General features: G+C 40.8%; 2 protein-coding genes across 5 annotated transcripts; one reads left to right on the top strand and one right to left on the bottom strand.

The window, feature by feature from the left end:
- Window positions 1-7,938: 7,938 nt before the first annotated feature.
- Window positions 7,939-37,467, top strand: LOC103281217 (tumor necrosis factor receptor superfamily member 10B). The gene is made up of 10 exons (XM_062961291.1): window positions 7,939-8,132; window positions 19,743-19,869; window positions 21,453-21,581; window positions 22,984-23,098; window positions 23,315-23,406; window positions 24,666-24,764; window positions 27,184-27,224; window positions 28,801-28,965; window positions 29,181-29,250; window positions 30,279-37,467. Exons 1-10 carry the CDS (start codon window positions 8,088-8,090, stop codon window positions 30,578-30,580), a joined length of 1,185 nt encoding a protein of 394 aa, XP_062817361.1. The 5' UTR covers window positions 7,939-8,087; the 3' UTR covers window positions 30,581-37,467.
- A 1,176-nt stretch (window positions 37,468-38,643) lies between these two features.
- Window positions 38,644-86,795, bottom strand: rhobtb2 (Rho related BTB domain containing 2). 4 transcript variants are annotated; one of them, XM_008122334.3, is made up of 10 exons: window positions 86,716-86,795; window positions 59,955-60,156; window positions 57,157-57,260; window positions 53,961-54,146; window positions 51,610-52,619; window positions 47,436-47,554; window positions 45,541-45,691; window positions 43,124-43,212; window positions 41,517-41,622; window positions 38,644-39,939 (listed from the first exon to the last, which is right to left on the bottom strand). In XM_008122334.3, the coding sequence occupies exons 1-10, from the start codon at window positions 86,769-86,771 to the stop codon at window positions 39,710-39,712; spliced, it is 2,253 nt and encodes a 750-aa protein (XP_008120541.1). In that variant the 5' UTR covers window positions 86,772-86,795; the 3' UTR covers window positions 38,644-39,709. The 4 variants fall into 4 exon arrangements, with proteins under 4 accessions (XP_008120541.1, XP_008120542.1, XP_008120540.2 ...); XM_008122335.3 differs by lacking the exon at window positions 86,716-86,795 and adding an exon at window positions 80,475-80,627; XM_008122333.3 differs by lacking the exon at window positions 86,716-86,795 and adding an exon at window positions 76,519-76,831.
- Between the last annotated feature and the right edge of the window lie 30,914 nt (window positions 86,796-117,709).

The raw sequence follows: 117,709 nt of genomic DNA, 5'->3' as shown, positions 1-117,709 counted from the left end.
CCATGTTCCAGAAGTATTCTCTCCTGACGTTTTGCCCAGGTTGTGAGGCATGGATAAACTAAGTAAGGAAAGGAAAGAATATATATATATCTGTGGAGAGTCCAGGGTGTGGCAAGAGTCCTTTGTCACTGGGAAGCCAGCATTAATGTTTCAGTTAATCACCCTAATTAGCATTGGAAAGGTTTTGTCTCTTGCTTGGGGGCATCCTTTGTTCAGTCATTAGCTGTCCTCTGCCCTCAGAGTTTTGGTTTGTGGGTTTGATTGAAAATATTTCCTCTAGGAATCCCCAGCTCCTGGATTTCCCCAGTTGTAGTCGCTGCACACGAGTCCCAAATCCCCCAATGATCTCAAATCCGACCGATATTTGGAAGGCCTATTTCTGAGCGAAAACACACAGTGTTAGACTACATGACTGCAGCTTCCGCCATAAGAGTTCTTGAGATTTCAGACATATGTTTTTACAGGTATCTGGCAAACTATAGCTTGTTCCACTTTTTTTTAAAAAAATGATTCATGACCAAAAACTATCAGGTGACTCTATCGCAGCCTCAGCAGATGTAATTGCACTTCCTTTGAAATGAGCTTCATCATTGTTCTGACAATTTTTACGTCAGGATGAATCTCCAGAAAGTTGAACATCACATTTCGAAATTTCAGGGGGAGAGAAAAGGAGAAGGTCTTGTATATCTGTTATATTTGTTCACAGTGAGATGTCTTTTAATCTCTAACTGGTTTAGCATATTCTGCCTGGACTTTGGCTGTGTTGACACTTTCAGAAAGACATAACTACTACGTCAAATCCTCTGCTTGGTGTTGCAATGCTTTTCATGCTGTTACATTTTCCCCCTCTTTAGGCACATGCTACCACTTACTTGGGAGAGAAAAAATCTCTCATTTCCATTTCTTTTTTTAATACTCTTTATTAAGATTTATCATTACAATAATAACATACAGATAGATTTAGAAAAATAAATAAGAACTAGGAATGGAAGTGATAGAGTAGAGAATAAATCCTAAGTATCCATTATGTTTTATATGTACAGTAGAGTCTCACTTATCCAACATAAACGGGCTGGCAGAACGCTGGATAAGCGAATATCTTGGATAATAAGGAGGAATTAAGGAAAAGCCTATTAAACATCAAATTAGGTTATGATTTTACAAATTAAACACCAAAACATCATGTTAGACAACAAATTTGACAGGAAAAGTAGTTCAATAAGCAGTAATGCTATGTAGTAATTACTGTATTTACAAATTTAGCACCAAAATATCACGATATATTGAAAACATTGACTACAAAAATGGCTTGGATAATCCAGAGGCTTGGATAAGCGAGTCTTGGATAAGTGAGACTCTACTGTACTATAGATATACTATATATAATTAATATTATTATATTATATTATTAGTAGTATTATATTGCATTAAATTATAATATTACTAGCTGTGCCCGGCCACGCGTTGCTGTGGCTTAGTTTGGTGGTGTTGGTCAGTCTACATTAGGTTGTATTGATGCTGTGACCTCCACCCTTCTTCATACTCACATTAGTAGTAGTATTTGAAGTCTGTTACTTTCTTCAATTTTTGTGTTGATTGATAATTGCTTGAGATCCCTGTTGTCTTTGGTTTGTTGTTAATCGTAATGTCTGATTCTGCTGAGTGCGGTTTATATTTTTATTGTGGTACAATAGTCTTTTTTTTGTTTTGCCTGTGTAGGTGTTTATTATTATTGTTGTTGTAGTGATTATGAAGGCTGGATAAGTTAGATGCTACTGTATTGTTTTTTGGAGGCCCAGTGTAGCACTGACTGGCCTCTCAGCCTCAGTGCCTGGCTGTTTCTTGCCTGTGATGGTGTTGATTCTTATTGTTGTTGTTGTTGTCATTGTTATTATTGTAATTGTTTTTTTGGAGGCCAAGTGTGAATGTAGGGATTGGGGAGGTGGATGAGTTGTGTTGTCAAATGTTGTATTTGTTATAGTGACAATGCGTTGTTGTGAGTTTTGTGGGTCTGGATTGTGGTTTTGTGGTGTGGTTGTGTTGTTACAACTGAGAGGCAAGGCTTTTGTGTTGTGTTGCGAAGTTTTGTATTTCTGGGTCGTTTAGTTGTGTGCCAAGTTTTGTATTTCTGGGGCGTTTAGTTGTGTTGTTATAGTCATGATGCGTTGTTGTGAGTTTTGTGGGTCCGGATTGTGGTTTTGTGTTGTGGTTGTGTTGTTACAACCGGGAGGCAAGGCTTTTGCGTTGTGTTGTCAAATTTTGTATTTCTGGGGCGTTTTGTTGTGTTATAGTCACGATGCGTTGTTGTGAGTTTTGTGGGTCTGGATTGTGGTTTTGTGGTGTAGTCGTGTTGTTACAACCGGGAGAAAAGGCTTTTGTGTTGTGTTGTCAAGTTTTGTATTTCTGGGACGTTTAGTTGTGTGCCAAGTTTTGTATTTCTGGGGCGTTTAGTTGTGTTGTTATAGTGACGATGCATTGTTGTGAGTTTTGTGGGTCCGGATTGTGGTTTTGTGGTGTGGTTGTGTTGTTACAACCGGGAGGCAAGGTTTTTGCGTTGTGTTGTCAAGTTTTATATTTCTGGGGCGTTTAGTTGTGTGCCAAGTTTCATATTTCTGGGACGTTTAGTTGTGTTGTTATAGTCACGATGCATTGTTGTGAGTTTTGTGGGTTCGGATTGTAGTTTTGTGGTTTGGTTGTGTTGTTACAACCGGGAGGCAAGGCTTTTGCGTTGTGTTGTTAAGTTTTATATTTCTGGGGCGTTTAGTTGTGTTGTTATAGTCACGATGCGTTGTTGTGAGTTTTGTGGGTCCTGTGTGGTTTTGTGGTGTGGTTGTGTTGTTACAACTGGGAGGCAAGGCTTTTGCATTGTGTTGCCAAGTTTTGTATTTCTGGGGCGTTTAGTTGTGTTGTTATAGTCATGAAGTGTTGTTGTGAGTTTTGTGGGTCCGGATTGTGGTTTTGTGGTGTAGTTGTGTTGTTGTAACCGGGAGGCAAGGATTTTGCATTGTGTTGCCAAGTTTCGTATTTCTGGGATGTTTAGTTTTGTTGTTATAGTCACTGCGCCCGCAACTTTATCCTTTTATATATATAGATTATAAATATTACATGTACAGTAGAGTCTCACTTATCCAACATAAACGGACCGGCAGAACGTTGGATAAGCGAATATCTTGGATAATAAGGAGGAATTAAGGAAAAGCCTATTAAACATCAAATTAGGTTATGATTTCACAAATTAAACAACAAAACATCTTGTTAGACAACAAATTTGACAGAAAAAGTAGTTCAATACACAGTAATGCTATGTAGTAATTACTGAATTTATGAATTTAGCACCAAAATATCACGATGTATTGAAAACATTGACTACAAAAATGCATTGGATAATCCAGAACGTTGGATAAGTGAGACTCTACTGTACTTATTAATATTTGCAAAGTTGCTGTTATACTATAGGGTAGATGGTTAGTTCTAAGTAAGAGATTGTTTAAATAGATAATGTACATATTAAGATTTAGTGATAGATTAAAAAGAAAAGAAAATTAGAGAAAAGTGAATAGAAATATAGATAAGAGAGAGAAAAATATTTTGTTTTTGACTTCCTGGTATCTTCTTGAGGTCTTATCCTTTTCTTTCTTTTTTAATCCTCTTTTTTCACCTCCCTTCCTTCCTTCTTCAGTCTTTTCTTTACATCTTCTTCTTTTTCAGATCAAAATCTTTTTGTTCTTTTGTATAAGTTATTCAGTTACTTGTTTCCAGTCAGTTCCTTTCATTTTCATTCCCTTATTCTTTGACAGGAGGAAAGTAAGTCTATCCATATTTATGATCTCTAATACAGTAGAGTCTCACTTATCCAACGTTCTGTATTATCCAACGCATTTTTGTAGTCAATGTTTTCAATGCATCGTGATATTTTGATGCTAATTTCATAAATACAGTAATTACTACATAGCATTACTGCGTATTGAACTATTTTTTCTGTCAAATTTGTTGTATAACATGATGTTTTGGTGCTTAATTTGTAAAATCATAACCTAATTTTATGTTTAATAGGCTTTTCCTTAATCCCTCCTTATTATCCAAGATATTCACTTATCCAATGTCCTGTTTATGTTGGATAAGCGAGACTCTACTGTATTTTTGTAATCCATGTGTCTTCTTACGGTATTTTGTCTTTTTTCCTTTCCATTCCTGTTGTGAAAAATAATATTGTTTTGAACTTACTTTCTCAGGAAAGGAATACAGGAGCCTTTGTTGCAGGAATGGTCTCCTTTTGAGGGCAGGACACTTGAAGCCTGTGATGGCCATTCCTATTTGTTTGCCATTGTTATCTGCAGTCAAACTGATTTTGACCTGTTGTGGGCCTATAAACAAATCATCCTGTTATCAGATCTTAAAAGACTTGTGGCTGTGGCTTCCTTGATTCAATCAGTCCAGTCATAGAGTCCTCTTTTCCGACTGTCATCCACTTCACTGGACTTTATTGTCTTTGCCAGTGATACGTCCAAAATATATTAGCCTCTTTGCATTTGGTGAAAAGATTTTCCTTGTTAAAGGTAAAGGCTTTCCCCTGACATTAAGTCCAGTTGTGACTGACTCTGGAAGTTGGTGCTCATCTCCATTTGTAAACCGGTGTTGTCCGTAGACACCTCCAAGGTCATGTGGCCAGCATGACTGCATGGAGCACCGTTACCTTCCCACCAAAGCAGTACTTATTGATCTACTCACATTGGCATGTTTTCGAACTGCTAGGTTGACAGAAGCTGGGGCTAACAACGGGCGCTCACTCTGCTCCCCAAATTCGAACCTGTGACCTTTTGGTCTGCAAATTCAGCAGCTCAGCACTTTAACACGATGCGCCACCGTTAGATACAGTAAATGGAGGCATCAGCGATGGGACCATAAGGATAGGACCTTGGGGTTGCCTAATGAGTAAAAGCGATCCTAGAGTAGAGTTGGCTTGGCACCTATTTAAGTAAGTGTTGTAAATCTGAAAGTATAAAAAGTATATATAGGTAGTGTCAAAGTTACGAACAAGAATCACAGAATCATAGAATAGTAGAGTTGGAAGAGACCTTATGGGCCATCCAGTCCAACCCCCCGCTAAGAAGCAGGAAATTGCATTCAAAGCACCCCCGACAGATGGCCATCCAGCCTCTGCTTAAAAGCCTCCAAAGAAGGAGATAGATACTAATAATAATAGAAAGAATATTGTGTCCGATGTGTGATCCAATACAACAGCTAGCAGAGTGTCTGCTGTGGAGTCATCTTGTTGTGTTTCAAATAATAATAATAATAATAATAATAATAATAATAATAATAATAATAATAATACACAACTTTATTTATATCCCGTGCTATCTCCCTGATGGGGACTCAGTGCTGCTAACAACATATAACAGCAATATTCAAAGCCATATAGTACAACCAGCCAATACACAAGCATTTATTTACTACATTTATATCCCGCCCTTCTCACTCCGAAGAGGACTCAGAGCAGCTTACAAATAATGTTTACGTACAGTGTATTATATCAATAGCACAGCACAAAACTAGCACTATGTACCAGCATATTGCACCACACCACTATACTGTAATATCACCAGTAATATTACATGTAATAAATAATATATAATTATTATTATTATATTGTTTTATTATTAATATTATATTGCATTACATTATAATATTATTATCCATATTACATGTATATACAATATATTAATTATTATTTATTATTGTAAATTATATTGTATATTATATATATATATATACTATACATATACTATAGATATACTATATATATAATTATTATTATATTATATTATATTAGTATTAGTATTATATTGCACTACATTACAATATTATTATAAATATTGCATCTATATACAATATATTAATTATTAATTATTATTGTAAATTATATTGTATATATTATATATATATACATACTATATATATGCTATAGATATACTATATATAATCAATATTATTACATCATATTATTATTAGTATTATATTGCATTGCATTATAATATTATTATAAATATTACATCTATATGCAATATATTATTAATTATTGTAAATTATACTGTATATTATACATATACATGCTATACATGTACTATAGATATACTATATATAATTAATATTATTATATTGTATTATTAGTAGTATTATATTGCATTACATTATAATATTATTATAAATATTACATCTATATACAATATATTAATTATTATTTATTATTGTAAATTATATTGTATATTATACATATACATACTATACATATACTATAGATATACTATATATAATTAATATTATTATATTGTATTATTAGTAGTATTATATTGCATTACATTATAATATTATTATAAATATTACATGTACAGTAGAGTCTCACTTACCCAACATAAACGGGCCGGCAGAATGTTAGATAAGCAGATATCTTGGATAATAAGGAGGCATTAAGGAAAAGCTTATTAAACATCAAATTAGGTTATGATTTTACAAATTAAGCACCAAAACATCATGTTATACAACAAATTTGACAGAAAAAGTAGTTCAATATGCAATAATGCTATGTAGTAAATACTGTATTTACGAATTTAGCACCAAAATATCACTATGTATTGAAAACATTGACTACAAAAATGTGTTGGATAATCCAGAACGTTGGATAAGTGAGACTCTATTGTACTATAGATATGCTATATATAATTAATATTATTATATTGTATTATTAGTAGTATTATATTGCATTACATTATAATATTATTATCAATATTACATGTATATACAATATATTAATTATTATTTATTATTGTAAATTATATTGTATATTATATGCATACACTCTCTCTCTCTCACACACACACATATATATATACAATAGAGTCTCACTTATCCAACATAAATGGGCCGGCAGAACGTTGGATAAGCAAATATGTTAGATAATAAGGAGGGATTAAGGAAAAGCCTATTAAACATCAAATTAGGTTATGATTTTACAAATTAAGCACCAAAACATCATGTTATACAACAAATTTGACAGAAAAAGTAGTTCAATACGCAGTAATGCTATGTAGTAATTACTGTATTTACGAATTTAGCACCAAAATATCACGATGTATTGAAAACATTGACTACAAAAATGTCTTGGATAATCCAGAACGTTGGATAAGCGAATGTTGGATAAGTGAGACTCTACTGTACTATAGATATGCTATATATAATTAATATTATTATATTGTATTATTAGTAGTATTATATTGCATTACATTATAATATTATTATCCATATTACATGTATATACAATATATTAATTATTATTTAATATTGTAAATTATATTGTATATTATATGCATACACACACACACACATATATACTATATTATTAGCTAGCATGTTACTGGTGGAGGAGCCTAACATAAATTTTAAAAATGACACAGTAAACCTTAAACATCAGCAATAACGAGACATTATTAATGAACAATAAAATTACAATTTAACTCAACTAATATAACAAGACTAAAAAGTTTTAAAATTACAGTACAGTAGAGTCTCGCTTATCCAATGTTCTGGATTATCCAACGCATTTTTGTATTCAATGTTTTCAATACAACATGATATTTTGGTGCTAAATTCGTAAATACAGCAATTACTACATAGCATTACTGCGTATCGAACTACTTTTTCTGTCCAATTTGTTGTCTAACATGATGTTTTGGTGCTTAATTTGTAAAATAGTAACCTAATTTGATGTGTAATAGGTTTTTCCTTAATCCCTCCTTATTATCCAACATATTCGCTTATCCAAGCTTCCGCCCACCCGTTTAGCTTGGATAAGTGAGACTCTACTGTATTTCTATAAAAGTCCCTAACAGTGCAGTGGCAGCATCTGGCCACTAGGGGCGCTGGCGGAACGACGAGGTAGTCCGCCGAAAAGGGGCGGAGCTTCGGAGTTTGCGTGAAAAGCCGGCGTTCAGGCATTCTGTCAGTCAGTCACGGGTCGGCTGACACGAGAGGTGAGTTCTTTTGTTACCTGAGAATTCAGGTGCCTTTAGCGAGAATCCGAGCCAGCAACGATGAGGACCCTGCTATTTCTCATTCTTCTCTCTTCGTGCCTCCAGGTATAAAATTGATATATTTTATATTTATTGTAATTTATATATACACGCATAATATTATGTGTAAAATCACGTTTATAACTACATGCCGCGCCGTTACCTTCCCGCCGGAGCGGAACCTGTTTTATGCAAACTCACGGTTTGTATGTTTTCGAACTGCACGGTTGGCAAAAGCTGCGGCTAACATCAGGAGCTCACCCCGTCCAAAAAAAAAATTAGCCAAAAAAACAAAAGCGGGAACCGAGCCCCCGAAATACCTTTCTTACTTACTTACAGACGGCCAATTCTCTCACTCCAGAATCAACTCCGGTTGCTCCTGACACGAAAAAAAACCAAAACTTTTTCCCAAAGCCTTTCCTTTCTTTGGGGATGTGGATTGAATTAGAATGAATGTATCCACTCTCAATGTGTACTCTGTTTGAAACGTGTTGGTGTTCCTTGGAAAGCCCCTCCCGCCTTACCGAAAAAAAAAAGTTTTCCAGAAAGGACCTGGTTGCTAGTTTCAGATACAGTAGAGTCTCACTTATCTAAGTTTCTGGATTATCCAAGCCATTTCTGTAGTCAGTGTTTTCAATATATCGTGATATTTTGATGCTAAATTCGTAAATACAGTAATTACAACATAACATTACTGCATATTGAACTACTTTTTCTGTCAAATTTGTTGTATGACATGATGTTTTGGTGCTTAATTTGTAAAATCATAACCTAATTTGATGTTAAATAGGCTTTTCCTTAATCCCTCCTTATTCGCTTATCCAAGCTTCTGCCGGCCTGTTTAGCTTGGATAAGTGAGACACTACTGTACCATAATAATAATAATAAACTTTATTTTTATATCCCACCCCATCTCCCCGAAGGGACTCGGGGGGGGGGGGGGCTCACAACAGGGAGAAGCCCGAACAACAACATATTTAACATAAACTTAAAACATCATTGGCTAACAATTAACACACAACTTTGTGAATTTGGCTCTGTCGCGTAATGTGGATATTTGTGCAGATTTGACGTCACTGCCAACGGGTTTCATGGCCAGAATCACTGGGTTGCTGTGAGTTTTCCTGGCTGCCTGGCTATGTTCCAGAAGCATTCTCTCCTGACATTTCACCCACATCTATGGCAGGCATCCTCAGAGGTTGTGAGGTCTGTTGGAAACTAGTCAAGTGGGGTTTATATATCTCTGGAGTTGGAGAAAAAACTTTTGTCTGTTGGAGGCCAGTGTGAATGTTGCTTTTGGCCACCTTGATAAGCATTGAATGTCCTTGCAGCATCAAGGTCTGGCTGCTTCTTGCTTGGGGGAATCCTTTGTTGGGCGGTGTTAGCTTCATGTCTGGAATTCTTCTCTTTTCTGAGTGTTGTTCTTTATTTACTGTCCAGATTTTAGAATTTTTTAAATACTGGTAGCCAGATTTTGTTCATTTTCATGGTTTCCTCCTTTCTTTTGAAATTGTCCACGTGCTTGTGGATTTGAGTGGCTTCTCTGTGTAGGACATGGTGATTGTTAGAGTGGTCCAGCATTTCTGTGTTCTCGAATAATATACTATGTTCAGGTTGGTTCATGAAGTGCTCTGCTATGGCAGATTTCTCGGGTTGGATCAGTCCGCAGTGCCTTTTATGTTCCTATGTCTGGGCAATGCCGCATTTGGTGGTCTATGTACACTTGTTCATGGTAGACTGCTGCTGTGTTTGGTGGTCCCTATGTAGACTTGATTTTATGTCAATATTATTTTGCTTTTACAGTGGCATCAAATGTTTGCCGTTGTATGTTGGAATCCACCCTGAGTCCCTCCGAGGAGAAAAGCTTTATTATTATTATTATTATTATTATTATTATTATTATTATTATTATTATTTGGCAGGGGGGGATTCTCCTGTCCTCAGTTGTGTCCAGGGATAGTGACTCCAAACCATATTTCCTTCCTTTCTTTCCTTTCCTTCCTCTCTCTGTTCTTTTCCTGGCTGGGGACATGTCTGGGCAAGTAGTTCTCCATTTGGGGAGACGGCTTCCAAAGCCAAAGGTAGCTCCAAGGAGCCACAATGGAGCTCCCAGATGGTGGCAAACAAGGAATTAAGGCAGCCGGACAATACAGGCCTCCCCCAAGTTATGAACAACATAGGTTCTGTAGCTTTGTTCCTACCTTAAGTTGAATTTATAAGTCAGATGCTTGCAACTATAGTTAGGCTTCAGCACTCCTTAGTGCCTTCCTAATTTCAGTGAAGCGGGGTATAAATAAATATAATAATAATAACAATAATTCTTAGTGGCATAATAGGAGCCTCTGGTGGCCTAGGGGATAAAAGCCTCGCGACTTGAAGGTTGGGTTGCTGACCTGAAGGCTGCCAGGTTCGAATCCCACCCAGGGAGAGTGCGAATGAGCTCCCTCTAGCAGCTCCAGCTCCATGCGGGGACATGAGAGAAGCCTCCCCCAAGGATAGTAAAACATCAAAATATCTGGGCGTCCCCTGGGCAACGTCCTTGCAGACAACCAATTCTCTCACTCCAGAAGCAACTCCAGTTGCTCCTGACACGGAAAAAAAAAGTGGCATAATTGTGTTGTTGGCGGTAGCAGCTCACATGTGCAAATATTTACACTATGTAATGTTATTCTTGTTCCGGGGTTATAAATGTCCTTTCCTAATTGGGTGTGTCATAAGAACATGGGAAAAGTTTATCAAAATGCAAAACCTTTGCTTTTGTGGGAGGGACATTCTGCCTCAATTCAACCTAGTTTGTGGTAGCCACAAAAATAAAGTTTCTGACGTCTAGCAACTACAGTAGAGTCTCACTTATCCAAGACTTGCTTCTCTAAGGTTCTGGATTATCCAAGCCATTTTTGTAGTCAATCTTTTCAATATATCGTGATATTTTGGTGCTAAATTTGTAAATACAGTAATTACAACATAACATTACTGCATATTGAACTACTTTTCCTGTCAAATTTGTTGTATAACATGATGTTTTGGTGCTTAATTTATAAAATCATAACCTAATTGATGTTTAATTGGCTTTTCCTTAATCCCTCCTTGTTATCCAAGATATTCTTTGAGTAATTACATTGGACTACCGCCGATTTCTGAGCCTGAATATATTGCACAAGATTTCCCTAGCCTAAAATGATACATTTTCATATATTGGTTTTATGGTTCCCGTCCCCTTGATCTGGTCATGTAAGTGTGATTTATTGTTATAATTGTATCATTTTATTTTGTTTAATAATGTGTATTATGTTGTTATGTAATGTTTGTGTTTGCTTTTATGACTGTTAACCGCCCTGAGTCCCATCCGGGAGATAGGGCAGTATATAAATAAAGTTTTTGAATTATTATTATTATATTTGCTTATCCAAGGTTCTACCGGCCCATTTAGCTTGGAAAAGTGAGACTCTATTGTACTTTTAAAGTAAGGAGCACACAATTAGAGAGGAATAACACTTTCAAACAGAGTATGTAATGCAATTTGATTTCCTGTTTACCTTGTATACAGTATCTATGGTGTTGCAAATTAAACAAAAAATAAAGGAATTATTGTATATTTAAACCCTCTCAGTAGGTTTACCAGAAGCCAGCCTTTTTTGCCATAGCATTGAGCTATGGTATTTATAAACTGGGGTCAAACTGGGCTACTTCTACAGTGTAGACTGGATGCACACTTATTTGGGAAGTGCAGAGGGCATTTTCAGCCTTGCAAATGTGCGATTTCTTGCCTTGAATGGTTGTCCCTGGAGTCGGTGTTTTAAATCCAGGCTAGGAAAGAGACTGGAAACTCCCGGTTGGGGGAATTCCTCTACCTCCTTGCAACTCCCCCTTTCCCTCTTAGTGATGCAATACCGAACTGGAATGGCTTCATACTCTCCTGATTAAACGCACGTGTAAAGATTAACTCGTTTTTATTGTTTGCATGGTCACCCCACAATAGGTTTCCTTCCTATTCCCTACAATGTGTGTGTCAACTGCTTAAAATCATTCTTTCAAAGTTTGTGTAACATGCCTGTTTCATTCTTCTCCCTGCTCCCCACTTTTGTAAATGTATGTTTTAGTGTAAGCTTTCAAAAAGTTGTTGTAAATTGCCTTGGACCCCATCTCTGGATAAAGGCAAATGTTTCCTTTGCATTACCTGTAGTATATACAGTATGTCAGCTGGGTGCAATCATTATTTAAAAATTGCATTCATTTGTGTCATTTCATTCCTTCCCCCCACTTTTGTCATCTAATGTTTCAGTGTCACCATATATATATATATATATATATATACACACACACACACACACACACATACATATATACACACACACACTGTATATATACTTTATATATACTTTGTGTGTGTGTGTGTGTGTGTGTATGTATGTATGTATATATATATATATATATATATATATATATATATATATATTTTCATAGTTACATAGAAATGGGAATTGATCTGGAAGTTTTGACAGAGGTCAGGCAGTATTGCATGATCTAATCTATGCCACAGTTATTAACAAATTTTCCTTGTTATTGGGTTGCTGTGTTTTCCTGGCTGTATGAATCATAGAATAGTGTAGTTGGAAAAGACCTCATGGGCCATCCAGTCCATCCCCCTGCCAAGGAGCAGGAAATCGCATCGTATGGCCATGCTCCAGAAGCATCCTCTCCTGACGTTTTGCCCACATCTATGGCCGGCATCCTCAGAGGTTATGAGATCTATGGGGTTTATATATCTGTGGAATGATGTCCAGGGTAGGAGAAAGAACTCTTGTCTGTTTGAGGCAAATGTGAATATTGCAAATGGCCAGCCTGATTAGCATTTAATAGCCTTTTATTACCTTTTATTAGCTTTTAAGGAGCATTAAGCATTAAGGAGCCCCCGGTGGCTCAGTGTGTTCAAGCGCTGAGCTGCTGTACTTGCAGACCGAAAGGTCGCAGGTTCGAATCCGGGGAGCGGAGTGAGCACCCGCTGTTGCTCCAGCTTCTGCCAACCTAGCAGTTCGAAAACATGCAAATGTGAGTAGATCAATAGGTATCGCTTTGGCGGGAAGGTAATGGCGTTCCATGCAGTCATGCCGGCTACATGACCTTGGAGGTGTCTATGGACAACGCCGGCTCTTCAGCTTAGAAATGGAGATGAGCACCATCCCCAGAGTCAGACATGACTGGACTTAATGTAAGGATAACCTTTACCTTTATATATATATTAAACAGAATTAAACCCTATATCTAGGTCAAGATTCAACAAATATCTGCATGTGTCTCTGGACCTTTTAGGGTCCGGAGTCATAGGATATAATGCTTTATTATCGTTTGACAAATCTCCACATTCATAGACCTTTACAAACAATGGGGGGAAAGTGAATAAAAACAGTTGTCAAAGGTTTTCATAGCCATAATCACTGGGTTGCTGTGAGTTTTCCGGGCTGTCTGGCCATGTTCCGGAAACATTCTCTCCTGACATTTTGCCCACATCTATGGCAGGCATCCTCAGAAGATGTGAGTTTTATTGGAAACTAGGCAAGTGGGATTTATATATCTGTGGAATTTCCAGGATGGAAGAAAGGACTCTATGTGCTTGAGGTGTAAGTGTGAATTTTGCAATTGGCCAGCTTAGCATTAGCATTAAATGGCCTTGCAACTTCAAAGCCTAAAATCAGGACAGTAAATAAAGAACAACACTCAGATAACAGGAGAATTCCAGACAGATAACAATCAGGACCAACAAAGGATTCTGCCAGGCAGGAAGCAGCCAGTCTTTGAGGCTCAAAGGCCAATGATTGTTAATCAAGGTGGCCAATGGCGACATTCACACTTGCCTTGAACAGACAAGTTCTTTCTCCCACCCTGGATATTGCACAGATATATGAACCGCAATTGCCTAGTTTCGAACAGACCTCAGAACCTCTGAGGATGCCTGCCATAGATGTGGGCGAAACATCAGGAGAGAATGTTTCAGGAACATGGCCATACAGCCCAGAAAACTCACAGCAACCCAGATATTAACTAGCTAAGGGTCAACTCTTTAGGAATCTTCATTTTCCAGTGTGATTCTGTGCTCAGCTTCTAGCTGGAAAACCTAGGGATTCCTATAGAGACTCAATTAATCTTATCCACAAAATTAAAACTCACAGATGTGGAAGGCAATGTGTACATTCACTTAAATAAGTAGTATTTTTTATGAAAATACTGAACCAAATTATCCTTTTGTGCTTCTGAAACCAGCTGGGCCTACCAGAATGTGGTCTTGAGTTGTTGTAAACACAGGAGATAGATATACTGTCCTCTTTCTTAAATGAGCTGCTATGAGTCTCCTTTTGGAAAGCAAAAGTGGCATTATTATTATTATTATTATTATTATTATTATTATTATTATTATTATTATTTTGCCAACTGCAAAAGGCCACCCTACTGGGATCTGCACGCATCATCCGAAAATACATCTCACAGTCCTAGACACTTGGGAAGTGTTCGACTTGTGATTTTGTGTTACAAAATCCAGCATATCTATCTTGTTTGCTGTGACATAATAAAATAATATAATAATGTCTGACGTGTGATCCAATATAACAGCCAGCAGAGTGTCTGCTGTGGACTCATCTTATTGTGTTTCTAATAATGATAATAATAATAATAATAATAATAATAATAATAATAATATACACTATCCCTGTACCATGCTGAGTTTGCTAAACAAATGACATCATTGGAAGGAGGAGAAAGGAGAAGTGTGTGAAGGTGAACCTTAGTTGTGAGTCATGTCCATCTTTCAGGGGAAGTGGTTAACCTTTAGGGTTTCAGTTGACAGTAATCTGCATACAATGTTAATGTATTTGTTAATGGTTTTAAATGTGTTGCTGTTTTATTGATCTGTTTAGCATTGAATTTTGCCGGTTGTTGTAAGCTGCCCTGAGTCCCCTCGGGTGAGAAGGGCGGGGTAGAAATGTTGTAAATAAATAAAATAAATAAATGTGGTCACTGCAAGCAGTCGGATGAAAATCAGAATATGTGTTGTCGAAGGCTTTCATGGCCGGAATCACAGGGTTGTTGTGTGTTTTCTGGGTAAATGTGTCCTTGGACTTTATATGAGTGTGTTGTGTCGTGTGGTAAATGCTGGATAAGAAGTGGGCAAGAAATAAACAAATATTTTATTATTAAAAGCTTGCATATTTCTTCGGCAAGGAGGGCAGATTCTGAGTGTATATAAGTTTTTGCACTCTGTGTGGACCTACCCTTCCACCTGTTCATGATAAGTCACCAGAAAGCGATGTTTTCAAGGGGCCTCAGTGTGATAAAACACATAAAGGGCGTGCTGATTTATTACTCTTGGTTATCTCTTTTTTTCCTGTGCAAACCTCCCCAAAGAGAGTGTTGTGTTGAGCCTAAAAGGCATAGATAAGAGGGAGCTGATGTCATGCTTCAACCCCAGAGCAATGGAAAGGGGGGAGGGAGGTGTTTGCAGAGTTGCATCAGCGCATTGGGCAATCCAGCCCTTCTATTGCTATTTTTAGCTCTGGCTTTTCTTTTGGGATGGGATGACATCATGGGGTTTCATTCCGCCACTTAAGAGGCTGATTCCCCAGAGCCAAACACCTGTGGTTTTAGATTATCCCTTAAACACCAGAAATCTCACAAAGTCATTTCTAGTAAAGTCATGGTTGTTGCACATAGCTTGGGAGATTTTTTGCAGTCTGTGATACTGTTACAGTAGAGTAGATTTGTAAAATCATAACCTAATTTGATGTTTAATATCTTTTCCGTAATCCCTCCTTATTTCCAAGATGTTCGCTTATCCAAGCTTCTGCCGGCCCGTTTAGCTTGGATAAGTGAGAGTCTACTGTACTTTCATGTGTTATTCCTCTTACAGTGAAATCTCTATCTGCAGTGCTTGAACAAACACTTCCTTTTGGAAGTTAACTTTGCTTTTGTTGAAATGAAGCCTGGAGGATTGGCATGAAAAGCTCTGTTGAGAAAAGGCGCAAATGTGGCACTCTTAAAATAGGGATTGGTTTGTGATTTTTTAAAAATAAAAATGTTCTTTAAATCTTCTGCTGAACTTTAGCTTGGTCTTCTTGCAAGTCAGGGCTCTAAAACCGCAGCGAGAGGAAATGAGCCCGCGTTGCCAACTGTAGTCAGGCAGCGCCTTTTCTGGCTGCTGAGTCAGTCACGCTGGGTTCAAAAAGGAGCCAAGGAAGGGTGTGAAAGATTAACTCCATTTTATTTTTGCACTTGCTTGTTTACCCGGCATTGCCCGGGTTATTTGAAAAAGTCATTTTTTAATTGTATAAAATGCATAATGTTGTGGGTGAACTACAACTCACATAATGCATAATTGCTAATCTATCATTACAACCTCACTGTTTTTAATTCTATGTTTTTAGTAAGTGTTTTTCATTTTTCTGGTCAATGTTTAAATATTATAACTGGTACATGTTATTGTTTATTGATGTACTGTACATTTCGATTGTTTTGTATCTGATATTTCTGTGATCTGCCCTGAGTCCCCTCTGGGGGAGATGGTGGCGGGATACAAATAAACAACTCCTCCTCCTCCTCCTCCTCCTCCTCCTCCTCCTCCTCCTCCTCCTCCTCCTCCTCCTCCTCCTCTTCTTCTTCTTCTTCTTCTGATGCCAGGTTAACCCCCTGAAACTCCATCAGTAGCTAAAGTTTGTAATGTTGGGCAAGTTTGCTCTAGATGCACCAATGGTGGGGTTCAGTGTGCTCTGGCTGCCAGATGAACTACAGCTCCCACCATGGTGTGTTGGTCCCCCTCAATTCCCTCCAGTAGGTTCAGTTGGTCATGGGGGTTCTGTGTGCCAAGTTTGGTCCAGGTCCATCGCCAGTGATAGTCACAGTGTGTCTGAGTGTCAGTAAACTACAACTCCCAGAAATGAAGCTCAGCCCCCCCCCCCCCAACCCCTCCAGTATATTCAGTTGGTCATGGGGCTTGTGTGTGCCAAGTTTGGTCCAGGTCCATCACCAGTGGTAGTCACAGTGTCTCGGGAGTGTCGGTAAACTACAACTTCCAGAACTGAAGGTCAGTCCCCCCCCCCCCAAAACCCCTCCAGTATATTCAGTTGGTCATGGGGGTTCTGTGTGCCAAGTTCGGTCCAGGTCCATCACCAGTGATGGTCGCAGCGTTTCTGGGTGTCAGTAAACTACAACTCCCGGAAATGAAGCTCAGTACCCCCCAAATCCCTCCAGTATATTCAGTTCATGGTGATTCTGTGCGCCAAGTTTGATCCATGTCCATTGTCAGTGGGATTCATAGTTTCTCTGATTGTATGTGAATTACAACTCCCAGAAATCAAGGTCACCTGCAGTCAAAGATAGACCTGGACTTAACTTGGCACACAGAACCCATATATATAGTGGGTTGAGCACTGGACCACGGCTATGGAAAAACCAGGTTCAAATGCCCACCCAGCCCATTCATCCTTTCTTTTTTTTTAGCCTTGGAGTAATGCAGTGTCAACCACCTCGGAATAAATTTTGTCACGAAAACACTATGATTGGTTCAATTTAGGCTCATATCATCAACAATCACTCTATCTTGAGTATGAATGCCTTCCAAGTGTAGATACTTGGCGTTGAGTGAGTAGGTGATTTAGGGTAGCCTTAAGTCAGAAAGACACATAACAAAGGATAGCAATCTCCTGAGCAGAGGGAACTTTATCTTCCCTGCACCTCAAGAGTAGAAAGCCAAAGACACCTTGGTTGTTGTGTGTTTTCGGGCTGTATAGCCATGTTTCAGAAGTATTCTCTCCTGATGTTTCGCCCACATCTATAGCAGGCATCCTCAGAGGTTGTGAGGTATGGAGAAACTAAGCAAGGAAGATTTATATATCTGTGGAAGTTCCTGGGTGGGGGGAAAGAACACTTGTCTGTTGAAGGCCAGTGTGCATGTTGCAATGAAATACTCAACAACACTTCTTCCTCCTGGATCCAAAGTTCCCGCTGAATATTTCTAGAATGACTCATGCAGCATGGTGCCAAGAGGAGGGAAAAAAAACAACAGGAGTAGTGAAATGCAAATTGCTTCTCTCCCTGGTTGTCCACTTTTGAACTTTTATATCAGGAGAAGGCTGGAGCAAACTGGCTGGAACTGGCTGGCTTCTGACCAGAGAAAAATAAAGAAACGTGGCAGTGGTTTTAAGACGTTCTCTTTTGTCTCGTTCTCTTTTGTCTCTCCTGCCTTTTTACGCAGCAAGCGGTAACACAGCTACTTCTTTGAAAACTTACCATGGCAGAAAGCACCAGATTTAGTTGCATGAGTAATAATAGCCCATTCATCCACAACGGACAGCATATCACACAAATCCAATGGCTTGCCCATGCCTGTTTCTAGAAGATGGATTTCAGTGGCCAAACAGGGATTCAAATCCTGCCCCAATGCTCAGAATTGAATTTTAATGTATGACCAGATTGTTTATTATTATTATTATTATTATTATTATTATTATTATTATTATTGTATAATACAGCAAACAAGATAGATATGCTGGATTTCGTATCACAGAATCACAAGTCGAACACTTCCCAAGTGTCATCCAATGTATTTTCGGATGATTCGCGCAGATCCCAGATTATTATTATTATTATTTTATTTTATGACAAAGCAAACAAGATAGATATGCTGGATTTCGTATTAAAAAATCACAAGTCGAACACTTCCCAAGTGTCTAGGACTGTGTGATGTATTTTCGGATGATGCGTGCAGATCCCAGTAGGGTGGCCTTTTGCAGTTGGCAGATCGTAATTTTGTCAATGTCTATTGTTTCCAAATGCCGGCACCCACCGGGACCACCTGCACTGGTTTCTGCCAGAGTCTTTGAAGTTCAATCTCGAGGTCCTGATAGCGGCTGAGTTTTTCCTGTTGTTTTTCATCAATGTGACTGTCACCTGGGATGGCAACATCAATGATCTAAACCTTTTTCTTTTCCAAAACTGTGATGTCTGGTGTGTTGTGTTTGTCAGTCTGGATTCGGAAGTCCCACAGTATCTTTGCGTGCTCATTTTCCAATATTTTTGCAGGTTTGTGATCCCACCAGTTCTTTACTGCTGGGAGGTGGTACTTGAGGCATGTTTTTTTTTTGTGTCAGGAGCATCCGGAGTTGCTTCTGGAGTGAGAGAATTGGCCGTCTGCAAGGACGTTGCCCAGGGGACGCCCGGATGTTTGGATGTTTTACCATCCTTGTGGGAGGCTTCTCTCATGTCGCCGCATGGAGTTGGAGCTGATAGAGGGAGCTCATCCACGTTCTCCCCCACTTGCCTAGTTTACAACAGACCTCACAACCCCACTTGCCTAGTTTCCAACAGACCTCACAACCTCTGAGTTTACCTGCCATAGAGGTGGGTGAAACGTCAGGAGGGAATGCTTCTGGAACATGGCCATACTACCCGGAAAACTCAGGATAGTAGATAAAAATGGGAAGAAACAGTAATTGGATCAAGCTCTTCTTTCCAGGAATTAAGCCTTAGGGCAGGTGCTTTGATTATTTATCAAATGCAGAAAAACCCAGGAAGCTGGGAAATGTCCATGGATACGAGAGGATAGCTATTTGTTTACACCCAGTTTCTTCATTCCATTTTGCCACAGACAAAGGCTAAAATGACTCCTCCTTTCCTTGTCTATTTTATCAGCATGAAGTCGCAGGCGTTGCTATTATATGGAACTCAAAGGACCCTCCTCGTGCCACCTTGGGAGAGGCTGAAGACCCAAGCGAGTTCTACTTGCATGAAGGACACAAATGCAGGAAATGTTCTCCAGGTACTGTATCTCCAGGGCGATGTGATATTTAGCCTGACATTTATATCTGCCTTATTGCTTTGTGATCTTGCAAAGAATTGGCCACTGTGCAGTTTTGCAAGAGTGCAAAATAAGTTGCCAAAGCTTTGAAGTCTACATTTAGTTGTTATCAGCAGGTCTTTAAAGAAGTATTCACTTGTTGAGTTTTTTTTAATTGTCTGGAATCTTGTTAAGGAATTATGCTAGGATATGTTGTCGAACGCTTTCATTGAATCACTGGTTGCTGTGAGTTTTCTGGGCTGTATGGTCATGTTCCAGAAGCATTCTCTCCTGACGTTTCGCCCACATTTATGCCAGGCATCCTCAGAGGTTGTGAGGTCTGTTGGAAACGATGCAAGTGAGGTTTATATATACAGTAGAGTCTCACTTATCCAAGACTCGCTTATCCAAGGTTCTGGATTATCCAAGGTATTTTTGTAGTCAATGTTTTCAATATATCATGATATTTTGGTGTGAAATTTGTAAATACAGTAATTACAACATAACATTACTGCGTATTGAACTACTTTTTCTGTCAAATTTGTTGTATAACATGATATTTTGGTGCTTAATTTGTAAAATCGTGACCTAATTTGATGTTTAATAGGCTTTTCCTTAATCCCTCCTTATTATCCAAGATATTTGCTTATCCAAGCTCCTGCCGGCCCGTTTAGCTTGGATAAGTGAGACTCTACTGTATGTGGAAAGCCCAGGGTGGGAGAAAGAACTCTTGCCTGTTGGAGGCAAGTGTGAATGTTGCAATTAATCACTTTTATTAGCATTGAAAAGCCTTGCAGCTTCAAAGCCTGGCTGCTTCCTGCCTGGGGGAAATTCTTTGTTGGGAAGTGTTAACTGGCCCTGATTGATTCATGTCTGAAATTCCCCTGTTTCCAGATTGTTGTTCTTTATTTACTGTCCTGATATTAGAGTTTTTAAATACGGGTAGCCAGATTTTGTTCATTTTCATGGTTTCTGTTGAAATTGTCCACATGCTTGTGGATTACACTGGCTTCTCTGTGTGGTTGTTGAAGTGGTCCAGCATTTCTGTATTCTCAAATAATATCCTGTGTGAAATTCTGGACAATGGGGGAATGCCAGCTAATTCAAGTGTTTACAGTTGCATATACTAAGGCAAAGGAAATGATTTGGAGGCCTTGTAGTAGCAGTGATAGTTTTGAGGAAGCATGATTTGTCTAGACATGTGTATGGGAGGCCAGTGCATCAGCAGATTATGTATTTATGCTTCTAAAATCAAATTGTATATAAACCATAAGGCCTGGCTGGGCTACATGTGGTCAACCAGATGTTGTTGGACTGCGTTTTGTTTCATCTCTGACCATTGGCTCCTAGTTGATTCCTCAGTATAGTCATATTGATCCTGCTTGTGATCAGTGTCTAATATACAAGTTGAGTATCTCTTATCCAAAATGCTTGGGACCAGAAGTATTTCATAATTTGAAATATTTTGATATGCATAATGATATAACTTAGTGATGTGTTGGAAATTTTGGAATATTTTAGATTTTCAGATGAATAAATGCTTTAATTTCTGTTCTGCCTTACAGGTTATCGAGTCAACCGACACTGTACTTCGGATACCGAAACGACTTGCCAACCCTGTAATAAGGATACATATAGCAAACACTTGAATCCACTGTTAAAGTGCTTTTCTTGTAAAACCTGCCGACCTTTAGGTATGAATTGTTAGATGCATTTGTGCCCCAACTGTGAAAAAAGTAACCTTGTTCATTGCTGAAAATAGTGCATCTGAGCCATGTATCTCAGAACATTGTCTTGCTGTGACTCAATTATTATTGACTTCAGCATTTCATTATGTTCCTCCTCCTTGAAAGTAACCTTCCAACATAGTATGCATAGTTGCATATACAGTAGATTCTCACTTATCCAAGACTCACTTATCCAAGGTTCTGGATTATCCAAGGCATTTTTGTAGTCAATGTTTTCAATATATCATGATATTTTGGTGCGAAATTTATAAATACAGTAATTACTACGTAGCATTACTACACATTTTATTGATCAGCCCATCGGCCATATCAAAACATTTAGCATATAGACATACATACAACATACAACCCGTGGTACAAAAGAAGTTAAAATAAACAAGCTGTTAACAAGATCCCGTTCAGGATTCTGGCCGGCCTTTTTTTGGCATAAAGATATAATGAAGTTTATTTGCCAAAGAAAAAAGAAAAAAAAGAAAAGAAACCCAGAATTGAGGTAAAATACATGATTGATGAAAGAAAGGGGGGAGGTCTAGCTACACACGATTTAAAACTATACTTTGAGGCGGCAGCACTATTGTGGGCCAAAGTTTGGGCAAAGCTTGAAAATAGCAAAATTTTGATTCTGAAGGGAATAGACCTGGGATTAGGGTGGCACTCTTATCTCTGGTATGAAAAAAAAAGATAGAAAATAATTTTGTTTTATAAGATCCTCAATTCTTAAGATATGGGAGAAATATAAAAAAAAGTTATATGTAAAAACACCATTATGGATGTCACCATTAGAGGCCTCCCAAAGAAAAATAATAGGGTGGGGAAACTAGCTTAAATATAAATATCTATTAATAATAAAAAATGGGAATTGGGCACTAAAAATACAACAGGAAATGAATAAATTAGATGAAAATATTTCCTGGTTTCAATATTATCACATAAGGAGGGATAGATCATAATCAGGCTCGGGAGGGAGAGTCTTATGGCATCTATAAAGCAAGATTTGGACCCATCTTAGCGTTAAAGTCTCCTCCCAAAATGACAGAAGCATTTGAGTTCTGCATTATGCATTGAGTTACTGCATACTGAACTACTTTTTCTGTCAAATTTGTTGTATAACATGATGTTTTGGTGCTTAATTTGTAAAATCATAACCTAATTTGATGTTTAATAGGCTTCTCCTTAATCTCTCATTATCCAACATATTCACTTATCCAACGTTCTGCCGGCCCGTTTATGTTGGATAAGTGAGACTCTACTGCATTTGAAAAATACTTCATCAGATTTGCAGGGACTATTGTTTAGAGGAAAGAATGAAATTAAACCTTATCTGACTTCTTATAATTTTTCCCCCCAGATGAGGTGGAGCTACAGCCGTGCACCACAACCAGTGACACCGAATGCGCCTGTAAGAATGGCACCTTCTGCTTGCCCAGTTTTCCGTGTGAAACATGCCATAAGTGCACACCCAGGTCAGCATTACATTGCATTCTTTGAAAAAGCTTTCCCAGGATATGTCTGGGAAATCTGGGTACCCAACTATTTATTTTGAATCTGTGATCCCTTTATTAAGGTGTTGCTTCGTAAGAGTTTGGGGGGCAAACTCACAATTTGTGGTACATCTAGGTTAATCGGGCTGGACTGGTGGCTGGTTCACAGCATTGCTTTCCCTGCTTTCTCCCTCATAGATGCCCCGAAGGAGAACAGATGGTGCAGCCTTGTACCCCTATAAGCAACATAGTGTGTGCGCCCTATACAACCTCTCCACCTCCTCCAACAGGTAAGAACTGAGCTTGTGTGCGAGAGCGAGTTATCCAAGTCATTAAGGTTGTATCTCCACAAAATAACGTATTGTGGGCCTTATGATCAGCATTCCAGTCATGCTCTTTTTGTGTCATTCCTCCATTCCCCAGTCATCCATCCTTGGTTTTCCATCCTCTCTACCTGCAGCTCTTCAGATGGCCACTTGAGCATATTCAGTCCTCCTGTTAATTACTTTTTCTTCTATTAAAGAGTTATATCACCCTCTCTGCAAATCTTGGAGGGGTCAGCATTCTTGTGCATGGTTATTGAAGAATCTAAAGTTGATGAATAGGTTAACTGTTATTACACAGGAATTTCTTTTAATCGTGCCAGAAGCGACTTGAGAATATGGTGCAAGTCAGGGTTGTTGTATGTCTTTTGGGCTGTGTGACCATGTTCCAGAGGTATTCTCTCCTGACGTTTCGCCCACATCTATGGCAGGCATCCTCAGAGGCTGTGAGGCATGGATAAACTAGGCAAAGAAAGGAAAAATGTATATATATGTGGAGAGTCCAGGGTGTGGCAAGAGTCCTTTGTCACCGGGAAGCCAGCATTAATGTTTCAGTTAATCGCCCTAATTAGCATTGGCAAGGTTTTGTCTCTTCCCTGGAGGGCATCCTTTGTTCAGTCATTAGCTGTCCTTGGGGCTCCTCTGCCCTCAGAGTGTTGGCTCCCATCTACTGTTTTGATTTTAGAGTTCTGGAAGCCAGATTTTGTTCTTTTTCATGGTTTCCTCCTTTCTGTTGAAGTTGTCCACATGCTTGTAGATTTCAGTGGCTTCTCTGTGTATTCTGACATGATAGTTGTTGGAGTGGTCCAGCATTTCTGTGTTCTCAAATGATATACTGTATCCAGGCTGGTTCATCAAGTGCTCTTGCCATGGTGCAAGTCGCCTCTGGCATGAGAGAATTGGCCATCTACAGAGACGTTGCCCAGGGGATGCTCGGATGTGTTACCATCCTGCTGGGAGGTTTCTGTCATGTTCCCGCAAGCTAGAGCTGACAGATGGGAGCTCACCCTATCGTGGATTTGAACCAGCAACCTTCAGGTCAGCAGTTCAGGCGCCACAAGGGCTTAACCCACTTCATCACCACGGCTCTTATTACACAGGATGAAGCCAATTGAATCAATTTTGGAGTAAAAGGGCACATGGATTTTGTGTTGAGGGCAGAGGGGGAGAGGAATGAAATCCAGATAATCACTCATGCATATAAATTATTGTCTCTTCCCCCACAGGAGGTTCCCATGGAGTCATTGTGGGGACTTTGCTTGGTCTTCTTCTGTTGGTGTTAGTGGTGGCAGGAATATCCTGGAAGCGTGGTTGCTGTAACGGAGGTGAGAATGACATGCTACTCCTCAATAAAGGTGAAATTTGCAAAAAATTAGAGCCCTGGCAGGTAGCTTTTGCCTTTCACTTGTTTTGGACTACAACATACAAAATCCCTTAGCATTGGTCAGACTGTCCTCGGGCATTAAGATGGACAGAAGTTCTCCACTGTGGAAAGTCACTTCTGTTTGTGAACGGAAAGGGGGTGGAATACCATTGCAGGCCCTAAAATGTGCGTCGGTGGGGGAATATGTTTGAAAATGGACAACTGTTGTATCTCCTGGAAACTTATGAAGGGGGCAGATTTTTAAGTGGTGGTTCACTGACTTTAATAATAATAGTCATCATCATCATAACACTTTATTTATATTCTGCCCTTCTTCCCAAGGGGACTCAGAGCAGATTACAACATATAAACACACACAGGCAAACATTACATCCCTTGTTACAATGAAATGCAATGAGACACAAATACACAGGCAAAGACTTCGCCTTTCATTTCGGGTTCTGGAGGCGTGGTGCTCATCTCCTTTTCCAAGCCGAGGCGGCTGTGTTGTGCTTAGACACCTCTTGGTTGTGTGGCCAGCATGACTGCGTGGAGTGTCTTTTTGCCTTTTCCCACCAAAGTGGTACCTATTCATCTACTCATATTTGCATGTTTTCAAACTGCTAGGTTAGCAAGAGCTAGGGCTAACAGTGGGAGCTCACCCCATCCCACGGATTTGAACTGCCCACCTTCAGGTCAGCAGTTCAGCAGCAGAAAGGTTTAACCCATTGTGCCACCGTGGTCCCAAACCCAGTCTTAAATGGTAATCCTCGCAGCTTCTCTTCGCATTGCTAACCTGATCCATATTGGTAAAATGGCTCCATGAAATGTGAGCCATTTTACCTCATAAAACCCCTGGAAAACCTAACCAGATGTGTACTTTGTGCTTAAAAGAGTTCCTTCCCAAGCAAAATAAATTTTGCCAAGCGAATAAGTGCACATGATTTACTTGGCATAATTCCATTACTTGGGTTTTTTGCCACTATTTGAAATATTTGCCAAGCGAATAAGTGCACATGATTTACTTGGCATAATTCCATTACTTGGGTTTTTTGTCACTATTTGAAATACTTCCTTTTGTTAGTTTTGTTTTGCAAAAGATGGGGAGAGGCAAGCAACAATGAAACACATACTTCCTTCCTATCGCTGGACATCTTATCTAACCAGCTTTTTTCTAATGAGATTTCTTTTTTAAAAAAATCTGTTTTCAAGCATGCTTTCCTCATCTGGCTAGAAATATTTCTTTTTTAAAGAGAAGCTGAGATTCTCTGTGAGGGAAAGTCATGGGGAGGAGGGAGCAAGGTTGTTTTCTGCTGCTCTGGAGACTAGGACGTGGAACAGTGGCTTCAAATGACAGAAAAGGAGATTCCACCTGAACATGAGGAAAAACTTCCTCACTGAGAGAGAGCTGTTCAGTAGTGGAACTCTCTGCCCTGGACTGTGGTGGAGGCTCCTTCTTTGGAGACTTTTAAACAGACACTGGATGGCCATCTGTCGGGGGTGCTTTGAATGCGATTTTCCTACTTCTTGGCAGAATGGGGTTGGACTGGATGGCCTACAAGGTCTCTTCCAACTCTTATTCTAAATGTTGGTTGATGCAACAGCTGCCGGATCCTATGTTTTCTCTTTGGAAATACCTGTAGCCATGCTCATGACTTACACTGTGCATATTAGCATTATTTAACACAGCAGCCTTCAGATGTGTATCTCTTTAGTAATTTTAGTGTAATCAATTGTCTGTCATTAATAATAATAATAATAATAATAATAATAATAATAATAATAGAATTATTTTTGTATGCCACCACCATCTCCCCAAGGGGACTCGGAGCGGCTCACATGGGGACAAGCCCAATCAAATCACATTTATATCATAAAATCAACAATTAAAACAACAAGCATCGTACTAAAAACAAGTTAGGGGACTCAGGAGCTGCCCTGAGTCCCCTGAGGGGTGAGAAGGGCGAGGTAGAAATGATGTAATAAATAAATAAATAAAATAAAATAAAATAATTTTAAAAGCATAAAATATTAACAGTCATCCACAAAAAGGTCCAATATAGGACATGAATGGGCACAGTCAAAACCTGTTGGTTACAATATGTTCCTTGCCATCTAATGCACAAGGAAGCAAGAGTCTTCACCAGCACTTTTTTTAGAAATAAGGAATCAAAACAGGATGCAAACACAATGGATATTCAAAGTTTTCAAGTTCCAAGGCCTGGTGGTAGTTGAGACGTGCCAACCTGTATTCTTGGATAGTCATTTAGCTTTTGGGCACTTCAGTACATTGCAAAGAGATGTAAGTTTGTATAACAAGTAAATCATGATCAGGACTGTGCAGAATAAACTTGCTAAGTGATCACATTTTTCTCTTGCAGCCAAAGCGAGGAGAGTTACAGCAGTCTTGTGGCGTTCCAAGGTAAGGTTTGTGGCCTTTGAAGGTAGAAGGTTCAATTGTCCAAGCTTCTGAAATCAGAATAACACCAGAGGAACCTGCTTCTGATCATATCACCTAATTTTATTTTTGTGTCAGGAGCAACCGCAGTTGCTTCTGGAGTGAGAGAATTGGCCGTCTGCAAGGATGTTGCCCAGGGGATGCCCGGATGTTTTTGATGTTTTACCATCTTGGTGGGAGGTTTCTCTCATTTCCCCGCATGGAGCTGGAGCTGATAGAGGGAGCTCATCCACGCTCTCCCCGGGTGGGATTCAAACCTGGCAGCTTTCAGGTCAGCAACCCAACCTTCATGTCATGAGGCTTTTATCCCCTAGGCCATCGGAGGCTCCTATATCACCTAATGCTGAATTGATTAAATTGAGTATATTTCTGTGGTCTAAAAAAGAGTTTGATCTGCCCAACTGAATGTGAGGACGTGGATTTTAGGATCTGTGTCCTCTTGCATTCCAAGAATGGCATTTCCTCACTGTTTTGAAATTTAGCATCATTACAGTGTATATTCGTGTATTACATTTGCAATCTGCACAAATAAAAATCTGGAGCGTACCTTTCTAGAAGTGGGAAGTGATGGCATTTAAATATTATTTAGAGAAGGGAATAGGAATCTAAATAAAGAAGTTGTCTGCCCCAGCAGTGCATAATTCACCGGAAAAGAAAATCAGTTTAACTCTTCTGAAATTATAATGCTTTAATAATGGTAAAGGAGAGTTAGAGACAACAACATAGAAAGTGCACCACGATAAAGGTTCAAAGCATAGAACACAATATATATATTAGAGCATCATATACATAATAAAGTTAACAATAATAATACAAATAATAATACAACTGTTGACTGCAATCATCCAGATTTAAATGCTACACAGAGCAGTTTTCAGTATAGGCTCCCTGGCTGGAAACTGCAACATCTGTTCCCCTATTTGGAGACTTATCTCTGAAAAACTGAATTTATTGTCAACAAACTGAAGCTACAGCTAATTGACTGCATTTACAACCTGAGGAGTCCTATAGAACTGCTCCAAGACTACAGAGACTTTGATTTGTTTTGACTCCAAGCCAGGTTTGAGTCAATTGATTTGTATACTGATATATTTAGTTTCACAGCATATTATCACATACCATTTTGGAGACTGAATGTACACATACTGTGTCACTAACAAATTTTAGTTGGAATCTTGTTGATATATGTTTGATATATGTTCTATACTGAAAACTGCTCTGTGTAGCATCTAAATCTGGATGGTTGCAGTCTATAAATCTTTATACTCTGTAAGTTACTACTCTGTAAGTTACGACTGTGTGCCACTACAGCTGACTGAATTTGGTCATTAGTTGTATTATTATTTGTATTATTGTTAATATTATTATGTATATGATGCTCTAATATACATAATGTGTTCTATGCTTTTAACCTTTATCGTGGTGCATATTTTTCAGATATTGTTTAGAATAGACAGCTGTGTTTAGTTATTATTAACAACATAGAAAGGCCAATAGCTTCCTTTTTGGGGATAATGAATATTTTTAATTTTGTTTCAAGACTCTCCAGTGTCTCCAGAGGAATTGCAGTCAAGGGCACCATGAAGAGGTGGACAACCTGCGGAACATGCACTGTGAATCCCAGCCCCCTTTGCAGACTTGTGCCCATCCCTCTCCAAGATCACTTGAAGCGACACCTCTGCAGGCAGCTGACCCACCAGAAGAGGTAATGGAGACAATTTAAAAACAGTTATTGTCCCTAGTTCAAAAGCAAACTCAAAGATATCCTGACGTAGAGTGGCAAGAGCAGCTTCTAACCGCAGACAGCATTTCTTAAAAGATTCAAAAGTAACTACTGCATAACTTTTGCATTCTTCTAAAATGTTTCCATCAGTCATCATAGTAATATATGTGCCTTGTTTCTGTTTTAATTTATGGCAGGAATCCCATGTATGTGCAGCAGAAGGGAGGAGGAATCTCATTCCTGTAAATGGGAAAGACCCTATAGAGGGTAAGTGTCCCAGGAATGTCTTGAACCTTTGGATCATCTCAGTCCTTCACATATTGTATTATGTAAACAGAAGCAGAATCTACAAAAAAATGTAACAGAACATTCTCATTTCTATCTGACTGTGTTGTCCTTCTATGGGATACTCCCTTCCGCTCACCATTCTGTTTGTTTCTCTTTTCAAAGCATTGCCCAGCATTTAATAGTTGCCAAGAATGCCTGATCTTCATTAGGTTGGATATGTTTTGGTGGTGGGAAAAGATTGGCCTGTTGCGTTGAGTGCCTTCAAGTCTTTCCTGACTTGCGGCAACCCCAGGATTTTCTGAGACTAAGTTACATGATTTGACCAAGCTCATCCAGTGGGTTTTCATGGCTGAACAGGAATTCAAGCCTTGGTCCCCATAGCTGTCTAATTACATAAAATAAGTTTCCAAAATGTTAGAAGAGTCTTAGCAAGGTGAGAAGTCCTCAGTTGTGTTGGGGAGGAGCGTTGCCAACAAGCCAAATGCAACTCCGGCTCCCACTTCTCTGGCCCCTGAAGCTGTCCTGATACTCCCTCCAAGAGTTTTTAAAATAACTGGTTTGGAAACATTGTTTCACCTGAAAACTGTCTGAAATGACCCTGGACCACTTTGGGAAAAAAGCAAAAATCCTGTCAAATTGGCACCCAGAAGTGAACCAACACATTCTCTCCAATGTATACTTTCACTCATTTGAGAATTAGCAACATAATAATAATAACAATGTTAACAATAACAACAACTACAACTTTATTTTTATATCTTGGCTCCATCTCCCCAAATGGACTCAGGGCGGCTTACATGGGAACAAGCCCAGTCCAACAGAGATTAGAACCAAAGTTAGATTAAAATATATCCCAATAAAATGGGTTTTCATTTTTTATATCTTGCAAATCTCATCACCAAATACCAAAGTATGGCCAGTGTATGTTTACCCTTTTCTCCTCCCAGCAATGGGCAGAATCTTTTTATTCACAGACATCCTGACTTGTCTCTTTTATTTCTTCCCAGCTTTGCGGGAGTCTTTTTACACCTTTATTAAAGAGGTCCCTCCGAAGGATTGGCTCAGATACATGAGAACCCTTGGCCTGGGAGAGATTGACATTTATGCGGCTGAGCAGAGCAGTAAGAATTTATACGAGCAGCACTTCCAGATGCTCCAGACCTGGCTGAACCAAAGAGGAAAGGATGCGTCTTTGGAGACTTTGCTGGAGACGCTGAGAAGCATTGACCTCAAAGGTGTAGAGGACAAAGTGAGAGAGTGCCTGATCAAAAAAAACCTCTATGTTTATGAGGATTCAGTTCTTCCGTAAGCAGGCTGGACAGTTATCTGCCAGCCAGTCTACGCCACAAAGCACTGTTATATTATTCCGTTTCTCCAGGGAGGCAGGAGTGGGGAGTATGCCTTCGAAAGCCATATGCCATTTCCAGTTGAGGCTGCATTTGGCAGTCCTCTACAACTGCCTCATTTTGTCACTTTGACAGCATTGTTTTTAGTAGCAAGTACATAGAATCTACAAGTTAAGTAGATTTGTTTTGGTGAACTTTACACCGTCCAGATATTGATTGGATCCAGGCCACGGCACCATAGTGCAGGCGATGTAAATCGGATGATGCTTCGACAAGGCTTACGTGAAAACTCTACTTTGAGCTGGTTGCTTGGACAGAAGTTCTGCTGAACTCTGAGCCCTTTCGATGAACATTGCTAATATTCTTTTTTTTTAAATAGTTGTTGGTTCTTGAATAGTGCAATCTGCATTCCATATTTGCTGTATATCCCGCTTTTAGTGGGTGTCACATCCCTTTTGTAAATAGACATTGGTTTCAGTTTTTGTTCTTTTTTTTTTACTTCAGGGAATGTAAACTATTTGCCTTGAAAACCCTTCTCAGGAGATGTTTTCGGAAAGAAGGGCTTTGTTTGAGTTTGAGCTGCTAGGAGGATTTTTAGTGTTTTGAAGAAAAGGCAATTGGAGAATTTGCAGCAAATGCATTCTTGTTTCATGGTTATATTATAAAAAGCTTAATTAGATGAAGGGGAAAAAATTTGCACGTGTTCAAGGGCTGGGCACCATAACTTGCTGCGAGTGAGAATGTCCTAGAATCAGGCAGTGATAAGAGGATTCAAAATGATTTTAAATTAGATTTCTGGGTTGTTTAACATTGCAAAGACATTAATTGCTTGTGTTGTGTCAGGCAAGCCAACACTGTGTAGTGCTTTGAGTATTGTACTATGACTTTGGAAATCAAGGTTGTTCATCTAAGGAAACCCATTGGGTGATTTTGGGAAAGCCACACTCTCTTAGCCTCAGATGAGGTTAGTAGAAAACTCACTCTGAACAAAGTTTGCCATGATAGGTTTGCCTTAGGGTTGTTATAATCCAGTGGTTCTCAATCTTTGGGTCCCCAGATATTTTGGCTTTCAACATCCAGAAATCCTAACAGATGGTAAACTTGTTTGCTGTGAGTTTTCCAATCTGTATGGCCATGGTCCAGAAGCAGTCTCTCGTGACATTTCGCCCACATCTATGGCAGGCATCCTCAGAGGTTGTGAGGTCTGTTGGAAACTAGGCAAGTGGGGTTTATATACCTGTGGAATAATGTCCAGGGTGGGAGAAAGAACTCTTGTCTGCTTGAGGCAAGTGTGAATGTTGCAGTTGGCCACCTTGATTAGCATTAAATGGTCTTGCAGCTTCAAAGCCTGGCTGCTTCCTGCCTGGAGGCATCCTTTATTGCGTGGTGTTAGCTGGCCCTGATTGTTTCTTCTTTGGAATATTGAGGTGTTCGCTGGTAAACTGGCTGGGGTTTCTAGGAGTTGTAGGCTAAAACACTAGGGGATTTGCAGGTTGAGAACCACTGCCATAATCAGAAGTTGTACAGCAGCATCAGAAAAAAATAGTATGATATAACATTGGACAATTAAGCCTTGCTTATGTTAAAACCAGTCAGAATGAATCCACTTTAATTGCCTTGGTTCAGTGCTATGGAATCCTGGGGGCTGTAGTTTGACAAGGTCTTGAGCCTTCTCTGCCAAAGGATGCTGATGCCTTTCCAAACTACGAATCCCATCATTGCCTCCATGAAGTGAGATGACATTCCTCAAAGAGGAGCTCCAGACGTACCTCCTGAAGCTTTGCCTCAGCACAAAGATTACTGTATGTCGCGAATCTAATGCATCTCCCAATTGAGCATTAGATTTGAATAAATACAATATTTAAGAAGAATTACTTAACGCTAAGGTAAAGGTAAAGGTTTCCCCTGACGTTAAGTCCAGTCATGTCTGACTCTGGGGGTTGGTGCTCATCTCCATTTCTAGGCCGAAGAGCCGGCGTTGTCCATAGACACCTCCAAGGTCATGTGGCCGGCATGACTGTATGGAGTGCCGTTACCTTCCCACCGGAGCGGTACCTATTGATCTACTCACATTGGCATATTTTCAAACTGCTAGGTTGGCAGAAGCTGGAGCTAACAGCGGGCGCTCACTCCGCTCCTGGAATTTGAACCTGGGACCTTTCGGTCTGCAATTTCAGTGCTTTAACACACTTCACCACTTTTTTTTTTGGTCCTACACATTTGCCAGGCTTCCAAAGTCTCTGGATTGCACGAGAAATTAATAATTTCAATGGAATCATGGTGATGGAAAATTGGACAAGGATTTTTCTAAGTGACCATGATCAAATAGTATACTAGAATTGCCTTTACAAAGGAGAGGAATAGTCCGTACCTGACTAAGATGGGACATCAGAGGAAGTACACATAGTGTGTAGACTTGAATATTTACTATGTGTTCTGATGTTAACAGTGGGGATTATTACAGTTCCCCACACAGTTCTGTGTGGATTTCATTTCATCTCATTGCTTCTGTGGAACTTTCTCCCTCCATTTTGCATAAGAAATGGGAGTTGTGGTTTGCAGGTGATAGTTCTCAGTGGTGGCTGGGCATCTCTTTTGGATGTGAAATCGAGAAGACATCAAAAGAGATCTCCCTACGCTTGGTTTACTACATGTACATGTGCAAAATGTACACATAGCATTACTTTGATAAGCACAGTATTCTTAAGGATGTCATAAGGATGAAGGAGCAGACTTTGTTTCCTGCTGCCCTGGAAATTAGGACACAATAGAGCAATGGGTTTAAATGACAGAAAAGGAAATTCTTCTTGAACATTAAGAACTTCCTGATTGTAAGAAGAGCTGTTCAAGAGTGGGAGTGCCCTTGAAGCTCCTTCTTTGGAGGCTTTTAAACAGAGGCTGGATGACCATTTGTCGGGGGTGCTTTGATGGTGCTTTTCCTGCCTGGCAGAAGGTGGTTGGACTAGATGACCTTTAGAGATCCCTTCCAACTCTGATTCTAAGACACTTGAGGCCTTTGATTGTGTATTTATGCATAGCCAGGTAAGACTGGATGATCTTTGTGGTCTCTTCCAAGTCGATACCGCATTCCAGAACTACAGTGTTTGAGTAAGTTTGCAAAAAAGGAGAGCCAGATTTATTACCTCTCTCTGTAGTTATTACTACACTTGCGCTGAGCTTTATGTGGAACCCTTTAGCATCTGCTAAGACCTTGGTTTCTACTTAATCCATTCCTTTGTGCCTTTGTAGACATGTCTTTCCGTGTCAAAGGCAGAGGGATAGATGTATGGCCATCCATATGAAGATGGACTGTTAATTCCTTAGCGTGTTGACTATGACTCATGGAAGCCTAGCAACACCTACACTAGAGAACTTGTGGTCTTCTAGATTTCAATACTTAAGAAAGTATGTGTTTTTACGTGTTAACAAATGTGACGGCTTTTTCCGGCAAGATTTCAAATATGCGATGATTACAGACGAATTCATGGACTAGATCACTGACTATTAGCCATAATTAAAACAGCCTCCAGCATCAAGGAGAGCTATCTAGCTAATTTAATCCTGTGATTAGATTTGCCATGAGTACTGACACACATTTCTGTATTTCAGAAGGGCACCGAAAATATGTGAAGCGCACTACAATGTGGTACAGCTTTTTGAGCATCCCTTATCCAGAAATCCAGAATGTTCCAAAACCCGAGATTTTGTGCATGGGTGGCTGAGACAGTGAAACCTTTGCTTTCTGATGGTTCAAAGTACACAAAGCATTTCATGCAGACAATCCCTAAATATACAGTAGAGTCTCACTTATCCAACGTAAACGGGTCGGCAGAATGTTGGATAAGCGAATATGTTGGATAATAAGGAGGGATTAAGGAAAAGCCTATTAAACATCAAATTAGGTTATGATTTTACAAGTTAAGCACCAAAACATCATGTTATACAACAAATTTGTCAGAAAACATAGTTCAATACGCAGTAATGCTATGTAGTAATTACTGTATTTACGAATTTAGCACCAAAATATCACGATGTATTGAAAACATTAACTATAAAAATGCGTTGGATAATCCAGAACGTTGGATAAGTGAGACTCTACTGTATTAAGTAAAAATAAATTCTCTACGCTGTGTGCATAAAGTGTATATGCATCATACGGTATATACTCGAGTATAAGCCGACCCGAATGTTAAGCCGGGGCACCTAATTTTACCACCCAAAATTGGGAAAATTTATTAACTCAAATATAAGCCAAGGGTGGGAAATGCAGCAGGTACTGGTAAATTTCTAAATAAAAATAGATACCAATAAATTACATTAATTGAGGCATCAGTAGGTTAAATGTTTTTGAATATTTACTGTATTTCAAAGAAAAAACAGTAAACTAGCTCTGTAAGTGGAAAAGCAGGGTCAACAAAAACAATACGATATCAACAATAGCATAATAATAATAATCCTTTATTTGTATCCTGCCCTGTCTCCCCATTGGGACTCAAGCTGGCTTCCAACATAGTAACAAGCAAACATTCAATGCCTATATAAACAATACAGAGCTAGATATAGATCTATAATTATATATGCTAATTTCACATATACATTTCCTCCTGAAATGTTTGCAAATCGTCTCTATATATGTGCATTTCCCTTTTGCAATATTTGCAAGCCCTATATATCTATACTAGCTGTGCCCGGCCATGCGTTGCTGTGGCGAAGTATGGTGGTATGGGAAATAAAGTATTGAGGAATTGGTGGTCGTTAAGGTAAAGGGTAAAGGTTTTCCCCTGACATTAAGTCCATTATAAATGGGTTATAGAGCTGTGTGGAAGGGCCTTGAGTCTACACTGCCATATAATCCAATTAAAATCAGATAATCTGTATTTTATAGGCAGTGTGGAAGAGGCCTAAGTGAGGCCTAACTCTGCCTGTCCCCTGGGCTGAGTGGGTTTCTAGGCGACCAAGTGGGTGGAGCTTAGCCTTCTAACTGTCAGCAATTGGATAAAAACAATTATTCCTCTCCCTCTAATTAGGACTTTATTTTTCTATTCTTTTTGTTGTATGAACGTAGAGGCATGGATGAGGGGTTGTGCTGCCAAGTTTAGTGTTTCTGGAATGTGTAGTTTTGTTGTTTTGTCCTATGCTGAAATTTCATTACCCTTTTATATATATAGATTCATATCTATCTATCTAGTCATCTCTATATATAGATAATTATATCTATATAGGATTTGCAGAGACTTGCAAACATGTGAGGGGAAAATTCATATATAAAAATAATGTATACATATAGATACAGGTATACAGGTACATGGACATCTCTAGATATCTATATGTATATAGGATTTGCAAAGACCTGCGAACATATGAGGGGAAAATTAATATATAAAATTAATGTATATAGATGGAAACAGATATATAGGTACATAGGGATTGCAAAAGCTTGCAGGGGAAATGCCAGTATATCTGTAGGAGAGATTAACAAATATTTCAGGGGAAATATAAGATTAGCGGATATATATTTTTTCTTCTTCCTGACTTGCAAGGGCTTCTCTCTCTCTCTCCTTTCCCTTTTCAAAAAATTGCCTTGGTTAAGAGCGAGGGAGGCTTTGGAAAAGAAAACACACTGTTAAGGGAAGGGAAGAGGAGAAAGGAATATATCATATATTGCAGGCAGCTGCCGGGCTTGACTCCACTATAAGCCGAGGGAAGCTTTTTCAGCTCAAAAAAGGGCTGAAAAACTTGGCTTATCCTCGAGTATATATGATACACTCATGTTGGGTTCCATCTCCCAAGATATCTCTATATATATGCAAATATTCCAAAATGTAGACATTTCTGGTTTATCACATGTTGGATAAGGGATACTTGAACCTGTATTTCTGCTTCCAGGGGAATTTCGGATGTATGATTGACATAACTTGATTTTAGACATTATGTTGCTGTGAACTTTAAGACGTCTTTGCATGGATTGCTGTTCTAGCTATGCCTCCTTTTCAAGATAATTCTCTTGCGACTTTAACGTGGGGGCAGAAGCATTCTTTCCTGACATTTCGCCCACATCTCTGGCAGGCATCCTCATAGGTTGTGAGGTCTGTTGGAAACTAAGCAAGTGGGGTTTATATCTGTGGAATGATGTCCAGGGTGGGAGAAAGAACTCTTGTCTGTTTGAGGCAAGTGTGAATGTTGCAATTGGCCATCTTGATTAGCATTGAATAGCCTTGCAGCTTCAAAGCCTGGCTGCTTCCTGCCTGGGGGAATCCTTTGTTAGGCGATGTTAGCTATATTCCGGATAGCTTTGCCAAAATGTCCAATTGCTCTTGTTTATTGCAGAGACAAAAATATGAGGCTTGTAGCAGCCAATCTGTCAACTGAGGCTACACTGTATTGGATGAAGCAATAAATAAGTTACATAGTGGGCTGAGATCCACAAAAGCTTGCATTTGTTTAGTCTTTAAAATGCTACAAACATTGGCAAGTTTGCCAAAGGCTGCTACGTAATTACTTCAGATTGAAGTTCATTGGAAGTGTGTATCTGTTTCTAGATAATGTTTCTCTCTTCCGTTTTGTTTTTTGTATTTCGTTAGTGTGTCTTTTTGGATTAAAAACAAATCCCAGCTTTAAAAGCTTGGAAGTTGCTGAAAAATATTTATGAAGAGTAAATTAAGCTTCAGGTTTTGGGAAATGTACTATAAATGTATTTATTCAGTGTTTTTTCAACTGTTGTGGAAAAATAATGTTTATAGTTTACATACATTGAAAGCAAAAAGTTCTTTTGCTCATGAAGCTGTGTAAAGTACTGGGTTTTTTTGGGACTGGGTCGGGGAACTTGTTAAATAAAGCACATTTAAAAATACATATTGCTGTCATGAAATCTGTTAACATAGGGGTGCTGTGAGTTTTTCAGGCTGTAGGACTACGCTCCAGTAGCATTGTCTCCTGATGTTTCACCTGCATCTGTGGCTAATGGCATCTTCAGAGGTTCTGTTGGCAATGAGGCAAGTGTTGGTGTATATATATATCTGTGGAATAATGTCCAGGGTGGGAGAAAGAACCTTTGTCTCTTTAAAGCAAGTGTGAATGTTGCAGTTACCAAGCTTGAATAATATTGTGTAGCAATGAAGCTGCAAAGTCAATCAGTGAGGGTACCTGCATAGAGGTAGCCTGGCCTTTGTTGCCTAGAGGCATCCCTTTTGGAAGGTGTTAACTGGCACTTGAGTGGGTTGTTGTGTGTTTTCCAGGCTGTTTGGCCATGTTGCAGAAGCATTCTCTCCTGACGTTTCGCCCACATCTATGGCAGACATCCTCAGAGGTTGTGAGGTATATGTATTGCAACACGTTTTATTGATTAGCCCATCGGCCATATCAAAACATTTAACACATGGACATACAACATACAACCAGAAGTTAAACAGTTATTCAGAAATAACTTGAATAACAACAGCGCCAATTGTGTATTTATATGTATATTTTTATCAATGTTTAATGTATTTAATTTTAATTGAATTGTCTGTAATATTTTTTATATTGTGTTTTATTGTAAGCCGTCCTAAGTCCCCTATGGGTGAGAAGGGCAGGATATAAGTGTTGCAATAAATAAATAGACAGTGAGGTATATATAGATGTGGGTGAAACGTCAGGAGAGAATGCTTCTGTGTATATTGTTGGTGTATTGGCGCTGTTACTTTTGTAACATTGTGAGCCGCCCCGAGTCCCCATGGGGAGATGGTGGCGGGGTATAAAGTTTTGTTGTTGTTGTTGTTGTTGTTGTTGTTGTTGTTATTATTATGGAACATGGCCACATAGCCTGGAAAAACACACAACAACCCTGTGGTTATGGCAATGAAAGCCTCCGACAACACATGGCACTTGATTGTTTGCTATCTGAAATTCTATTAAACCCTGACAACTTCTCCAACATGTAATGTAGCATTGGTCCTTCTTTACACCCAAATGAGCCCGGAGTTTGTTCTACTTCAGCTTTATTAAGCTACTTCACTTTCTTCCCTCCAAGTCACAGGCAGACTGCGAGTGTCTTTTTAAAATACCATTTATTACAACAGAACCTTCCACATTAAAATCCAAGTTGTTTGTGTATTGGTTGGTTTTCATTTTTTTTAAAAACAACAAGAGTGTCAACACCTTGGGATTTCCTAGCACTACACTCCCAAACATCCTGGCCAAAACAGGCCAAAAGGTCCTTGCCATCACCGACTGGTGTTGTTTTAGATTGTTTTGCAAGCTACTGACAAAGTTTAGAAAAACACGGTGCAGCAAGAAGAGGCGAGGCAGCATTTTTCTCAGCCTAGGTTGGCTGGTTTCTTTCCCCTTCCAGGGCTGCAATGGATCCCTTCCCAACTTAGTTTCTTATCAGCCACGGCCTTCTTTCTTCCAGGGCTTGGCTTTAGCAAAGGAGGTTTCATAGCCTTTTGCTGCTGTCAGGATATGTGCCCAGCCTGTAAGCAAACATCCTAAAGACAAGCATCGGGGTGATTAAGTGCAACTAAAAAAAAAGGTGGCCCACCTAGTCAACAAAGGGGAGTTGGGGAACAGACTTGGGACACAGCATCTACTGCAGCTTGAAATGTTACGGCACAAATGCGAGGCACCAAATAACTTGTTTTTTGCCTTTCTCAAAGAAATAATAATTTAAAAACACTGCAGATCTGTTGCATTTCTGTGTAGCAGACTTTGTTTTTTTTTCTCTTTCTTGTACTTTATTTAAAAAACCTCTTGCATTCCTGTAAACATGAGGATTGTCCTGCTAGGTAAGTGAGCCCGTTGTGAAGGAAATCGTTCCGGCTGCCGTTCTGTCTGGGCACGGGGCACCGAGGCTGGCTGGCTGGCTGGGGCAGGGATCGGGGCCGCTCTGCGTGAGGATGGAGGATGCTCCGGCTCCGAGCTCCGTCTGTGCGGATTCGCCTGAACCTCCCAGGGATATTCATGCTCGTTTGTTTCCACTGAGGGTTTCTACGGATGGTGCCATTCTCTCTCTCCTCTCCTTTCCTCCCTTCGAGCCGGCTGGACCAGAGGTTGGCTCTGGATGGTGGCTGACTCTCTCCTTATCGGAGAGACTGAAGCATGGGACAGCGAACCTCTCAGACCACAGCGGAGGAGGAGGAGGAAGATGATGATGAAGCTGTGGCTGAGGAAGAAGGGGACTGGGATGGGGAGGAGGCGTTCCAGAAGAGCCACCTCCGCTTCGGTTGCCGCTTTTGGTGGAGGTAGTCTTCCTTCTCCCGCTCTTTCTTGGCTCTCTGGAAATGGTCCTCTTCCTTCAGGTACCAGACGGGGGGCCACCGGTGCTTCTCAAAGTAGTCTTGGTTCTCTAGAGTAGGGGGGAAGAAAGAGGATTTAAAACCATGCTCCTACTATCGAATTATGGGATTCATGTACAGTAAAGTCTTGCTTATCCAACATAAACGGGCCAGCAGAACGTTGGATATGTGAAAATGTTGGATAAGGAGGTACAGTAGAGTCTCACTAATCCAAGCCTCTGGATAACCCAAGCCATTTTTGTAGTCAATGTTTTCAATATATCATGATATTTTGGTGCTAAATTCATAAATACAGTACAGTAGAGTCTCACTTATCCAACATAAACGGGCCGGCAGAATGTTGGATAAGCGAATATGTTGGATAATAAGGAGAGATTAAGAAAAAGCCTATTAAACCTCAAACTAGGTTATGATTTTACAAATGAAGCACCAAAATATCATGTTAGACAACAAATTTGACAGAAAAAGTAGTTCAATACGCAGTAATGTTATGTTGTAATTACTGTATTTACAAAATTAGCACCAAAATATCACCTTATATTGAAAACATTGACTACAAAAATGTGTTGGATAATCCAGAATGTTGGATAAGTGAGACTACTGTAATTACAACATAACATTACTGCATATTGAACTACTTTTTCTGTCAAATTTGTTGTAAAACATGATGTTTTGGTGCTTAATTTGTAAAATCATAACCTAATTTGATGTTTAATAGGCTTTTCCTTAATCCCTCCTTATTATCCAAGATATTTGCTTATCCAAGCTTCTGCCGGCCCGTTTAGCTTGGATAAGTGAGACTCTACTGTATTAAGAAAAAAGACTATTAAACATCAAATTACATTATGATTTTACAAATTAAGCACCAAAACATCATGTTTTACAAGAAATTGACAGGAAAAAAGCAGTGCAATACATGGGAACGTTATGTAGTAGTTCCTGTATTTACGAATTTAGCACCAAAATATCGCAATGTATTGAAAACATGGACTACAAAATCATTGACTGCTAAAAGGCAGACTGTGTTACAATACAGAAGGTTGGATAAGCAAAGTTTGGATAAGCAAGACTCTACTGTACAATATTTCCACTGTATATTATTAGATCCAGGAGGTTTAAAATATACTATCCCTTCTCAGGAACCTCCCCAAATTGTAAGATCTTTGAAAGAAGGTTTTCTCTCAGTCTTTCACCAACACAGGTATAGCCGAGGCCTCTTCTAGGCTCCCATATAATCCAGATTATCAAATCAAATAATCCAGATTATATGAGTCTACACTGCCATATAATCCAGTTCAAAGCAGGTATTTTGGATTTTATATGGCAGTGTAGATGGGGCCTGAAAGGATCTAGGAGAGAGCCTTTTTGCTGACTTTCCCAAGACAGGCTCAGGATAATCATCATCATCATCATCACCACCACCACCACCATCTCCTTCTCTTCCTTTTTAAAAACACACATACACACAATTTCAAGGTGATTTACAAACGTCTAGTTTCAACCTCAGATATGCTATACTAGGGTTATAACTCCTGATTACATATGTGTGTCTGTATGTGCAAGTTTATGAAAACGAAATGGTATACACACATATATGCTAACAAATCATGAACTGCAATGTACTGACCTGCTGACATGGCTTTCATCTCACGAGGGAACTTGCGACAAATGTTGTTGTAGTTGGTGCAGATATGATGGAGGCACCAGTCGGCAAGCTGGTAGGCACCATGGAACTGGAGAGGCAAAAAAAGGCATATAGGAATGAGCTATAGAGTAGGAAAAGCCTGGCCCCCAGATTACATTTAGCCTGCGAGACCTTTTCGTGCCGAAAGTGCAGTTTGCCACTCAAATAGCGTTCTACAATGCAACTCTCATATCCACCATATCAACAGAGCATATCTTCCTGAATGTAGATACGCAAAAACCATGGATAATTGCAAATGTAATACTATTTAATGAACATTTGACTTTAATTGTCTCATAACTCTTTGTATTCATGTTTGTGGTTCTTAATGGTCAAACATAACCTCCAAAACCCATCTCTTAAGCGAGATAAAGCCCTAATAGGGGTTTTCCAAGGCATGGGAAATGATGACTCCAATGTTACCCTTGTCATGGGTAAACCCTATAGCAGAGAGGGTGCATTACAATACAGCTGCTCAATCTCAATCTTTTTTTTTTGTTTTGTTGGAGCACTGCCTGGTTTAAAGAGTAGGTTTTGGAAGGGTAGTAATGGCAGAATCTTAGTCATAGTATAGTATAGGTAAAGGTAAAGGTTTTCCCCTGACGTAAAGTCCAGTCGTATCCGACTCTGGGGGTTGGTGCTCATCTCCATTTCTAAGCCAAAGAGCCGGTGTTGTCAGTAGACACCTCCAAGGTCATGTGGCGGCATGACTGTATGGTGCATCGTTACCTTCCTGCCGGAGCGGTACCTATTGATCTACTCACATTTGCATGTTTGCGAAATTATTTATTTATTTATTTACTACATTTATATCCTGCTCTTCTCACCCCGGAGGGGACTCAGAGCGGCTTACAAATCAAATGTACATACAATATATTATTAGCATAGAACAATATAAGCATTAAATTACTATATTGTACTATATCATTATATGGTAATATTATTAGTAATATTACATGTAATATATAATATATAATTAATATTATTATATTATTATAATATTGTATAACATGCTAGGTTGGCAGAAGCTGGGGCTAACAGAAGGAGCTTATCCCGCTCCCCAGATTCAAACCTGTGACCTTTTAGTCCACAAGTTCAAAAGCTCAGTGCTTTAACACGCTGCACCACTGTAGGCCCCTCATAGTATAATATACAGTAGAGTCTCATTTATCAAAGCCTCGCTTATCCAAGCTTCTGGATTATCCAAGCCATTTTTGTAGTCAAGGTTTTCAATATATCATGATATTTTGGTGCTAAATTCGTAAATACAGTAATCACAACATAACATTACTGCGTATTGAACTACTTTTTCTGTCAAATTTGTTGTATAACATGATGTTTTGGTGCTTAATTTGTAAAATCATAATGTAATTTGATGTTTAATAGGCTTTTCCTTAATCCCTCCTTATTATCCAAGATATTTGCTTATCCAAGCTTCTGCCGGCCTGTTTAGCTTGGATAAGTGAGACTCTACTGTACTATAATATATTATAGTATAATATATTATATTGTCACTTTATTTTAAAAACCTAGGACCAAAGCTACCGTACCTGTGCCAACTCCAGGAACACAAGGACGTCCCCATCAATGTCCACTAACATCGGAGTCACTTCCATCAGACCAGACACAGTGAACTGCTCTGTAAACAAATACAAATAACCTGATTAGAGTCTATCAGTGTAATCCTAACAGAGTAAGGTACAGGGTTATTTAACAAAACAATTAGAAAATGACATTTTTCTTCCAACAACCTCAACATTTCTGGAAATTCTACATCTCTAGCCTACTCCAAAGAGTTCTCTGCAACTTTATTTTATGAATTTTTAGCACACTTTCCAGCTGAAGTGGAGAAAAAAATTATCCTAGGGCGCCACCTGTTGGTTTAACAAGAGCAGCAAAAACGGACCGGGTCCGCCAAGGATCTGTACCTCTTCTTGCAGTTGTGAGGCCTACATTAATAATAATAATAATAATAATAATAATAATATATTAATTATTATTAATAATTATTTATTATTATTTTATTTTATTTTTATACCCCACCTCCATCTCCACAAGGGGACTCGGGGCGGCTTACATTGGGCCAAGCCTGGATAATTCACACAATGCAGCTTGCCCAGAACAATACCTGCGATCTATTGCTTTATCAGTGATTTCAAGGAGAAATTTTCATTCTGGCCATCCCACAAACCAACCTTTCCATGGCAGCATAGCTCCAAAAAGTCAGTATCCATGACAGTACAACTCCCATAACTTGCAGAACCAATAACTGTGGCTTTATTATTATTATTATTATTATTATTAATAATAATAATAATAATAATAATAACAACAACTTTATTTTTCTATCCCACCTCCATCTCCCCATAGGGACTCGGGGCAGCTAACATGGGGCAAAAGCCCAAAAGCAATAAACAAAGTACAGTAGAATCTCACTTATCCAACATTCGCTTATCCAACGTTCTGGATTATCCAACACATTTTTGTAGTCAATGTTTTCAATACATCGTGATATTTTGGTGCTTAAGTAATTACTAGTAGTTCGGCAGCCAGGCTTCTAACCGGAGCGAATTACAGGGCGCGTTCAACGCCTCTGTTTAAGGAGCTCCACTGGCTGCCATTTACTTTCTGGGCCCAATTCAAGGTGCAGGTTATCACCTACAAAGCCCTAAACGGTTTGGGACCCACCTACCTTAGAGACCGCATCTCCCCCCCACGAACCTGCACGTTCTCTTCGCTCGTTGGGGGAGGCCCTTCTCTCGCTCCCACCACCCTCGCAGTCACGGTTGGTGGGGACGAGAGAGAGGGCCTTCTCCGTCATGGCCCCCCGGCTTTGGAACTCGCTCCCTAGAGAGATCAGGCAGGCCCCTATCCTCCTCTCCTTCCGGAAGAGCTTAAAAACCTGGCTGTTCCAAAAGGCCTTCGATGTTTAGTTGTTGCTGGATTGATCTATCTGTCCATTCCATAATAGCCCCATTGTTGTTGTCTTGCCATTTTATACAGCACTTTATTGTCCATTCAACTTGAGATTTCCTTTCTCATTTCGTAACACCCTAAATTCGCCTGGGTTCTACGAATTAGTCTCCTGTTTTTAACACTGTATCCTGCTTGTTGATTTAATAATTGTTTTTATTGATGTTGTTGTTTTTTACTGGGATAATTGTTTTATTGCTTTGTTACTGTTATTTGTTTGTTTTATCGGGCCTGGCCCCATGTAAGCCACCCCGAGTCCCTTCGGGGAGATGGGGCGGAGTATAAAAATAAAGTTATTATTATTATTATTATTATTATTATTATTATTATTACTACTACTATGTAGCATTACTGCGTATTGAACTACTTTTTCGGTCAAATTTGTTGTATAACATGATGTTTTGGTGCTTAATTTGTAAATTCATAACCTAATTTGGTGTTTAATAGGCTTCTCCTTAATCTCTCCTTATTATCCAATATATTCGCTTATCCAACATTCTGCCGGCCCGTTTATTTTGGATAAGTGAGACTCTACTGTATAACAGATAAAAGCATATTCCAATAAGTAAAAATGCAATAAAATCAACGTTGTGCGGGAACAATACAATAACAATAAAAACTCATTTAGAGCATAAAATTAATAAAATAAGATGGACCTATCTACTCGCATCCGAGAAAATATGTCAAATCTAGAGATTTTCTTAGTCTGCCAAGTGATTTGATGCTATGGTTTGGCAGAAAATTCCTCGAAAGGATACCCCTCTACCATGGTGCAAATATATGTTAAATTCCAGCAGAAGTACCTTATTTCAATAGGGTTTGGTACTATCAACCATTTCCACAGGAAGGCCATGGATGTATCCCATGAGGATATGGGATAGTATTGTCTATGCAGTTCTAACTCTTTGTGCATTCGAGCCATCAAGACGCAGTTTGAACTTTGCAACTGTTCTCCCTGCACTTGCCTACCACAATACAACAAATTGGAAATTACCTGTGAGCGCAACCAGGTGTGGCAGACAGAGGCGATTGGCCAGAATGATGAGTTTCATGTAATCGAGGTCCAACGTGGAGCAAAACTGGCCGGTGTACAGGTACTCGAGCACTGCTCGCATGCAGCTCTTGTTGGTGTAAGGTAGCACCACCTGCAAGATACACAAACCAAATGGCGGTTCAAGTCTTGGCATGCTCCCCGGCAAAACATTGCACATTTCCAGTGGCAAAGCAAGTGCTCATCCTTTCCCCATAACTGCTATTCTCTTCTATAGCTACCAAGAGCATTTTTTAAATCAAAATTCAAGCCTGCAGCAGTCCTTGAGTCCAGGAAATATTGGACCAAGTTCGAGCACATCAATTTATTTGTAGTGGCCAACAAAAACATAACATGGAAATGTGTTGTCGAAGGCTTTCATGGCCATAATCACTGGGATGCTGTGAGTTTTCCGTGCTGTATGGAAAACATCAGAAGCATTCTCTCCTGACGTTTCACCCACATCTATGGCAGGCATCCTCAGAGGTTGTGAGGTCTGTTGGAAACGAGGCAAGTGGGATTTATATATCAGTGGAAGATTTAATGGCTATTAAGTAAAGGTAAAGGTTTCCCCTGACGTTAAGTTCAGTTGTGGGTGTTGGTGCTCATCTCCATTTCTAAGCCAAAGAGCTGGCATTGTCCGTAGACACCTCCAAGGTCATGTGGCCACTGGCATGACTGCATGGAGCACCGTTACCTTCCCGCCGGAGTGGTACCTATTGATCTACACACATTTGTATGTTTTTGAACTGCTAGGTTAGCAGAAGCTGGAGATAACAACGGACGCTCACGTTGCTCCCCGCATTCAAACCTGCGACCTTTTGGTCTGCAAGTTCAGCAGCTCAGCGCTTGAACACACTGAGCCACCAGGGGCTCCTTAATAGCTATGAAAAGCTAATTAAAGGCTATTAAATGCTAATCAGGCTGGCCATTTGCAACATTCACACTTGCCTCAAACAGACAAGAGTTCTTTCTCCCACCCTGAACATCATTCCACAGATATATAAACCCCACAGATCTCATAACCTCTGAGGATTCCGGCCATAGATGTGGGCAAAACGTCAGGAGAGAATGCTTCTGGAGCGTGGCTATACGATGCGATTTCCTGCTTCTTGGCAGGGGGTTGGACTGGATGGCCCATGAGGTCTCTTCCAACCCTACTATTCTATGATTCTATGATTCATACAGCCCAGAAAACTCACAGCAACCCAACAAAAAGGAAACTTTGTTAACAACTGTGGCATAGATTAGATCATGCGTTACTGCCTGACCTCTGTCAAAACTTCCAGGTCAATTCCTATTTCTATGTAACTATGAAAACATGCAGGAGCTCAGTCTCCAATGCCCCTTTCCGCACAGCTGAATAAAATCCCACATTATCCGCTTTGAACTTAAAGATATGGCAGTGTGGACTCAGATAACTTAGTTCAAAGGAGATATCGTGGGATGTTCTGCCTTGATATTTTGGGTTATATGGCTGTGTGGAAGGGCCCCAAGTTTCTTTACAAAATCTGGATTTTTATTTATTTAATTTTTTTATTTATTACAGCATTTGTATCCCGCCCTTCTCACCCAAGAGGGGACTCAGGGCGGCTTACAATAATTTGATTTTACATCAGAACTGATCTTGTTAAAAAGTTGTTCTGGGGAACAATGAAGGTCTTCCTGATTCATATAAATCCCCACCCCACATGAAAATATATTTCAGGATTTCTCAATGTTTCCTGAAATCTTAGTTTCACAAGAGGTCACAGAATGGAGTTAAAACACTTGCTTCTCCAAATTGCCAGCGGAATTGAACTGCAATTTGGACACAAAAATCCATTGCCATCATCAGGTAAGGCTAGTTTCCTCCTCACCTCTTGAGTTGAGCTCTCTACAAAGGGACCTCCGAACATGGCAGCCATCCAATCACAGCTGGAGATTAGCAACGGCTTGTGGGCACTGATAGCACCATCATCCAGGATAAAGGTGACATCTGGAAAGAAACAAAGAGATAAGCAATTTATTTAAAGCAAGGCTTTGCTATCATATGAAAAGCAACCTTATATGAATTCACACTATTGGTCCATCTTGATTGGCACTTTCTACTTTCCCAACATTACTGGGTTGCTGTGCGTTTTCCAGGCTGTATGGGCTATCTTCCAGGAGCATTCTCTCCTGATGTTTCACCCACATCTATAGCAGGCATCCTCAGAAGTTGTGAGGTCTGTTGGAAACTAGGAAAGTGGGGTTTATATATCTGTGGAATAATGTTCAGGGTGGGAAAAAGAACTCTTGTCTATTGAAGTGTGAATGCTACAATTAGCCAACTTGATTAGCATTGAATAGCCTTACAGCTTCAAAGCCTGGCTGCTTCCTGCCTGGGGGGATTCATTTGTTGAGAGTCACTATTAAAACATGCCTAACTCATACTAAACACCATGCTATAACATACCATAAACTCCTTACGGACTAGATATTAATATTGAAATATAATAATTAAAAGCTAATAAAGACAAACTGAACTGAATGTAGCACAGTGTTACTGTTTAATCATGTATTATTCATTTTTATAGCAATTTGTACTGTGTTTTATTGATTTTTAAATTGGACTTTTTTTTGTAATGTGTTGTTCTTATCTTAACTGATGTTGTCATCGTTTAATATGGGATGTAATTTTACCTCTATTTTTAATTGTTATGTGCTTCTATAAGATGCCCCGAGTCCTTTTGGGAGATGGTGTCAGGGTATAAATAAAGTTGCTATTATTATTATTATTATTATTATTATTATTATTATTATTATTATTATTAAAACAAGTATTTCTTGGACTTTTTGTCGGCTTGATTAGCATTGAATAGCCTTGCAGCTTCAAAGCCTGGCTGCTTCCTGCCCGGGGAAATCCTTTGTTGCTTTGTTTCTTTCTCCCACCCTGGACATTATTCCACAGATGTATAAACCCCACTTGCCCAGTTTCCAACAGACCCCACAATCTCTGAGGATGCCTGTCATAGATATGGGTGAAACGTCAGGAGAGAATGCTTCTGGAACATGGCCATACAGTTTGGTAAACTCACAGCAACCCAGTGCTTCCAGCTATGAAAGCCTTCAACAACACATTAGTTAATATCCTTACCCGACCAAGAGACTGATTTTTAGCACTTTCTACATACAAAGAATGCATTCTATCCTCTTCCCCAAAGATTAAGCGCAAATAAGTATTATATACAATACTGGGCACTGAGTGAAGAGGTTGTAGCTTTCCAAACTGCCACAGAAGGCTATTACACGATCCCCGAAAATCCTAAATTGATAAGAAGCTCAGCTGTTGGTCACCACTGTCATGCCTTAATGTAATTTACAAAGCAATTATTACCTGGAATACAATCCAAAACCAAGCCATGAATCTCTGTAGTGGGTAAGCCTCTTTAAACAGCATGATTTATTTGTGAATGAAACTATATGTGATTGTACTATCAATATGACAGAAAGGTGCCTGAGGTTGAAAAGCCAATTTGGTAATTTGGGAAAGCTTCCAAAATTGGAACCGGGACAAGATGTTAAGATATGGTAAAGTCTCCTGCATTCTAAAATGGTCCAAGTCAGTGGAAGTGAAGCCGCCAAACTTCTAGGTTTAGACCTATAGGCTTGAAGAGATACACGCTCTAGTGTTAATAGCCAACAAGGTTTGTGCAGCACCGGGGATGGAAAACTGAGTAGGGAAAGATAATTTTTTGGACAACCGGGATTGACAGGCGGCAATTTAGCACCACTCGTCAATTTGGCTCCTGCACAGGAATCATCAAGAAGCCTGGAGTAACAGGAGAGACAGTGACCATCTGGTGACACAGGCAATATGCCTATTCTCTCAGAAGAGAGAGAGAGAAGGAGAAAGATGGCCCAGATTATATTTTCAATAGAACCAAACCAAAACTTGGTGGGTACATTATTTGTTGAAATATGCAAGACACTTTAGATGAGAGAACACCAAAATTTGGCATAGTTAGGGTAAAAGATTTAGTACTATCTTCTTTGTCATGGAATACTACGAAATATATTAAAATAGTTCCTTCTGAAATTCAGTTGATTGAGTCCACCTAAATGGCACTAGCAAGACGCCTTCCTACTTTAGTTTGAAAGTGTTACTAAAGGTAAATATTTTCCCCTGACATTAAGTCTAGTCGTGTTTGACTCTGGGGGTTGGTGCTCATCTCCACTTCTAAGCCAAAGAGCCGGCGTTGTCCATAGACACCTCCAAGGTCATGTGGCTGGCATGACTGCATGGAGCGCAGTTACCTTCCAACCGGAGCAGTACCTCTTGATCTACCCACATTTGCATGTTTCCGAACTGCTAGGTTGGCAGAAGCTGGGGTGAACAGCGGGAGCTCACCCCGCTCCCCGCATTCAAACTGCTGACTTTTTGGTCAGCAAAGTTCAGCAGCTCAGCATTTTAATCTGCTGCGCCACCAGGGGCTCTTGAAAATATTATAAATTCCATATTATGTAATCCCAAAACATAATTTTTCCAACCTCGGCTTCCTATGCACAAGTCATGCCAAAGCTGATACTAAATACAGTGGAGTCTCACTTATCAAAGACTCGCTTATCCAAGCTTCTGGATTATCCAAGGCATTTTTGCAGTCAATGTTTTCAATATATTGTGATATTTTGGTGCTAAATTCTTAAATACAGTAATTACAGAATAACATTACTGCGTATTGAACTACTTTTTCTGTCAAATTTGTTGTATAACATGATGTTTTGATGCTTAATTTGTAAAATCATAACCTAAGTTGATGTCTAATAGGCTTCTCCTTAGTCTCTCCTTATTATCCAACATATTCACTTATCCAACGTTCTGCCGGCCCGTTTATGTTGGATAAGTGAGACTCTATTGTATTACAAATTCCATATTATGTAATCCCAAAACACAATTTTTCCAAGCTCAGCTTCCTATGCACAAGTAATGCCAAAGCTGATACTAAATACAGTAGAATCTCACTTATCCAAGCCTCGCTTATCCAAGCTTCTGGATTATCCAAGCCATTTTTGCAGTCAATGTTTTCAATATATCGTGATATTTTGGTGCTAAATTCTCAAATACAGTTTTGCGTATTGAACTACTTTTTCTGTCAAATTTGTTGTATAACATGATGTTTTGGTGCTTAATTTGTAAAATCATAACCTAATTTGATGTTAAATAGGCTTTTCCTTAATCCCTCCTTATCCAAGGTATTAACTTTTGTTTTAACTTTTGATTTTATTACCATATTGTATTTTAACCTGTGCATATTGTGTTAATGTATGTGTTCCATACATTGTAAGCTGCCCCGAGTCCTCGTGGGGAGATGGTGGTGGGGTATAAATAAAGTATTATTATTATTACAATAGAGTCTCACTTATCCAACATAAACGGGCCGGCAGAATGTTTGATAAGCGAATATGTTGGATAATAAGGAGAGATTAAGAAAAAGCCTATTAAACATCAAATTAGGTTATGATTTTACAAATCAAGCACCAAAACATCATGTTATACAACACATTTAACAGAAAAAGTAGTTCAATACACAGTAATGCTATGTAGTAATTACTGTATTTACGAATTTAGCACCAAAATATCATGATGTATTGAAAACATTGACTACAAAAATGCGTTGGATAATCCAGAATGTTGGATAAGCGAGTGTTGGATAAGTGAGACTCTACTGTAGTTCAATACACAGTAATGCTACGTATGTGGTAATTACTGTATTTACGAATTTAGCACCAAAATATCATGATGTATTGAAAACATTGACTACAAAAATGCGTTGGATAATCCAGAATGTTGGATAAGCGAGTGTTGGATAAGTGAGACTCTATTATTATTATTATTATTATTATTATTATTATTATTATTATTCGCTTATCCAAGGTTCTGTCGGCCCGTTGAGCTTGGATAAGTGAGATTATTCTGTATATCACTCTCTCCATCACCTGAGTTCATTAAAAACCTCGTATTCCAGAAAATAAATGCACATATCCAAACAGACGTGTTGCCATGAGACGTACCAGAAAAAGTCCCCTTTGCCAGACACTCTTTAACCCGGTTGGTTCTCCGGACGTGGAAGGCTTTGGTGATCTCCTGGTTCATGAACGCCTCGTTGTTCAGAATGTTGGCCACCATCATCCTGAGGTCAAAGACTTCCAGCAGCTCGGCAATGTGGGCAATGTGCATGAGGTCCCTCTCGTTCTCGTCCAGCTCCCCGGTGTAGAGATATTTCAGCACCGCCCTGAAGGGCCCCAGCTGGATGGAGGGGTCCATCTTCACCACCACCATCGGGCGCGGTTTGTACGTCACGGGGTCGTCGGCCATCTCCTCCTGGATGCTGACAAAGGCACGGCTCCACGCGGAGAGGATCCTCCCCCGCCTGAGCTCCCGTTCCCCGTAGTTCTTGCCCCGCAGGATCCCGTCGCTGGTGGAGGCTCTAAGGCACGGTTTTTGCTGGCCGGAGCCAGCTTCGTCAACGCTCTCGCAGATATCAAAGCTGGCCGCTCTCAAGAGGAACTCGCGACCGTGGTGATGCCGCTCCTGGTGCAGAGTCCGCTCCGCAACACCCGTCCCGGCGCCACGTCCTGTCGTCTCCTGCTGGTCCTCCTCGCTCAGGTCCATCAGGAACAAGTCGTAGAACTTGGAGGAGGAGGTGGAGAGGTAGATCTTGTGCGCGTAGATTTTGACTCTCTCTTGCAGCACCAGAATGACGTCCGCACACAAGGGGTCTTCCAGCAGGTGAGCCGGGCGCTCTTCGTTGTTGGAAGGGGGTTCAGGGACGGTGATGATGGGGGGAGGCGGCTTGGGGGGCAAGAAAGGGGCCTGGAGCAACGGCCGCTGCACATTACGCAAATGGGACTTCCAGAACTGGAGGTGCCGGCGGGAGATCAGGGCGGCTCGGATCGCGTTGTCAAAGACATCCTTGATTCCAAACTGGGCAACTACACTGGTTTCGTAATAGGGGATCCCCAGTTCTTTGGCCACCTCTCGGCCCTTCTCTGGAGGCAAAATTTCATTGGGCTTGATCGGTCTAAAAGGGAAAAAATAGAAAGAGAAAAACAGGTTTTACATTGGCTTAGAATGCAAAGATGGGAGGTAAACTGGTTTCAGTGGTTGGGAAGACAGGCATTCACAATGAGAACCTTGTAAAAGTGTAAAAATGTAAACTAAATATATATATATTATTTCACTAGTGACAATTATCCCTGTCCCCACTGCAGATGGGTCAGTGACCTGCATGAGCTAAGACTCAAATCTATGTTTAATCACAAATATAAATGTCAATTAAATGCTTAATAGAATATGTGTTGTCGAAGGCTTTCACTGGGTTGCTGTGATTTTTCCGGGCTGTATAGCCATCTTCCAGAAGCATTTTCTTCGGACATTAAGACTGCATCTATGGCAGCCATCTTCAGAAGTTGTGATGTCTGTTGGAAACTAGGCAAGTGGAGTTTATATATCTGTGGAAGGTCCAGGGTGGGAGAAAGAACTTGTCTGCTTGAGGCAAGTGTGAATGTTGCAAATGGCCACCACAAGCATGAGGACAATTTCAACACAAAGGAGAAAACCATGAAAATGATCAAAATCTTGCTACCAGTATTTAAAAAAACTCTAAAATCAGGACAGTAAATAAAGAATAACACTCAGAAAACAGGGGAATTCCAGACAGGAAACAATCAGGGCCAGCTAACACCTCCCAACAAAGGATTCCCCCAGGTAGGAAGCAGCCAGACCTTGAAACTGCAAGGCTATTCGATGCTAATCAAGCTGGTCATTTGCAACATTAACACTTGCCTCCAGCAGATGAGAGTTCTTCCTCCCACCCTGGACATTATTCCACTGATATATAAACCCCACTTGCCTAGTTTCCAACAGACCTCACAACCTCTGAGGATGCCTGCCACAGATGTGGGCGAAATGTCAGGAGAAAATGACCATACAGCCTGGAAAACTCACAGCAGCTTAATAGAATAGTTTTTTTTTAAAGATATATTGTTTGGGTATAGATACTTTGCAAAATGTTAAGATTCCGAGGAATGCTGTTTTCCAAAAATCTGGTACCTTCATTCCTTTCTGCATCTTTCTGTGTCCTGACTCCCAATCTTGTTTGACAATCTTTTTGGGCAAGCAAGCCATATAGCAAGTCCAAAGCATATGCAAAAAAAATAGAACTTTTATCTCTATAGATACAGACTCTGTCGCATGGACAAGCAGGGAGGAAGTTAGACAAGATACTGCATCACAGCCAACCATATAAATCCTCGTGCTCTACTTTGGAAAAGCTATCGACTCCCATCCTGTTACAAATGCCACAGCGACATCCAAAATATTTCTCCTTGCTTGCTGAAATCCTCTTTGCATCTTTTCCTACCTGGCTAAGGGTCTCCGAGCTCGATTTACTGCTTCCAGGTCAGCGTAGCGAAGGTCAAGCTGGCAGCCTACAAGGATGACAGGAGCTCGGGGGCAGAAGTGCTTGATTTCAGGGTACCACATCGTCTTCACGTGGTGAAGGGAATTAGGGTTTGCGATGGAGAAGCATAATACTACAACGTCCGACCTGTGGACAAAGGCAAGAGTCAGTGGTAGCTCAGCAAATCCTCCCTTAGCAGTAGTGAGCACATGACAATGCAAGCATGTGCTTTGTATGAGTAACACCCAAGGTCCTTTCACACTATGCAATTATAGTGGCATGATTCCAGTTTCATAACCAGGGCTGCATCCAGGGAATCCTGAAGTTTGGTGAGGCATGAGAGCTCTCTGGATAGGAATTCTCAATGCCTATCCCTAAGATGTTAAAATCCAGGTGTCCTTTGCAATTAAACTGATTTTTTTTTTAATCATGTCAGAAGCGAATTGAGAACATACCGCAAGTCCCTTCTGGTGTGAGAGAATTGGCTGTCTACAAAGACGTTGCCCGAGAGCTCTCTGGATAGGAATTCTCAATGCCTATTCCTAAGATGCCGAATTCTAGGTGTCCTTTGCAATTAAACTGATTTTTTTTTATCATGCCAGAAGCGAATTGAGAACATACCGCAAGTCGCTTCTGGTGTGAGAGAATTGGCTGTCTACAAAGACGTTGCCCGAGAGCTCTCTGGATAGGAATTCTCAATGCCTATCCCTAAGATGTTAAAATCCAGGTGTCCTTTGCAATTAAACTGATTTTTTTTTTTATCATGTCAGAAGCGAATTGAGAACATACCGCAAGTCCCTTCTGGTGTGAGAGAATTGGCTGTCTACAAAGACGTTGCCCGAGAGCTCTCTGGATAGGAATTCTCAATGCCTATTCCTAAGATGCCGAATTCTAGGTGTCCTTTGCAATTAAACTGATTTTTTTTTTATCATGCCAGAAGCGAATTGAGAACATACCGCAAGTCGCTTCTGGTGTGAGAGAATTGGCTGTCTACAAAGACGTTGCCCGAGAGCTCTCTGGATAGGAATTCTCAATGCCTATCCCTAAGATGTTAAAATACAGGTGTCCTTTGCAATTAAACTGATTTTTTTTTTATCATGTCAGAAGTGAATTGAGAACATACCGCAAGTCCCTTCTGGTGTGAGAGAATTGGCTGTCTACAAAGACGTTGCCCGAGAGCTCTCTGGATAGGAATTTTCAATGCCTATTCCTAAGATGCCGAATTCTAGGTGTCCTTTGCAATTAAACTGATTTTTTTTTATCATGCCAGAAGCGAATTGAGAACATACTGCAAGTCGCTTCTGGTGTGAGATAATCGGCTGTCTACAAAGACGTTGCCCGAGAGCTCTCTGGATAGGAATTCTCAATGCCTATCCCTAAGATGTTAAAATCCAGGTGTCCTTTGCAATTAAACTGATTTTTTATCATGTCAGAAGCAAATTGAGAACATACTGCAAGTCGCTTCTAGTGTGAGACAATCAGCCGTCTACAAAGACATTGCCCAGAGGGACGCTTAGATGTGTTACCATCCTGCAGGGGGATTATCTCATGTCCTCGCATGGGAAGCTAGGGCTGACAGATGAAAGCTCACCCCACCTCGCAGATTCGAACCACCAACCTTCAGGTCAGCAGTTCAGCCGGCACAAGGATTTAACCCGTTGCACCACCGCAGCTCCAAAGTGAAATCATACCACTATAATGGTGTAGTTTGAAAGGACCATGGATGTGTTAGAGTCCAGTCAACCTCGTCCTCATATTTTCTTTTTCCTCATTCCAGGACGAGATTAGCATTAATCTCGTGACAAGAAAAAATGACATTTGTTATGTAATACAACTTCATGTGCCCTGGTCATATGACTAGGAGTATCCAGCTCAATAGTGCTTCCTCTCTGGAGGATTTCGTCATTAAACAGTTAGTATTAATCTGAGATGACAGAGGAAGACAATTGTAACTCCCTTTTGAAAACATCATGCCAAGAAAACACCACGTTTGGTTCACTTAGGGTCACCATAAGTAAATGCAAGGAAAAAAGAGAGAACCCTTTTCTGCTCAGGGGCTCAATTCAATATCAGACAAGTTTGCAAGATTTGCTTCCAGTAGTGAGTGGACTTTTCAATCGTATTAGAAGCAACTTGAGAACATACTACAAGTCACTTCTGGTATGAGATAATTGGCCGTCTACAAAGATGTTGCCCTGGGGACGCCCGGATGTGTTACTATCCTGCTGGGAGGCTTCTCACATGTCCCCACAAGCTAGAGCTGACAGATGGGAGCTCACCCTGTCTCACAGATTCGAATTGCCAACCTTCAGGCTAGCAGTTCAACCAGCGCAAGGATTTAACCCATTGCACCATCACGGCTTCTTAGTGAGTGGACTTAAAGAATGGGACTAAATAAATCAGTATATTTTAACTCAAATGCTTCTTTCCAGTAGGCAGGTCTCCGGAGAACCCTTTTAACAATGGGTAGGAAACTCAAAGCTAGCAAAACACACAACAAACAGTGGTGTTTTGAGGAAGTGGGCAGTGCCAGCCGGGAAACTCAAAGGCTGGATTTGACCTCGAGCATTTGAAGCTTCCCATCAAGATTTGAGCACAATAACCTCCATGTTCCCAACAACATATTGGCAATATTTAGCCACTGATATGCCTTGACTGGGGCCATGGTGGCACAGCGGGTTAAACCGCTGAGCTGCTGCACTTGCTAACCAGGAGGTTGGCGGTTCAAACCTGCGTGATGGGGTGAGCTCCCGCCGTCAGCCCCAGCTTTTGCCAACCTAGCAGTTCAAAAACATGCAAATGTGAGTAGATCAATAGGTACTGCCCTGGCGGGAACTTAACAGCACTCCATGTAGTCATGCTGGCCACATGACCTAGGAGGTGTCTATGGACAACGCCGGCTCTAAGACTTAGAAATCGAGATGAGCACCCCCAGAGTCGGACGCGACTAGACTTTTAACGTCATGTGAAACCTTTACTATACCCAAGATGAATTTGTCTAATCTTTAAACATACAGGTTATCCCATTTGATTTTAATAAATTCTGCCAGATGTCTTGTGTGGGATTATAGACTTCTAGCTCTAAGATACCGTGATTACAGACATGACATTTGGCAGGATCTACGAACACCAGATGAAACCTCATGGTCGTACTCACCTTCCATAAGCAAAGCGCCTGTCCTTGTGATGGTCTCCAAATGTATCCCAAAGACGCAAGGAAACACTAACATCATCCACGACATCTCTGGAGCGCTCCAAGACCTAAGAGAAAGCAAAGAGTGAACATCTACATTGCAAACACTTTTTTCCTCAGTTTGACTGTCACCCATATTGATGTCCTATAGTGGGCTTTTAATGCCTTAAATGATTGTTTTAAAATTCTGCTTCAATTTGTGTTTTTATTTATTTAAATTATGATTTGTTTATCAGTTTTTTTAACGTGTTGTTTGTTGTTTTAACTGGTTATTTTATGATGTTATACAATTTGCTGGGCTTGGCCCCCTGGAAGCCGCTCCGAGTTCCCGTTGGGGAGATATATAAATATATATATATAAAAATAAAAATATAAAAATAAAGTTGTTATTATTATTATTATTATTATTATTATTATTATTATTAAACACAAGGGTTGACTTTAGTTGCTCTTTTATTTCTGATAATTAATGATACAGTAGTCTCTCACTTATCCAACATTCGCTTATCCAACATTCTGGATTATGCAACGCATTTTTGTAGTCAATGTTTTCAATACATCGTGATATTTTGGTGCTAAATTCGTAACTACAGTAATTACTACATAGCATTACTGTCTATTGAACTACTTTTTCTGTCGAATTTGTTGCGTAACATGATGTTTGGTGCTTAATTTGTAAAATCATTAACTAATTTGATGTTTAATAGGCTTTTCCTTAATCTCTCCTTATTATCCAACATATTCGCTTATCCAACATTCTGCTGGCCCGTTTACGTTGGATAAGCGAGACTCTACTGTATTATGTTTTCCCATAAAATGTCCAATACTGTGTTGTCGAAGGCTTTCATGGCAAGAATCACTGGGTTGCTATCCGTTTTCTGGGCTGTATGGTCATGTTCCAGAAGCATTCTCTACTGACGTTTCACCCACATCCATGAAGTTGTGAGATCTGTTGGAAACTAGGCAAGTGGGGTTTCTATATCTGTGGAAGGTCCAGGGTGGGAGAAATAAAAGTCTTGTCTGCTTGAATGTTGCAACTGGCCACCTTGATTAGCACTGAATGGCCTTTCAGCTTCAAAGCCTGGCTACTTTGAAGGGGGAATCCTTTGTTGGGAGGTGTTAGTTGGGGTTACTTGATGTGGGCAAAATGTCAGGAAAGAATGCTTCTGGAACAAGGCCATGCAGCCTGGAAAACTCACAACACTGAATGGCCTTTCAGCTTCAAAGCCTGGCTGCTTCCTGCCTGGGGGAATCCTTTGTTGGGAGGTATTAGTTGGCCCTGATTGCTGTGGGCAAAACGTCAGGAGAAAATGCTTCTGGAACATGGCCATGCAGCCCGGGAAATACACAACAAGCCATGTCCAATATTTTTTTGCTGGAAAAAAAAATAAACTGAGCAGGTTTGAAATCTCAATAGCATTGTCCAAGTGTATATCTACACTGCAAAATTGATGCACTTTGACCACCACTTTAACCGCCATGGCTGCACGCTATGGAATCCTGGGATTTATAGTAAACCCATTGAATCAAGTGTGGATTACTTCAAAGAGGACTAATGGCTAGGACTAGAATGACAGCATGTTTTTAGTGAATTCAAAGCTTTACTCGCAAATTACTTTGGCTGAAATGCTTATAAATATTTCAAGACCTGACAAGTCAATAGCTTGCACTTCTGGTGACACTGTTCTCCTTTCAAGGGGGAAAACAAACGCTATGAAAATTTAACATACTAAATTTTACATGCCACAAAAGAGCTACGCATCTCTAGCTAGTATGTATGAACCAGGCTTCCTAACAATAGCTACGTTCCAAAAGAATGTACACCTAAAATGCCACTAATCTATTTTTTAAAATAACAAGAAGCCTTCTGGTGAAAAACTTTTGCAGTTTTTGATTTAAGAGATGAACACGTAGTATCATAACGCCCTAGAAATGAATTATCAGAGTATAGAACGATGCATTGAGAAAAACTAATTATTCCTCCAGAAAAAGTACAGTAGAAAAGAAAACTGGTTGCTGAGAGTTTTTTCTGCAGTGTGATCACATTCCAGTAGCATTCTTTCCTGACATTTCGCCTGTATCTTTGGCAAGCATTTTCAGCGGTTTGTTCAGAGGTCTGTTGTTTGGGAAGCTGGAGCTGACAGATGGGAGCTCACCCTGCTCCCCAGATTCAAACCAACCTTTCAGTCAAAAGTCCTGCTGGCACAAGGGTTTAACCCATGGCGCCGTCGGGGGCTCCCTGTTGGAAATGAGGCAAGTGTGGACTGTTCGGAGTTGCCACAGATGCAGGAGAAACATCAGGAAAGAATGCTACCTGGACATGGCCATACAGCCCAAAAAAGCTCACAGCTACATATTGATTCCAACCATGAAAGCCTTCAATTAAACAGAAAAGAAAATGTTTTGCTCATCTTGCTGCTTGCTTGCTTGCATGAGAAGCGAGCTCCATTCTTCTCAAGATGATCTGGGACAATCTCAACCTACTTGCTTTTCGGAAAGTCTGCAAAACCTTGCTCTTCCGAAAAGCTTTCAATGGGTGAAAAACTCGGGGCTATGTCTGTTTTTATTGTTGTTTTATTGTTATTTTAAAGCTAAGTGTATTGTTTTAATCTATTTCTGTAAACCGCTCCGAGCCAAACTGGGAGTAGCGGTATACAAGTCTAATAAATAAATAAAACCAAGCTTTCCTCCAAAGAAGTAGTGCTACCCATAAGCCCATCTGCAGTCTTCCCACGTACGCAAGGACAAAAGGCGCCACTCACCTCCTGGCAAACACGATACTGATCAATGGCCCAAACGGTGGGCACATGAGTCGCAAGAAGCTGGTACTGTGTCAGTGTGGCATTACACGCACGGGCACAAATGAGTCTCGTCTTGCCCACGGCGTTGTCCCCAACCACAACACACTTGATAGTTTCTACGTTTGGCCTTTCATAATCCATGTCAGAATCCATTAATTGGGACCTAGAGTAAGAAGAAGAAAAAGAGAAACATTAGAGAAGGGAAGCAAACGTAATATCTCCGTGATTTGTCCGGCAGATCAGTTGCCTTCTTCATACACGACGGAAGCAAGAGAGGACAGACTCCCAGAAACACCAAACACATGGGCATCTCTTTGTGCAAGAAAAGAGAAAGTTGTCCTACTAACACCTCTTGGAAGGGATTTTGTTCTGCATTTCGTTGCTGCAAACCAATTCAAAAACCAAACACATCCACAGCCCTTGTTAGAAATCAAGGATTTGGTACCCTCAACAACACCAGCATCATCGTAGTATAAGATATTGTGGAAAGATATCTAGTCCAGCCAACTAAGAGTCATTGAAGGAAAGCATTCCAGATGCAACTAGTAAGGCGAATGTAGGTGCAGGCCAGGTACTAGGGATCTGGGGACACCATTAAATTGCCATCGGACATACTGTATATACTCGAGTATAAGCCTAGTTTTCAGCCCTTTTTTAAAGAATGAAAAAGCCCCCCTCGGCTTATGCTCGGTGAGGGTCCTGACTGGCTTATATTTAGGTCAGCTTATACTCGAGAATATATGGTACATTTATTATTTTTCTCTATTATTATTGGTATTATTACATTTATTATTTTACTCTATTATTGTTGCTACTATTACATTTATTTTACTCTTCTTCTTCTTCTTCTTCTTCTTCTTCTTCTTATTATTATTATTATTATTATTATTGGAGCTTCCGGTGGCCTAGGGGATAAAAGCCTTGTGACTTGAAGGTTGGGTTGCTGACCTGAAGGCTGCCAGGTTCAAATCCCACCCAGGGAGAGCGCGGATGAGCTCCCTTTATCAGCTCCAGCTCCATGTGGGGACATGAGAGAAGCCTCCCACAAGGATGGTAAAACATCAAAACATCCGGGCAATGTCCCGTGGGCAACGTCCTTGCAGACGGCCAATTCTCTCACTCCAGAAGCAACTCCGGTTGCTCCTGACACGAAGAAAAATAAATTATTATTATTAATAATACATTTATTATTTCACTCTGATCTTATTCTTATTATTATTGCATTTATTATTTTCCTGTATTTATTATTACTTGTATTATTTTCCTGTATTTATTATTATTATTATTATTATTATTATTATTATTACATGTATTATTTTACTCTATTATTATTATTAAAAGGATACTTAAGCACATTTACATGGAAGAAGATGAGAATCATGATTTGATCAGAGTTGGGCAGTCTTATCTTAAATTTGAGCTTTATGTAAATATTCAAAAACGTTTAACCTACGGATGCCTCAATTAAAGTAATTTTATTGGTACAGTACTTGTATTATTTTCCTGTATTTCTTATTATTATTATTACATGTATTATTTTACTCTATTATTATTAAAAGGATACATAAGCACATTTACATGGAAGATGAGAATCATGTTTTGATCAGAGTTGGGCAGTCTTATCTTAAAGTTGAGCTTTATGTAAATATTCAAAAACGTTTAACCTATTTATTTCTTTATTATTATTACATCATTTCTACCCCGCCCTTCTCACCCATCAGGGGACTCAGGGCGGCTACTGATGCCTCAATTAATGTAATTTTATTGGTATCTGGTTTTTTTTCCTGAAATTTACCACCCATCGGCTTATACTGGAGTCAATGTTTTCCCAGTTTTTTTTGTGGTAAAATTAGGTGCCTCGGCTTATATTCGGGTCGGCTTATACTCGAATATATACGGTATATCTGTCCCTGGAAATTCTCTTTCTAGTTCTACATACATGAGGATCTGCAGTTCCACCTGCAGCTGTTTATTATTTTGAGTCCTTAAGCCAGGAATGAGAGGCCAAACGCTGCAATTTAAGGATGAAGGATAGTGTCCCGTGGGTTTTTTTCTGGAGGCAAAATAGGCCTTTTGCACCCTGTAACTAACCTGTCCAGCGTCCACTTCAAAGGAACTCCTGCATGGACTGGGTTCAATCCGCATCCCTCCGGGCACCAGAAGAAAAGCCTGGACTGCCGGAGAAAGTTGCCCAGAATGAATCTCCTCTAGCAGGGGACTCTTTGTGGACAAAACTCCTTTGCAAACATGAAAGGGAACCGCACTGACCGCTTCCCCCGCCGCCGGAGAAAAAGCATGAACTGCTGCCCTTCTTGGGTCTGAGACAGACCACGCGGAACCCGGAGAAGAACAAAAACAAGAGCCCTGGCAAGGGGCATGGCGCCCAGCCAGCTCCCCGCCCCTTCCAGCACGCATTCCAGGCAGCATCCCTTTAAAAATTAATAAGATGTTCAGAGCATGCACCAGCAAGGCTTCTGGTAAGGCACATGCCGTGTCGCTTCCATCCCAGCCTCCTCCCTCCTTTGGCTCTCATGCTTGTTCATGTGAGGATGCCCCCACCTCCTTGTTCCTCCTCTCCCAGCATTGGCTGAAGGAAGCTTCTCGATCCACCTGACTGATCGTGGACTTTATCCTCCCCTCCCTCCCACCGCTCACTACTCCATGCCTCATTTTTTCTCACATCCTCCTTCTCACTCACTCACTCATGCGGCACACACAGCCGCGAACGCACACATATACACACACATGCCGTTCGGGACATAAACAGGGTAAACTGGAGAGCAGTCTGCTCCCGTCCGCCCGCTAGCTTAGAACAAACCCAAGCATAAGGCGCAGCCGTTCTGTTAGCAATTATTTTAAACAACTTGTTTTAGGAGCCCCGGTGGCAAAGTGTGTTAAAGCACTGAGGTGCTGAACTTGCGGACCGAAAGGTCCCAGGTTCAAATCCCGAGAGCGGATTGAGCGCCAGCTATTAGCTCCAGCTTCTGCCAACCTAGCAGTTCGAAAACATGTAGATCAATAGGTACTGTGTTTCCCCGAAAATAAGACAGTGTCATATTAATTTTTGCTCCCAAATCATAGAATCATAGAATAGTAGAGTTGGAAGAGACCTCATGGGCCATCTAGTCCAACCACCTGCTAAGAAGCAGGAAATCTCATTCAAAGCACCCCCTGTCAGAGTAATTTACGCAGCGCAGCAGCAGTTGGATGGAGTCAGTGGAATGGAGAACGAAGAGACATCAGAGACGATGGTAAAACTATATACAAAGTTTTACTGTACAAGACAAACAGACTTGCAGACAATAGACACAGGACTCTCACTCTAGGCAGACAGAACAGAACAGAACAGAACTGATGCAATCAGTAAAGCATAAACACTTGTGTCTGGACACTCCCCAGTTCCAGCCACACATCAAGGTCAACACAGCTTCTCAGTAATTAACTCTTTCCAGACTATAGTACACTCTGGATGATGCAATCAGTATGCAATACAAGCAAGACACAAATTGCATTTAAACACTACCAATACACAAATCCCACATTAATCTTATATTATTTTTTGCTCCCAAATCATAGAATCATAGAATAGTAGATTTGGAAGAGACCTCATGGGCCATCCAGTCCAACCCCCTGCCAGGAAGCAGGAAATCGCATTCAAAGCACCCCCGACAGATGGCCATCCAGCCTCTGCTTAAAAGTCTCCAAAGAAGGAGCCTCCACCACAGCCCGGGGGAGAGAGTTCTACTGCCGAACAGCCCTTCTCACAGTGAGGAAGTTCTTCCTGATGTTCAGGTGGAATTTCCTTTCCTGTAGTTTGAAGCCATTGTTCCGTGTCCTAGTCTGCAGGGCAGCAGAAAACAAGCTTGCTCCCTCCTCCCTATGACTTCCCCTCACATATTTGTACATGGCTATCATGTCTCCTCTCAGCCTTCTCTTCTGCAGGCTAAACATGCCCAGTTCTTTAAGCCGCTCCTAATAGGGCTTGTTCTCCAGACCTTTGATCATTTTAGTCGCCCTCCTCTGGACGCTTTCCAGCTTGTCAACATCTCCCTTCAACTGCGGTGCCCAGAATTGGACACAGTATTCCAGGTGTGGTCTGACCAAGCCAGAATAGAGAGGAAGCAGGACTTCCCTGGATCTAGATGCTATTCCCCTATTGATGCAGGCCAAAATCCCGTTGGCTTTCTTAGCAGCCGCATCACATTGTTGGCTCATGTTTAACTTGTTGTCCACAAGGACTCCAAGATCTTTTTCGCAAATACTGCTGTCAAGCCAGGGATGCGCTAGGTCTTATTTTCAGGGGATGTCTTATTTTTCCATGAAGAAGAATTCACATTTATTGTTGAACAAAAAAATGAACATTGGTTATATACTATACAGTAGTTGTCATCACAAATCAGCATAACCAGACAAACTGTGAATCCTATCAATAATTTCTTGTTACTACCATTATTCCCATGTACAACAATCTATAGTACATATGTTTACCGATCCTGCAGGCTGTAATGTTCTGTTTGGTGGGCATGCTTCCAAACAAAAACTTTGCTAGGTCTTACTTTCGGGGGAGGCCTTATATTTAGCAATTCAGCAAAACCTCTACTAGGTCTTATTTTCTGGGGATGTCTTATTTTAGGGGAAACAGGGTACCGCTCCGGCGGGAAGGTAACGGCGCTCCATGCAGTCATGCCGGCCACATGACCTTGGAGGTGTCTAAGGACAATGCCAGCTCTTCGGCTTAGAAAACAACAACATTACATACAACGGTAATTAAAATAGTAGTTTAAAACAATATAACAAAGGTATAAAAACATAAACAAAGTTATTTTAAAAACCTTAGCCTAGTAGTTCAAAAGCATATTACACCTATCCTAAATCATTCCACTGGCTGCCAATTATTTTCTGGGCAAAGCACAAAGTGTTGGTTTTGGACTTTAAACCCTACATGGTTACCCACAAGTGTATTTTGTATAAAGTTTTTAGATAACTATGTATTTTAAGCAATGTAACCCACTTCGAGCCACAAGGAGAGGTGGGTAAGAAATAATGATGATGATGATGATAATAATAACAACAGGAAAAACTCAGCCGCTATCAGAACCTCAAGATTGAACTTCAAAGACTCTGGCAGAAACCAGTGCAGGTGGTCCTGGTGGTGACTGGCACATTGGGTGCCGTGCCAAAAGCTCTCAGCCAGCATTTGGAAACAATAGACATTGACAAAATTACGATCTGCCAACTGCAAAAGGCCACCCTTCTGGGATCTGCATGCATCATCCGAAAATACATCACACAGTCCTGGACACTTGGGAAGTGTTTGACTTGTGATTTTGTGATACGAAATCCAGCATATCTATCTTGTTTGCTGTGTCATACAATATAATAATAATGTCAAACTACTCTGGGACTGACAGTTCTGGAGCACAATACTCCTGATCTCACGATCGTGGAGTATGGTGCGTCGATGTTTCAATCCCAGTTGACAGCAGGATTGACGAGAAGCAATTGGAAACACTGACATGATACGAGGATTTAAAGATCCAACTGCAAAGCCTCTGGCACAAGCCAGTAAAGGCGATCTTAGTGGCGATTGGCACACTGGGTACAGTGCCTGAAGACCTTGGAGAGCACGTGAAAACAATTAATGCTGACAAAATTGACATCTCTCAGCTGCAAAAGGCCACTCTACTTGGATCTGCACGCATTATTCACCCATACATCACATAATCCTAGACACTTGGGAAGTGTCTGACATGTGATCCAATACAAAAGCCAGCATAGTGATCTTGTTTATTGTGTACTAACCTTGTTGTGTATCAAATAATAATACACAGGCTTTATGGCCCCACAGAATCATTTCCAGGCCTCCTTGCATCAAACTCTTAATGGGAAAGTGAATCTATCGTTTGATTCACCAAAATATGCCTTCACTTGCTCTTGGCATTACTAAATAAGCAGTTACTTGTATGTGGGGCGGGGAGGAAGGAAGACAGGTTAAGCCATGCGTCTAGGGGAAAACATGCTCCTGCTTGCCTCTCACTTTCAGATAAATCACTGGTTTGGTACACAAGAGAGAAGAAACGGTAGCATCCAAATGCTCTGGAAAAAGCAACCAGAAGTTTCTCCAAACCCACCTTATTCCTGCAATGGGGGAAAGCAGTCAAAAGCAAAGACTTGGGGTTTATTTTAAATTTAATTCCTTGTTTAAACTGAAAACAAAAAAACACTTTTGGGGAGGTTGCTCTTTGTGTTGACATATGCCGTTTGTTTGATTTTAAAACACAAAGCAAAACGACATAGCTGTCAGTCATGCCAGGAACATATGTAAGGGATTTTGATGAGTCCGAAAAAGTGTCAATTACTGTCATGTGCCAGCATCTAAGGTTGAGCTAATCCGGAGAGTTCAGAAATAACTTTTGTCTTGAGATACCTGGTGTACATCTGGATCAGGTTTCGCCTCATACGAAGTGCTCTTCTTACCATTTGCCAACATTAAGACCATGAACTGAAGCCAAAAGTAAGCCTTTCCTTGCCACTTTATTGTTATCCTACATAATAACCCAAATGACAATGGGTTGGCATCACATTTTTGGTTCTATATCTTTCTCTGAACAAAGCTGCGAAATCTGGGTGCCGGAGAAATGGGATATTGCCAAAATAGAGAGCAAGAGCTTGAAGATGGAGAAAATGTACAACCAGATAAGGAAATCGAGTCTTTATAAAACAATCCTTATAGATGTGTTGCCAAAGGCTTTCATGGCCAGAATCACTGAGTTGCTGTGAATTTTCCAGGATGTAGGGCCATGTTCCAGAAGCACTCTCTCTTGACATTTCACCTACACAATTGGCCACCTTGATTAGCATTGAATAGTGTTGCTGCTTCAAAGCCTGGCTGCTTCCTGCCTAGGGGAACACTTTGTTGGGAGGTGTTAGCTGGCCCTGATTGTTTCTTGTCTGGAATTCCCCTGTCTTCTGAGTGTTAAGTCTTCTGAATGTTGGTGAACAACATTCAGAAGACAGGGGAATACCCCCAGATAGGAAGCAGCCAGGCTTTGAAGCTGCAAGGCTATTCAATGCTAACCAAGCTGGCCCATTACAACATTCACACTTGCCTCCACAGACAAGAGTTTTTTCTCCCACCCTGGACATTACACGGATATATAAACCCACTTGCCTAGTTTTCAACAGACCTCACAACTTCTGAGGATGCCTGCTATAGATGTGGGCGAAACGTCAGGAGAGAATGCTTCTGGAACAAGGCCATTCAGCCCGAAAAACTCACAGCAGCCCAATCCTTATAGAGTCAATTACGAAATGGGTAGTGAGAAGACAGGAATGCACCCAGATAGGAAATCAGCCAGGCTTTGAAGCTGCAAGGCTATTCAATCCTAACCAAGCTGGCCAATTGCAACATTCCCACTTGCCTCCAACAGACAAGAGTTTTTTTCTCCCACCCTGTACATTCCACTGATATATAAACCCACTTGCCTAGTTTCCAACAGACCTCACAATCTCTGAGGGTGCCTGCTATAGATGTGGGTGAAACGTCAGGAGAGAATGCTTCTGGAACATAGCCATACAGCCCGAAAAACGCACAGCAATCCAATCCTTATAGAGTCAATTATGAAATGGGTAATGAGAAGACAGGAATGCCCCCAGATAGGAAATCAGCCAGGCTTTGAAGCTGCAAGGCTATTCAATCCTAACCAAGCTGGCCAGTTGCAACATTCCCACTTGCCTCCAACAGACAAGAGTTTTTTCTCCCACTGGACATTTCACTGATATATAAACCCACTTGCCTAGTTTCCAACAGACCTCACAACTTCTGAGGATGCCTGCTAAAGATGTGGGCGAAACGTCAGGAGAGAATGCTTCTGGAACAAGGCCATTCAGCCCGAAAAACTCACAGCAGCCCAATCCTTATAGAGTCAATTACGAAATGGGTAGTGAGAAGACAGGAATGCACCCAGATAGGAAATCAGCCAGGCTTTGAAGCTGCAAGGCTATTCAATCCTAACCAAGCTGGCCAGTTGCAACATTCCCACTTGCCTCCAACAGACAAGAGTTTTTTCTCCCACTGGACATTTCACTGATATATAAACCCACTTGCCTAGTTTCCAACAGACCTCACAATCTCTGAGGATGCCTGCCATAGATGTGGGTGAAACGTCAGGAGAGAATGCTTCTGGAACATAGCCATACAGCCTGAAAAACTCACAGCAATCCAATCCTTATAGAGTCAATTACGAAATGCGTAGTGAGAATACATAAATATCACTGCAGTTTAAAAGATGCTCTCCATTTTTCAGCCAACGGTTTTTTTTAAAAGCATAAAAAGCTGCTCAATTGCCCAAAAATAGGTTCAAAGCATCTTGCGCACCATGTTCTTCTCAGCTGATGCCACCAAAAATAACCCTGTACTTGTGATAAAAATGTGACCCACAAGGCACACTTGGCTAGGAAAAACTGAGAAATCGGGAAAGCCATGAGGCTCTTTTTCCCCAGGTAAGTTGTCCATAAATGACACGGCTGAAAAGGAGAAGGATCAGACAAGAAGGGGCAGCTGGATTGGATGGAGGAAATACGGCAAGCAGTGTAAGGCTACAATCCTATCTAATTTGCAAGAAGTAAAAGAACCACTGAGCACAACAGGGCTTCCCTCTGAGTAAACATACAAAGGAATGTTACAGCTTAAAAGGTACTGAGAATCCACAGGGTTCCCCAGTGACTTTTAAAATCTACTCTTTGGAAGAATACAGAAAAAGAAAGGATGGGAGATCACTTTGTGCCACTTACTGCATTAACTCATACATTGCATTAGTTGTATAATTATATAATTATTGTAATAATTAATTTTCAAGAGGTGCTTTACTAGTGCTTTTGGTGCACAAAGGCTGATGGGGGCTGGACTAAATGGCCCAAGGGGTCTCTTCCAATCCTTATTATTATTGTTATTATTATTGACACAAAGATATAGTATAACACAGCAAACGAGATATATATGCTGGATTTCATATCAGATAATTACAAGTTCCCAAGCGTTTAGGACTGTTTGATGTATTATTATTATTATTATTGTTATTATTATTATGATTAACAACATTGAGTCTGGGTGGCCATCTGTCCGGGTTTCTTTGCTTGTGCTTTTGGTGCACAAAGGTAGAAGGGGGTTGAACTAAATGGCCCAAGGGGTCTCTTCCAACTCTCATTATTATTATTATTATTATTATTGAGGCTGTATTTATTCCTGTTTGGTTTTTTTTACTTCAAAATAAGAAATGTGCAGTGTGCATAGGAATTTGTTTATAGTGAACTAGCCCCCGTTAAAAAAGTTTGGGGACCCCTGATCTACACTGTAGAATTAATGCAGTTTGACTATGTCTCAATGCTACGGAATCATGGGAGCTGTCATTTTTGCAAGGCCTTTCGCCTTCTCTGCCAAAGAGTGCTGGTGTCTCACCAGACTACAAATCCCAGGCTCCCAATAGCATTGAACCATAGAAGTTGGTTTGCGAACTACATTAATGCAATTACAGTAGTCTCGCTTATCCAAGGTTCTGGATTATCCAACGCATTTTTGTAGTCAATGTTTTCAATATATCGTGATATTTTGGGGCTAAATTCGTAAATACAGCAATTACAACATAACATTACTGCGTATTGAACTACTTTTTCTGTCAAATTTGTTGTATAACATGATGTTTTGGAGCTTAATTTGTAAAATCCTAACCTAATTTGATGTTTAATAGGCTTTTCCTTAATCCCTCCTTATTATTTAAGATATTCGCTTATCCAAGCTTCTGCCAGCCTGTTAATGTTGGATAAGTGAGACTCTACTGTATTTGCATAATCTGGGGAGATGATGCATCTACACCACGGAATGAATATAGTTTGGCCCCATGTGAACTTTTACGCCTCGATGCTAAGAAGTTGTAGTTTGGTGAGGCATTAGCATTCTTTGGCTGAGAAGGCGAAAGACCTTGTAAAACTACAACTCCTAGGATTCCATAATACTGAGAAATGGTGGTTAAGGTGGTGTCAAACTGTATTCATTCGACAGTGTAGATGTGCTCTGGGAAGAAAGAAAATGCAACCAATACATGCAGCAATGCTGTTGCTGAAAATCCTTTGGGAACATATTTGGAGAGTTTGTCTTTGGCCGGTGAGCAGCGTAACATTGGAGACTCTGTTATTATTATCACAGCTGGGAGATGTCTCGATTAGTTTTGCCACGTGTCCAAACCTCCCCGAAGACGTTTCTTAGAAGAAATGCCGTGGCAACCCCCAAGTCACCTTGCCCAAGCAAGAGTCAGTAGTAAAGGACTTTGTTCTCCCTCCGCGGATGCAATCCCCCTGCAGAAGAGTTAACAGAGCTCTGCCTCAATAGGAGCAAATTTCAACAGTGCAGGAAACGAGTGCGCAAGCCATGTGGAGAGGTGGAATTCAGTCAAAAGCAAGCCATGTGCCATGTGAAACGCCAAGCGGGAGCAACAACTGTGGAGGCGGTCAGCAAACTACTGCCCATGTGACATTGAACAAGGGAAGAACCCAGCCGCTGCCCGGACAAATGCGACCACCTCTGTTTTGCTTCTTATTCTTTACGCAACTCTTCACCATGGGCACATCACTGCAGAATTAATGCAGTTTGACCTCACTTGAACTCAATGCTGTGGAATCATAACATTTGTAGTTTGATTACATCTTTATACTTGGGTTGCTGTGAGTTTTACGGGCTGTCTGGCCATGTTCCAGAAGCATTCTCTCCTGATATTTTGCCCACATCTATGGCAGGCATCCTCCGAGGTTGTGAGGTCTGTTGGAAACTAGGCAAGTGGGTTTTATATATACTGTATATACTCGAGTATAAGCCTAGTTTTTCAGCCCTTGATTCCGGCCATGAAAGCCTTCGACAACACATCTTTATATGTCTCTGTCAAAGAGGGCAGCGCCTCACTAAACTACAACGCCCAGGAGTCCACAGCACTGAGCCATCGCAGTTCAAGTGGTTTCAAACTGCATTAAGTACAGTGTAAAAGGTAAAGGTTTCCCCTGACGTTAAGTCCAGTCAAGTCTGACTCTGCGGGTTGGTGTTCATCTCCATTTCTAAGCCGTAGAGCCAGTGTTGTCCGTAGACACCTCCAAGGCCATGTGGCCGGCATGACTGCATGGAGCGCTGTTACCTTCCCGCCGGAGCGGTACCTATTGATCTACTCACATTGGCATCTTTTCGAACTGCTAGGTTGGCAGAAGATGGAGCTAACAGCAGCTGCTCATGCCGCTCCCGAGGTTTGAACCTGGGACCTTTTGGTCTGCAAGTTGAGCAGCTGAGTGCTTTAACACACTTCGCCACCGGGACTCCAAGTACAGTGTAGATACAGCCTTTCATTGCAATCTGATCATCATTGCCCTATCTGAAGAAGAACCCAAAAATCTTTCTTAGGACTCCAGAATCAATGGAAAGAGTAGCCAAGACCGCAATTTTTCCAGCCCATTTCAATAGGTAAAGGTAAAGGTTTCCCCTGACGTTAAGTCCAGTCATGTCTGACTCTGGGGGTTGGTGCTCATCTCCATTTCTAAGCCGAAGAGCCGGCGTTGTCCATAGACACCTCCAAGGTCATGTGGCCGGCATGACTGCATGGAGCGCCGTTACCTTCCTGCCGGAGCAGTACCTATTGATCTACTCACATTTGCATCTTTTCAAACTGCTAGGTTGGCAGGAGCTGGGGCTTTGAACCTGGGACCTTTTGGTCTGCAAGTTCTGCAGCTCAGTGCTTTAACACACTGTGCTACCAGAGGCCCATTTCAATAGATTGTGTTATTTGTCCCAGTAGCCATCATTTACTTGTAGACACATAAAAATATCACCTCTGCAATCCATCACCTGCTTTGTTTTCCAATGTAGGGCACATCTACACTGTGGAATTAATGCAGAGCAAGACTTTAACTGCCATGGCATTATGCTACGAAATAATGTGATTTGTGGGGCCAGCACTCTTCGGCACAAACTACACAAACAATTCCCATGATCCCATAATATTGAGTCATGGTGGTTAAAGTAAGGCTAAACTGCATCCATTCTATAATGTAAATACACCATCCATCAGCAAAAATGCCTGCCTCCTGCTACACACTCCCCTTGGCCTTATCTTCCCTGCCAACCTGCTCCTATTTTTTGGAAGTCTTTTGTCTCCCGTTTGTTCTTCGTCTCACAATGCCGGCACACAACAATCTGTTTGTTTGCTTTGCATCCCATCGCCTATTGCATCCTCTGCTCCCTCTCAGCCATCACATCTACCCAGATATCTTGCAAAGAGAGTGGAAATGCGTTCTTTTTTTGCGAGCCAGTGGACCCAGTCTCCGTTGCCAAGGAAACTAGAAAATCTCCAGGGGAGCCTAACTGGTTTCCTAGCAACCAACAGACTACATCTAACCCCCTCCTCTCTAAAAAAAAAAATCAAGAGATTCCCAAAATAGGGGGGAAATTCAACAAAAAATAATAATAAGGATTTTAGGGTTTTTAAAAAACTACTACAATTTAATCTAAGAGAGGTGGGAGAAGAGCTTGAACAGAAGGGAGAGGAACGGTCCAAGAATCCTACCGACCGCTTGCTTGGAAAACAATGCAAATAAATCAGGGAAAACCAAAAAAATGCAAAAAGATGGAAATGATGTGTTTTTGCAGCAAATAGAAACAAGCAGAAATATGTCTGCATGCATGCATGCAATGGCTCTCTTGAGTGCAATTCTTATTATTTCCTATATTGTAAGCATATCACACCAAATCGGTGTCCAAATCAGAGAACCACAAGAGTCAGAGACCCAAATGCATCTACACTGTGGAATTGGCACAGTTTGACCCCCTTGAATCACCATAGCTCCATATTACGGCATCCAGGGAGTTGTAGTTTGACAGGGTCTCCTGCCTTCTCTGCCCAAAGAGGGTCAAGGGCCTCACAACACCGCAACTCCTTAGCATTGGAGCATGAATGTTTTCATACCCATGATATTTAATTTCATGTTAATATTTTGGTAGATTTTAAATTTTATTAAATGCTTTTAATGTAAGCAGAGCATAAATAAACAACAACAACAATAATAATGGCAGTTCAAGTGGGGTCAAGCTGCCTTTGTTTCTACAGTGTAGATGCCACCTTTGCCTCGATTTGGCAAACCGCTAGCAGCATTTTCTCCTGATGTTTCACCTGCAACTGAGAAGATTGCACAGTCCATAGTGAGGCCATCTGCATGGAAGTAAGCCTGGCATTTGTTCCCTTTAATTGTTTATTGCCTGGAGATATCCTTGGCCTGGGTAGTGTTCTCTCTCATTTTTATATATTTTATATATACATGTGTATATATATATGTGTGTGTGTGTGTATAATGCTACATCAATACACACACCTATACACACACACATACACACACACATACAGTAGAGTCTCACTTATCCAACATAAACGGGCCGGCAGAACGTTGGATAAGCGAATATGTTGGATAATAAGGAAGGATTAAGGAAAAGCCTATTAAACATCAAATTAGGTTATGATTTTACAAATTAAGCACCAAAACATCATGTTATACAACAAATTTGACAGAAAAAGTAGTTCAATATGCAGTAATACTATGTAGTAATTGCTGTATTTATGAATTTAGCACCAAAATATTACAATGTTATGAAAACATTGACTACAAAAATGCGTTGGATAATCCAGAACGTTGGATAAGTGAGACTCTACTGTATATACATATACACTCATACATATACATACACTCACAGTTTATTCAGTGCTTAGACGGTCCTGTGGTTTTTAATTCAGGGGTTACTGTGAGTGGGATTGGGTGGAATAAAAGTTTTAAATGTCATTTTAGCATTTTATTTTTATTTTTACTACACTGCTATTATTTAATTGCTTTTAAACTCTTGTATTGCACCTTTTAAACTTGCTCAGTGTGGAGTGTTAGCCGCCTTGAGTTCCCATGAGGAGAAAGGCAGGGTATAAATCAAGATAATATTACTACTACTACTACTACTAATAATAATAATAATATCAGTGTTTCTTAAACTGTGCCCCTCCAAGTGTTTCGGACTTCAGAATTCCCAGCCAGCTTACCAGCTGTTAGGAACTATGGGAGCTGAAGTCCTAAACATTTGGAGGAGTAGAGTTTGATAAACCCATAGATCTTTCACATATAGGAATTATATGGTACAACATATTATATAATACTAATATAAGATCTGAAGACCTGGATTTTTAAACAAGCCTTTGAGAATGTCTAGCTCTAATGTTTTGCAACCAATGACACTTTCATCCCATGCCCTGTTCCTTACCTACAATTTCCACTATTCCCACTCTCTTGTCTTGTTTACAGTTTGGCCATGTCTTACAGTAGTTGTCGCCATAGGTGACTGGCCATTGTTCTGAGTTTTAAATTGTTATATGCTATATTTTTTATTTCATTTTATTGTGCTGTGTGTTTATTTTATGCTTTTTCTTAGGCTCTTTGTGCCATATATAAGCCACTGCAAGTCCCTTCGGGGAGATGGAGGCGGGGTATAAGAATAAAGTTATTGGGTTGCTGTGTGTTTTCCGGGTTGTATGACCATGTTCCAGAAGCATTCTCTCCTGACATTTCAATAATATATGTATAATGTATATGCATATAATATTAATAACATTATTTTGTAATATAATATAATACTAATAATGCAATATAATAACATTAATTATATATTACATGTAATATTATTAATAATATTGCAAAATATAGATATAGTACAATATGGTAATTTATTGCCAGTATTGTGCTATGCTAATCATATAATATTGTATGTAAATTTAATTTGTAAGCCGCTCTGAGTCCCCTCTGGGGTGAGAAAGGCGGGATATGTTTTTAATTCGATGTTTTAATACTGCATTTCTGTTTTTTCGGTTATTGTGTATATATTATTATTGGTTTTTGTTATTGTTCTTTGATGTTTCCTATTTTATCATTGTTTTGTATCTGATTTTTCCGTAAGCCGCCCCGAGTCCCCTTCGGGGGAGATGGAGGCAGGATATAGGTTCCTTTCATTGGGATATTTTAATCTAATGATTTTATCTTATATTGCTGCTATAGTCCCCTCCACCTTTGAAGTTGACTGAATTGCGTTGGTGGTTGTTTGATATTATTACTGTTGTATAAACCTTTGTTTTAACTTCTGTTTTATCATCTTCTTGTGTTTTAAACTGTGTGTATTGTTTATGTATTTGCATTGTTACTTTTGTAACATTGTGAGCCGCCCCGAGTCCCCACAGGGAGATGGTGGCGGGGTATAAATAAAGTTTTATTATTATTATTATTATTATTATTATTATTATAAATAAACTTATTATTATTATTCTATAAATGTATTAAATAAATAAATAAATAACGGATTACTAAATACAATACGTAATACATCATTAAATCATTAAAATGCAACATCAATCAGTGGCGAGATACATAGACTCCACTTGCTTGAACACCAGCAGGCGAAATGTCAGGAGGACATGCTGCTAGAGCAGAGATCGGCAAACTTCGTCCCTCCGGGTGTTTTGGACTTCAACTCCCACCATTCCTAACAGCCTGCCGGCTGTTAGGAATGGTGGGAGTTGAAGTCCAAAACACCCGGAGGGACGAAGTTTGCTGATCTCTGCTCTAGCTTGAATACCAGCAGGCGAAATGTCAGGAGGACATGCTGCTAGAGCAGAGATCGGCAAACTTCATCCCTCCGGGTGTTTTGGACTTCAACTCCCACCATTCCTAACAGCCTGCCGGCTGTTAGGAATGGTGGGAGTTGAAGTCCAAAACACCCGGAGGGACGAAGTTTGCTGATCTCTGCTCTAGCTTGAACACCAGCAGGTGAAACGTCAGGAGGACATGCTGCTAGAACAGAGATCAGCAAACTTCATCCCTCCGGGTGTTTTGGACTTCAACTCCCACCATTCCTAACAGCCTGCCGGCTGTTAGGAATGGTGGGAGCTGAAGTCCAAAACACCCGGAGGGACGAAGTTTGCTGATCTCTGCTCTAGCTTGAACACCAGCAGGTGAAACGTCAGGAGGACATGCTGCTAGAACAGAGATCGGGAAACTTTGGCTCTCTGGGTGTTTTGGACTTCAACTCCCACCATTCCTAACAGCCTGCCGGCTGTTAGGAATGGTGAGAGTTGAAGTCCAAAACACCTGGAGGGACGAAGTTTGCCAATCTCTGCTCTAGCAGCATGTCCTCCTGACATTTCGCCTGACATTTGCCCATGCCTGGGCTATACAGTCTGGAAACCACATGACAACCCTCCCTATAGTGAATCCCCAAACTGGGCCTCCAGGGGTTTTGGGACTCTGGCTGAGGATGCTGAGAGTTGTAGTTTTGAGGATCACTGGATGAAAACACACCCAAAAAGCGAGCCAAGGAGGAGGTTTTGGGGCCTTGTGCCAGATTGAGAGACTGCAAGGCTCCCAAGGGCCCACTCCAGCCCTCCTTTAATCCCAACCCTGCATTAGTACTCACAGCAACACGTCTGAATGGGCCAGAGGCGTCGGCCAGGAGAAGAAGAAGAAGAAGAGACGAGGGCGACATGATGGCTCTGATGATGCTGATGCTGGGATGCTGCTGTTGTTATGGCTTCGGGACTGGTGCCAGCCTTGCAAAGGATGGAGCCGAGCCCAGGCCGCTCCGCATGACCCTCCTCGCCCTCCGTCCCTGCCCTCTTTCTCCGCGATCCGCAGCCCCGGCTCCAACGAGACCGAGTTCATTCACAAAAAAAACCAGTGGGCCAAAAAAAGACAGAAAGGAGCCCAGGGACGCAAAGAGGAAGCCCCGCCCCTCCGCTCTACCCCCGCGGCTCATGATTGGCTCGAAGCCGACCAATGGGGAGGAAGGGAGTGAATTGGGGGCGTGGCTGCTCCTTTTCCGCAGGGAGGGGTCAATGCCATTTTTTGCTACTAGCAGTAACGGCGCTCCATGCAGTCATGCCAGTGGCCACATGACCTTGGAGGTGTCTACGGACAACGCCGGCTCTTCGGCTTAGAAATGGAGATGAGCACCAACCCCCAGAGTCGGTCACGACTGGACTTAACGTCAGGGGAAAACCTTTACCTTTTACCTAGTAACAGGACAATTTCAACCATGAAAATACAGTGGAGTCTCACTTATCCAACATAAACGGGCCGGCAGAAGCTTGGATAAGCGAATATCTTGGATAATAAGGAGGGATTAAGGGAAAGCCTATTAAACATCAAATTAGGTTATGATTTTACAAATTAATGTTATACAACAAATTTGACAGAAAAAGTAGTTCAATCCGCAGTAATGCTATGTAGTAATTACTGTATTTACGAATTTAGCACCAAAATATCACGATATATTGAAAACATTGACTACAAAAATGGCTTGGATTATCCAGAGGCTTGGATAAGTGAGACTCTAGCTACTTTTTTTGCTACTTTCAACAGAAAGGAGGAAATTAAGAAAATACAGTAGAGTCTCACTTATCCAACATAAACGGGCCGGCAGAAGCTTGGATAAGCGAATATCTTGGATAATAAGGAGGGATTAAGGAAAAGCCTATTAAACATCAAATGAGGTTATGATTTTACAAATTAAGCACCAAAACATCATGCTAGACAACAAATCTGGCAGAAAAAGTAGTTCTATATGCAGTAATGCTATGTAGTAATTACTGTATTTATGAATTTAGCACCAAAATATCACAATATATTGAAAACATTGACTACAAAAATGCGTTGGATAATCCAGAACGTTGGATAAGTGAGACTCTACTGTAAATGAATATTATCTGGCTACCAATATATATATATATATATATATATATATATATATATATATATATATATATAGAGCCCTCTAAAATCAGGACAGCAAATAAAGAAAACGGGATTTCCAGACAGGACACAATCAGGGCCAGCTAACACCTCCCAACAAAGGACCCCCCCCCAGGCAGAAATGAACAAAATCTGGCTACCAGTGTGTGTATATATATATATATATATGTAAAGAAAACTTCCAAAATCTGGACAGTAAATAAAGAGCAACACTCAGGAAACAGCGGAATTCCAGACAGGAAACAATCAGGGCCAGCTAATCTCCCAACAAAGGATTACCCCAGGCAGGAATGAACAAAATCTGGCTACCAGTATTATTATTATTATTATTATTATTATTATTATTTAAAAACCTCCAAAATCTGGACAGTAAATAACGAACAACACTTAGGAAACAGGGGAATTCCAGACAGGAAACAATCAGGGCCAACTAACACCTCCCAACAAATGATTTCCCCAGGCAGGAATGAACAAAATCTGGCTACCAGTATTTTAAACAAACTCTAAAGTCAGAACAGTAAATAAAGAACAACACTCTGAAAACAGGGGAATTCCAGGCAGGAAACAATCAGGGCCAGCATCCCTCCCTTCCCTTTTGGGGGGGTTATATTTACCCAGAAGGCTTTTAAATTATGAATATTATTTCATTGGGTTGCTGTGAGTTTTCCAGGCTGTCTAACCATGTCCCAGAAGCATTCACTCCTGACGTTTCGCCCACATCTATGTGTGCTCAGGAGTGCTAAAGCTATCTTAACTTTACCAGACAATAAAGAAATGATGATGATACTAATAAAAATGCCTTTGTTAGATTTCGTAACACAAAGCCCCATGGAATGCATGTCCAAGTCCTCTATGAATGGCCCTCTTACATAACAAGCCACAGCTCCCCCTGAAGTGTATTAAGGGTAATCCTATTTTTTTCCCTTTTCAATAGAAAGCTTGATATATATTATGTAACTGTGTACTTTCTGTAGCACACAAAGGATTTTATTTATTTGTATTTACCTTATTTTGGCTTGATATATCTGTGGAATAAGGTCCAGGGTGGGAGAAAGAACTTCTCTGTTTGAGGCAAGTGTAAACGTTGCAGTTGGCCACCTTGATTAATAATAATAATAATAATAATAATAATAATAATAATAATAATAATAATAATAGGCTTTTATTTGTATCCTGTCTCTGTTTGAGACAAGTGTGAATGTTGCAGTTGGCCACCTTGATTAACAATAACAATAATAACAATAATAATAGGCCTTTATTTGCATCCCGCCTCTGTTTGAGGCAAGTGTGAATGTTGCAGTTGGCCACCTTGATTAATAATAACAATAATAACAATAATAATAGGCCTTTATTTGCATCCCGCCTCTGTTTGAGGCAAGTGTGTATGTTGCAGTTGGCCACCTTGATTAATAATAACAATAATAACAATAATAATAGGCCTTTATTTGCATCCCGCCTCTGTTTGAGGCAAGTGTGTATGTTGCAGTTGGCCACCTTGATTAGCATTGAACAGCCTTGCAGCTTCAAAGTCTGCCTGCTTCCTGTCTGTGTGTGTGTGGTGGTGGTGGTGGTGGTGGGGGAGTTGGGATCCTTTGTTGGGAGGTGTTAGCTGTCCCTAATTGTTTCATGTCTGGATCCCAACAAAGGATCCCCCCGAGGTAGAAAGCAGCCAGGCTTTGAAGCTGCAAGGCCATTCAGTGTGAATCAAGCTGTCCAATTGCAACATTCACACTTGCATCAAACAGAGAAAGAGTTCTTAGTCCCATTTTGGAAGTTATTCCACAGATATATAAACCCCACATCCCAACATCCCTGGGCGAAAGAACGCTTGCTTGTTGGAGGCAAGTGTGAATGTTGCAATTGGCTACCTTGATTAGCATTGTAGCTTCAAAGCCTGGCTGCTTCCTGCCTGGGGACATACTTTGTTGGGAGGTGTTAGCTGGCCCTGATTGTTCCACCTGAACATCAGGAAGAACTTCCTCACTGTGAGAAGGGCTGTTCGGCAGTGGAACTCTCTGCCCTGGACTGTGGTGGAGGCTCCTTCCTTGGAGGCTTTTAAGCAGAGGCTGGATGGCCATCTGTCGGGGGTGCTTTGAATGCGATCTCCTGCTTCTTGTCAGGGGGTTAGACTGGATGGCCCATGAGGTCTCTTCCAACTCTACTCTTCTATGATTCTATGTTTCCTTGCCTCCAACAGACAAGAGTTCTTCCTCCCACCCTGGACATTATTCCACAGATATATATAAACCCCACCTGCCTAGTTTCCAACAGACCACACAACCCCTGAGGATGCCTGCCATAGATGTGGGCGAAACGTCAGGAGAGAGTGCTTCTGGAACATGGCCATACAGCCAGAAAGACTCACAGCAACCCACTCACTGGGATCCAACGCATCGGGATCATGTGATTCCCCCTTCCCTTCATCCCTCCTGCAAAACCCACAAAAGCCATCCTTTTTTTTTGGCTGGAGAAGCGCAAAGCGCACCGATGCAAACCCGCTTTTTATCCAGCGCTTGATCTACCTGGAAGCCCAAGCCTTGGGGGTCTTGAAGAGCTCCCTTATCCCTTTCTATACCGCTTTTAATATCATCTCCCACCCACCCCCATCCCCCCTTTGCTCACCTAACTCGCAAGACGGGCATCTCCCTCTCCATTGCCGTTTGGAACACCTTGGGTTTCTTTAGCTGGAGCCTCCTTGGGGCTTTTGGGGAGCCCAGCCCGGATCTATCCCCCAAACCCCGTCTCGGGCCGGGATGCAAACTGCCCAGAAGGCCGGCTTTTGGCTCCTTTCTCCCAGCCGGTCGGGGGAGGGAGGGACCCAGAAAGCTGGCTTTCCTTGCCAGCCGCATGATTTGGCTTATTTGGAGGGAGCAGGTGCTGAATGGTGGCATTCCCTTGGCCCTGAACTGATCTCGCCCTCGCCTTGGGCCAGAGACAAAGACCCCATTGTGACTTGGAGGTGGAAACATTGATCCTTCACCTGGCTATAAAAGGGCAACCCAGTTTTAAAGTCCACTTTGAAGTGTCTTTATTGTACAGGGTGTTTGAAAAAGTAAATGGAAACTAAAGAGTTCTTTTTCAAACATCCTGTATTTTGGGGTTGTTGTATGTCTTTCGGGCTGTGTGGCCATGTTCCAGAAGCATTCTCTCCTGACGTTTCGCCCACATACCTCACAACCTCTGAGGATGCCTGCCATAGATGTGGGCGAAATGTCAGGAGAGAATGCTTCTGGAACATGGCCACACAGCCCGAAAGACATACAACAACCCTGTGATTCTGGCCATGAAAGCCTTCGACAACACAACCCGTATTTTGATCTGTTTTTTCCACACTGTCATAATTGATATAAATGTAATAATAAATATAATATACAGTAGAGCAGGTGTCCCCAAACTAAGGCTCGGGGGCCGGATGCGGCCCTCCAAGGTCATTTACCTGGCCCCCGCCCTCAGTTTTATAATATAATATTTTATATCATTTTAAATAATTTAATATATTGTATATACATATAATATTGATAATAATATTATAATGTTATACAATATAATACTAATAATACCATATAATAATATTAATTATATGTTCTATATTACATATAATATTACAGTATAGTGGTATAGTTCAATATCAATCTATATATATAAAAGTGTAATGAAATTTCGGCCTAGGACAAAACAACAAAACTACACATCCCAGAAACGCTAAACTTGGCAGCACAACCTGTCATCCATGCCTCTACGTTCATACAACAAAAAGAAAAGAAAAATAAAGTCCTTATTAGAGGGAGAGGAATAATTGTTTTTATACAATTGCTGCCAGTTAGAAGGCTAAGCTCCGCCCAGGGGACAGGCAGAGTTAGGCCTCACTTAGGCCTCTTCCACACTACCTATAAAATACAGATTATCAGATTTTAGCTGGATTATGTGGCAGTGTAGACTCAAGACCCTTCCACACAGCTATGTAACCCATATATAATGGACTTAATGTAAGGTAAAACGTTTACCCTTTACCTTAACTACCACCAATTCCTCAATACTTTTATTTCCCATACCACCATACTTCACCACAGCAACGCGTGGCCGGGCACAGCTAGTAGTAATATATAATGCTAATATTGTGCTATGCTAATAATATAATATATTGTATGTATATACAGCTGCTCTGAGTCCCCTTCGGGATGAGAAGGGCAGGATATAAATGTAATAAATAAATGTAGTAAATGAATAAATAAATAATTTTAGACTTAGGCTCGCCCAAAGTCTGAAATGACTTGAAGGCACACAACAACAATCCTAATTAACTTGACTATCTCATTGGCCAGAAGCAGGCCCACACTTCTGATAGGTTTATGTTGGTTACAATTGTTTTCATTTTTAAATATTGTAAACCTTTACCTTTTTACTACAACATAACATTACTGCGTATTGAACTACTTTTTCTGTCAAATTTGTTGTCTAACATGATGTTTTGGTGCTTAATTTGCAAAATCATAACCTAATTTGATGTTTAATAGGCTTTTCCTTAATCCATCCTTATTATCCAAGGTTCTGCCGGCCCGTTTAGCTTGGATAAGTGAGTCTCTACTGTTGTACAGGGTGTTTGAAAAAGTAAATGGAAACTAAGGAATTCTTTTTCAAACACCCTGTATTTTGATCTGTTTTTTCCACACTATTATAATTGAACCGTTTTAAAAACTTCCCGGTGGTGCAGTGCGTTAAAGCGCTGAGCTGCTGAACTTGCGGACTGAAGGGTCGCAGGTTCGAATCCGGGGAGCAGAGTGAGCACCTGCTGTTAGCCCCAGCTTCTGCCCACCAAGCAGTTCAAAATACATGCAAATGTGAGTAGATCAATAGGTACTGCTACGGCGGGAAGGTAACAGCGCTCCATGCAGTCATGTCGGCCACATGACTTAGGAGGTGTCTACGGACAATGCCGACTCTTCAGCTTAGTATTGGAGATGGGCACCAACCCCAGAATCGGACACGACTGGACTTAATGTCAGGGGGATACCTTTACTGTTACCTAAGTGTGGGGTTGTTAGCTTCCTTGATGGGAAAGAGCAGTGGAATACGTGGTCCTTCGATTTGGAAATTGGGAGACTGGGAAGCTGCGTCACTAAGGGGTGATACATGAAACCAAAACTAAGGTCACAATAATGTCTGTTATAGAACTCCAATATGCTGATGATAACGTAGTCTGTGCTCATTCATAAGAAGACCTCCAAGCCACTCTAAAGTCCTTTGCGGAAGCATACAAAAAGCTCGGCCTCTCAATGACTATTGAGAAAACCAAAATGCTCTTCCAGGAGTCACCAGCCAACCCCTCCGCAATGCCAGAAATACAGCTTAATGGTGTAATATTAGAAAATGTTCCGCTACCTCCCTCCTCCTTCCATAGTTTTGCACCATTAAAACGGGGTCAAATGGCATTAACTTCTGCACTGTAGATACACCTTAAGAAAAAAGCATGGCTAGATGGGACATGTGATGAGGAATGGGCTAATATTTTTGTCTATTGCACAAGTCTCTTTAAAACACTGCGCCCAACACACAAAAGCAAGCAGTTCCACTATTTCCTCCCATGCAAGTCATATCTAAACTAGCAAGGACTGCAATGGAAGTATAACAAACAGGCATCATACAATTTTGGTTCCATCGCATCCTTCTGTCGACAGGATAACATGGTATCATCACTTTCCTTGGCAAAGCTCAGTGTTTAGATATGTAGAAAAATCATAGCAAAATACTAAAACCGTGCTGTCGGGAAGCAGAAGAAGAAATGACTCAAAAGGAGTTGTGACTATTGGTTTCACAGTCCTGCTGAGCACAAACAAACTATCTGTGTTTGGATCTACACTGTTGAGTTAATGCAGTTTGACCCCACTGTAACTGCTATGGCTTAGTAATAGAGAAGTATTGGAATTCTAGTTTGAAGAGACAGAGAAGGCAAAAGACCCCGTAAGATACTTACAAGGATAACTGTTTATTCTGGGCATTGCTTCACATGTTATAATACAAAACGAACACACATCAGAGGCCCATGCCGGGGATGGCTACAAATACCACAGCATTGCATCATAGGTTCTTTTCTCATGCCTTGCAAAACGTTTTTGACGGTACATGACACGAGTTTGCAGCATGTACCCATCAAAAATGGCAAAGTGTGAAGCGCTCCTCGAAAACGTGTTGAGATCCTCTTGCAATATTACCATGGAGACCAAACTACTCCCAAATGGAAATGGATGGAGAGGTAACAGAGACCAAGTGCTTGTGTACAGATAAACAAAGACAAAGCATAAGAAACATATAGTCTGCATGGTTACTTTATGGCTCAAAAAGGGTAAAATGCATCCCTCAAAATAAGATCATAGGTTTGTATAATAAAATTATGTCAATTGTTTTATATGCATTAGAAGTAAATGTATTAAAATTTGCAATATTTTAATGAAGTTATCTGTATCAGAACAAGGACAGGATGATGCTCCGATTGCCATCACATCTTCCTACCATTTGCTCAGTTAAGGATGGCCTCAGTATATTATTATTATATTCACTCTCCCTAAACTGAACTAAAGATGCACATAATTATATTGCCAATTCTACAATGCAAGGGCTAGGCTTCAGCACAGCAGGTTAAACCATCAGTTGCACTAAATCTTGTCAGTCGAAAGGTTGACAGTTCGAAGCCCGGGTCAGGGTGAGCTCCTGACTTTTAGCCCAGCTTCTGCCTGCCTAGTGGTTCGAAAGCAAAATGTGAGTAGATACATAGGTACCACTTTTAAAAAAGCGGGGAGGATTTTTAAGGCAGCCATATGGAAATGCTAGAAAAATGCCCACAGTTTGATCAAAGGAGGAAAGTTTACAAACAAAGCTCTTCGGCAGTGAGATGGAGCAACAACACCCGCCCGTGGCTGGAACCGAGCACAAGCCTCCAAGATGGTGAAGATGGGAAAAGCCTACATCCCTCTTTCTATGTACAATTGTCTGTCTTGCCAGTGTATAAAAACGGCATTGAATGTTTGCCGCATTTCTATGTTCTATGATCTCCCCTGAGTCCTCTTCAGGGTGAGAAGAGTAAAATATAAATACTTACTGCAAATAAATAAATAAAACCCTTGAATAATTTTTTTTAACAATCTATAAAATTCCGGTTTGGAGAGAAAAGCAACATAAGAAAATTAAGCGATTGATTGAAAATCTCATTTAACTCAGTGGGAGTTGCTTCTATATAAGGAAATATTGGATCACATTGAAAAGCTGCAATTCTCAGCTTTCTTACTTGATGATAAAAATACCACTGAACCCAGCAGGACGTTCAAAAAACCCAGTTGGACTCTTGAGATGGAAAAGCTTATTCAAGCAGCAAAGGAAGGTACATTTTAAGCAGGATGTACTATATATATACATGTATCAGTCTGGAAATTTTTAGTCAAAATTGGACCCAAAAGACGTATCCACAGGTCAGTGTAAGAACTGTACTTTTTATCAAAAAGGGAACCATCTCTGCGTAAAGTGGTGAAAGGCGAGGGATACACCCACATCTATTCCTCTGATAGTGCACAGGCTAACCTGGAATAGTTTTTTTTTCTCAATTCCATTTTAACACAATACAATATTATTCCAAACCTGTGGGAATAAACTCCCCAAGCCTCCATCCCTTTTACAATAATCTGGCCCTGAAACTACAACTCCCAGGATTCCACAGCCTTGAGCCACTGCAGTTAACATCACTTACTGCAGTTAAGTGATGCCAAACTGCAGTAACTCTACAGTGTAAACACACCCTTAGAGAACAGGCCAAATTACTGTATATACTCGAGTATAAGCCTAGTTTTTCAGCCCTTTTTTTAAGACTGAAAAAGCCCCCCTCGGCTTATACTCGGGTGAGGGTCCTGGTTGGCTTACATTTGGGTCAGCTTATACTCGAGAATATATGGTACATTTATTATTTTTCTCTATTATTGTTGGTATTATTACATTTATTATTTTTCTCTGTTATTGTTGCTACTATTACATTTATTTTATTCTATTTTTATTATTATTAATACATTTATTATTTCACTCTGATCTTCTTATTATTATTGCATTTATTATTTTACTCTATTATTATTACTTGTCTTATTTTCCTGTATTATTATTATTATTATTATTATTATTACATGTATTATTTTACTCTATTATTATTAAAAGGGTACATAAGCACATTTACATTGAAGAAGATGAGAATAATGATTTGATCAGAGTTGGACAGTCTTATCTTAAATTTGAGCTTTATCTAAATATTCAAAAACATTTAACCTACCGATGTCTCAATTAATGTAATTTTATTGGTATCTATTTTTTTTCTGAAATTTACCACCCTCGGCTTATACTGGAGTGAATGTTTTCCCAGTTTTTTGTGGTAAAATTAGGTGCCTCGGCTTATATTCGGGTTGGCTTATACTCAAGTATATACGGTATTTAAATGCAGGCAGAATAATCTGCAAAGGTTTTAGATTTTTTAAAATATATATAACTGGTCTTTTCTATTCAAAAAGCATTCTAACAGCCTGTTTCTCATTTCAGCCTCCTCTCTGCAGCACATTTGCACTTCTTATTTTTAGTAAACTCATTATGCCTTCCATATCTTGTTCGTTTGGGAAGCTCTTCATCTGAATTCCTTCAGTGCCATGCTTTTTTAGGGTGTGTGCGTGCGTGAAGTGTTGCCGGTGTGTTTAGAAACTTCAGATATATGAATGCAAAACGAAAAGGAAAGCATTCTGGAGCCCAATGAAGCACATTGGTCTAAATCTGGACCAGTTAAGTCTGAGAGCATTGTAAAGCAGGCAGAAATAAATCAAAGCAATCTGTTCTGTGTACTCACAAGGCATTGTTCACCTTGCTCTTCAGTCTGAAGTGGAGTTTTCTTCTGAATGCCATCTCCTCTTCTCAACAGCCTGAAAGCAGAAGGAAACATGCAGATGAGAGCCTGCTTCAAAGCCGCTCCTTGGATCGCCTCCATCCCCTTGCATTTGGGACATGCCACTTCCTTCCCTATGAAACTGGACACTGTCTGCGCGGATAATCCTGGATCAGTTTTTAGTTTGGCTGGCATGATGGAAGACTCAAAAGTACTTCCTAAGCTATATTTCTTTTACCCTGTTTCCATGCCATTCCCAGCTCACATATATTCCAATTATTTGAAAGAACAGAATAGGTAAAGTGAAGAAGGCAATTGTAATTTTTACAACTGAGAGATCAATATGTGTTATGGTGACATGTCCAAGCAGAGGTATAACATATTTGTGTACAATCTCCAAATAGCAGTCACATATTATCATAGTTCCCCACCTTTCTTCCTATCTCTCTCTCTCTCTCTCTCTGTCTATCTATCTATCTATTTATTTATTTATTTACAGCATTTATATTCCGCCCTTCTCACCCCGAAGGGGACTCAGGGCGGATCACATTACACATATAGGCAAACATTCAATGCCTTTTAACATAGAACAAAGACAAGAGAAACATAGGCTCCGAGCGGGCCTCGAACTCATGACCTCCTGGTCAGAGTGATTCATTGCAGCTGGTTATCTATCTATCTATCTATCTATCTATCTATCTATCTATCTATCTATCTATCTATCATCAAGAATCAATGCACATTGGGAGTAAAAATAAGCTATTAAAAGAGATTATTAATTGATACAGAGAGCCAATGTTGTGATCTTAGCATTGGTTTATGATTCTAGAGACAAGGCTTCAAATCCACACTCATAAACAAACAGAATGTATTTATTTATTCATTGTATTTCTATATCACCTTTCTTACCCCTGGGGGGACTCAAAGCGGTGTACAACATAATAAATGGCAAAAATTCAGTGCCACACATACTATAAAATCAAGTATTGTAACTGTTAATAGAAATACCTCTAAGTGAGAAACAACATTGTAACCACTAAGCTCTGTGCCTGAATAAATGGTTTTTCAATGGTTTTAATTCATATGTTACTGATTTATATATCTATGATTCTATGATATATAAATCAGTAACATATGAATTAAAACCATTGAAAAACTATGCAAACAGCATCAAACATGGTTTCTCAGCCTCAGAAGAATGCAACGGCAAATCTCTTTTGAAGAAATCTTGCCAATAAAACTATAGGATTGCTATGGTTAGAAAATGACTTGAAGGCACACAACAACACTTGGTAAAGAGGACAGAAGGATGAGTTCCAGCTACAGACCAGTTCCAGCCTTGTCTTAGAAGATTACTAACCATTAAGACTGGGTTGATAAATAAGTCAAGCAGCAGTACAACATGATTCGTCTATACGCTTGGGAAACATGAACCTTTTTAGTGCTTTGGACTGCAACTCCCATTAGCTTCAACTGGTAAGTGGTGCAGGATCATGGGGGCTGAATCTGAAACACCTGGAGAACAACGAACCAAAAAAGCTATGTGTAATGAAGTACAAATTTTTGGTTTACAAATGTCATGTTTAATTGTGTGTTTGTGTTTTAAAAGGGTAAGTATTACAGTTATTGCATCTCAGCACTCAGAGGCTGGTTGCCATGGAGAAGTAGGCGGCGCCAACTGCCGTTTAATTGAAGAAGTGCAGAGTTTAAAAAAGTGAGTCAGTCTGTGCTCTGATGAGGCACAGGGAAGATTGATCCCAGATTGAGGGGATCAAGGAGACTCAATTGTTCATTTTGAGTCAGTTTAAAATAAGTTTAATAAGTTTATTTAATATAGTCTGTGTCCTAGTAAGGAACAGAGAATCTGTGATCGTATATCACAGGGGTGACTGCAGTTTAAAAGTAGCAGAGAAAGAAGTGACACTTTAGAGAGTTTGACTCATCTCATTCTAGTATTGTAACTGTTAATAGAAATACCTCAACATTGTAACTACTAAGCTCTGTGCCTGAATAAACTTGTTCTTGTTTTTCCAACATCGAAGCCTCTGTCGCATATATTATAAACCAAGTTACGTTACCATCTAAAGTGAATAAGAAGAAGAAAGAAAAAAAAAGTAAAAGGTCTCCTCCCTGAGTCTTTGGTGGTTGCATCTTTACAAATTGGTGGCAGTCGTAATTAGCTTCCTTACACTATGATTTGCAGAAACCGTGGTTTGATGTGACATCTTGATCTTAGCACAACTAGGTTGAGCATGACTCAATTCTCCATACAGTTGAGGTGCATGAAGTGAATCATCACTTTTTCATGTACGTTATTATGTAACACGTTCCCTGTGTGTGTTCTATTGTGAAATGGCACGGTCTCTTCTTTCCCCCTTCTCCTCTCGCTGTTTAGTTGCTGGGACAACTAAGCTACCCAGACTTAAAACCTGGCAGCCAGAGTTCTGCTACTTGATACTTGAAGGCAGCTGTTGGCACCATCCAGGGTTCCCGATGTACTGATTTTTTAAAGAAGTATTTGTTTGAGGTTTGAGCAGAATTTTAAGGAGAGCGAGGGCACAACCTTAAGCAAACTTGAGTCAAGGAAATGATTATGGATTTGTTTCCTTTCTCCCAGTTAGCTCAAGATCTTGTGCACAGCAATCTTCTCTTAGCAATCACCTCTGAAGGAGTCTATCGTACACCATGCAACTGTGGGCAAGTCTACATAGAGACCACCAAATGTAGCATTGCCTAAACACGAATCAAGGAATATGAAAGGCATTGCAGACTAACTCAGCCAGAGAAGTCAGCCATAGCAAAGCACTTGATGAACCAACCTGGACACAGACTATTATTTGAGAACATATAAATGCTGCACCACTCTAACAATCACGATGTCATGCTACACAGAGAAGCCACTGAAATCCACATGCATGTGGATAATTTCAACAGAAAGGAGGAAACCATGAAAATGAACAAAATCTGGCTACCAGTATTAAAAAAGCTCTAAAATCAGGACAATAAATAAAGAACAATACTCAGAAAACAGGGGAATTCCAGATAGGAAACAATCAGAGCCAGGTAACACCTCCCAACAAAGGATTCCCCCAGGCGGGAATCAGCCATGCTTTGAAGCTGCAAGGCCATTCAATGCCAATCAAGGTGGCCAATGGCAACCTTGCCTCCAACAGACAAGAGTTCTTTCTCCCACCCTCAACATTATTCCACAGATATATAAACCCCACTTGCCTAGTTTCCAACAGACCTTACAACCTCTGAGGATGCCTGCCAAAGATGTCCTCAGATTAGTTTACCTTGCTATAAACACCCAGTCACACACAGTCTTTTGTAGTTTTATTGAGCAAAAGCAAATATAACTCAAAGCAGGCAGTTATAAGGTTTTCAAGATTGCAGTAAAAGAGTCAATAGGAAACCAATAGTTCATAAGCCATAAAAATCCATTAGTCCATAAGCCATAACAATCCAATAGTTCATGAGCCAAAACAGTAGACAATAGATCCCAAAGAACAAAGGCCCAAAGGTTTCAAAGATCCATGAAAGTTCTCTTAGGCATGAAGCAGGAACATCCACTCAGATGAAGCAAGAATTTGCTTTGACAAAGATCTATCTCAAAACACACACTTTTAAAAGCAACCCAAAAATGCATTTCTTTTTCCTGTGGAGGCCTCTCTCTTTCCCGCCAATCTTACACTCCTACGAGGCTGTACTCCCTTCCATAACAGCCGGTCCTCCCTAGATAATGATGGCGATCCTTCAAGGTCTTTGTTATCTTGCACCTGAACTGACACCGGGGCTTGAGACATCTCTTGCTCATTAATTCCCATGGGAATGTCATCCTGACTGTTATCTATGGCCGGCTGGGTCAGCTGGGTCAACAGCTCATTCTGTTCAAGCTGCATTTCTCGAGCCTCTGAATCAGCCTGTATTATTCCCATGCCATCATCCTGAAATTCATCCTGCATCCCATCATCTGGCTCTTGTATCAGACACCCAGAATCCCGTTCATCATTCTCACTCTGGCTATGCTGTGGCTGAGTCACAACAGAAATGTCAGGTGAGAATGCTTCCGGAACATGGCCATACAGCCCGTAAGACTCACAGCAACCCAACGATTCTGGCCATGAAAGCCTTCAACACATCAATCTTCTCTAATTTTTTCCTGCAACAACACCCCATTAAAATGCACCCCAAGACCAGAAAATGGCATCACATAGTGTAGGAGGTCCTCTTGGACTAGGGGGATGCTTTGAGCAAGTCTCTTGAGGCATCATATAAATCACAAGTTGGTTATGAAATGAAAAGAGTGGTCTCAGAGTATTATTATTATTATTATTACTAGCTGTGCCCGGCCACGCGTTGCTGTGGCGAAGTCTGGTGGTATGGGAAATAAAGTATTGAGGAATTGGTGGTAGTTAAGGTAAAGGGTAAAGGTTTTCCCCTGACATTAAGTCCATTATAAATGGGTTATATAGCTGTGTGGAAGGGCCTTGAGTCTACACTGCCTTATAATCCAGTTCAAATCTGATAATCTGTATTTTATCGGCAGTGTGGAAGAGGCCTAAGTGAGGCCTAACTCTGCCTGTCCCCTGGGCTGAGTGGGTTGCTAGGAGACCAAGTGGGCAGAACTTAGCCTTCTCACTGGCAGCAATTGGATAAAAACAATTATTCCTCTCCCTCTAATTAGGACTTTATTTTTCTTTTCTTTTTGTTGTATGAACGTAGAGGCATGGATGAGGGGTTGTGCTGCCAAGTTTAGTGTTTCTGGGATTTGTAGTTTTGTTGTTTTATCCTAAGCCGAAATTTCATTACCCTTTTATATATAGAGATAATTATATTTATTTATACCCCGCTTTATCTCTCCCAAAGGAGTACTAGGAGAAGGTCTAGGATCATATACACAAATTCCCCCCATTCCACAATCAAATCCAGCAGCTAACACTGAGTCAAAATATGATACAAATCTGAGAATAAACAAACCTCAAGGGTTCCTTTTTGCTCATGATTTGGCCAAGAATGGAAGCACGAGGTCAAGGTAACGTGAAGCCTTGAGGCCAAATCAGCAAAGCAATAAACTTGAGCCCGAGCTATAGTTTTGTATTGTGTGTGACGAACACAGATCAGATTCCCTCGAACCTATCTCAAACAAACATTGCCCGAACAAGGAGAAGGATTATGTAAGCAAGAAGCACAGCTGTCACGGTGTACTTTGGGACCCTTTTGTTTTCTACTTGCTATAAATTTAAAACGATTGCATAATTTGGAAGAGCTGATTCCCCCCCTTCTTTTCTTTTTCTAAACATACAGGCCGATCCCTTAGGAATGCTTGCTCATTAACAGGGATCCTGCTGCACTGTTTTAAATGGCCATCCGGCTTAGCATTTGAAACCAAGGTTATCTATAAATAGTATTTTCTTTTTCAGTTCGGAGACTGCATTCGGCTTGGATGCCTACCTCCACTGACGGAAACAAAAAGAACAATGTACAATGCTTTTGTGTTTTAGAGCCGAATCCAAAGGACCGTTTTCTAAAGAAGGGGGGAAAAACCAGTCACCAGATTCTCTATTATCAAAGAAGATTAAACTGCAGAGGAACAGGATGAGGCAGTCTAGGGCCGTTACTACACCACTGCAATGAGAGCGACTGATATTGCAAAAACCTCTTAAAGTGTCGAGGCAACGGGGATGTCGGGAAGGAAGAGGCTGACTACCCACAAAAGGCATGACAACAAGCCTCCTGACTGCTGCTTCTCCTCTTCCTCCCTTCCCCTGAGCAGTGCTGATTCAGAAAATTGCATTGGCTAGACCACATCAGCTCTAGATTATTAAATATGGTTTTCTATGGGTTGGTAGTTGGCGACTACTGGATGGCATATGTTCTGTATCAGAAACTAGACCCGGGGCTGGGCTGTGGTGCAGGATGATTAGCAGCCAGCTGAAATAAATCACTCTGACCAAGAGGTCATGAGTTCGAGGCCAGCCCATGCCGGGGTTAGCACCCGACAATTAAAAATAAAATTGTTGCTGACCTGGGGCCCTGGTGGTGGCGCAGTGTGTTAAAGCGCTGAGCTGCTGAACTTGCAGACTGAAAGGTCCCAGTTCAAATCCCGGGAGCGGAATGAGCGCCCGCTGTTAGCCCCAGCTCCTGCCAACCTAGCAGTTCGAAAACATGCCAATGTGAGTAGATCAATAGGTACTGCTCCGGCGGGAAGGTAAGGGCGCTCCATGCAGTCATGACCTTGGAGGTGTCTACGGACAACGCTGGGCTTAGAAATGGAGATGAGCACCAACCCCCAGAGTTGGTCACGACTGCACTTAACATCAGGGGAAAACCTTTACCTTACCTTGTTGCTGACCTAAGCAACCTGAAAGATAGCTGCATCTATCAAGTAGGAAATTTAGGTTCCACTTATATGTGGGGAGGCTAATTTGCGACACCATAAAAATCATCCAGGTGCCGTTGGAATGAGGAAGTTCCCGTCGCAGTGGATGATGAAGCAGCTGCTCCCCCTGTGGCCGGAATCAAGCATACCCTCAGGAAGCTGGAGAAGGTTTAAATTGCCTCTGCGTCTGTCTCTGTCTCTGTTCTATGTTATATGGCATTGAATGTTTGCCTAATATGTGTACAATGTGATCCGCCCTGAGACTCCTTCGAGGTGAGAAGGGCGGAATATAAATACTGCAAATAAATAAATAAATAAAATAAATGTAGTCTATCCAATGCAATTTTCTGAATCAGCACCCCAAATAATCCAAGGAACAGGCCTAAAAACGAAGTCAGCAAAGCGCCCCCGCTTCTAGGCGCCACATGGAATGGCTCCGCTCAGCGGGAGGGAGGAAGAGGAGAAGCGGCAGTCAGGAGGCTTGTTGTGGTGCATTTCGTGTGTAGTCAGTCTCTCCCTTCCCGACATCTCTGTTGTTGGACGGTCTGTTGGAAACTAGGCAAAGTGAATCGAAAGTTGACCAAAAAACCGATTTGTAACCCTTTTGGTACTAATGCTGGAGAGTGGTTCCTGGTCAAAGTTGTCCCTGGTCAAAAAAAGGTTGGGAAGTATTAAAGCAATACATGTGTTCCTACCAAAAATGAAAAGAGGAGTGCAGTCTTTACATTTGAATTTGACAAACGATGTAGCTCTGATAACCCTTTACAGTTGGCTATGCTGCCTAGGCTGATGTAATCCACAAATCAGAAACATCTCTAGAGCATTGCATTCCCAGTCTTACATAAGGAGAGACTGCAACTCTCAGCATTCTCGAGTAGTGTTAGGGTTGCAGGAATGTTCTCAACATATAATTTCATGTCATTCCCAATCCTGCCTGAAGCAATGGTGGAGTCAGGGAAAAACCATTGGAATTTCTCAGCTCTTGCTGTTCCTGTTTGACTTATGGTGACCGGAAGGCAAATTTATCACGGTGGTTTCATGGTAAGATTCATCCAGAGGGAGTTCTGCCCTTGCCTTTCTCCGAGATATGAATAACTTCAACGTTAATCCGGTGGCCCGTAAAGTACAGTCACATGAGAGATCTAACACATTAATTATTTAATAAATCAGTGATTTATTAATAGGCTCCGCAACAGAAATTTGGGGATATGAAATGATATCTTTGACACATTCTTTGACTATCACTTTTTCATACATCATTTGTCACAGCTGATATTTGGACAGAATGAAAAAAAAACAGAATAGTGACAAACAAAGCATGAAATTATATGTTGTGGTTTATAGGCCGGGCTGTGGCGCAGGCTGGAAAGCAAGCCAGCTGCAACAAATCACTCTGACCAAGAAGTCATGAGTTCGAGGCTAGCCTGTGCCTGCGTCTTGTCTCTGTCTCTGTTCTATGTTATGGCATTGAATGTTTGTCTTTATGTGTGCAATGTGATCCGCCCTGAGTCCCCTTCGTGGTGAGAAAGGCAGAATATAAATTCGTGGTGTTAAGGGCGCAGGGCCCCATGAAAGTGAAAGACTGTATATACAGTAGAGTCTCACTTATTCAACATTCGCTTATCCAATGTTCTGGATTATCCAACGCAGTTTGCCTCCTGCCCCGATCCACAGCTGTTTCTCTAGGCAGAAAGGATTGAACTTTTTATGGATTTAATTTACGACAATGTTGCTACTGTAAGTTCATTTTATGCAATTCTATCTTTATTTGTAGTAAATTTGTTAGTAGCCAATGCATTTTAGGTTGAACTATCTGCCCATCCAACTACAGGTCCTTTCTACCACTGCCACTACTATTTTGCACTTTATTGAGGAAACTACCTCTCCCATGTGATATACTTTGCACTTTGGCCCAGATCCTTGTTTTACTCTCCTGCTTTTAATATTTTATGCAATATGTTGATTATTATGATGGTTTTATTGATATTGATGTTTTATTGTTGGTATAATTGTTTTATCATTTTATTGTTGTATGTTTTCGGGCTTGGTCCCCATGTAAGCCGCTCCGAGTCCCCATTGGGGAGATGGGGTGGGGTATAAAAATAAAGTTATTAATAATAATAATAATAATAATAATAATAATAATAATAATAATGATGTTTTCAATATATTGCAATGTTTTGGTGCTAAATTCAGAAATACAGTAATTACTACATAATATTACCATGTTTTGGACTGCTTTTTCTGTTGATTTGTTGTAAAACATGATGTTTTGGGTGCTTAATTTGTAAAATCATAACATAATTTGACATTTAATAGGCTTTTCCTTAATCCCTCCTTATTATCCAACATTTTCACTTATCCGACGTTCTGCCGGCCCGATTATGTGTGATAAACGAGACTCAGAAATTGCTATTTTTTTAAAGCTAAGAGATCTCTGTAAATTTCAAGGTTTTTCAGGATAACTTGATGGTTAACTTCTGCTGGAAGCTGACCATAGAATCACATTAGAGACAGATTCCTAGGGAGATGTTCTCTCTAGAAATCTCTAGTAAAAGGTAAAGGTAAAGGTTTCTCCTGACGTTAAGTCCAGTTGTGACTGACTCTGGGGGTTGGTGCTCATCTCCATTTCTAGGTTTATTATTGGTTTTATTGGTTTTCTTGTCTTGTTTTTATTGTTTCGGTTAGGGCTTGGCCCCATGTAAGCCGTCCCGAGTCCCTTCGGGGAGATGGGGCGGGGTATAAGAATAAAATTATTATTATTATATATTATTATAGGCCGAAGAGCCGGCGTTGTCCGTAGACACCTCCAAGGTCATGTGGCCGGCATGACTGCATGGAGTGCCCTTACCTTCCCGTTGGAGCGGTACCTATTGATCTACTCACATTTGCATGTTTTCGAACTGCTAGGTTGGCAGGAGCTGGGGCTAACAGCGAGTGCTCATTCCGCTCCCGGGATTTGAACCTGGGACCTTTTGGTCTGCAAGTTCAGAAGCTCAGCACTTTAACACACTGTGCCACCAGGGGCCCCTAGAAATCTTTAGATTCTCCCATATGACTGGAGGAAGTTGGCCATAGGGTCATAATGAAGGTCCTAGAGATTACTCAAGATGACATTTTTAGCCAAGGTTTGCATGTCCAAGTGGGAATTTGAGCCCTCTCTGAATCCTGGTCTTAAAACCGAACCACTACACACTGACCCTCAGCCTTTGCCTTCTTCTAAACTTGCTCTATTCAGTCTGCAGAAGGCAATTGCATCTTCCCCTCTTTAGTCTTCGCCAGAGGAAGCGGATGGGCTGCACTGCTGTCCCAAAGTGGCTCAGCTCCCTTTGAAGAAGGAAGGGGTGATGTTGTGAACAAGCATTTTCAGCCATTATGTCCCATTTCTGAGCACGTAGGCAGGCGAGCAAACGTAGAGTCCAAGGGAAGCGCTGCAGCCGCTGGCATGAAACATTTAGAAGCCCAGCTCTCCGCTGAAGTGTAGCTTCATACAGTATTCACAGCCTCATACAGTATTGAGAGCTGCTGCTGCTGCCGTATGAAAAGCTGTCGGGGAAAAAATGTTCTCTTTGGACATGGTTTTGCTTTTAATAGCACATCCCCGTCATTTCTTTCCAACCTCCTGCTGCTCCCTCCCTCTGTTTCTTTATTGCCAAGGAAAGTTGCATAAAAATAGGATAATATTATCAGTAATTCTTCACACTTTTCATTTTCAAGTGCTTTGCGATGCATTAATTTCCAGGGTGCATTCAAGAGGATGCTAAGTGTTATCAATGCCCTCATTTCTCCCCCTTTTTTTGCTTTCCCTTTCTCACCCCTTTCACAGCAGAAGAAACTGCAGTGCAGAGAAGCCAACACTTTGTGTTTGAAATGTGTGGCTTGCTTGGAATAAATCTGTCTCTGTCTCCATGTCCTCCTCTGACCTTGAGAGACCACTTCGCCTCATGTTGATTTCTCCATTGTCAGAATGGGAAGCATGGTGAGCTTTCCTCTTTACTGGTATTCAGGAATCTCTGGCATAATCTCAAAGTTTCAAAAGTGTGGGCAACTTGATCGGGCCGGATCGGGCTTGATTCACTGTCTACAGCTCTAATGGACTCACTACTGGGTTGCTGTGAGTTTTCCAGGCTGTCTGGCCATGTTCCAGAAGCATTTTCTTCTGACGTTTCACTCACATCTATGGCAGGCACCCTCAGAGCTCCTGAGGGTTGAAGCTGAACTCTTCTCTGTTTGAGGCAAGTGTGAATGTCGCAACTGATCACCTTGATTAGCATCGAATAGCCTTGCAGCTTCAAAATCGGGCTACCAGTATTGAAAAAACTCTAAAATCAGGACACTAAATAAAGAATAAAGTAAACCAGAGCCCCGGTGGCAAAGTGCGTTAAAGCACTGAGCTGGAGACCGAAAGGTCCCAGATTCAAACCCCGGGAGCAGCGTGAGCAGCCGCTGTTAGCTCCAGCTCCTGCCAACCTAGCAGTTTGAAAACATGCCAATGTGAGTAGATCAATAGGTACCGCTCCAGCAGGAAGGTAACGGCGCTCCATTCAGTCATGCTGGCCACATGACGTTGGAGTTGTCTATGGACAACGCCGGCTCTTCGGCTTAGAAATGGAGATGAGCACCAACCCCCAGACTTAATGTCAGGGGAAACCTTTACCTTTACCTTAAATAAAGAACAACACTCAAAAACAAGGGAATTTCAGACAAGGACCATCAGAGAATCCCAACAAAGGATTCTCCCAGGCAGGAAGCAGCCAAGCTTTAAAGCTGCAAGGCTATTCAATGCTAATCAAGGTGAGGCTTGCAAAATTCACACTTGCTTCAAACAGACAAAAGTTCTTTCTCTCACCCCGGACATTCTTCAGATATATAAACCCCACTTGCCTAGTTTCCAACAGACCTCACAACCTCTGAGGATGCCTGTTATAGATGTGGGTGAAACGTCAGGAGAGAATGCTTCTGGAACATGGCCATACAGCCTGGGAAACTCACAGCGACCCAGTGATTTCGGTCATGAAAGCTTTCAACAACACATCCTAACGTTTTTTTGGTAATTGAAACCCATTCAATCCACTCTTGCCTTCCAGGGCAGGAGAGGCACCTGTGCCTTCTGTGTGGCACCACGGGCAAGTTTCTATCACATTAAACAGAGGCAACACCTATTTGCTTGAACAAGGAAAGGGCGTCATGCCATGCATGCAACGCCTCGCTTGGTCCAAAATATTTTGCCGTCGTGGATGGAAATGTGAGGCTTGCACCCAGATGCAACACACTGTTGAGCCAGGCAGAAATGTTATATAATGTTACATAACGCTTGCCAAACAGACCATTTGGGATGTTACCACATTTGCTCTCTGGCGCCTGACATTGCAGATGGATGTAGACGTTCTGCCCCACACCTCATCATCTCTGAATACCAAACCTACCACATGCTCAGAAAAAAACAAAAAAACAACTGTAATGCTTTTTGCAGTTACCAGGCTATTCAGTGGCCTGTAGTGTGTTAAAGTGCTGAGCTGCTGAACTTGCAGACCGAAAGGTTGCAGGTTCAAATCTGGAGAGCGGAATGAGCACCTGCTGTTAGCCCCAGCTTCTGCCAACCTAGCAGTTCGAAAACATGCAAATGTGAGTAGATCAATAGGTATCACTCCGGCGGGAAGGTAACGGCGCTCCATGCAGCCATGCCGGCCACATGACTTGGAGGTGTCTACTGACAACGCCGGCTCTTCAGCTTAGAAATAGAGATGAGCAACAACCCCCAGAGTTGGACACAACTGGATTTAACGTCAGGGGAAACCTTTACCTAGGCCATCCATAGGAAGACAAGATTACATAGAGATTACTTTATATAAGCTATCACCAGGGGAGTCCCAATGGCAAAGTGTGTTAAAGCACTGAGCTGCTGAACTTGCAGAGCAAAAGGTCCCAGGTTCAAATCCCGGGAGCGGAATGAGCGCCCGCTGTTAGCCCCAGCTCCTGCCAACCTAGCAGTTCAAAAACATGCAAATGTGAGTAGATCAATAGGTACCACTCTGGCGGTTTGTCCCTTAACATAGAGGTAAAGGAGGGGAACAACCAATGGTCAGATATATTAAAATTTATGATAGCCGCTATTCATGCCACAATTGCCAGAGGGTGGAAAGATAAAACAAGGTGGGACCTGAAAACCTGGTGGTCCTATCTCTCTGAATATTTAATTAATGATTTCATCCATGAAAACAAAAATAAATATTTGAATACTCACTCAAGACAATGGTCTTGTTTAATCGACAAAGCGGAAGGAAAAGATAGGTACAAAACTTTAAATCAGGCCTTCCAGACAATTAAATCAATGTATTGATTCAAGTAACCCAGATGGGGGTGGGAGGGGGGTTGGAAGAGGTTGGTAAGGATAGGTGGGATGGGGGGTTTAAAGGGGTAATTAATTAAGATATATGGTAAAGGGAATCACAATTGGAACCTGTATCCCAGCCATAAAGTTTGTAATCAGTTTTTGTGTTATCTTTTGGATGGCAAAGGTTTGCAGTTTATCGTTTTGTTATCTGTATGAATAAATAATTTTTTAAAAAAAGGTACCGCTCTGGCGGGAAGGTAAGGGCGCTCCATGCAGTCATGCCAGCCACATGACCTTGGAGGTGTTTACGGACAACGCCGGCTCTTCGGCTTAGAAATGGAGATGAGCACCAACCCCCAGAGTCAGACACGACTGGACTTAACGTCAGGGGAAACCTTTACTTTACCTTACCTATCACCAAGGTCTTTAATAGGATTGGGAACCGTGCCTTCTCAGTGCTAGCCTGCTGCAATGGACAAAATGAAACTCTCTTTCTGAGTGTAGAAACGGACGAGACAAGCATTTGGAGTCTCATTTCAGCTGTAGCATCTTCTACTATACTTCAGAACAGTGGTCCCCAACCTTTTGCCCTATCGGGTATTGTATGATTCAGCTCCCAGAATTTGCAAGAGTTGGCCAAGCAGGCTGGACTTTGGAGAGCTAAAGTCCCAAAACTCCTGAAGGACCAAAGGTTGGGAATCTGTGCCTTAAAACAACAGGACAGACCACATAGCCCAAACAGCTCTATATCTTGCCACTGGCCTCTGTGGCTCCACAAACGAAACTTTCGCCACCAGAAAAGGTTTCAAAACGGAGTTCTTCTCTCATCCAGCATAACCAAGACTGGCATCAACGAGGGAAAGGGGAAACCCTGCGAAATGTGCAGGGAGATGAGCAGCGCAAGCCCCAAATGTTACCTGCACGCCAGTTCTGCAGGCGATGAACGTTTTGCCTTAACACACAAGGAGGTGTGTTCTCGTTCACGCCTCTTGAGCTTTCTCACTGCATCTGAAGAACCTGGATCTCTCTCTCTCTCTCTCTCTCTTCTTCAATGCTCGCTGGTGTGAGTGGATAAGCTGCATTTATAAGTACCTGCTCATGTGATCTAAGCAAATGGCCTAGGGTTGAAAGTTTTTTTTCCTCTTCTCTAGTAAACTAGAAGTCCAAAAAAAAAAACCCAACTGCTCTGAGAAATAAACCTGTTGAGCCACAACTGAGGCTTAGGCTCAGCGGAAAGGAATTTTCCACTAATAGGAATACACCTCTGTTTTTTTTAACCACGTGCAGTGATCTCTGAACAAGAGATCACCATCAGGGCAAAAGGATGGATGAAGAAACACACTAAAGTCACGAAGGCAGGATACCCTTGTACGTGCATTTCCTTGCTCAATCCAATTTATCGGAACCCTGTTCATCAGGCTTTGCTATTCAGAAAACTGTTTTTGCAAAACATATCTGGTCTTGGTCTCTCTAGGGCCCCTTCCACACAACGGAATAAAATTCCACATTTTCGAAGTGGAATATATGGCTGCGAGGACTCAGATAACCCAGTTCGAAGCAGATACTGTGAAATTTTCTGCCTTGATATTCTGGGTTATATGGCTGTGTGGAAGGGCCTTCGGTTTCGGCTAGATGTTTCTTCAGAAGTTCCTCGTGGCTTTGAGGATGATCTCATAGCGCTGAGGAACAAGACAGCATTGGACGCATAGTATGCAGCTTCCTAGGAATTCTAATTTTTTTCCAAATGAAAATGTGTTTCTCATGCTCAAAAATATAAAGATATGTTTTAAGGTGGATGAAGAATTTTCCATTATGTAGAACCATGCTCTTAGCCATCCCTCATGATTAGTCTATAAAACTCCATCTATCCACCCCAACCCAATGCATGGAGACATAACTATTGTTCCAAAGTATTTCTAATTTTTATTTTGTTCTCAGGAATCTCTCTAGCACAATGGTTCTCAACCTGTGGTCCATGGGCCACCAGTGGTCCCCAAGAACGAAAATATGGTTGCCGGCTTCACCGTTACTACACCATTGCAATGAGAGTGACTGGTCTTGCAGAACTCTCTAATAGTGCTGAAGCAATGGGGATGTCGGGAAGAGAGAGGCTGACTACCTACAAAAGGCGCGACAATAGGCCTCCTGACTGCTGCTTCTCCTCCTTCTCCCTCCCCCTGAGTGGAGCTGTTCCATGTAACGCCTGGAAGCAGGGGTGTCTTGGTGTCTTCATTTTTAGGTCTGTTCATGGGGATATTTGGGGTGCTGATTCAGAAAATTGCATTGGATAGACCACTTCAGCTCTAGATTATTAAATATTTATTTATTTATTTATTTACAGTATTTATATTCTGCCCTTCTCACCCCGAAAGGGACTCAGGGCAGACCACATAACACATATTTGGCAAACATTCAATGCCCATTATAACCATGATGAGACAAAATATGGTTTTCTGTGGGTGAGCAGATGACAACAACTGGATGGCATATGTTCTGTATCAGAAACTAGAGCTGATGTGGTCTGTCCAATGCAATTTTCTGAATCAGCACCCCAAATAACCAAACCGAATCTAAAGTTGACTGATTCGTAACCCTTTTGGTGCTAATGTTGGAGAGTGGTCCCTGGTCAAAAAAAGGTTGGGGAACCACTGATCTAGCATGTAAGCGCCAGGCTTGATTTTACATTTTAGACTTGATAGGGCTGCTGTAGGAGCCTCCGGTGGCTCAGTGTGTTAAAGCACTGAGCTGCTGAACTTGCAGACCGAAAGGTCCCAGGTTCAAACCCGGGGAGCGGAGTGAGCGCCCGCTGTTAGCTCCAGCTTCTGCCAACCTAGCAATTCGAAAACATGCAAATGTGAGTAGATCAATAGGTACCTCTCCAGCGGGAAGGTAACGGCGTTCCATGCAGTCATGCCTATGGCCACATGACCTTGGAGGTGTCTATGGACAATGCCGGCTCTTCGGCTTAGAAATGGAGATGAGCACCAACCCCCAGAGTCAGACACAACTGAACTTATTACCTTTACCTTAGGATTGCTGTGATAAAAGAGGAAGGGATGCTTGGATCTTTAAGAGTTATTAATAGGAGGAATTTGAATGGGTGCTATTTGCATGATAAGCTCCGTTGCTGGAAAGGCTGGGATGGGGTCCAAAATAGTTTTCCAGACTCTCAGGAGAATCAAAGTTGAGACCCTTTCCTTGTCAAAGTTTAGTTTGCATCATGTCCTACAGAACACATTTTGTTCCTGCGGTTCTTGGGATGAGATGAGCATCTAGGCCTGGGAATTTATGAGCCATACAGATTCTGCAGAAGATGGAGAAGATTGGAGCAAAGAGGCAAAGTCCATGCTTCTCAGGTGGAAGGTCCTTGCTTCAATCCTTGGCATCTTCCCATACCAATAAAATGATCCTTGGCAGAAACCCTAGATTGCCGCTTACACTTAGCTCAGAACAGGTACTTTTTTGGCATACAACTCCAGAATCCTTAGCCAGCATGACTACTAGCATTTCAAACAGCATCACATCTCTAGGCTCTGTGTTTAAAGAAAGCACCAAGCTGCTATTAACAGGATTTATGGCCTTTTTCCATATAAGGCATCTTCTATACTCCCAACACACTAAGTAAGGTCACTCCTTCTAACCATTGCCAAATGTTCACATGAAAAAGGCATCCCGAAATAATGCATTGTTAGCAGCATGACAACTTCTCAACTGAGCACGAAAAGCAAACCAGAACCATGAATAAACATACAGCCTATGAACCAACCTGGACACAGTATATTATTTGAGAACATGGAAATGCTTGACCACTCCAACAACTATCATGTCAGATTACACAAGAATGGATTCCCCTAAAACTGTGGAGACCAAAATCCACTGCTAGTGGTAATATGAAAATAACCAAACAAACTCAATGTATATATTACAATAACATATATCCAAAAAACAGGACTGTTCCAATCGCATAGAAGTAGAAACCAGCGGTTCTTCTCTCGAAGTACAAGGCCAAGTTTTTCATGTAAGTAAATGTCCTGTTCTTTATTACATATGAGTAGACTCCAGATTCTCATATAACAAAATCTGGCTACCATTATTTAAAAAACTCCAAAATCCGAACAGTAAATAAGGAGCAGCAGTCTGAAAACAGAAGAATTCCAGATAGGAATCAATCAGAGGCAGCTAACGACTCTGAACAAAGGATTCCCCCAGGCCAGGATGCAAGGCTGGGAAGGACATTTAATGCTAACAAAGGTGATTAAATACAAGACTCACACCGGCCTCCAACAGACAAGAGTTCTTTCCCCACCACCCAAGAACTTCCACAGATATATAAACTTTCCTTGCTTAGTTTCTCCATACCTCACAACCTCTGCCATAGATGTGGGCGAAACATCAGGAGAGAATGCTTCTGGAACATGGCCATACAGCCCAGAAAGCATACAACAACCCATACAGCCTATGCTCTGAGCAAGAAAGAATAGTAACTGAAAGGCAGAACAACCCAGTAAGACTCCACATTTCTTTTTCTTTCATGAATGCAAAATATCATCTCGGCACCAGCCATTAATATGTAACATTTCACAGAGATGAGGGAGGAGCAGGTATGGCAGCTGTTTGTGAAGTGAGAAATACACAGAGAGCGGGAAATATAATAGACAGAATACTGCAGGAAATTGCCTCTTGTGAGCTTGCAGGAACTAGTAAATTCTTATACTTACAAAAGGATAACCCACCAAGGAAACCTGTCGTTTTGAATCCTTAAGTCCAAGTCTTTTCTCAGTTCCAAAACCTTTCCCAAGTTCACTCAGGATTGCAAATGTACACACTGCCTGGTTCTCGCGCCTGCTCTTTTATATCCACCAAAACAGGGCATGGAAGAATGTAATGATGCCCGGTGGAGGATATGGCAGAAGCAGAGGCCAAGGAAAGGCGACGGTGAGTCAATGGGAACCAGAAGGCGGTTGTTCGGATGGGTCTGGCTAAGTGTCTGGGAAGATGTAAGAGATGAAGGTGATTCAGTGGGAACCAGAAAGGAGTAGAATCAGCAAGGCATAACCAGCCGGCCAAGGACCAAGTCACAGAAGCGGGCGGATGAATCACGGCAAGAGGTTGGGTACAAATGAATGACTGGTATGTTGCCATTCAGTGGGAAACAATTCCATGGGAACTCTGCATTGAAATGGTTGGAGACAGACTGTATCCACAGAAGCTTAAGTGTTCTCAGGTAGTGGAGATCAAACAGGATTACGTTCTTCTCTGCTAGCACATTGTTTTCTACAAATGCAACAATTGCCTAACTTTAATTTGGTTGCTGTTAGGCCCCGGGGACATACATGTCTCAGCCTCTGTTTTGATCTTTAGGGATTTTACTGGGTATACAAGAAACAATACTGATTTTCCGGATCCAATAGGAATGTTACAAAAGGGGTTTGGCGTTGTGCATCATCAAGTTGTTTTTGACCTATGGAATAGCAAACACAATATATTTTGCCAGGAAATGAGAGGAACCCAAACTTTCCAGCAAGGGTGAGTCAAGGAGGAAGAATGAAACATCATCTATGGAGCAAGCAATCTGGAGCAAATGGTTTCTCCTTACATGGTGATACAGTAGAGTCTCACTTATCCAACATAAATGGGCCAGCAGAATGTTGGATAAGCAAATATGTTGGATAATAAGGAGGCATTAAGGAAAAGCCTATTAAACATCAAATTAGGTTATGATTTTACAAATTAAGCACCAAAACATCAGGCTATACAACAAATTTGGAAGAAAAAGTAGTTCAATACGCAGTAATGCTATGTAGTAATTACTGTATTTACAAATTTAGCACCAAAATATCACGATGTATTGAAAACATTGACTACAAAAATGCGTTGGATAATCCAGAACGTTGGATAAGCGAGGCTTGGATAAGTGAGACTCTATTGTATTTGAATTTTGTTGATTCCAGAAAAAGCTCATATCTGAATACAGTAGAGTCTCACTTATCCAACATTCGCTTATCCAACGTTCTGGATTATCCAACGCATTTTTATAGTCAATGTTTTCAATACATCGTGATATTTTGGTGCTAAATTCATAAATACAGTAGTTACTACATAGCATTACTGCGTATTGAACTACTTTTTCTGTCAAATTTGTTGTGAAATATGATGTTTTGGTGCTTAATTTGTAAAATCATAACCTAATTTGATGTTTAATAGGCTTTTCCTTAATCTCTCCTTATTATCCAACATATTCATTTATCTAAGGTTCTGCCGGCCTGTTTAGTTTGGATAAGTGAGACTCTACTGTATTTGAATTTTGTTCATTCCAGAAAAAGCTCGTATCTGAACACAAATAAAAAAAGGTAAAGGTTTCCCCTGACGTTAAGTCCAGTCGTGACCGACTCTGGGGGTTGGTACTCATCTCCATTTCTAAGCCGGAGAGCCGGCATTGTCCATAGACACCTCCAAGGTCATGTGGCCGGCATGACTGCATGGAGCACCGTTACCTTCCCCCCCCCCCCAGAGCAGTACCTATTGATCTACTCACATTTACGTGTTTTTGAACTGCTAGGTTGGCAGGAGCTGGGACTAACAGCGGGTGCTCATTCCCCTCCCGGGATTTGAACCTGACACCTTTCGGTCCGCAAGTTTAGCAGCTCAGTGCTTTAACACACTGTGCCACCAGGGGCCCCAATGAACACCAGAATGTCAAACTATAACTCTCTTGTTTGCTGCCTAGTCAATTTGCATCTACAGTAGCCTGCCTGGCCTCTGATCCTACACTACGACTCTTATTCATATCCTCCAACCTGCCTCCAATGGGAGACGCGGTGGTACAATATGTCAAACCATTGTGCCGGCTGAACTGCTGACCTGAAGGTTGGTGGTTGCTGACCTGAAGGTTGCGGGTTCGAATCTGTGAGACAGGGTGAGCTCCCGTCTGTCAGCTCTAGCTTGCAGAGACATGAGAGAAGCCTCCCAGTAACACATCACGGCGTCCCCTGGGCAATTTCTCTGTAGACAGCCAATTCTCTCATATCAAAAGCGACTTGCAGTATGTTCTCAAGTCACATCTGACACAATTAAAAACTGCCCCAATTTGACTGGGATTTTTCTGATTAATCCTTTATGGTTCCAATTTTTCAGATGCTTTTATAATGTCCCTATTTTGTCTTTCTGCCTCCTCCTTTCCTGCCTCTGCCTTCAGCTTATTTCAGTTGTTGAAAACAGAGTTCAAAGTGTTTCCAAAGTTGTTTCAACCCAATCACGTCTGCAGAGGGAAGCAAGAGGAGGAGGCTGGCACTTTATTCTCCCCAAAAGCAAACGGTTGGAGCCCCTCCTACTTCATGTGTTCTTCCTTATTAATATTAATATTAATTATTAATATTAATATTAATATTGGTAATTTTGGCCTCTTAAACCACATGTATCCCAGTTTTTATCTGTGAAGTGTAGGTTGTTACTGATACAATCCACCTCTTGGATGAGGACAGATGACCTTTTTAGAGAAGTTTGCCTTCAGTAAGCTACGGCTGCTTTCAAACAAAACTTTCATTGTCTCATCTTCTGCCTTTTCCAGACCCATATTCACCTTGTGGCAAAAGCTATGAAATACAATCAATCAATCAAAACTTTATTACAGTCCAGAGGTCCAACTGGTTCTGCAGTAAAAGGTACACAACTGCAAACAGATTAAAAAGCTGATAGAACTAATTAAACAGAGGATGACGTGTAATACCAGATGCATAAAAACAAAGGCAAGGACACTGTAAATAGATACAATGGCTGTACCCATACAGGATATGTTCTGAGATGCCTGAAATAGCAGGCAATAGCAAATTCAATATTTAAACAATGTATGGGAATAACGGAGTCCCCAGTGGCGCAGTGTGTTAAAGCGCTGAGCTGCTGAACTTGCAGACCGAATCCAGGGAGCGGAGTGAGCACCTACTATTAGCTCCAGCTCCAGCCAACCTAGCAGTTTGAAAACGTGCAAATGTGAGTAGATCAATAGGTACTGCTCCAGCGGGAAGTTAGTAAGTAAGTAAGTAACTTTATTCTTATACCCCGCCACCATCTCCAAACAGGGACTCGGGGCGGCTAACAAAACAAATACAGTAGAGTCTCACTTATCCAACATAAACGGGCTGGCAGAACGTTGGATAAGCGAATATGTTGGATAACAAGGAGAGATTAAGGAGAAGTCTATTGAACACCAAATTAGGTTATGATTTTAAAAATTAGGCACCAAAACATCATGTTATACAACAAATTTGGCAGAAAAAGTAGTTCAATATGCAGTAATGCTACATTGTAAGTACTGTATTTACGAATTTAGTACCAAAATATCATGATGTACTGAAAACATTGACTATAAAAATGCGTTGGATAATCCAGAACGTTGGATAAGCGAGTTTTGGATAAGTGAGACTCTACTGTATATGGGAATAACGGAGTCCCCAGTGGTGCAGTGTGTTAAAGCGCTGAGCTGCTGAACTTGCAGACCGAATCCAGGGAGCGGAGTGAGCACCTACTATTAGCTCCAGCTCCAGCCAACCTAGCAGTTTGAAAACGTTCAAATGTGAGTAGATCAATAGGTACTGCTCCAGCAGGAAGTTAGTAAGTAAGTATGTAACTTTATTCTTATACCCCGCCACCATCTCCAAACAGGGACTCGGGGCAGCTAACAAAACAAATACAACAGTTAAAACACATTACAGTAAATAAAACCACAATAAAATCTACACTATAAAACAATACATTACAATTCGACAACACATTGAATACATTACAATGATCATAAAACTCATTTAAAAGCATAAAATGAGTACAGACATAGTAAAATGGAATGAACCATGCAGTCATGCCGGCCACGTGACCTTGGAGGTGTCTATGGACAATGCCGGCTCTTTGGCTTAGAAATGGAGATGAGCACCAACCCCCAAAGTCGGACACGACTGGACTTAACGTCAGGGGAAAACCTTTACCTTTACCTATGGGAATACAGTAGAGTCTCACTTATCCAACACTTGCTTATCCAACGTTCTGGATTATCCAACACATTTTTCTAGTCAATGTTTTCAATACATCATGATATTTTGGGGCTAAATTCGTAAATACAGTAATTACTTCATAGCATTACTGTGTATTCAACTACTTTTTCTGTCAAATTTGTTGTATAACATGATGTTTTGGTGCTTCATTTGTAAAATCATAACCTAATTTGATGTGTAATAGGCTTTTCCTTAATGCTTCCTTATTATCCAACATATTGGCTTATCCAACATTCTGCCGGCCCGTTTATGTTGGATAAGTGAGACTCTACTGTAACTTGAAAACAAGTTATGCACCCCTTATGCAAATTTGTTTTATTGGAGAATTTATTTTTCTCTGGCACCAGCATACCACCAAACTTTGGCAGAACTTTTGTGATTTTTAAAAAAAAGAACTTTAGTGAATTTTTGTGGGAGTGGCAAGATCTAAAAAGAGCACTGTGCTACCCATATTTACTTGTTTCAACACCTGTACTCTGTGGAGTACAGGTGCCTGTTGGTAAGGGAACACTGTGTGACCTGTTCAACTTCAGGTTATGAAACTGAGCAAAGCATGGACTCAGTTGCTATATGTATTATCTCATAAGCGGAACATGGCTGATGTGTCTCTGTCTGGCCTTTCCCACGGCCCAAATGGAATCTCACCTTAGCCACAAGCAGCCTGTTATTACAGTAATAATAATTGCATTCATGTGGTGAGATTACTTAATAGAGTGATTCTCACGATCAATAAACACGTGGAGGCATGTGTGTGGGTGGACTGCCACTATCGTTTGGGCTGCGAAGGTAAAAACATAAAGACAAAACAGCACATGGGAAGGAAATCAATGGGATTTTCAATCAAAATCGATGGGATTTTAATGCTTAATATTTATTTAAATCTTATTTCTGGACGATACTATGCTTTGTGTGATTTTCGTCTTGTATTTTATGTTAAATGTGCTTTGATTTGTATTGTATTATATTAATACACTGTGTATTTGCAGTGTTGCACTGAAATGGCCAAACTCTAAGCCGCTCTGAGTCCTCTTCGAGGTGAGAAGAGCAGGGCAGAAATATAGTAATACAGTAGAGTCTCATTTATCCAACATAAACGGGCCGGCAGAACATTGGATAAGTGAATATGTTGGATAATAAGGAGGGATTAAGGAATAGCCTAATAAACATCAAATTAGGTTATGATTTTACAAATTAAACACCAAAACATCATGTTATACAACAAATTTGACAGAAAAAGTAGTTCAATACGCAGTAATGTTATGTAGTAATTACTGTATTTACGAATTCAGTGCCAAAACATTGCAACATTTACTACAAAAACAATGACTACTAAAAGGCAGACTGCCTTGGATAATACAGAACCTTGAATAAGTGAAGCTTGGATAAGTGAGACTCTACTGTACAGTAATTACTACCTAACAATACCATGTATTGAACTGCTTTTTCTATCAATTTGTTGTAAAACATGATGTTTTAGAGCATAATTTTTAAAATCATAACCTAATTTGATGTTTAATAGGCTATTCCTTAATTCCTCCTTATTATCCAACATATTCGCTTCCCATTAAATCTGGACATAAAAGGCGGCTTTAAAGAAGGTATAAGATTGATATGTGCGCAAGTTGTCTTTGAGTTACATTGATCAGAGGGCTACAAGGTCAAGACTCGTCGCTTTGTGTGGAGTCAGTGTAGTTTAAGAAACAAACTAGTGAGACATATCTAAATGCCTGGCTTCCACCCATGTGAACTAAGGAGGACCTAAGAACAAAGAATATTTTCTGGAGTTAAAGGTAAAGGTTCCCCTGACGTTAAGTCCAGTCATGTCTGACTCTGGGGGTTGGTGCTCATCTCCATTTCTAAGCCGAAGAGCCGGCATTGTCCATAGACACCTCCAAGGTCATGTGGCCGGCATGACTGCGTGGAGCGCCGTTACTTTCCCACCGGAGCGGTACCTATTGATCTACTCACATTGGCATGTTTTCGAACTGCTAGGTTGGCAGAAGCTGGAGCTAACAGAGGGCGCTCACTCTGCTCCCTGGATTCGAACCTGGGACGTTTTGGTCTGTAAGTTCAGCAGCTCAGTGCTTTAACACACTTCACCACCGGGGCTCCTTTTCTGGAGTTAGGCAACAGCAAATACTTCAGAAACCATAAACATGGGTCTTGAGAACAATGTGATTCTGTTGTGGTGAGCAGGGCCCAGCTATTTCAAAGAAAGGAATATCTTCTTAGGGAGTTCTGTGATAAACAGACAATAGTGATCTAAGGCAGACGTTTCTGCCAATTGTTCTTCTGTCTTTACATAACCGGCATATTAACTTCTGTGCAGAGGTGTTTACATGCCAAGTAACCACAGGTATTGCGTTTTAGCAACGGCTGCAGCAATATAAAAGAAAACATCTCTATGATCCATAAGTATTTACATACCTTGGACAAGAGTAACTCAAGAGACCTCAGCCAGGGTGGTGCCTGAATCCAAATGCTAGTCCCACCTAGTATAAACTTATTAAAGCAATGTGTATGTTAACTGCATTGATTCAATGAGTCTGCTTTAGTCAGTCTGAGCATTTGTCTCTGTGTTTATTTTCTTTGGGAGGAAATAGTCACTTGTTATCACTAGAAACCACACAAATAGTGTCAGAGACCAATAGTCGATCCTGGCTTGTTTGCAATACCAAGATCTAAAGCATATATTGGTTCTTTCAGGTGAGATGTAGCTATGGCTTGCTTAAAATTTGAAGCAAAAGACTGGTGAGAAACATAGAGGGGAGGGAAACATAGAAAGAAGACTTTGGTAAAGTGCGGACTCAGTGGTTTTTAAATGATGTGAAACTAGAAGTTCTGGTATATAAACTACGAGGGTTGAATGAAAAGTAATGCCTCCACCTTCGTAACTCCTCAACAGATGACAGTCCTGGTATGTGGCAGGTACTGGCTTGTTCAGTAGACTCTCCTCTACAATTCCCTTTGGCGGGAAGCCTTAGCATTGAGTGGTTGTGTTGTTAAAGTGCGAAGTAAGGAACCCTGCGCAGACGGGGAAGCCTTAGCATTGAACGGTTGTGTTGTTAAAGTGCAAAGTATGGAACACTGCGTAGACGGGGAAGCCTTAGCATTGAATGGTTGTGTTGTTAAAGTGCAAAGTATGGAACCCTGCGCAGACGGGGAAGCCTTAGCATTGAACGGTTGTGTTGTTAAAGTGCAATGTATGGAACCCTGCGCAGATGGGGAAGCCTTAGCATTGAACGGTTGTGTTGTTAAAGTGCAAAGTATGGAACCCTGCGCAGATGGGAAGCCTTAGCATTGAACGGTTGTGTTGTTAAAGTGCAAAGTATGGAACTCTGCGCAGACGGTTTTGTCAATGCAACTCAAGCAACGTCCAGTCACTGAATTCCTGACAGCAGAAGGTGTCACACTAAAGGAGATTCATCAGAGAATGCAAGCTGTTTATGGTGATTGTGTTGATGTGTGTCCTGTGCGTCGTTGGACGAGTAAGTTTGAAGATGTTGAGGTGGGAACATCTGACTTGCGAGACAAAGAGTTGGACATCCTGTGACAGCAACCACCGAATTTCACAAGCAAAAGGTTGACAGATTGATTCAGGACGATCGTTATATCACTCAGAGAGAAATTTCAAGCATAATTGGCATTTCACAAGAACGTGTGGGTCACATTATTGCTTTGCTTGGCTATCGGAAGATCCGTGCACGATGGGTCCTGTGAGACGCTGGTTGCGGAAACAGAGTGTCGACTTCTTCCGTGACAGCTTCAGAAAACTTGTTCATTGTTGGCAGAAATGTATCCAATTGTCTGGTGATTATGTGGAAAAGTAATAAGTGTTAGTTAAAGAGCACATTCTAAGGATTATTTCTGTGTTTGATTTATTAAAATGGAACCCCTGATGGCGTAGTGGGCTTGAAGGTTGGGTTGCTGACCTGAAAGCTGCCAGGTTCGAATCCCACCCGGGGAGAGTGCGGATGAGCTCCCTCTATCAGCTCCATGCGGAGACATGAGAGAAGCCTCCCACAAGGATGGTAAAAACATCAAAAACATCCAGGCGCTCCCTGGGCAAAGTCCTTGCAGACAGCCAATTCTCTCACTCCAGTTGCTCCTGACACGAAAAAAAATTATTAAAATATTCCCATCCAAATGAAAAGTAATGGAGGCATTACTTTTCATTCAATCCTCGTACTTTATATATAGGTCAAATGAAAACATTATTCTGGAAATAGAATTATTTCCTCTTGGGAAAGATCTGCAGCTTTATAAATGTTGCTTCAGCAGAAGCGATGGCAAGGTGGATAAGTGTCACCAGGTGTCTTATGTAATTCCTGAAGGCATCAGATGCTCCAAAATGATGCTGCTGCAGCAGCTACTACTATTTGCTGTTGCTCCAACTCCGAGCTGGTCCCGATTTCAAGGTCACCTCCCACAGGCTTTGCTGTGTGATCACTTTTTTTTTTTTTTGCAGAATCTGTCCATACATACCAAAGCGATCAGGTGACCAGAATAAAAAATGCCGACTGGCATGTGATTGTTAGGCATGGCCTGCATTTCGGTTTATTGCTCTAGGCAGGTGCAGATCTGAGGCATTTTGACCTGAGCTGACCAGAACAAAAGGGAGAGAGATCTGCTGGGAATCTGAGAATTTCAGATGCTGCAGCTTTTCTTGCCTCTGCAGCATTTCTGTGACAGGCTGCATGGCCTTAAATGTTCCTTGGTAGATGACCCGCAAAGATGCAGGCAGGCACCCTTTTGATGTTTCATCTCCTTGCCTTATATAATCCTTGGCTACTGCGTAAAATGTCAGGATTCAGAATAGGCATTGAGATATTAACATTTCTAGTTGGAAACCCAGAAATCCCCCCCCCTTAATGTTTATTTATTTTAATTCATTCAAATATACATACATTGCAAGTCTTTGTTGCATACAGTGCAATACTTTCATCTATTAGTCTTTCATAATCATTTCTCAGACAATATATTTCCAATAAGGGGTCACAGTCTTCTATTTGAATAGTACATATAAAGATATTATTACAGTAGAATCTCACTTATCCAAGCCTCGCTTATCCAAATTTCTGGATTATCCAAGCCATTTTTGTAGTCAATGTTTTCAATATATCGTGATATTTTGGTGCTAAATTTGTACATACAGTAATTACAACATAACATTACTGTGTATTGAACTGCTTTTTCTGTCAAATTTGTTGTAAAACATGATGTTTTGGTGCTTAATTTGTAAAATCATAACCTAATTTGATGTTTAATAGGCTTTTCCTTAATCCCTCCTTATTATCCAAGATATTCGCTTATCCAAGCTTCTGCTGGCCCATTTAGCTTGGATAAGTGAGACTCTACTGTAGTTCCAAATTAATATCCGTTTCCTCCTTGCTTTCAATCTATTAGCTTCCTCTATGTACATTTTAAAATTAATTTTACATTGAGATATTGGATCATTGGGGCCCCTGGTGGTGGCGAAGTGTGTTAAAGCACTGAGCTGCTGAACTTACAGACCGAAAGGTCCCAGGTTCAAATCCCGGGAGCGGAGTGAGCACCCGCTGTTAGCCCCAGCTCCTGCCAACCTAGCAGTTCGAAAACATGCAAATGTGAGTAGATCAATAGGTACTGCTCCGGCGGGAAGGTAAGGGCGCTCCATGCAGTCATGCCGGCCACATGACCTTGGAGGTGCCTACGGACAACGCTGGCTCTTTGGCTTAGAAATGGAGATGAGCACCAACCCCCAGAGTCAGACATGACTGGACTTAACGTCAGGAGAAAACCTTTACCTTTACCTATCGGATCATTGGTTGCCATTCATTAACAAAGTTCTCCAAAGGTTCTCCACAATATCTGCTTTGAACTGAGTTATCCGAGTCTATATAAACCAGAATGTTAAGGCAGAAAATTGAGCTGCGGTGGCACAATGGGTTAAACCCTTGTGGTGGCTGAACTGCTGGCCTGCAGGTTGGGTGGCTGACCTGAAGGTTGCTGGTTTGAATCAGGGAGATAGGGTGAGCTCTTGTCTGTCAGCTCTAGCTTGCGGGGATGTGAGAGAAGCCTCCCAGTAGGATGGTAACATATCCTGGCATCCCCTGGGCAACGTCTCTGTAGGCGGTCAATTCTCTCACACCAGAAGGGACTATGTTCTCAAATCGCTTCTGATATGATCAAGGCAGATAATCCACAATATCTGCTTTGAACTGAATTATCCAGGTCCATATAACTCAGAATGTCAAGGCAGAAAATGGAGCTGCGGTGGCACAATGGGTTAAACCCTTGTGGAGGCTGAACTGCTGACCTGAAGGTTGGGTTGCTGACCTGAAGGTTGCTGGTTTGAATTGGGGAGATGGGGTGAGCTCCTCTCTGTCAGCTCTAGCTTGTGGGGACATGTGAGAAGCCTCCCAGCAGGTTGGCAACACATCCAAGCGTCCCCTGGGCAACGTCTCTGTACGCGGCCAATTCTCTCACAGCAGAAGGGACTTGCAGTATGTTCTCAAGAAAGTCCTTAAGCTAATCCATTAAGAACCTAGTGTCCAGACATAACTGCCTGTAGAACCCACGCCAGCTCCCTGGTGCTTTGCTACTTGCAACCCTTCTACCTCAGTGACTGGCAGGATTCCCAGATTGGCATGCTCTGTGTCAACTCTGTGCCTGACTCCTTGTTGGCTTTATCTGGATTTGTTTGCTGCAATGACTTCTGGGCTAGCTCTTCTTCTTTCTTTCGTCATGTTGGTTACCCTGTGACTGACCTTGATTGGATTGACAACCCTACAGCTCTTTGCCTTAGAACCACCTGACTCTTCGGTCACTTGATGGCTGGAGAGAAGAGAAACAGCATTTGCTAGATTTAATTTCCTTCCCCACTGTCATCCCGCTTCCCTTATATATAATGTCTTATTTACATTGTAAGCCTAAGGTCGAGAACTGTCAAATTAATGAGATGAACATTGCCCTGGGAGCCTTTTTGGCTGAAGGACGGGATATAAATGCTCCAAATAAATAATAAACACACAGTCTTTTGTTTGTTGCATTAACGTACCCTATTGCACAAAACGCATTATCTCATGGCCACGTCATAGTAATGCAATTGAATAACACAGAAGCTTATGTAAAAGATATGCACATGTTTTAAGTATAACCAACAGTTAACAGAACAAAAACGGGAATATGATTGCATCAGTCGCACTTCTTCATTTCTAGGTTCATTAAGTGACATGAACATTTAGAAAATGTATGTTATATGTTTTAAATCCACTAAGATATGTTGCTTCCTGAAAGAGTTGGCTTGATTTGGAATTGAGTTAGCGGAACACTAGAAAACTGGCAATACATGAATAATAATAATAATAATAATAATAATAATAATAATAATAATTTTATTCTTATACCCCGCCCCATCTCCCCGAAGGGACTCGGGGCGGCTTACATGGGGCCAAGCCCGAACAGAACAATATAAAAAAAAACAATAAAACCAATCAATCAAACAATAAAAGCAAGTCATAAATAACCACATACAAAATAGAGTGTTAAAATCATGGATTGGATGAAACCAAAACCAAGATCACAACAATGTCTGCGATAGAACTCCAATATGCTGATGATAATGTGCTATACGACTACAGTAGAGTCTCGCTTATCCAACATAAATGGGCCGGCAGAATGTTGGATAAGCGAATATTTTGGATAATAAGGAGGGATTAAGGAAAAGCCTATTAAATGTCAAATTAAGTTACAATTTTAAAAATTAAGCACTAAAACATCATGTTATACAACAAATCGACAGAAAAAGCAGTTCAATACATGGTAACGTTAGGTAGTAATTACTGTACAGTAGAGTCTCACTTATCCAAGCTTCACTTATCCAAGGTTCTGTATTATCCAAGGCAGTCTGCCTTTTAGTAGTCATTGTTTTTGTAGTAAATGTTTCAATGTTTTGGTGATAAATTCTTAAATACAGTAATTACTACATAACATTACTGTGTATTGAACTGCTTTTTCTGTCAGTTTATTGTAAAACATCATGCTTTGGTGCTTAATTTGTAAAATCATAATGTAATTTTATGTTTAATAGGCTTTTTTCTTAATCCCTCCTTATTATCCAAGATTTTCGCATATCCAAGGTTCTGCCGGCCCGTTTATCTTGGATAAGTGAGACTCTACTGTATTTACAAATTTAGCATCAAAACATCGCAATGTATTGAAAACATTGACTATAAAAATATTGGCTACTAACAAATTGATAGAATTGCATAAGATGAACTTGCAGTAACGACATTGTTGAAAATTAAATCCGTAAAAAGTTCAGTCCTTGATGCCTAGAGACACAGCTGTGGATCCAGGCGGGAGGCAGACTGCATTGGATAATCCAGAATGTTGGATAAGCAAATGTTGAATAAGTGAGACTCTACTGTACTCCACACCACATGAGCTGCCTTGCTGGCTTCAGATAGGCTGCTGCCCGAAGAATGTTTATTTACAGTATTTATTTACAATATTTATATTCTGCCCTTCTCACCCCGAAGGGGACTCAGGGTGGATCACATTGTACACATACAGTAGAGTCTCACTTATCCAACATTCGCTTATCCAACGTTCTGGATTATTCAACGCATTTTTGTAGTCAATGTTTTCAATATATCGTGATTTTTTGGTGCTAAATTCATAAATATAGTAATTACTACATAGTATTACTGCATATTGAACTACTTTTTCTGTCAAATTTGTTGCATAACATGTTGTTTTGGTGCTTAATTTGTAAAATCATAACCTATTTTGATGTTTAATAGGCTTTTTCTTAATCTCTCCTTATTATCCAACATATTTGCTTATCCAATGTTCTGCCAGCCCGTTTATGTTGGATAAGTGAGACTCTACTGTATAAGGCAAACATTCAATGCCATATAACATAGAACAGAGACAGAGACAGACGCAGAGGCAATTTAAACCTTCTCCAGCTTCCAAGTTCCTGAGGATATGCTTGATTCCGGCCACAGGGGGAACAGCTGCTTTATCATCCACTGCGACAGCAACTTCCTCATTCCAACTGCGGCTGGATGATTTTTATGGTGTCGTAAATTAGCCTCCCCACATATAAGTGGTACCTAAATTTCCTACTTGATAGATGCAACTATCTTTCGGGTTGCTTATGTCAGCAACGAGTAGGGGCTATATTTTATTTCACCCTGACATGGGCTGGCCTCG

The sequence above is a fragment of the Anolis carolinensis genome, unplaced genomic scaffold (genome assembly GCF_035594765.1).
Source record: "Anolis carolinensis isolate JA03-04 unplaced genomic scaffold, rAnoCar3.1.pri scaffold_8, whole genome shotgun sequence".
Taxonomy (NCBI): Eukaryota; Metazoa; Chordata; class Lepidosauria; order Squamata; family Dactyloidae; genus Anolis; species Anolis carolinensis.
The sequence above is the reverse complement of the archived record's forward strand: the minus strand, read 5'-3'. Positions and strand labels throughout refer to the sequence as shown.

Excerpts from the sequence above, each read along its gene's own strand:
- LOC103281217 (XM_062961291.1), top strand. The coding sequence starts at position 8,088 with ATGAGGACCCTGCTATTTCTCATTCTTCTCTCTTCGTGCCTCCAG. Across the intron at positions 27,225-28,800 it reads CAGTCTTGTGGCGTTCCAAG|ACTCTCCAGTGTCTCCAGAG; the intron begins GTAAGGTTTGTG and ends TTTTGTTTCAAG. Across the intron at positions 28,966-29,180 it reads CAGCTGACCCACCAGAAGAG|GAATCCCATGTATGTGCAGC; the intron begins GTAATGGAGACA and ends AATTTATGGCAG.
- rhobtb2 (XM_008122333.3), bottom strand. The coding sequence starts at position 76,763 with ATGAACTCGGTCTCGTTGGAGCCGGGGCTGCGGATCGCGGAGAAAGAG. Across the intron at positions 54,147-57,156 it reads AGGCGCTTTGCTTATGGAAG|GTCGGACGTTGTAGTATTAT; the intron begins GTGAGTACGACC and ends CTTTGTCCACAG. Across the intron at positions 45,692-47,435 it reads TAGAGAGCTCAACTCAAGAG|GTGGTGCTACCTTACACCAA; the intron begins GTGAGGAGGAAA and ends TGTATCTTGCAG.